This window comes from Urocitellus parryii, chromosome 5 (assembly GCF_045843805.1).
Source record: "Urocitellus parryii isolate mUroPar1 chromosome 5, mUroPar1.hap1, whole genome shotgun sequence".
Taxonomy (NCBI): domain Eukaryota; kingdom Metazoa; phylum Chordata; class Mammalia; order Rodentia; family Sciuridae; genus Urocitellus; species Urocitellus parryii.
In genome coordinates this window covers 63,175,429-63,313,234 of record NC_135535.1, presented here as the reverse complement: position 1 = coordinate 63,313,234, position 137,806 = coordinate 63,175,429, and the positions used below count along the sequence as shown (strand labels likewise).

The 137,806-nt window shown below is 47.4% G+C and overlaps 9 protein-coding genes and 2 non-coding genes across 16 annotated transcripts; 7 read left to right on the top strand and 4 right to left on the bottom strand.

The window, feature by feature from the left end:
* Positions 1-1,164: 1,164 nt before the first annotated feature.
* Itgb7 (integrin subunit beta 7) lies at positions 1,165-19,339 on the bottom strand. The gene is made up of 17 exons (XM_026398789.2): positions 19,256-19,339; positions 17,386-17,502; positions 11,649-11,696; positions 10,909-11,112; positions 8,654-8,855; positions 8,395-8,565; positions 7,474-7,715; positions 6,469-6,627; positions 6,048-6,143; positions 5,798-5,887; positions 4,058-4,204; positions 3,450-3,643; positions 2,934-3,157; positions 2,495-2,714; positions 2,163-2,371; positions 1,688-1,848; positions 1,165-1,448 (listed from the first exon to the last, which is right to left on the bottom strand). Exons 4-17 carry the CDS (start codon positions 11,107-11,109, stop codon positions 1,368-1,370), a joined length of 2,397 nt encoding a protein of 798 aa, XP_026254574.1. The 5' UTR covers positions 11,110-11,112; positions 11,649-11,696; positions 17,386-17,502; positions 19,256-19,339; the 3' UTR covers positions 1,165-1,367.
* A 984-nt stretch (positions 19,340-20,323) lies between these two features.
* Positions 20,324-41,836, bottom strand: Rarg (retinoic acid receptor gamma). 2 transcript variants are annotated; one of them, XM_026398805.2, is made up of 10 exons: positions 41,757-41,836; positions 41,005-41,071; positions 35,801-36,126; positions 25,092-25,240; positions 24,767-24,908; positions 23,942-24,102; positions 23,570-23,746; positions 22,781-22,985; positions 22,160-22,318; positions 20,324-20,874 (listed from the first exon to the last, which is right to left on the bottom strand). In XM_026398805.2, the coding sequence occupies exons 3-10, from the start codon at positions 35,982-35,984 to the stop codon at positions 20,675-20,677; spliced, it is 1,377 nt and encodes a 458-aa protein (XP_026254590.1). In that variant the 5' UTR covers positions 35,985-36,126; positions 41,005-41,071; positions 41,757-41,836; the 3' UTR covers positions 20,324-20,674. The 2 variants fall into 2 exon arrangements, with proteins under 2 accessions (XP_026254590.1, XP_026254591.1); XM_026398806.2 differs by lacking the exons at positions 35,801-36,126; positions 41,005-41,071; positions 41,757-41,836 and adding an exon at positions 29,271-29,507.
* An 8,800-nt stretch (positions 41,837-50,636) lies between these two features.
* Positions 50,637-51,181, top strand: LOC144254853 (uncharacterized). The gene has a single exon (XM_077798489.1). It carries the CDS (start codon positions 50,657-50,659, stop codon positions 51,179-51,181), a length of 525 nt encoding a protein of 174 aa, XP_077654615.1. The 5' UTR covers positions 50,637-50,656.
* A 9,581-nt stretch (positions 51,182-60,762) lies between these two features.
* Trnav-cac (transfer RNA valine (anticodon CAC)) lies at positions 60,763-60,835 on the top strand. Its single transcript has one exon. It is a non-coding gene; the product is annotated as a tRNA-Val (tRNA).
* Positions 60,836-62,133: 1,298 nt separating this feature from the next.
* Positions 62,134-64,586, top strand: Slc61a1 (solute carrier family 61 member 1). Of its 2 annotated transcripts, none has more exons than XM_077798674.1 (2): positions 62,134-62,448; positions 63,009-64,586. In XM_077798674.1, exon 2 carries the CDS (start codon positions 63,027-63,029, stop codon positions 64,377-64,379), a length of 1,353 nt encoding a protein of 450 aa, XP_077654800.1. In that variant the 5' UTR covers positions 62,134-62,448; positions 63,009-63,026; the 3' UTR covers positions 64,380-64,586. The 2 variants fall into 2 exon arrangements, with proteins under 2 accessions (XP_077654800.1, XP_026254563.2); XM_026398778.2 differs by lacking the exon at positions 62,134-62,448 and adding an exon at positions 62,590-62,660.
* Positions 64,587-72,854: 8,268 nt separating this feature from the next.
* Positions 72,855-93,464, top strand: Espl1 (extra spindle pole bodies like 1, separase). Of its 2 annotated transcripts, none has more exons than XM_026398812.2 (30): positions 72,855-72,935; positions 73,115-74,173; positions 74,444-74,548; positions 74,713-74,833; positions 76,645-76,781; positions 78,156-78,349; positions 79,803-80,042; positions 80,264-80,408; positions 80,507-80,645; positions 80,879-81,018; positions 81,590-81,724; positions 83,862-83,981; positions 85,145-85,316; positions 85,707-85,835; positions 85,961-86,117; positions 86,634-86,743; positions 87,075-88,066; positions 88,403-88,775; positions 88,974-89,128; positions 89,665-89,897; positions 89,996-90,186; positions 90,694-90,821; positions 90,930-91,052; positions 91,504-91,659; positions 91,772-91,942; positions 92,054-92,158; positions 92,310-92,425; positions 92,600-92,683; positions 92,824-92,988; positions 93,263-93,464. In XM_026398812.2, the coding sequence occupies exons 1-30, from the start codon at positions 72,855-72,857 to the stop codon at positions 93,462-93,464; spliced, it is 6,378 nt and encodes a 2,125-aa protein (XP_026254597.2). The 2 variants fall into 2 exon arrangements, with proteins under 2 accessions (XP_026254597.2, XP_026254598.2); XM_026398813.2 differs by having other exon boundaries at positions 88,974-89,135; positions 89,684-89,897.
* Positions 93,465-96,682: 3,218 nt separating this feature from the next.
* On the top strand, positions 96,683-100,569 carry Pfdn5 (prefoldin subunit 5). 2 transcript variants are annotated; one of them, XM_026398733.2, is made up of 6 exons: positions 96,683-96,800; positions 97,000-97,102; positions 97,368-97,399; positions 98,745-98,819; positions 98,936-99,041; positions 100,205-100,569. In XM_026398733.2, exons 1-6 carry the CDS (start codon positions 96,729-96,731, stop codon positions 100,552-100,554), a joined length of 738 nt encoding a protein of 245 aa, XP_026254518.1. In that variant the 5' UTR covers positions 96,683-96,728; the 3' UTR covers positions 100,555-100,569. The 2 variants fall into 2 exon arrangements, with proteins under 2 accessions (XP_026254518.1, XP_026254519.1); XM_026398734.2 differs by having other exon boundaries at positions 96,692-96,800; positions 100,248-100,450.
* Positions 100,570-100,595: 26 nt separating this feature from the next.
* On the top strand, positions 100,596-106,671 carry Myg1 (MYG1 exonuclease). The gene is made up of 7 exons (XM_026398732.2): positions 100,596-100,912; positions 101,085-101,197; positions 103,193-103,352; positions 105,132-105,284; positions 105,625-105,747; positions 105,823-106,004; positions 106,155-106,671. Exons 1-7 carry the CDS (start codon positions 100,700-100,702, stop codon positions 106,351-106,353), a joined length of 1,143 nt encoding a protein of 380 aa, XP_026254517.1. The 5' UTR covers positions 100,596-100,699; the 3' UTR covers positions 106,354-106,671.
* Aaas (aladin WD repeat nucleoporin) lies at positions 102,929-121,568 on the bottom strand. Of its 2 annotated transcripts, none has more exons than XM_026398731.1 (17): positions 121,345-121,568; positions 120,622-120,749; positions 116,062-116,117; positions 115,648-115,739; positions 115,359-115,405; positions 115,017-115,115; positions 114,466-114,609; positions 109,168-109,288; positions 108,622-108,746; positions 108,420-108,480; positions 108,181-108,271; positions 107,893-107,986; positions 107,739-107,806; positions 107,426-107,507; positions 107,224-107,308; positions 106,861-107,088; positions 102,929-102,941 (listed from the first exon to the last, which is right to left on the bottom strand). In XM_026398731.1, exons 1-16 carry the CDS (start codon positions 121,465-121,467, stop codon positions 106,867-106,869), a joined length of 1,638 nt encoding a protein of 545 aa, XP_026254516.1. In that variant the 5' UTR covers positions 121,468-121,568; the 3' UTR covers positions 102,929-102,941; positions 106,861-106,866. The 2 variants fall into 2 exon arrangements, with proteins under 2 accessions (XP_026254516.1, XP_026254514.1); XM_026398729.2 differs by lacking the exon at positions 102,929-102,941 and adding an exon at positions 106,559-106,641.
* Positions 118,455-118,528, top strand: Trnav-cac (transfer RNA valine (anticodon CAC)). Its single transcript has one exon. It is a non-coding gene; the product is annotated as a tRNA-Val (tRNA).
* A 7,313-nt stretch (positions 121,569-128,881) lies between the features above and the next one.
* Positions 128,882-136,465, bottom strand: Sp7 (Sp7 transcription factor). Its single transcript, XM_026398818.2, has 2 exons — positions 136,445-136,465; positions 128,882-130,147 (listed from the first exon to the last, which is right to left on the bottom strand). The coding sequence occupies exons 1-2, from the start codon at positions 136,463-136,465 to the stop codon at positions 128,882-128,884; spliced, it is 1,287 nt and encodes a 428-aa protein (XP_026254603.1).
* Positions 136,466-137,806: the final 1,341 nt, after the last annotated feature.

The window sequence follows — 137,806 nt, the reverse complement described above, 5'->3', positions numbered from 1 at the left end:
CTGCCTTGGTGGTGGAAGTAAGAGAATTTCTGAGCAGTGCAGATGGCCATACCAGAACCATTCCTGCTGAGGGTTGGGAATGGTGATTAGTCCAGTTCACATGCTGATGTGGGGCAATTGATGTGTGAAGAGATGAGCAAAGGGATGAAAGGAGTGAGCACCCACAGGCACAGGAGCCCTGCTTCTACCCCAGGGAATCCATAGAATTGGGACTGCTGCAAAGGCTCCTGGGCCCAATACCCCACCCCTCCTCTGCAGGGTTGGGGCTAAGCACTGGAAAGATGCCTCAGGTGTGTTTGGAGTGAGGGGAAATGGAGATAGGGCAGGCTCTCAGAGACCAGGATATGGAGTTGGAGGGCCTAGGAAAGAGTAGTGCCAGTTCCTGGGTAAGCTCCTGCACCAGGCCATATCAACCCTGCCCTTCTCTTCTTTTCTGTCCAACCCCAGCAGCCTCTTTTCATCACTTAGCTACTGATTGTGCCCCACAGCTTGACATTGGAGGGTTAAAGGAGTGGAGTCCCAACACAGCTTTTAGCCCTCTTCCCAGATGCTCTTTGCCTCTACTGTGGCCCTAGGGCTTTTATCTTCAACAATCCCCCTCCTATCCTTCCTCTCCACCTTTTTTTTTTTAATATACTTATTTTGCTATGGGGGTGGGGACTATCAAATGAACAAGATCACTTTTAAATGGTAGTTTTTATAAGATGTTATAAACTTGTATCTTTTTACCATTAAAGTGCAGTGTATGTTCCTTCGTGATATATTTCGGATATTTAAATAAAAATAGTGGGGCTTTTCTACATTTCATCTCCTCTTTGGGAAGACTGTCTTTTGGGGAAACCTTTTTTTCCTGCAGAGAAGCAAAGAGTAGAAGCAAAAACTGCATGTGTTCTGACAGCTGGACAGAAGGTCAGACACCAGTAGAAGCAGTGTCAGTGTGATTGTTTCCTTATTTGTGATCATCAGTTACCTGAGAATCCAGGCCCCTCTGGCCCAGGGAGGTGGAGCCAATTGTTTCCAAGCTACTTCCTGCCCTCAAGTGGCCAGAGGAGAAATGGACTTTAGCTTTTGTGGGCTTGGGCTGAACAGCCTATTTTGGCCTTGGTGGGCTGAAGCAAAGTGACAGTTACAGTCTGAGGTAAGACTTTATTGTATACTTAGGTTGGGTATGGTTGCTTTTTTTGAGGTGGAAAACAAAGTCACAGCAGTAGGAGCAGCCCTCTGAGTATCACTCTGAAAATGAAGTTGGGTGGCGACCACTCCTCACCAGCAGATTAGTTCCTTAGATTGCTGCCTGATAGCTATCCCCTTCCCCAATTCCTACTGTCATCCCAGAGACAAGAGCCCTGGGTGAGACTCCTTCCCCCTCAGAGAATGGGACCATCAGCCCCTTCGAAGCGGGGATTGATAGTAGTTGTGATGGCACTTTTGTAGAGAGGATTGTTGTCCTGTGGGAAAAGGTTGCAAATTATTAGGGGAAAATCTTAGGATTCCTCTTCCCATTTACCTAGTCCTAAGAGCCCAACCTAGAACTAGCGCAAGATCATAGGAGCGAAGGAAGACAGCAGAGGGATTGGTTAAGTCTGAAGAGGATGCTCCTAGATGAGAATTGAGGGCTGGTTGTGTGTTGGAGAAGCCGACAGCAAGAAAGGGACCCAGCCAGTGGAATAAGAGGCTGTCTCCTCACCTCCTTCCAGTTGAGTTGCTGCCGCTCCTTCTCAAAGCGACTATATTCCCGACGGTCATAGATTTCCACTGAAAGCCGATAAGCCAGGACCAGCCCCAGTCCCACTGCCACGATTCCCCCTACACAGCCCAGCACAATGGTCTGAGTCTGGTCTGCTCCCTCTGTGAGGAAAGAAACAATATAGACTTCTGAGGGATAAGGCACAGGGACAGATCAGCAGTTGCCCACAATGAGTCCTGCCTCCCAAACTCTGTCACTGAAAGCAAAAGGAATCCAGAAGTGTCCAAGTTTATCCTCTTTGCCTGAGACCTTAGACTTATCACTTTTTTCTGCCTTTGCACTATATTTATTTACAGCTCTGCATCAAATCCAGCCTGGTTTCCCATTATTATCACATCACATGCCCAGCTCTGAGACCCTGCACATCAAATTTCCAGATCTATTTAGCATGTCCATGGCCTCTCTACCCACTTACTCTCTTGGGGTTTCACTCTAAGCGTCACTTTGCCTCCAGCTTCATCCTCCACCAGGAAGAAGAACAGCTGGTTGTCTAGTGTCCTTTCTTTGCACCAGCCATCATCCAAGATAGGGGTCAAAGCCAGAGTCACGTTGGCATGGGCACAAGCCATGCTGCAGTTGGCAGCCAGGGGGCCTGTCCCAAAGGCCCCACACTCTGCACAGTCCCTGTGGATACCAATAAGTTAGCAGCTGAGCACTTGTTACTTACCAGCTCTCACCTACACCCCGCGCAGGAAGAGCAGGCAACACTGTGTCCCTGTTCTCAGGATGCAAGACCTGAAGCCTCACCTGTATCTCTCACACGGTGTCTTGCAGCCTGGGCACTGGTCACACAGAGCACCATAGTAGCCGTCCAAGCACTGGCAGCGATTGCATTTGCAGTGTCCATGCCCACTGCAGAGCTCTCCCTCAGGACTGACACAACTGTCCATGTCCCCACTGCACTCACATGCTCTGCCCGTGCGATTGGCATGACAGTGACATACTCCACATTGGCAGCGGCCAAAGCCTGGGGTAGAGCCATGCACAGGGTGATAACTATCCTCGCACACAACTGGTTATCACACACCACCACATGCACTCAATTCCTCTCAAGTGTGCCTGACACATCCTCCAATTCATACATCAGAATATTTGGCACTTGCCTTCTGTGCCATAAGACTCCCAGAGTCTAAGTGCTCTTGGGAGGGCCCCTCTGACCCCACCCTCTGCCAAAATCTCCAGGTACCTCCACAAAGGATGCCCTCATGTCGCTCACAGCTGGCATCATCACACTCGCACAGACGCCCAGAACTCTGTCCACTACAGCTGCATCGTCCACATTGGCACCGACCCTTTCCACTGCATAGGGGTCCTGTCCCATTGGGGGCCCGGCACCCAGATTCCAGATCCGGAGAGGACAGCTCAGCCTCAGAACACTCACAGAGTCGACCCAGGCGGCCAGAGGCACAGCTGGAAGGAGAAGTCAAGAAGGGAGAGTTGGACCATTCCTGACTTTTTTCCTAGGATCCTCTAAACCCAAGTCCTTAAAAGTTGGAGAGAGATACCAGGGTACAGTGGAGCACCAAGCATGGAAGGAGGGAAGAATGGAGGGGTTCTGTTGAGGGGAGAAAGCACAGACGCATGGCATTCAGTGGAGCTTTGGGACGTTCAGGAGATCCCAGTGGGAGAGTAGGAAGCAAAGAGGAACACGAGGAGTGGTCACTTGTAGGAACCAGATGGGTAAAGGGACCAAGAGACTCACCTGCATATTCCACACTGAAGGTCTCCCTGGCCATCGCTGCAGTGGGGAGCCTGGGGCTGGGTATCACTGCAGTTACAGTCACACAGCGTGTGCAGCTCCACAGTCAGCTCCTCAGAGAAGCCAAGTGCTCGGAGCCTCAGGAACTGGGGCTCTGGGAGGCAGTTATTAGCTTGGAGGGTAACCCAGAAATTCACCTGAGGACAGGGCAGGCAGGAACCAGACTGTTATACACACATGCATGTGTGTACACACACACCCCAAGCCCACCAATCATGCAGGACTCGATTCCTTAGTAAATTAAAGGACGGGGGGCTGGGGATGTGGCTCAAGCTGTAGCGCGCTCGTCTGGCATGCGTGCGGCCCTGGTTCGATCCTCAGCACCACATACAAACAACGATGTTATAACTAAAAAATAAATATTAAAAATTCTCTCTCTCCCTCTAAAAAAACTCTCTCTTTAAAAAAAAATTTAAAAAAATAAATTAAAGGACGGGATCATGCTAACACTATCTCCTAGAAACTCACTTGGGGAAGCCACTCAATGAACCCCCCTCAGAAAGGACAGGTGGAAGACTACCTTGGTTTTGCCTGTCCTGGCTGGCTCTTACCATCTGGTTAATTCGGACGTGGTTGCACTGTCCACGGTCCCCAGCCTCAACTTCACTCTTCTCAGAACCTCCACACTGGGATTCATAAGAGATATTGACCCCAGGAGGGAGTGAAAAGTGTTCCAGGGTCACAGTGGATGACAGGCTCTATGGGAAGAGAGGAAGCGAGCAACCAGATGAAGGCAGGAATCCCAGCCTCTGCCCTCTCTGGCAATACCTAGTTGTATCAGAACCCTGCCCTCTGCCACCTGGGGCTCCTTCCCTTCTGCCCCAAAAGGAGACCTTTCTGGAGGAAGGAGCTATGAGAACCCTAAGTAAACTATCCAGGATCCAGAGGTCCCTACCACAGTATGGCAACCACAGGGGCTGGCCAAGTGCCATGAACATGCAGTGACCCTGTTTGTCAAACTTCAAAGCAGGACACATAACCAGTGTGCATGTGAGATTGAGTTTGTCCTGAGAAATCTGACACTATCTCAAAAATTTTCTCACCATGGTTTAAGACATAGTCCCTTTCATCAAGAGGCTGACAATTTAGATGTAGAGCTACAACCTAAGCTGAAAAGACACTTAAGACTTTCAGTGGGGCCTGGAGTTATGGCTCAGTGGTAGAGCGTGTGCTTAGCATGTGTGAGGCACTGGGTTCAATCCCCAGCACTACATAAAAATAAATAAATAAAATAAAGGTATTGTGTCCATCTACAACTAAAAATAAATTTTAAAAATATCTTTCAATGGTTCCTTCTACCTGCAAAAGTTTATGATTCTTTTTAAAAATATTTTTAGTTGTAGATGGACACAATAACATTATTTGTTTATTTTTTTATGTGGTGCTAAGAATCAAACCCATGTGCTAGGCAAACGCTCTATCACTGAGCTACAACCCCAGACCAAAAAGTCTGGTTCCAAATTGTTTATTTTTTAATTTTGTTTTTTAAATTTATTTATTAGTGCTATGGATTGAACCTAGGAGTATTTTATCACTACAGCCCCAGCCCTTTTTATTTCTGAGAAGGGGTTTCATTAAGTTGCTGAGGCTGGGGTTTAACTTGTGATCCTTCTGCTTCAGTCTCTCCTGTAGCTTGGATTACAGATGTGCACTACCACATCCAGCTGTCTGAATTGTTTATAAACAGTGAACACAGGCTCTCATCTTACATTCTGTATGTATAGCCCTTTCATTGTTATCCATGTGAACTTGGGCAAGGCACTTAGCCTCTGTTTCCTCATCTGTAAAATAGCAGAAAGCAGGTGGGGTTAAACTAGGTGGCGAACAGTATGTGCACTAGGACAGACTTGGCATGAAATAAAAGTTCAGGGAATGTGACTGTCCTTCCTTGCCCAAAGTAGGGCTCAGCTTTTCGGGAGCTTGGGACGGGATCTCAAGGCCATTTCAGACACTTAAGATTTGTGAATGTGGGCTGGGGTTGTGGCTCAGTGGTAGAGCACTTGCCTAGCACATGCGAAGCCCTGGGTTTGATCCTCAGCACCACATAAAATGAATAAATAAAATAAAGGTATTGTGTCCAACTACAACTAAAAAATAAATATCAAAAAAGATTTGTGAATGTGAGAGTGAGTGACAATGAGAGCCATGTGTAAACTGTAGATAAGAGCTATAGAATGTTAGAACTAAAAAATGAGCATGGCCACTTAGTTCTGCCACTGCACCTTGAGAACTCCTTTCCATCTTTCCCTTGTGCCCACCCTCGACATTCTCCCTCCCACCCTGGTGCTCACATCATAAGCATCCATGATGAGCTGCACCACATTGCTGGAGTCCTCACTCAGTTCGCCCACTGCAGACTTGGGAATCAGCTGACTCAGCTCCTGAGTTAGGAGGATTTGAAGAAAATGGTTGGACACAGCTTTAAGAAAATGGGCTCCTAGAGGTCTGAAAGGAGGCATATGGGGAACAGAGAATGGGTCTTTGGGGGAATTGAAAAAGATTAGGGTAGGGATGGGTGGTCTGCATTCAGAAAACTCTCACCTGGTAGATGGGCAGTGTCGCACTGGTGACAGCAAAGATGGGCTGTATGTTTGCTGCAGAAAGGGCCTGAGCTACCTGACCCACAGAAGGGTAGTCCTGGGACAGGAAGTAGGGACAAGGTGAGCACCACAGGTCTCCCACAAAACATGCTAGGTACCCTCATCCCAAGGAATCCAGGACCTAGGGTGCCACCAACTAAAGGAGCTTGGAGGCTTGGCAAGGCAGGAAGGAAGGAAGGAGTAAAGGGCACAGGTTTCCTATCTGAACAGTTGGGCTGGAGAGGAGGAATTCCCTGCTGGGAAAGACCGCAGGGTATCTATAGGATGGTCACCAGCAAAGAAGAATGTGAGGTGGGGTGGCGATGAAGGTACCTGGAAGGAGAGGAGTTGTGGCTCAGATAGAGAGGTCAGAGGGTACTCACAAATTCTGGGCTGCGACTGTAGAGGCCATTGCTGTCCAAGTGGCAGTGTCCATCACTGGGCATGAAAATTCCACCCAACTTTCCATCCCCAGCTGTGTGAAATGTGTCATCTGAAGTGAACACCAAGAGCCGGGACACATTTCTCCAGCCAATCTGCTCCTAGGATGTGGGAGGGAGGGGGCTATGCACCTGGGTATGGCCCTCAGCCACCCTAACCAGTCCTGTGAGCCAAGGATATGGCCTGCCTCCCTCTGCATCTGATGTCCACCTTCCTGCCTCCAGTTCCCTGCTTCTCCCTTCATCCCAGCTCCCCAAACAGGGCTACTGCTAGTGGAGGCCTTCCTGTGAATTAGAAAAAAATGTGCCTCTTCCTCAAGATATTTTACCAAGTAATTTTACTAGGTTATTGTAAAAATAAATATACAGCCAGAAATGGTGGCACATGCCTGTAATCCCAGCTACTTGGGAGGCTGAGGCAGGAGGATCACAAGTTCAAGGCCAGCCTCAGCAATTTAGCAAGATCCTGTCTCAAAAAACAAAATAAAAAGAGCTGGAGATGTAGTTCAGCAGTAGAGCATCTCTGGGTTCAACCCCCAGTTCTGCAAATATAAATAAGCAAACTACAATGACAATATAAATGGCACCCCCTGACGGGACTGGGGATGTGGTTCAAGCGGTAGCACGCTCGCCTGGCATGCGTGCGGCCCGGGTTCTATCCTCAGCACCACATACAAAGATGTTGTGTCCGCCGAAAACTAAAAAATAAAACATTAAAATTCTCTCTCTCTCTCAAAAAAATAAAATAAAATAAATGGTACCCCCTTAAGTTGTGCACTACACAACCATTGGGGTATATTGGGGGGTGTGGTTCAGTGGTAGAGTGCTTGCCTAGAACTAGCAAGGCTCTGAGTTCCACCCCCAATACCATAACAACAAAAACCAACCACAGAAGGCGGCCTGGCCCAAGCAGTCCTTCAAGACTCAGACCTGGTCCCACTTTCTCACCTGGCAGAGGGCAGCCTGAAGAATGGCATCAAAGCCACCTTCAGGTGAGTCCAGGTTGCCAGACACATTCTGTCTCCCCACCTCCCGCTCAAAGGCTTGAGCATCCCCTGTCAGGGACAGCACATGGTGAAAACTGAAAGGTGGCTGGCAGCGCTCCATTCGGCTGGGGCAGGGGTGGCGCAGCTTGGAGGGCACAGTGCTCACAAAGGGAAGCACTGTTTTGTCCACAAAGGAGCCGAAACCTGGGAGGCAGTAAACACAAAGGCTGAGGGAGCGTCACTGGGAGTCACTGGAAGAGGTCACTGCTGAGAACTCAGAAGGGAGCGAAAAAGAAGGGATGGTCCTAGAAGACATGATGGGCCGGTGCTCCTAGGAGGGAGGACTTCACCCTGGCAAGGGTAAAGGGGTGGGACCATTACCTCAGGGAAGCACAGGAAACTAAGAGGGGGACACAACAGGGGCAGACTGAGTCTTCCTGAAGGCTGAGGAAGGTCAGGATGGAGGGTGTAGAAGCGCAGGAAGCAGAGGGGCTCTTGAGCAAAGAATGTGGAGCTGAAACAGTGACATCTAAGCCTTATCCAAGAGTTACTGGTCTGAGACAGTGACATCAGAACAGTGACTGGGTTGGTAAATCCAGGGCAGCTGTCTGAACAGTCTCCAGACTCTGGGATTCGGTCAGCCCTCCTGTGAAGTGAGGGGTTCTAGTGAGAAGTCAACCTTAAGTCCCCTCCAGCTCTGACCTAGAAGATAGGTGTCTCAGTACAGATGTCAGGATCCTGTGGCCTGGCTAGGTCTGTTAAACACTTGAAGAGGGCAGGTGATGGCCCTTCTGAATCCAGGACTTTGGTAGAGACTAAAGTGGTAGTTGAAGCTGGACGCAAAGGCAAGGGCTGGCAGGGTGGGGGCCGGCCACTGGCTCACCTATGCGGACCGAATGGGTGACCTCCTGCAGCCGGACCAGCAGGGCGTGCCCGAGTTGGCGCACGAGTTCCAGGTCGTCCTTCATCGAGTAGCTCAAATCCATGAGATAGTACAGGTCCACCGGATAACCCGCGGCCCGGAGGAAGCGGACCCGAAGTCGCTGGGGCTCTCCTGGGCAGGAGAAGAAGGGGGGCGGGTCAGCCGAACGCACTCGAACCCCAGCCCAGATAGGTGCCTCGGCCGCGCCGCCCGGACTCACCCGGCCGCAGCACGACCCGGACCCGCTGCGGCGCCAGCTGGGTGGCCCCCTCGCCGCGGTTGCCCTGGCTGAGCGGCTTGTCCTGTAGCACCTCCTGCCGGCCACGGGGCTCCTCCAGCTCCTCCGGCGGGCAGCCCCGAGCCAGCAGCTCCTCTCGCCGAGCACAGCGTCGCGACTCAGCCTCACCCGAGGCGGTGAAGTTCTGTGCCACAAGGAAGGCTTTGGGGACCCTGAATCTACGGCCTTTGAGCCCCTCTCCCAGAACTACCCTACAAACCCGATCGCCTCTAGTCACTCGTCCACTCTGCTCTGTCAACTCCATGAGCCCTCCCCTCCTCAGACCCTCCACAGTTACCCTTGAACTGTGGCCCTTTCTTCTTTGTCAGACCCACTTCCTATAGCAGTTCTCCCTCCCCTCCCCTTATCTGGACTCCCCCTTCCCCCAGTAACCAACCCTCCACCCCCCCCCCCCAGCCACAGACTTCCTGTTGAGATCCCAGGGACTTTGCTACCATACAAAAAAGGACCTCCTAGTTCAATGTCCCTGCACGCTTAGATCAAAATGGGAAGGGGGTCAGGCTAAGACCCACAGTTTGGGGAAGGAGGAGGATAGGCACGGAAGAAGAGATATCCTTCCTCCAGTGTATCTGGTACCCCTGCACCAGCTGGGCAGCCGCAGGGGAAGGAAATGGTTAGGGCGGCTTCTCAGCTGTCAGGGGTGCCAGGCCTGGGGGTTGGAGGAGGCAGACACAGACCCTGCTGTCCCAAGGGCCCCATCTCCACAGCCACAGCCTGGCACCTCTGCCTCTGCCTCCCACAGACTCTGTCTGACTCTATGTCTACTCTTTCTGTCCTCCCATACTCATGTGCCTTTCGCCTGGGCCCTCCACATCTGTAGCTAACTCCCATGATTTTCCTTCATCTTTTACCTAGGGCCTACACTGATCTAACTCTCCATCTTCCTCTGAGAGACAGTTCTGCTCCTACCCCCACCTGGGGTCACCCTCAGTGCTTTCCTGTGAGTCCCCCACCTCTTTAAATTCCTGTTGAGATCTCAGGGACTTTGCTATCATACAAAAAGGACCATCTAGTTCAATATCCCTGCATGATTAGATCAAAATGGGAATTCTAAAGAACAGCTTTGTCCTCTGGGCCCATTGGCAGATGCCTGTAATCCCAGTGACTCAGGAGGCTGAGGCAGAAAGATTGCAAGTTTAAGGCCAGCCTCGGCAACGTAGTGTGACCCTGTTTCAAAATAAGAAATAAAAAGGACTGGGGATGCAGCTCAGCAATAAAGTACCCCTGGGTTTAATCACAGGACCAAAAATCCCCCAAAGAACAGACTTGTTTGACCAGCAAGGAACACATACTTACTCCCCAGCATCCTCCTTGGCCACTTAGGAAGCTCAAGCCTTCCTGTCCACTCTGTCCCCCTCACCCACCTCAAAACCTTTTGGAAGTCTTCCCATCCTCTTGCCCTGCCACACATCCCAGAACATAATAAATCCCACCCAGACTCAGATTCAGAAACTCAGGCCCAGATTTTCTGCTATGGACTGAACTCTTCCCCCACATTTCTGTGTTGAAGCCCTCACCCTCAATGCAATTGTATTTGCAGACCTGGCCTCTGGGAGGTAGTTAGGTTTAGGTGAGGTCATGAGGGCGGTATCCTCATAGTGGAATTAGTGCCTTTATAAAAGAGACACCAGAGAACCCATTTCCTCTCTCTTTCCACCAAGTCAGGTGAGGATATAACAAGAAGGTGGTCTCTCTGCAAACCAGGAAGAGTGCCCTTGAATGAGAACCAAATCAACCAGCCTTTTGATTCTGAACTTCCCAGTCTCCCAAAATATAAGAAATAAATTCCTGTTGCTTAAGTCACCAAGTCTATGGTATTTTGTTATGTCAGCCAAATTGGCAATATGCTTTCTTATATGTGTGTGTGCACAGCAGGCCCTTCTACCTATATACAAGATGAAGTCCCACAAGCACATCTTCTTGAATGCATGGTCACAAGTCCTCTCTAAATAAACACAAATAAACATATTCAGACATAATTGTGCACAGAAAATGCACATGCATGTAGATGTACACTCACACCGTCTCACACAGAAGTTCTATGTGCATAAACTCAGTCACACATGAGACTTCAGGGTATAGCCAGTAAAATCACACATGTGCCCACACAATCACACACATATATCCAACCTGTACATACAATACACATGGTTCAAAGGCCACCGGCCTATCTTTACCAGTTGCTTGCACCATGCACAGCTAGGGTGTGAGAAGATGCACTTCTTGCAGGAGGGGGCTGGCTGGCAAGACCCTGGCAGAGACAGGTCAGGATCCCCCAATTTTGTGGCTTCCCTTGGGAATGGGCTCTTGATGTCCACTTCACTTTCACCTCTGCCCAGGGCCAGTAGGAAAACAAGAGCCATCGACAAAACCACCATGGCCTGTATTGGATGTAAAGTGGGAGACATGGGTCCTCAGTGAAGACTCCCAAGCTGTCAGTCCTCTAAACTTAGCTTGTGGGTCGCCACTCTCAAAACTATCCCAATTCTTCATCTCTCCTCATTGTTTCATATTTCCCTGTGGATTCAGCAGTATCTTTAGACATCGCAAGAAGAAGTATATACAAGGCTAGGGTGGGGGCATCAGAGAAGACCTGTCCTTCTTTTTTTTTTTTTTAAAAAAGATATTTATGTATTTGTTTTTAGTTTTTTTCGGCAGACACAACATCTTTGTTTGTATGTGGTGCTGAGTATCGAACCCGGGCCGCATGCATGCCAGGCAAGCGTGCTACCGCTTGAGCCACATCCCCAGCCCAAGACCTGTCCTTCTTGTGGGCAGAGGGGGACAAACAGGCCCACAAAAGAGTCTGGGAATGCGCCTAGGGGCACTGAGGACTGTACCCAGGTCTTTTCACCAAGATTTCAAACTATGGAGGAGATAAAAACTAATAATAAGCACACTAGTCTTGGTCACTCACTGGCTGTATGGCACGTCAGGCTTTCTCTCTGGGCCTCAGTTTCCACATCTGTAAAGTGAGAGAGTTCAATAAATAATCTGATAGCACTTGCAGAGTCCACAATTTTGAATTCAAATCTAGGGAAGAGGATTAGTGAGTGGGAATGAGAAGAAAGAAGGCTGGAACAGATCAGGGAGGGTGAGAGAGAGGGAGAGCAGTTTCACTTGGTTGACATAGTAGCAAGAGGAATGAGTAGACCACAAGAACTTTCTGAAGGTCTGGGATAAAAGAGGAAGAATAGGTAAAGTGTTGATTAAAAATTTTTCTCTCTTTAGCCAGGCACAGTGGTGCACATCTATAATCCCAGCATCTTGGATAGATGAGACAAGAGGATCCCAAGTCCAAAGCCAGCTTCAGCAACTTAGTGAAGCCCTAAGCAACTAAGCCAGATCCTGTCTTAAAACAAAAAATAAAAAGGGCTAAGAATTCGTTCAGTAGTAAAGTGCACCTGGGTTCAATCCCCAGTACCAAAAATAAATAACTAAAAACCAAAAAGGGCTGGGGTGTGGCTCACTGGTAAAGAGCTTCAGGGTTCAGTCTCCAGTATCAATAAAAAGGGGGAAGGGAGCAGGGAGTGTCACCCCAGTGTTAGAGCTCTCACCTGATGGCAGAACACCTGCCTGATGGTAAAGCACTTGTATGAGGCTCTTGAGTTTGATCCCTAGTACCACATACACGCAAATTTTTTTTTCTCTTTTCTGTGATTTGCACAAAGGGAATCTAGACTGGTGAAAAAGCCTGGTTGTAAGGTGATTCCTGGAAATTCCTGGAATGAACTCTAGGAAAACTAGGCAAATTTCTGTTTTAAAAAAAAAACTATGGGGGCTGGGTTTGGGGCTCAGTGGTAGAGCACTTGCCTAAAGTGTGAGGCACTGGGTTGATTCTCAGCACCACATATAAACAAATAAATAAATAAAGGTCCATCAATAACTGATAAAACTTAAAAAAAAAAAAAAAAGCTATTTAAGCCAGACACAGTGGCACACGCCTGTAATCCCAGAAGTTCGGGAGGCTGAAGCAGGAGGATCATGAGTTCAAAGCCAGCCTCAGCAATGGCTAGGCACTAAGCAACTCAGTGAGACCCAGTCTCTAAATAAAATACAAAATAGGGCTGGGGATGTGGCTCGGTGGTCGAGTGCCCCTGAGTTCAATCCCCACTACCAAAAGAAGTAAAAAATACCTATTTAAAAAATTGAAGGGTTGGGGCTAGGTTGTGCTCAGTGGTAGAGTGCTCACTTAGCATGCTTGAGGCACTGGGTTTGATCTTCAGCACCACATACATGTAAAATAAAGATATTGTGTCCACTTAAAACTAAAAAAATAAATATAAAAAAAATTGAAGTGTTGGGGGGTGTAAGTCAGTTGTAGAGCAATTACATGATTAGCATTCAGGAAGCCCTGGGTTCCATCTCAAAAAAAAAAATGGACAATTCATTACCATGTTCAAAAATCAAAAAGTTAAATCCATGGTGAGGGAGGAGGCGGGGAAAATGTGGGAAATGAGGATTTAAATCAAAGTCCTTGCATGTATGATTTTGCCAAAATAAATTCAACTATTATGTATAACTACAATGTTCTAATTTTTTAAAAAAGTTAAAATCCCATTATACCTTTCTTCCCCCACATGAAATGGGAATGCTAATCCTAAAATTCATATGGAATTTCATGGGACCCCAAATAGCCAAAGCAATCTTGAAAAAGAAGAACAAACTAAAAGACTCACATTTCCCAATTTCAAAACTTATTTTAAAGCTACATTAATCAAGACAGTGTGGTTATGGCATAAAGACAGATATATAAACCAATAGAATAGAATCAAGAGTCCAGAAATAAGCCCACCCATCTATGAACGATTGATTTTTGACAAGGGTTACAAATTATTCAATGGGAAAAGAATAGCCTTCAACAACTGGTGCTGGGATCACTGGATACTCACATAAAGAAGAATGAAGTTAGACCACTACCTCATACAAAAATTAAGAATATTTTAAAAAATAATAACATGTTGATAAGGATTTGGATCTTTGTATATTACTGGTAAGAATGTAAACGAACATAACCACAATGGAAAACAGTTTCATTCCTCAACAAGTTAAACATAGAATTACCCTATGACCTGTCAATTCCATTCCTAGGTGAAAGAACTGAAAGAACTGAAAATGGATGTGCAAAGAAAAACTTGCACATTGATATTCACAGCAGCATTATTCACAATAGGCAGGAAAAAACTCATTTGTACATTGTGCATCAATTAATGCATCGATAACCAAAAGGTGGTATATCCACATAATGGACTATTATTTTGCTATAAAAAAGCCAAAAAGGATGTGACATGTACAACATGAATGAATCTTGAAAATATTATGCTAAGTAAACCACTTATTGTATGAGTTCTTTAAATGAAATACGTAATTGAGGAAAATCTATCGAGACAGAAAGTAGATTAGTGGTTACCAGAGTCAGAAGAGAGGCAGGATGGGGAGTGACTGCTTAACTGAGCACAGTTTCTTCTGAGAGTGGTGAAAAAGTTTTGAAATTAATGGTGATGGTTACACAAGTTATACATTTAAAATAGTTAAATGATCAATCTATTTCTTTTTACACTATATAAATTTCCATTGCTTGGGTACACCATAGTTAATTAATCCCTAGCAACAGACATTGAAATTGTTTTGGAGGCAGGGATGTGGTTCAGTGGTAGAGTACTTGCCTAGCATGTGTGAGGCCCTGGGTTCCATCCCCAGTACCACAAACACACACACATAAATTAATTAATTATTTATTCTTTTGGTAACCAGAATGAAACCCAGGGCCTCACACATGCTAGGCAAGTTCTCTACCCCTGGGCCACATCTCCAGTCCTAAATTAATTAATTAATTAAATAGTTTCTAATTGTTCACTATTACAAACAATGCTGCAAGGAAAAATCATGTACTTATCATTTCACATTTGTGCAAGTTAATCTGTAGGATAAATCCCTGGAAGAGGATGTACAGGTTCAATAGAAGAGGATGGGGGCTGGGGTTGTGGCTCAGTGGTAGAGCGCTTGCCTAGCATGTGTGAGGCACTGGGTTTGATTCTCAGCACCACATGTAAGTAAATAAAATAAAGGTCCATTGACAACCAAAAACTATTTTTAAAAAATAGAAGAGGATGTACAGGTTCAATACAAATTCAATATGATTTGCAGTATTATATTGGTGAGTACTTGCCAATATTGATAAGTATAAATAAGTTCCCTGGGGGTTGGACCAGTTCACATTGCTTTCAGCAGCATATGAGAAAGGTCACCTAATGCCTTGCCATGAAGCATGTGCATCCTCCTTAGCCTGGGCCAATTCAGATCCAGATGCTCTGCAGGGAGTGTAGGGGAAGGATGGGGTGCTGAGGCCTTGAACACCCCCATCCCCCTCCTCACCCCAGAACCTCAGGTGGGTGCAATATATGATAGAGCCTCCACCCTCTGGGAGAGACCAGCCCAGGCTCAGCCTCAGTGTAACCTCAGCCCTGCTCACTGCATGTGCTGTGGTCAGAGAGGCTGAAGATGCTGCTGCACAAAGCCCAGCTTTGACTCATCTCACAGGTGGGGCCCTCACTGCCACACTCGTTCCCAGGATACGGCAAACCCAGAGGAGACCTCAAGCCCACTCATCTCTCTTAAATAGGAACCTGGACTCTGGTCACCCTCCCCTCCCTTTCCTCTCAATTGTTCCCCCTTCTCTGCTCCTTGAGAACCCATGCTCTTTGCTCTTCCTATTCAAAAATTCAATTACATCTCTCTATGGCTTTTCTTTATTTCTTTATAGTTGTTTTACTTCCTTTTAGACTCTAATAGAAGACTCTTCTACATCAATCCCTTTATTTTGCAAAAGGAAACTATACCCCAGAAGGGTAAGCTAAAGTCACACAATGAATAGGAAGAAGAGCAGGGACAGAGACAGGCCTCTTGGCACTTCGTCTTGCTGTTTCCTCCCCTCCTACCCTGGGAGTAGCACCATCACAAATTGTCTTCTCCCTAGTAGCCCCAGCAAGTCTGACCTAATCCCATTTCTCTTTTGCCTTGGATCTCCTTCAGTCTTCCCTTCTCTCCCTGGGAGCAAATGCTTGTCCCATTTTCCTGGACTTGATTCTAACTCTAATACACATCCCATTGCCCTGTTTGATGTGTGTTTTACTGTGTTATGATTCTGAATCTAAATAAAAGGGCCTTATGAATGCTAGACAGCACTCTACCACTGAGCTACCTACCCCCACCCAGCCTATAAATTGGTCTTTTGACTATGCTTTGACTGCACTCACTCCATTTTGAGTTTTCTCTTGTAATACAAGAAGTGACTACTGACAGTCGACCCTGACTGACAGCTATATTGACAACTGTGTGCCAATTTGCAAAGGAAATAGTTGACATCCAAGACCTTTCCTCCAAAAATTGACATCTAGAAGCTAAGTTAATACACCTTCTGGAACTCTGGAACTATAAATAACAATGCTTTCAGATTGCCATTTAAGACATATCTCACTGTAACTTTACCCTTGGCATGGATTTGCTCTGAAAAAGCATGGGCCACAGGAGGCCCTGCCAGAGTGAACAGTGAATAGGCCCTGCCCTTTCTTTGATTTCATTGTTAGCAGCTTGACAGCATCTCAGGCCTGCATGAGTACCACCTTGAGGGGACCAGTTTCTGGGATCGTTTGGACAGTTTCTTCCATGGATGCATGGTGTTCAGTTCATTACTAGTAGTTTATGTTGGCATCATTTTCTTATAACTACTTTTGCCTACTTTTTCACAATATTCCTTTTCTTATTTTTGCTTTATCCTGCTACAAAGCAGGATACCTTACAATAAAAAGACTTGTATACCTTACAATAAAAAGACTTTCAGAAACTATCTTTGCTTCATGTGGTTTGACACTTGATTTAAAGATAAAAGAACCTGCCCCTCTTGGAGAAAACATAATCCTTGAGGTGAAATTGTCCCTTACTAGTACGTAGAAATTCCCTTAGCTAAGTTCCTTAACCCTCCCTATGGCAGCTTTCTCATCTGTCAAGTGGGACTCTAGGATCATGGTGAGAATTAAATAATTCATATCAATTTCTTACAAGAGTACGTGGCACATAAAAAGTGTACGATATTGGGGAACCAGGCCACACTGAATGTTTCAATGAGAATGCCCTTTAGCAGCTGAGAAACAGCCTCTTCCCAACCCATGCACACCCCCCAAGTCAAGGAGAGCCCCCTCTGCTGCCTGCTGCGAGTCTTGAGGTGGGAACAGAACTGAACTGCTGGGCCACCATCTCCAAGGAGTGTGGAATTGGAGGCCAAGGTGCCAAATAGGAAGAAGCCAGAGCTGGGGCCAAAGCATGAGGCAGCAGGGATGGCAGCTGGGGGAAATGTGGGGAGAAGCTACCCTGGTCTAGCCTTTGGCACATGGCAGACATTCAGGAACAGCACTCATACATCAACCCCCATCTAGCCCAACTCTTGGGAAAATGATGAAAGAGGTGAGTGGTGATGCTAGAGGAGGGAACAGGGGCAGGGGATTCTTAGGGAATGCAGAAAGGAATTCACAGCTTTCTCAAGACTAGACAGAACCCTGAGTGTCCAGGTTAGAATTGTCTTGCTAAGCATTTGGGACCAGGTGGGCCTGGGCTTATCAAGAGAGGAGATGGGGAGGGGGCTGTGCCCAAGTACTCACAGGTGCGTGCAGAGCAGCCTTCCTTTGGTGGCAGCAGCAGCCTTTGTGTACTGATCTGGAGGCTGCAGAGGAGGAAGTGACACGCCCTGGGGTGGGGGAGTCTTAGGGATGGCTGATCTAGAAGAAGGTGGAGCAGACAGGGTTAGGGCTGGGCCTAGAGCATGAATGAGGCAGAGATCTGGAAAAAGAAAGCTCATCTATTGTCAGGTGCTGGACCACCAAGTTAGAGTTAATGATCACAGCAACCTCATTAGCTAGGTGTTAGTACCCCTACCCCACCCCACACACCAATCTTACAGATGCAGAGATTGAGGCCTGGAGGCAAGAAGTAAAGAACTTTGCTCAAGAGCAGGCAACTAGTAAGTGGTTGCTCAGCCTTCCTCCACAATTGATGATCTCTTCACTTCCTCATATGGGAAGGAATACAATGGAAAGGACTATGGGGGCAGAAAGTAAGTACTGTAGAGAGGAGGAAGTTAGAGACTGTTGATCATTTTGAAAACCCAGGGACCACAGTATCTTAGTGTGCTTAACTCCATGGGCTCTGGAACCAAACTGTCCTGTTCTCCCTTACTAGTACGTAGAAATTCCCTTAGCTAAGTTCCTTAACCCTCCCTATGGCAGCTTTCTCATCTGTCAAGTGGGACTCTAGGATCATGGTGAGAATTAAATAATTCATATCAATTGCTTACAAGAGTACATGGCACATAAAAAGTGTACGATAAAGAATTACTAGGAGTAGGAACTGGGTTGTGGCTCAGTGGTACAGTGCTCGTCTCACATGTGTAAAGCACTGGGTTCAATCCTCAGCACCACATAAAAATTAATAATGGTATTTTTAAAATTAAAAAAAAAAAGAATCACTAGGAGTAAAAAGCAATGGAGGCAGGTGGAATGGCTTTGAGAAGTGCAAGGTTCAGACAGTTGGAAAGCTGGAGAGAGAGGCACGGAGCCAGGCTTGGAGAATGCGACGGAGGGCGGAGGAGCCAAGACAGTAGTAGAGACTGGGAAAGAGTGGAGGGAGGAGAGCAAAGAAGCAGAACACAGTAACAGCAGCTGGAGGCCAAGCAGGATGAAGCCTGTAAGAATGGGCTGTAGAAAATATAAATAGGATTGGTCACAGGCCCACACTTGAACACAGGGAGCATTGAGAGGAACCTGGACATTAGGTCTGTGTTCGTAAGAGCTGTACTCCATACCAGAAGAGGCACCCCTTGGCAGCAGGGACTGGCTCTTAGGATCCCTGCTGTAGCCACTAAACATAGCCAAGTGCCCATCTTCTAGCAGGTGCTCCATAATGTCAGGTGGATCCTAGGAGCATGGCAGGAGGAGGCAACTGGAGAAGAGGGGCTCCTTCTCTGGGTGGGCTCCTGCTAGCACCAAGCTATGGGTCAGCCAAGACCTTCTACCCTTCCCCCATAACCATGAGTTACCATGGCAATGAACCTCCTTACCCACAGGCCCTGTGGTTTCCTTTAAGTCTTCTTTCACTTTCCTCTTCTGCTTTTCCTCCACTCCTCTCTCCTCCCCCTTTCCCACATCCTCAACTCCTTTCCCACAGGCACAAGTCACCAGTGGAGAAAGCCAGGAACAAGGTAGGCAAAGCACTGTCCTGGGAAGAAGTGGGCACAGTAGGAGAGATACAAGGGAGTCACAGAGGCAAGAGGGTAACAGGAAGGACAGACTAAAGGCCAAAAGCCTTTGAAAAAGAGGTGTTGTAGAGGTAAGGCCTATGGGGGGAGGAAGGGCTATCAGCAGAGAGGGTAACTGGGGCCGTGCGGTAAGTGGAGGTCATGGAGGAAAAGTTGGCTCAAGAGGGGTGGAGGGAGTGATAGGGTGTCAGCCTGCCACAGAGGGTGGGAGAGCTCACCGATGGGCTGGTGTCAAACAGAAACACTGCAGCTTCAAGGTGGGGTTATGGTTCTCTTCTGAGGCCAGAGACAACCATGCAAATGAACCAGAGAAGGGCAAATAGGCACTTTTAAATATATAAAGTGAGGCCCATAGAGATAAGTAAGAGCACAAGTGGGGGTTTTGGGAGGCCTGTGCCTCAGGGTGGACCCTGTAAAAGCCCTCCCCCGCCTCACCAGTCCTATCCAGCATACTTCATCCTATTTCTTTTGCACCCCTAAGATAGTCGCAAAGTCCAGCAGATTAGGAGTTCTCTCTCACCACCCTGCTATACCTCCAGGGAGCAACATCCCATGAGTTTCCATCACTTTATTTTGCAAAAATAGAAAACTCAGCAATATGCGATACAGCGGGGTAGAGGGGAGATGTAAACAGAGGGGAGGGGACAGCACCCTGACCCCCCCGGAGTAAAAGGAGAGCCAGCGGGAATCTTATTTGGCAGCTAAATACAAACTGGGGATTGGAGGAAGGGAGGGGTCACAGAGGCCCTGGGCTCCCCCTCCCAAGACCCCTGGAGGAAGGGGTCATACCAGGGTGTAAACAAAAGCTAATAAATAAATAGAGGCTTCCTCTGGGTCAGGGTGGGATCAGCTAAGCAGCATCTCCTCTCCCTGGGCCAAGCTGCTCTGGGGGTCAAGGGTGGAAGGCACTAGGAGAGGGATCCCTGGCTCCTCTGTAGTGTAGGAGGGCCCCTGCCCGATGGCTGAGATGGGGGCAGGAGGAGCCCAAGGCACATGATGGGGCTGGAGGAGGGGCTTATAACGGAGGACATGGGGTAAACATTGCACCCCAGCAAAGAGGTGCAGAATAGACCTGCATCTGTCCCTTTTACCCTCGGGTCCTGTCCCAGAAATGCAGGGCCCAGCCTGCCCCCATCCTGACCTGACAAAAGGATGGGGCATCAGCGTGCACCAGCAGGTGCATCACACAGCATTAGGCACCAAGGGTAGGGGCGAGAAGGATGGGCTCAGCCCCTCCCCCCATTGCCCTTCTTTTGGTCTCTAGTGTTCCTTTTTTGATCCCAGAACCCAAGCACCTGGCAGAGGAAGGGGCTATGGTATGGCAGGGTCTTCCTCCTGCCCTGGAGAGCCTAGGACACTGGCATCTGAGGGGCAGTGCTGAGATTTTAGAGTCCAGACCCAGGCTCACCCCCTCCGTCCTCTCTCCTGGTTGGGAGCAGGGCAGCCCCCCAGGATTGGAGAGGGAGCCAGTTAGAGCGGAAAAGGGATGAACACAGAGGCACCCCTGGAAACTTTGGCAAAACAAGGAGCTCATTGGAAGGGTGGGGAGAGGGCAGAGCAGGTCCTCCCCCAGTCACTGGTGGTGTCTGGGAGATGGTCAGTCTGCTGCCTGGAGCCCAACCCCACAGAAGGGGAGGTCAGGGGCCCTGGTCAGGTTGGGGACTTTGGTCTCCTTTGCCCTGGCCCCTGGGAGTCTCATCCTCGCTGGAAGCCTTGGGCTGGGGACCAGGCTGCGAAGAATCGTCCTCAAACATTTCGGGGTTCTCCAGCATCTCTCGGATCAGTGGGGGCATCGGACCTGGAATCTCCATCTTCAGGGTAATGGCCCTTTCTGCTCCTACAGGGAGAAGCAAAGAGGCTCAGAGAGGTAGAAGTACATGGTGCTTGGGGCTGCCTCCTTAAACTTTCTCAACTGGCCCATGACTCTCCTTTGGGCATGCGCAGCCCGGTCTGGGAACTCCTACCTGGTCTTCTCTGCCATACCTACTCATACCTACTGCCCATTTGTCTCATTCTTTCAGGATGTCTTCTTTTTTTCTTCCTTCTTTCTCTCTCTCTCTCTCTCTCTCTCTCTCTTTTTTTTTTTTTTTTTTTTTTTGCAGTACTGGGGATTGAACCCAAGGGCACACATCCCCAACCCTTTTTACTTTGGGACAGTTTCTGAGCCTGGCTTGGAATTTGTGATCCTCCTGCCTTAGCCTTTTGAGTTGCTGAGATTACAGGTTATGTAATGACCTTGACCCACTATAGAACTATATTTTTCTTTTCTTTACTTTTTTTGTACTGGGAGCTAATTTTTTTTTTTTTTTTTTTTTTTTTTGGTATGGGGATTGAACTCATTGAACTCAACCACTGAGCCACATCCCCAGCCCTATTTTGTATTTTATTTAGAGACAGGGTCTCACTGAATTGCTTAGTGCCTCACTGTTTCTGAGGCTGGCTCTGAACTCTCAATCCTCCTGCCTCAGTCTCCCGAGCCTCTGGGATTACATCCGGCTGTACTGGGAGCTATTGAACTGTATTTTCCTTTTCTTTCTTTCTTTTTTTTCCCCTTGTTTTGTACTGGGGATAAACCCAGGGATACTTTACCACTGAACTACATTCCAATATATATATTTTTTAATTTATTTCAAGTCAGGATCTTTCTAAGTTGCTGAGGTTGACCTCAAACTTGTGATCCTCCTGCCTCAGCATCTGAAGTCAATGGGATTACAGGTGTGTGCCACTGTGCCCAGTTCAGTAGTGAATTTTTAGTTCACATTTTAAAACACATTGGGAACCAAATCATTTAGTCCTCACAGTTAGTTTATATAGTAAGCATAATCCAGTTTACAAACATCAAAACAAGGTACAAAAAGTAAAGGAGATGCTAGGGGTATAGCTCAGTGGTAAAACATTTGCCTAACATGCACGAGACCGTGGGTCGATCCCCAGCACTGCAAAAACAAATTTTTAAAATTGCCTAAAGTCTTCTCACTAGGATGTATGTGGCCAAACTAAGACTCTAATGTAGGTCACCTGATTCTCAATCACTCTGTTCCTGTCTCTGCCTGTCCAGCTGTGTGACCTAGAAGACCTGCAGCTCTAGGAACACAGACAGGGAGGGCTCACTCATGACTAACCCTTGGTGCTGATGCCCCGGAGGTCGGTGATTTTCATAAGCATCCTTGGGAACATATAGGGCTGGCTGGGCCTCCGGCGGCGGGCATATAGCCTCAGGGCTTCCAGCAATGGCTCCTGCAGCTTGTCTACTTTTTCAGGTTCCTCCAGATCCATGCGGTCTAAGAGGACAAACACAATGGAGTGAGAGAGAAAGGAAGAGAGGATGAGTATACAGTGACACATTTCTAATCCCCAATCAGTCCTGCCCTGTTGCTTCTAGGTCCCAAACTGTCCCATCAGTCTTTCTCCTGTTGTTCCTGAGTCCTATCAGGATCTCTCTCCTGCTCTAAGCCCTATGCCTTCTCCTGTTTAGCAAGGGGCTTTCTCTGGTAAATCCATCCAGCCAGATCACCATCTCAACACCAGTATTTAGGGGCTCCTCAGCTCCCCCTGGCTCTTCTCCCTTTTTATGTCCTATGTTCGAGGCTGCTAGGAAGTTTTACAGGATCTAAGTCTGTGTCTGGGGCCAAGGACAATAATTCCAAAAGAAGAGACCACCAAGACCTCCCACCTGGCCAGAGATCAGGTGTGGAATATGGTGGGAAAGGAGCCTGAGCAGACGCCAGGGGGCGCCTCCGCACCTCCACAGATGAGGCAGATTGCGCTAAGCAGTCCTGTCTCGGTGTCATCCATCTCCAGTGGCAGGAGCTGCCCAGCAAAGGCAAAGACGAGGTCTGTGAGGGGCCCAAAGCCAGCGTTGTGCATTTGGGTCCGGTTCAGGGTCAGCCCATCAGAGAAGGTCATGGTGTCCTGCTCCGGGGTGTACCTTGTGCAGATTCGTAGCATCTGCAGGTGGGGGCAGAAGGAGAGTTAGTGCTGTAGCAAAAGTGGATGGGTGGGGGCGGGAGGTTCATACAGGACAGGGAAAGAGGGAATGAATGGAAAATGAAGAAGTTAGATCCCAAAAAATGCAACCTGAAACAGGCATGGGAAGGAAAGCAGAGAGGAGGAGGATCTGAGGGAGCCCCCCAGAAGGCAGGAGAAGGCAGAGCATCCAGAAATCTAGGAATAGGTCCTAGGGGCAGGGCCTAAGACAAAAAGAGCTTGGGTTGCCAGGTATGGTGACACATGTCTGTAATTCCAGGGAATCAGGATACTGAGGCAGGAGGATCACAAGTTCAAGGCCAACAAGGCAATGTGGCAAGATCGTATCTCAAAATAAAAGTCTACTACTATAGTTCAGTAGTAGATTGCTTGTGTAGCATGTGCAGGGCCCCAAGTCAAGTAAAGGAAAGCGTGAGCTTGGGTAGAGGAGATGTGGGGAGTCCCAAATGGTTTTGGTGGAGATAAAGTAATCTTTTTGAAGCAAGGAATCATTGAAAGTTACAAATGAGGATCAGGCTAAGGCAAGAACCATAGGCCTAAATTACCAAGATGTCCAGGCAGGCAGCCTTGAGCAGAGTGATCTGGTCAGCAATGCTGAGCCCTGTAAAGCCAGGCAACCTCTTGGCAAACTCCACTATCTTAATGATGCACTTGGTGGCCAGCTCACTGAACTTGTCCCACAGCCCCAGATCCAGCTGCACCCGGTGGTCTGCACTGGAGTTCTGCGTGGGAAGAGAAGATTAGGATGCAAAGGCTACCCTGAAAGTTCCCTTCTCTCTGCCAATACCCCAAGCTTTCTCCTCTGCTTGCTGTAGCCCTCCTTGTCCCTAATACCAGACCTTGGCCTCCTACACATCCCTTAACCATTCCCAAAAGGCACAGTCCCTGCCCTCATTGGGGCTCTGCTCATTCCTCACCGTGGTGTACTTGCCCAGCTGGCAGAGCGAAGGGAAGGTCTCCTGATGGGCTTTGCTGACCTTGGTGATGAGCTCTTCTAACTGGGGGCTCAGCTCATAGCTGTCAGGAGACCCTTCTTCCTTGACCTCTTTCTTTTTCTTGTTCCGGTCATTCCGCACAGCTTAGGAGTGGAGGCACAAGGAGAGGGTCAGAACGATCAGGGACTCCTTTTAGATGTCCTCCCTCACCCTAACTTAATGTACTCAGTCCCTACCATGAATAGCTATTCCCTGGCACCCTAATTAGTGCCTCAGTTGCCCTATCTCATATGTTAGTTCCTATTCCCAGGCTGGCTCTCCCTAGCCCCACCCAGGGCCTGCAGCCCCTGCTCTCTCTCCAGGCCATTCGGCTCCATCCTGCCCTTCCTGTCACCCTGCAGGAGCTGGGGAGGGGGGGCAGGATATGCAGGCGGCAGGATATCCACTTATAGCCTTGGCAGCACAATGGGGGGGGATGGAAAGGAGGGGCCACCCCAGATCCATCTCAGGTTCAGTCCTGGGGACAGCAGAAAAGAGTGAACCATCAGAGGGAAGCCCGCTCCCCTGCCCCAAGAAGCAGGGAGAATGTGAAACCCCAATACCCATTGACTAATTCAAAGGAAGGGTTAAGAAGAGGGGAGAATGGGAAAGGGTAGAATCTCTTGGGTAAATGGAGCTAATCAAATAGGACTGGTCTGAGAGGAGACAACAGAGGTCAGGGAAGTGCGGGTGGCCAGAGGGAAGACAAGAAACCACAGGGCAGGACAGGACTGCTTCTGTCCAGACCAGTGAGTGATAGGAGCCTACCTTCCTTGGACATGCCCACTTCAAAGCACTTTTGTAGCCTACAGTACTGGCAGCGATTCCTGGTCACCTTGTTGATGATACAGTTTTTGTCACGGTGACATGTATACACCATGTTCTTCTGGATGCTGCGTCGAAAGAAGCCCTGGAGTTGGGGGGAAAGAAGACTGTCAATGAAGCAGGGTGCTGGGAATACCCCAAGCCTGCCCCAATCTATTAACCACCTATATGCAAAATAGCCCCTCTCCCAACACACGCTTACTCACATACAGCACCTGGGTCCCAGGTAACTAGGGATCCCCAATCAGCTCACCCCATATGTACACACCTTGCAGCCTTCACATGAGCTGACCCCATAGTGGTAGCCAGAGGACTTGTCATTGCACACGAAGCAGGGCTTGTAGACCCGAGGAGGTGGTGGGGGTGAGGGCGAGCTGGGCACCATCTCCTCTGAGCTAGTGCTCTGTGTCTCCACCGCTGTGGGGGCAGTGATGTGAGGGTCAGGGGAGGGCCCCCCAGACCTCCAAGCCTCCCTATCACCACCACCCCCATGCCCACTCCTCCCTCTGGCCCACTGGTGATAGCCATCACCAACCCACCCCTGCACAACTCCTCCACAATAATGCCAGCCCTAGCCCTACATGATGCTGTTCAATTCTCCAAATTCCAGACCAAAGCCGTCCTAGAAGTTAACTTTTTTGGGCCTCTGGTTCCCCCTATTATAATATGGGTGGGGTAGAAGAATTAGGGCCCTGCAACTCTGAATTCTCATGACTTTCTGTCACTCTGGAAGATCCTTTCAGGTAGCTGGCTTCCTACCACCCTCCCTCTGGAGGAGTGGGGGTGATGGCAATTGATGTGGGGGCAGGCCACCTACAGCAGGCACTGGCTGGATGACCTGCTGGGACACTCCGAAATGAGAACAGGACCTCATTTCTTTCAAGTAGTACAGGTGATTCTTGATCTTTCCCCTCAACCTCAGCCCCCAAAATAACTACCAAAGTCCTTTTCTCCAGAAGTCCCTGAGATCATGGACCATGAGGGTACAGGTGTCAGGAAAGTAAGTCAGAGGACAGGCCTGATTTCACACCTAAACGAACTGAAGCCATGAGAGGCGACAGAATGGGCTCAGTGCCACAATGCCAGCTGATGGTGCAGGTACGGCTCTCAGGTGCTCTGACTAGACTTAAGTGGCCATGAGCTGCAGAAGCTGAGGCAGGAGACTGAGGTATTTGCTCAAATTTCTCAGGTCTAGAAGCTGTTGGGGAGAGTCTGGTGACGGTGGGTAAACAGAACTAATGGGGGAGGGAAACTATCTCTGGACCCTCTCTCAAGCTGTCTTCATCCAGAACTGCCTCTGAAAGTACCCCACTGCAGTTCACAAGCTGGAGGATGCACTCTGCAGGAGGCTGCTGAGTAAATCCTGTTGAGTATGTGGCTGATTTGATCTGCAGAGGCTCAGGATATCTGTAATATTTTCAGTCTATAGGACCTATTACCTAAACCTGGAGGGTCCAAATTATTTCAAGCCCCTCCCTAAGGAGTATCACATGAACCCACCTCATGAACACCTTTCTCCTAACAATCTGAGCCCAAATGGTCACAAGTTTGCCCCAGTGCAGCCAGAAGAACAGAAGAATTGTCCTAAGCAGGGGTTCCAGGCCACCTACAACTGCCCCACAGGCAGGAAGCCCTCCCCACCCCCCAAAACACACACACACACACACACACACACACACACAATTAGCATAAGAATCCTGCTGAAGTGAGATTCCCCAAAGAAAAAGGGGAGGGGGAGAAGAGTGTCAGAAGACTATTCAAAACTGGGGGCGGGGGACTCTAGGAGAGACTGGTGCTGAGAGATGTGGGGAGGGATGGAATGCCTTTCAGGACCTCCCCTCACCCCCCACCCCCGCCCACCCGGGTGTCCTCCAGGGGTAAGTGTCCTGCCCACAAGCCTGTACGTGGGGTGGTGCTTTCTCCGGTGCTGCCGCCCTCCCTGCCCGCAGAGCGCTGCCTCATTTCCTCTTGCGCAAGGGCCTGGGTGCGGTCAGACTGGCATGGGGCAGCGCCAGCCAATTATAAGTCTGGGGGCCCCAGGGACACCACCCCAGGGCAGCTTTTCCCATTTAAGTGGTACTGTCACCATTCTCTCAACACCCCTCTAGCATATCATATCCCCCAACCCTAAAGTTAGGTCCAGTGGCTCTGAGGTCAGTCTGCAAGTGGAGAGCTGGGAAGCAAATGAGGTCTATCCCTTCTCTGCCCAGGGCTGAGACCCCACCAGGGATGCTGCTCTAAGGCTGGGCAGGGGCCCCTGCTGGGGAGGCAGGGGTGGGCTCTGTGTTTTTCTCCTTTTAAAGCCCAAATTGCTGAAATTGAGGAAATTCCTGGCCAGGCTGAGCGGAGCTTCAAACAAACTCTTTATAACCGGCTGTAAATGCTCCCAGCTGCGAGGCCCAAAGTTGAGTAGCCTAGACTCCCAATCTAGCACACACCTCCTAGGAGACATACACATTCTCACAGGCCAACACCACACAGGGCACAGAGGCAGACATATTAACAAGGGCTCCTTTAACCCCGCCCCAATCCTGGCACAGAGGAACTCACAAACCCGCATTCAGGCACTAACTCCAGTCACACCGTGGAGTGGATGACAAGTCACAAGGCTGACACACAACACCCAGCACTTGGCTACACATTTACAAGTGCACAGCTCTACACCAAACACAGCAGCCTGCCAGCACAGCACCAGGACACCAAAGCCTGGAAACTTGCACAAAGACACAGTGCTCCCCTCTCTAAACCCTCTCTGAAAGTTGTGTGGAGACAGGCCTAAGACTGGCTTTGTAAGCCCACCAGGATCTCAGAAGTCAAAATTATTAGTCCAAATTGAATGCAACAACATCCTGCCTGCGTAGTTCAAGGGGCTTTCAGGGGCCTGAATAAGGATTGGGTCCTCTGCCCAGCCCCCATCCCTCCAAATCCCTCCTGGAAGATTCTTTGCCCCTCAAAACATCCCCCTCAACATATCCCAATTCCCCATCCCATTGGACAATGAGAAGCTTAAGAATTCACAAAGCTTTGGTGCAAAGCAATAGTTCCATGCTTTCTCCACCCTTTAAATGGCACTCTTTAATTCTTGCCCCGCCCCACCCAAAGTACGGTCTCCTGTTTGCCACCTCCCTCTTCCAGTTTTCCAGTTGCTAAATCTGAGCAGCTCTGCCCTGGAACCAAAAGACGAAAGAAAAAAAAAAAATCTGAACTTGTAAACAGCGCAGCCGAGTGCCAAGGAGCGAGGCGCGTTGGCGGGGGCCCGGTGACCCGGCGTGCGCACTCCCCCTGCGCCAGCCGCCCCGCCCCGCCTGCTGCCCGCCCCTTTCCAGCGTGCCCCCAAGCCCCGGGTCCCCCAGCCCAGTGCACCCGGACTGCGAGCGCAGTCCCAGCCCCAGGTAAATTTGGGGGGTGCTCCAGGCTCCCCTCCCGGCCCCTCCCCACGCCCTACCCCCGCCAGGCACTGCGGCCCAGGCTTCAAAGCCGCCTCTCATCTGGACTTCATTTTTACTGCCTCTCAGTCCCCAGCTTTTTATTACCGCTCTGGAAAGGGGTTCCAGGGCCCCACGCCTGGCATCTTCCATTTCACAGAGGGGGAAGGTGGATATTTGGGGACTCTAATCGTGCCATTCTCCTGCTACTGTCATCTCCAGGTCACCCCCCCCCCCATCACACACCCAGACTTTGCTTTAAACTTTTCGCTTCCTGCTGTGTGTTGAAGTCATTGAAAAAGTTATTTCTCTCATACAACCCAATGAACGTTTTCAAGCTTTTTTTCATTTTAAAAGCTGTGTGTTGGGGGGGGGGCAGAGCCCACCTCCTACCCTCTTACGTGCATAACCCCTAGCACTCCACACGCAGGGCACACAGGATGCACTCTGGGACACAGCACTTTCCAAAACCGCCCCCGCAGCCACACAGGGGCACACACCCTCCCAGCCTCACGCCACAAACATCCCCACACGGGGCCATGCAGATCTGCCAACACAGTCTGAGAGCGACAGTGCGCTGAGACCCCCTACTCCCACACCCACATTACCAACGCAAGGCGCACACCAGGGAGTCACACGCTCTGCAAATATTTTTTACACTTCCAACTTCGCACATGGACATTATAAATGCCATCCATGGTTTTAGGTGCCATATCCAACAGGGACCAGAACCTGGAGGCACAAACTACCAACACACCTCGGTCTCTCCCTATCTCCAGGAACTCTGGAGTGCATCAACGACAAGTCCTAGCTAATCACCCACCATATAAACCACACACATTCTAAACACTACTGCACACACGCAAAGGAGACGCTGAAGCCCCCGCATTTAAAGGGACAGTACTTCACATAGAAAGGACCAGAATCTCCACTTGCACCCCAGTTCCAACCTTCACACACGGAAAGGGTAAGCCTCAAATTTTCTTGCACCCCAAACCCAACCCCCGGGCTCGAGTACCTACATTGCAGACTGGCGGGTTGCGGCCAGGCAAAAGACTCAAGTCCGGCGAAACAGGAGCTGCCGGTGGCTCTGCGCAGCAAGCCGGCCCCGGGCCCGGCCGCTCCATACAGCCGTCGCGGACCCGGGGCAAACGATTCCATGCAGTCGTACATCGCGACCCGGCTTGGAGGGAAGCTGGGTGCTAGAACACCAAGGACCCGCAGCCGATTCCCCCTCCTCCCCCGGCGGCGCCCCGCTCCTGGAGGGGGGGAGGGGGAAAGGCTAGCATAGGGCGCAGGGCTGCATGGGGGGTAAGGGGAGGGCGGGGAAGAGGGGGATCCCCAGCAAGGGTAAGGGACTGGGCGGGGCACAAAGCCGGGGCTGCCGCTTCAGCTGGGTCCCGCTCACTCTGGGCGTCTCAGCAGCTAGTACTGGGGAGACCTTTTGTAAAAGCAAAGCCTGGAAGGGTGGGGGGTGGGGCTTGGAGAGCGAAGGGGGCCGGGCACCAAGATGAGCAGAGCTAGGAGCGCTCACACATACACATACTATACTCGCTGCGCCGCGCGCGCCCTTGCTCAGATCTACAGCCATCCACTCATGCATTTATCTTGGCAGGCAGCACGCATTTGCAAAAATGCAATAGCCCACATGCATGTCTGCACGCACACAAATTCATAGGTGCACACGTTTGTGAAAACCCATGTGGCTTGGGAGAATGCTTGTAAATATTCTTTCTCCACAGCCTGGAAGCTTTGCACGCATTTGCACTTAGGCGCGTGCCCAGGTCGGGGTTGGGGGAAGGAGTGGAGAAACCAAGCACACGCATTTCCTTTCATAGGATTCTCCCGCTTTCCTCAACCCTTCCTTTTTCACACAAGTTAATACAGGCAGGGGTGTTAAGGATGACTGGGAGAGGAGAACGTGGAGATCCCCCGCGCGCTGCAGCTCTCCAGAGGACCTGCACTACCTCCACCCCCCTCATTCCCAGGCCTGGCTCCTCCCTCTCCCTCCGCGCGCGCACTTCAGGGCCGAACCGTACATTCCTGCGGCTCGGCGCGCGCTGCCTCCTCCTTCCTTCCCGTTCACCCCACCCCCGGTCCAAGGGCCGGAGCGCGCTCCCGCCGTGAACTCTCCGGGAACCCCCCTCGGGGCGGGTGGCCGGGCGCGCTCACCTCCTTCTGACCCGGCCCCGCCCCGCCCCGCCCCGGCCGTCGCCAGAGCCGCTGCGGAGTCCCCCCCCTCCGCCCCCTCCAGCACAGCGGAGAGTCCACCCTTCCAAGCCTAAGCTGTCCTCCCTCCGCTGCGTCCTGGGCCGACTCCCTTCAAGTCCCCGAAGCCCCATCCCGCGACTGACACTCCCTGAGCGCCTCCACTGCCTCTCTCAATGCCCTCTTTTAGAATCTAACTTCACTTTCAGAGCACAAAACTACCCCAAAATTGTCCATACCGGGCCAACTGCGCCTTAGATGAAACTGCCCCCTAAATGCCAATCCCCCCAAGTTTCTAACGTGCCAGGTGCCCAAAGGGTCAATGCCCCCTACGCTGTTGATCATTATTTTCAGGGTCATTTATTCCCCCACCATAGACAGTAACTGCCCCCTCCTCCCTTCAGCGCCACACTAAGTGCCCTTCTGAGTTTCAAGGGCCGCCTCACTGTTCCCTTAGTCGCCCCTTCCGGCACTGGGCGCTCCCGCCGGACAGAGAAGGGGACTAGGGGGCGGGGGTTTGGCCACGTCAGAAGTTTGCCCTTGCTGGGCCGGGCCGAATCGGGGACCCTGGCCCCGGGACAGCGCCAGCGGCGGCGACTCCCGGAAACCACCCCCTCCCCCGCGCCCCGCCCGCAGGCCGCCCGGCCGCCCGGCGGGCCGGCCCAGCCGGCTCTGTCAGCGCCGCTCACACGGGGAGCGCCGGGGGAGCGGGAGCGGCACCCGGCCCGACCCCTTCCCCCGCCTGGCGGCTGTGGCTGGGCAAGGGCGGGGCACGTTTTTCCAAGAATCTGTTGTACCGGGTGGGGGGGACGCACTGGGGTGCTGCAGGAGTGGGGCGCCTGTTGGAAGAATAAAGAACAGGAAGGGGTGCCAGAGTAGGCAGGGAAGGCGGGAGCGGGGGAGGGGCCCGGGTGGCTGCCAGGGACTGAGGGGGGCAGGGCTGTGAAGCAGGGCCTGAATTGTGGAGGGGGGGCTGAGATGGCACGGCTGAAGAGGGTGGGGGGCGCGGCTTGAAGCAGGAATGGAGAGGGAATGCGGGGCTCTTCCAACCCAGGGTGAGCTTCCCCCTTCATGCTTCAACCTCAAACACCCCATTTCTGAGTCCATCCCCACAATGAAAAAGAAAAAAGAGGGGATGGGCTTCTGAATCAGAATATTGCCAGCGCAAAAAAAAGTACAAAATGGGGGGTACCCCCAAAACAAGGGGAAAGAGCCCTGCTTAGTCAACTTAAGGCTGTCAGCTGTCCCTCCCGCCCCCCTTTTCCCCTCCGAAATCTGAAAGGTCCCAATTAAGTCAGGCCTGCCTGGTTGGTAATTAGAACCAGAAGTGGCCAGGCCACAGGGAGGGAGGGAGGGAGGGAGGAGGGCACCGGAGGAGGGGGAGGAGGGCTCCTGGAAGCCATGAGTCCTCTACAGCCCCCCTTTTTCCTCACCAAATGCACCCCACTCCTCACCACCCCATCTGTGTGTGCTACCCAGACATTGCAGGGAGAAGGGGCCTTAGATCTAGGCTATTTAGGGTGTCAGGCACATTCTTCTCATCAACCCCAACCCCCCATTCTGGATAGGCAGTATAGCCTTGGGTAGAAGGCAAGATGGGGGGATCTAGTGCCCCCTCTTTTCCCCATGGTTTCCCCAGCCCCTTATTGCAGCAATTAGACCCATTAGCCTTCTAGCATTTCATGGGAACCAGATGTTCTCCGCCAGCCTAGTGGAAGTATGAGGGGGGGCTGCTGCCTGACTCACCCCTTTCCTATGATCCCCACCACCAGGGCACCCCCGCTCCTAGCTAGATATCCACAAAGGCCTGGCCCCAGAAGCAAAGACAGTATACCCCTCACACACTTACAAGGCCCTTTGCACTCAGACCCTAGCAAGGTCTCCCCATCAGCCCTACCACCCTGGCAAGGACAGTTTGGCCAAGATTGGGGAAGAACCCAGGACAACTAACTCCATACACATCCCTACCCCCGCCCACCCTGCCACCTTCTGGTTGAAGCTTGAGGATCACTGGCTCTGAATCCCTCATGCTAAATTTTCCTTTTCTTCCAAAATCCTCCCTCAAAAAACCAAAGAAGGGGCATTTCAAAGGGAAGCAGGCTCCGCCCAGAAGGGTAAGTCCTAACAGTGGAGTCCCACCTGAAGGGCAATGGGAGGGGTCTTTGAAGGAGGAGGGGGCAGCAGAAAAAGGAGGGGATAGGGAGGTGTGAATAGGGGACCGAGGCCCAAAGCAAGGATGTGAGGAGCGCTGGGCAGGATGGGGGCTGGGACTGGGTAGGGGGCCAGGAGAGGGGGGTGCAGCCTGGGCCCCAGCAGCGGCGGCTTGCCCAGCTCCCCCCGCCAGAGAGGTTTCCTGTTGCAATCAAAGCCCCGTTTGTGTCGGCCTGAAGCTGGAGCCTGAGCCGGAGGAGGAGAGACCAGTAGGGGAGGGGAAGGAGGCAGTCACTGGGGTTTTTCCTGGAGGAGGCCTTGCTGCCGCCTAGCCTCTCGCCACCTTTACCCACCCGCTTGCTCTCCTTGCTCCTTCTCCCAGTGCCTGGCTCTCTCTGACCCTCAACTTTTCTGCCTGTATAGCTGCCCTTCATCTTGTTTTGGTCTGGGGGTCCTTCTTCAGTTCCTTTTTCAGTAGGATTCCTTTTCTCTCTGTTCCAGTTTGCCCTCAGTTTCCCCACATGTGGTGAAGTCTGGGCTCCCTTCCCCAGGGATAGTGATCCCATGGCTAGGGCAATTATCACCAGGTTCAAAGGAAAAATATCCAGGTTCCCAGTACCACAGTTATCTCCTCAAGACAGGAAGGAGAGCAATGCTTCCCTTCCCTACTTTCCCTCCCAGCACACTCTGTTCCCTGTAGTCCTGATAAAGCAAAGATACAACACACAATGTCCACAAACAGAGAGATACACAGGGACATGGACACCATGCATTTCATGCATATACATGTATGGTACGCATGCGCACACACAGCCTTCTGTTTTCCATGCGCACAGGCCCATGCTTGCCTCTATCTCAGCAGTACATGCTCCCTTCACCTTTCCCCTCCTCCACCGTACAGTTCTAAGTTCTCTTTCACCCACTGAGGCCAGAAGAGAGCCCCAAGAAGGGAAGCAAGACTTAACAAGGATGTCCCCGAGGTGCAGGGAGATTCTACAAAAAGATCTGAGAGTCAGCCCTAGGGAGAAGTTTCAGGCTCCTTCCTCATTCTATGTGAGAGAGAGGGTGGTCCAGAGGGTAAAAGAGTGATGAGAGAGGCAGACTCAAGGTAAGGATGGTTTGGGCATCAGATTTAGCACTCTAATCCCTCCCTATTAGATGGCCCTAGCCAAAAGGGACAGCATGTCAGAGAAATGAGAGATGGCAGTCTTGCCCTTCAGTTATTCTCCCATGGGAGGTTTCTGAGAGCCCAAATACCATCATCTCCCTTGTACTAGCACTAGAATCTGTGTGTTCCACCCCCACACAAGCTGTCTGGACCCAAGCCTTCCTCTCTTCCCTACCCCACCTGCCACCTCCCTGCCCAGGCCTGTCCCTCCATGCAGGCCGCACCCTCCCCAGCTACCTGCCCTGGTTGTGGCTCCTCCCTCAGACTTCTCCTTTCAGCCCCACTACTTCAGAGAAGCCTTTGGGGTTGGTGCCCCTTCCCCTACCTTGATCTCCCTTTACATCCTGACCTTGGCCTGCATGTGTTCAGGACACAGAGACAAAAGTCAACAGTCAACGACACTGGGGACTGGCCATTGACTCTCAGCATTCTTCCCACTCTCGTTTTCTTTCTCCTCTCCCCCTTTACCTCAATTCCTTTAGTTGCCTCTCCCAAAATGTGGAAAAATCAAATCCCCAGAGATATAGTTGTATGGTTTTCTACAAGTATATTCACAGGGAGAGAGGGTGGTTTCTTTCCACTTCCCCCAATCCCTAGGACAGATTCATGGGGTGAACATAAGGTAGGGGAAAGCCCAGTTGAAGTTTCCAAAAAGGAGGCTTTGTGCTCTCTCATTCACCTGCATGCTACTCAATAAGCCCTGTTGGACTACAGACATGCCACTGGCAAACCTCACCAAACACCAGACACACCGTCAGCGGCCCTATTAAATACCTCCTCTCTCCTCACACTGACTCTTTGTTGCACATACTGGAATTCTGTATATGAGCAGAGTCTCAGGGAGATGCTGCACACACACAACTACATATGGTTGGGGATACACACATCTTCTCCAAATGAGCACACTCCAGAGGAGCTGTCAGTCCAGTCTAGTGCATACACAATCCTCTCAGTGCCCCCTCCTGAGGGCAGGACCTTTTTCTTCCACTTCAGCCTCTGAGCTTATTAAGCTTATACAGCTATAAAGGCTGTGTCTCTTCTCACCTGCCTCCCTTTCTCTTTCTCTCCCTCCAGTCACCTTCCCCTCTCTCCAACTGAGGTCTTCTCTTCACTAGCTTACCTGCTGACTTTTTACCCCTCAGAACTGTAGCCCACCCTCCAGCTCATGGGCACCTTCACCTGTAATGGTCTGGCCAAGAGGAACAATGACCAAGTGGGCAGAGAGGGGTCCCTGAGGAAGCAGGGGAAGCCCAAGCCTTGCCTGCTGTCAGCACTCAAAGGCTTAACCCAAAGAAGGCAAGCCTGGGGGACAAGTAGAGATCTGCACAGCACGCAGGCACTATGCCAGACCTGGAGGGAGGGGAGGAGTCCAGAACCATGTGGCTGGAGGAGAGGATACTTCTGGAACACCCCCTCCATCTCTCTGGATGGCTTATGGTACACCTTTTTTCATGGCTGATTCTAATCTCTCCAGAACCTAACAGAAGAGTCTCCTGATACCACACATCTTTAGGCATCTGTGACTAGGTTTCTTTCCTCCCTTTGCAGCCTCCAAACAATCTTACCTCTTGATCACAGAACCAACTGACTGGCCTCCCAGATCCCCTGACTTCCCAGTGTGGTCCCTCATCCTTCCAACTGCATGCAGGCAGCAGCCTCAGACTACACTAGACTGCACCAGGGGCTGTCCACACAAAGGTGCTCCGTCTGCTAGATGACAGACAGGGGCCATGTTTAGACCTCTTGATTTTAGGCCTGCTACTTCACCATCCTGTTTGAACAGAAGAACTCTCATTTGCAAACATTTCCCTTCAGTCCACATCCAAACCTCCTCCTCACCACCACTACTGCTCTTCACTGCTTTCCACTACTGCCTTAGACCACACCTCCACCTTCTCACCCAGCTCCCTCTCTCTAGGTCCCCGCCCACCTTCCTAATAGGGATGCCAGTGTTCTACATCTTCCACCCTCCAGATACCCTCTTGTTTCCATTTGCCCTTATCCCCCCAAATCCCTGAGACTCACACAGAGAGGCCATCTCCTTGGGGAGGTCAGGCTGGCCCAGGCCCCGGAAAGTAGGGCTCAGCATCTCGAATGGTGGAGACCCCCTGAGTGCCCCTGGGAAGGCAAAGGGGAAGCCTGCCCCTGGGTAGCCAGATCCAGGCCCCAAGGCACCAGCCACAAAGAGTCGCTCCTTATTGGTAGCCATGGCAGCTGCGATGTGGGAGTCCCCCGGGGTCTGCAGTGGGCGGGGGTGGTCTTCAGCCACAGCCCCCGCCCATGCCCACTGCCCTGGCCTGGGAGGCTCCGTGCCCACCCTGCCCGGCCTGCCCACTGGGTCTCCAAGGATCCTAAAGAGAAAGAAAGATGAGAGAGTGATCACTCTGAGGTCCCAAGCCCCATGGCCCGCCCTCAGTGCAGTGCCTACACTGCCCTAGCTCAGGGCCCTTTTGTGTGGTCGAGAGGGAAGGGAGGGAATTATACAGGCTCTGAGAAACTCTTCAGATTAGTTCCAGGGAGGAGTAAACAGGTTGTAAGGTGAATTGACAGTCTGAGGACTTCTGGTGAAGAGGCCTCCTTGACTAAGAAGTGATCATAAAACACACAGCTGGGCTAGACATCTGACTTAACCCTCATACCACACTAATTCCATGAAGTAGGAATTATGATCCCCATTTTAGAGATGAGAAACTGAGGTTAAATAACTGGCTTAAGGTCACATGGCTATAAGTGGTGGCACAGAGATTTAAACTCTCAGGCCAGAAGTTATAGATCAGAGGTACAGTACTTGCCTAGTATCTATGAGACCCTAGGTTCCATCCCCAGCACAACAAAACAAACAAACAAAACAAAAAAACCTACAAATATATCTCTGTTGTAACTTTGGGGCCCTACACCTCACCTTTCTAGAGAAGAGTATGTTGATCCTCCCGCCTCAGCCTCCTGAATTGTTGGGTTTACAGGCTTGTGTTACCTCACCGAAATATCATTTTTTAAAAAATGGCTGGGCTTAGCCAGGGTGCAGTACCACACACCTATAATCCTAGCCGTTCAGGAAGCTGAGGAGAATGTCCAGTTCAAAGCTAGCCTCAGAAAAAGTGAGGTGCTAGGCAACTCAGTGAGATCCTGTCTCTAAATAAATACAAAATAGGACTGGGGATGTGGCTCAGTCGTTGAATGTCCCCAAGTTCAATCTCTGGAACCTCCCCCACCAAAAATGACTGAGTTTAGCTGGGCACGGTGGTGCATGCCTATAATCCCAGTGACTTGGGCAGCCTGAGACAAGGGAGATCACAAGTTTGAGGTCAGCCTCAGCAACTCGGTAAGACCCAGTCTCAAAATTTAAAAAATATAAAAAAGTCTGGGGATACATTTAGTGGTTAAGCACCCCTGGGTTCAATAAAACACAGACTCTGTTTTGTTTTTATTTTTTAATTTTTTAAAATTGTAGATGGACATAATATCTTTGTTTTATTTATTTATTTTTAATGTGGTGCTGAGAATGGAAACCAGTATCTTACACATACAAAGCAAGCGCTCAACCACTGAGCTACAACCCCTGAATTCTGTTTTTTAATTATTATTTTTATTTTTTGGTACTGGGGATAGAACCCTTTAGCACTGAGCTACATCTCCAGCCCTTTTTTTTAAATTTTTTTTATTTTGAGGCAGGGTCTCTCTAAATTGCTGAGGCTGGCCTCAGACTTGTGATTCTCCTGCCTCAGTCTCCATAGTCACTGGAATTACAGTAGTGTACCACTGTGCCTGGCTAGGAGCCCAGACTCTGGAGCCAGACTACTGAACTGACATCCCTACCACTTGCTAGCTGTGGGGCTTTGGATGAGTTAGTTAATCTCTCTGCCTCAGTTTCCTCATATGCCATTGGGAATAAAAACAGAGGCCAGCCACAATAAGGTTATTGTGAGGATTCAACAATTTAACATGCATAGAATGCTTAGGATAATACAAAGCACATTCTAAGGGCTATGTAAATAGATCATTTATCTTAGTATCTTCTCTTCCTCCATACTTTTCTTTTAATCATTTCCTTCCTTCTCTAGCTTCCTCAATATTCCTTCTTCCTTCCCCTCCTAAATCTTTCTCTGTCTCCAATCATTGCTCAATCCTTAAGCTTTCTCTTGTACCCTCTCCTTCAAATCATGGATATTGAAGGACCATCACTATGTGACAACTATGATGCCCAAAAACTCCTTGTCCTGGGTATAGCTCAGTGGGCAGAGTGCTTGCACAAGGCCCCAGCACTGCCGAGACAAAATAAAAAATTCCTTGTCCTCAGTTTACTTTGCTTCTCCATCTCTCTCTCTCTCTCTTTTTTTTTTTTTTTTTTTTTTGGTAGCAGGGATTGAACTCAAGGAGGGGCACTCAACCACTAAGCCACATCTCCAGCCCTATTTTGTATCTTTTTTTTATTTAGAGACAGGGTCTCACTAAATTGCTTAGCGCATGGCTTTTGCTGAAGCTGGCTTTGAACTTGGGATCTTCCTGCTTCAGCCTGTGAGCCAGTGAGCCTCTGGGATTACAGCTGGGAATACAGGTGGGTACCACCTAGCCCGGCTCCACCTCCTTTTCATTCTTATCTCTGGGCTGCCTATTTCTGAAAGCTCTCTCTCTGCACCCTCTCCCTCAAACATAGCTTTTCACCTAAATTTTTTTGTTTTTGTTTATTTGTTTTGAAGTACTGGGGATTGTACCCTGGGCTTTGCTAATGCAAGCAAGTTCTTTGCCACTGAGTTACATCCCCAACACTTTTCTCTCTCTCTCTCTCTCTCTCTCTCTTTTTTTTTTTTTTTTTTGGTACTGGGGATTGAACTCAGCGCACTTAACCACTGAGCCGCATCCACATCCCCAGTCTCTTTTTGTATTTTATTTAGAGACAGGGTCTCACTGAGTTGCTTAAAGCCTTGCTAAACTGCTGAGGCTGACTCTGAACTCACATTCCCGATCCTCCTGCCTCAGCCTTCCAAGCCGTTGTTGGGATTACAGGCGTTTTAGTTACTCTGGCCCAGCTCAAGAAGTTTTTTAACCTGAAACCAGGAAATAGGAAGAAAAGCAGGGAGAGGGAGAAATGGGAATCTCAGGATTGGCAGGTGGTTCCTCTCCTGATGCTCTGGAAGGGGAAAGCCTGGCTTTCCCAGGAGCCCTAGAACCACCTACTTCTCAAGGGAGTTGAAGGGCTGGGGAGGGAGAGTCACCCCAGCCTAGGTAACTCTACCAGCCAGAACTATAATAGAATAACAGGAAGAAAGACAGAGAAGGACCAAGAGAATGAAACACACAGAGCCCACGGGGTGGCAGGCACAGAGGTAGGCAAGAGGCTTTTCTGCATCTATTTCCATCAGTATTTGCTTCTAGTACCAATACCTCTCAGTTCTAGTTTATACCTCTGCTCTTTTTCTTTCTTTCCTTCTCTGTCTACCTTGGCCTTCAAGCCCTAAGTAAATTGTGATGGAGGTTACAGGAACTCAGCCTCCAACACCATTATCCTATCCAGCTTAAGCGGACCCTGTGCCTCACCAGGCACGACCCATACCCCCAGGACCCTTCAACTCTTTAGCCAGTGTTTCATCAGGCCCTAAAAGTCTGAGCTCTGAGCCCCTAAGCTCCCCCTCCTTTTCCTTCCCAATTCCATAAGGTCCTCATCCCTGGTTAAGCCCAGGTGGAGCCAGGAGTCCTGGGTCCCTTAGGCCCCTGGGCCATAGCTCAACAGGCTGGGCCGCATTCCAGGTGGATTAACCCCTCCAATGCCAAGGGTAAGAGGCTAGCAGAGCACCCACCCACCCCCCTCTGCCAGCTGCCCCAGCCTCTGCTTAGACTAGGGATGGGGCTCTCTGCTTCAACTCCCATTATCTTTGTCACTCACCTAGAGATTGGAAACAGACCTTAAAAGTAGGATAGAGAACTTCAGCAGGGGGTCCCACAGAGGGATGCTCAGACTCCTAGTTCTCACCAAGGAAGGAGGCTATAAAAGAGCAAAGGACAAGCCGACTCTCCCTGGACTTCCTCCTATACTACCTCAGAGAATGCCCTGGGAATCCACTGAATAGAAGAAGGGGACAGAGAATCCTCCCCTCTTTGAGCATCAGTCTATCTACCTAGGCTGGGAAGGGAAGGGAAGGTCTTCAATTAGGGTAGAGGAAGACAGCAAGGAATTAAAGACAGTGCAAAGTAAAAGGAAATCCTAAACAAGGGCCCTAGATGCTTGGTTCTTTGGGGGACCTGTGGAAAGGAGAGAACACTTCTCTTCTCCAGATGCCACCTCAGATAGAGGGAGGGGCAACTGACTAGGAGAAAGGGGCTCTTACAATGCTGCCTCTTAGAGCTGAGGTGGAGTTGAGGGGAGGGCATGGATGAAGGGGGCTGCCGGATGGAAGGGGGCGTCTCCTTGTTGCCCTGCCCGCTCCAGAGCCTGGAACAAAGCTGCTCTTGTCGGCTGCTCTCCACCCGCTGCCCCCCTCCCCTCTGTATAAACACGACCACCTTTTTCCATGACCCCATCTCCAGGCTGGGCAAAGAACCCAGGCATCCTTTGCTTTAGCTGGGGCCTTCTGTCTACTCACCAGGAGGCAGCAGTGGGCCTAGTTTCCTTGGCCCTATGCCACTCTTGGGGGAGTCCAGACCCTTGAGTCTCCACCTCTCATCCCCAGGTGCCCTCCCTCCACCCCACTGGCCCCAGGGAGGGGCAGTGCCTAGGAGGCAGGCAGGCAATGCCAGTGGAATGTGTGTGGGCATCGGAGGGCACGGGCAGGGTGGGGCAGGGGGGGAACTGGAGGTGCCAGTTAGGTGGCTTTCTGAGCCAGGGGTGGGGGTGTGCCTGGTTTGGGGGGAGTGCCCTGTACTGCCTACCAGGCTCTAAGCCACTGTGTGTGTGTGTGTGTGTGTGTGTGTGTGTGTGTGTGTGTGTGTGTCTGACTGTCTATTTGGGATACCCAAGTTCCAGGCACCCTGCACACACTTTCCACCCCACCTTCTCCCCTGTCTTCTCTCTACTTCCCTCAAGGATATGGGACACTGGCTGTGGTCTTCAACCCCAACCCAACATTTAAGGAGTGATCTTAAGGGCTGCTACCTCAGATTTCAGGACTGTATCCCAGCTGCCCAGGACATAAGTCCTAAAATGGGACAAATATTTCAGCTTCTTGCCATATAGACCCCTCCTCAGGCTTCCCTGCCCAGTCCCAACCATCATCACCAAGCGTGTATATTCTTACCCTCTGGCCACCTGTAGAGATTCCCTCCTACATATTGGGTCAGGTTGAGGGGACTGGGCTGTAAGTGCTGAAGACAGAAAGGCAGCGTCAATGGGACTCCAAGACTAGGACTCCTGGCTCCCTGTTTCAGTATTCCTGCTCTTCTTTTGTTCCATTTGGGCTCCCCTTACTGCAGAGGATCCCCCACTTTGTTACAGGGAATCCTGCACTGGCAGTTCAAGGAGATTTCACAGGCCCCTCTCCTCCCTCCAACTCCTAGACCCAGGCAGCCAAGACCACTTGCTAAGCAACCTTTCTTTGCCCTTCTGATGTCCAAGCTGTGCCATTCTACTGGGGAAGGAGGAACTCACCAGCTTGAACCATCAAATCCACCCCTTAGAGCCCGGAGGATCTCTGTCTCTTCCCACTGGAGGGAATCCCAGTCTTCTCTCACATTCCAAGCACAAGAGAAGGGCAGATGCCCCTCTGCCTGCAGACTCTTCCCCAAACTCTCTCCCCGCACTACTCACCCATTTCAAGGGCAGATAACCCATCCCATCCCCAACCTCTCTAAAATCTTCCCATTCCTTTCTCACATCACAGCTGACCCCAGTCGGGGCAGAAAGGCCCCTCAAGTCCTACAGACAGCTTGGCCAGCCCCGGCAAGGAAGGGACCAGCGTGGCTGCGCAGCGCCGCCGCCCCCAGCCCACCTCAGCGGAGGACCCGGGCGTCCGCGGGCGGACGGGCGAGCCGGCTTCCCCGCCTGACTCACCTGGAGGGGGAGGGCGGGGAAGGGAGGCCGCGGAGCCCCGAGGTCCTGGCGTCGGGCGGTCTCCGGGAAGGAGCGTCGCGGTGTCAGGGGCTCGCAGTAATGGGGGGCGCCAGGGGGGGGGGGCACGGCTCTAGGCTGGGACTGTCCCGGGGCCTCTTGGAGCCCGCCCGCCCACGTGACCGCCCCAAAATATCCGACACATTTTCTCCCAAACCGCACACTGACTCTGCAGGCGGGGACACGGAAAATATTTTCTTTCTTTTTCTCCCTCCCTGCCCCCCCACCTCCCTCCCTGCCCGGCTCCCTCCTCCTCCTCCCGCCCTCGCTCCTCCCTCCCCTGCCGCCTGCCCCTGCCCGGCTCCCTCCTCGGTGCCCTGGGGCTGGGGGGCGGGGGTTGGGTGAGGGGGCTGGGCGGGGCGGCCCTGGACGCCTGGGTCTGTGCCCCTCCCATTTGCTGGGCTTCCCTGGCTCCATCCCCAAGGAGGCCGGGCAAGGCTGGCAGAGGAGGTCGGTGTCCTCAACCCCGTGATGCCAGCCCTTTCTCTCTGGCGCTTTTCCCCCTTCTGCCATTTGGGGGGACTAGATGAGTTGTCTTTGGCCGGGCTGTGTTCTGAAAGGCCAGTGTCTAGTACCTCCCAGGATAAGCAATGGGGACTGTGTCCACGTCCTCCTAAGTGTGGAGTGAGTGATGGGGCAGAAGTATGCTGGAACTGAAGCTGATATCCTTACCCTTTGCTTATCCTCCACCTGCAGGTCTCCCCCTTGCCTCCGCAGTCCTTTGCCTCAGGAGAGAACTGGTTTAACTAGTGAGGGTTGTAAGGGTACTGAGACATGGGTTCATAGACCTCCTCCTTCTCACCCTGCCTGAAATAAACTTCAGAAGTTGGAGCACTTGGGTCCCTTGCTGCCGATATTGTCCCCACCTTTAGGATTTGGTTTGGAGCAGTGGGAGAAAGGCAGGATGATCTGTAGCTGGGAGTGGGAGGAGCTTTGGGTTGGGTGTGAGGGAGAAAGCCCAGGCTGAGGGCGTGTCTGCCTCAGCCCTCCAGGCCTGCCTGGCTGCCTGGTAGATGCGCCACGAATATTGTTGACTCTGGGTCTCTGGAAGCCCAGAGTCAGTGTCTGTGTCTGATGGGACACACGTGAGACTTCAACTGACCATCACAGACTGACTCTTCACCTAGAGTGGGAACCCAGCGGTTTCATTCTATTCTGCTGAGCACAGAACCAGAGAAAAGAAGGGATCTGAAGTCCAAGGTCTGTGCACAGACCCTAAAGGCTCCCACAGGGACTGAGGTTGGGAGAGAGGAAGAGGAGAAAGGAAACTTTATAGGGGCTAGTCTAGGTTCTAGCCCAAAGGAACCTTCCCCAGCAACACTCCCAGGGTGGCCAACACCTGGGGCATGGGCTCCTGGGTCACGTCACATTTTCCATACAGGAATTACTCTGCTCTGTCCTCACTTCTTCCTTGGGGATCAAGTATCCTCCCTCCTGGGAAAGGCCACTTTTGGTAGCCAGAGTTAGGTGAAGGAGAGAGGAAAAGAAGAAGCATGCTATGTCTATCTCAGGAGACCAGAGATGTCATTGGGGGTGAAGACAAGCCCTCCCTTTCACTCCAGAGCTGGGGAGAGCTGGGAATAGGTACTCCAGGGTCCCGTCCCCAGGTGGCCTGGCTGCTGTTGACTTTGCTGGTTACCCTGGGAGCAGCTCTTAGCAATGTGGGAACGGTGGCTGTCAGGGAGTTGGACCCTGGTGTCCAGGCTGGGGTGGGATGGCACCCTGCCTGTGTCGAAGGGATCCTGCCAAAAGACTGTAAAGTTAACCCCTCCTGCCTTGTCCTGATGGTGCCTGGGGGAAGGAGGGCGGGCCCAGCTGTGGTTTGGGAAAATGGCCCTAATCCCCCCACCCCCATCCCTGCCCAGTACATCTGAACTTGGTTTGCAGTGAATGAGTCTCCTGTCCTCATGAACCAGGCAAAGGCACCACTCCCTCCGTGGACGGGCATTCTGACACAAACCCAGGCACCACCCCCATGACAGTCTCCACTGGGTATCACCTCTCTCCACTTTTCTTTTCCCCTTCTTCAGAGGAGTTTAGAGACTGGTCCTAGATACCAAGAACTAGAGCTGAGACTATGTGACTGGGGTAAAAGATGGGGACAGAGAAGCTAAAACAGGGCACAAAACTCTTGGTGTAGATTCCAAGGGGAGAGTGAGTTGTAGAATTCCATTTGTCTCTGGCTTCTCCTTTGTCTTGGTTTGTCAATTTGTCTGCCTCTGTCTTTGTCTCCGATGAGCATTTGTCCATCCATCCGTCTTAGTAACTGTAGCTCCTCCTTCTGGTGATCTCCTTGTCCCCAGCCAACGACAGCATCCAGGGGGCGATGCCCAGGAAGACCCGCCCTATACCGGCCCCTTCCCTTGGGATTGCAACGCTCTGCCCCGCCCTGACAGTTCTGCCGCCCCTCCTCAAGACCCACCAGTGGGGTCTGTGTGCTGTGGCAGTTTGACAGTCAATCAAATAGCCACAGCAGGTCGGGGAGCAGGGAAGAGGGGTTCAAATTTTTCTCCCCTCCCTCCACCCACATCTTGCAGAAGAACCAGCTTTCTGTCCAGGGACTCCAGGAGGAGGTTTGGGAAGAGGAAGCTTCCCACTCTGGAAACTGGTAGAGGGGGCTGTCCGCATTTCTCTTTCCCCGGGGTTATGCCTGTTTCTAGGCTTTGATGTTTGTGGCTGCTCCACTCTGTCACCCTGGCAACTTAGAGAAATGATATCTTGGGTACCTTGGGTACCCTAGGACCAGGCTTCCTTTGCTTCCCTCATCACAGAGTAAAGAGCAAAAGGAGAGACTGTAAGGAGAGGGAATCTGCTCCACTGCCCCGACTTTGCCCTATTGCCCCACCCTGCTTTTCACCCTTGCCCCTTTCCCATCAACATCAGGACGCTGCCTAGGTCATTTTCCCATGCCTAATCTGGTCCTACAAGATGTCCCATGCCATGCTTAGAGGCGACTGGCAGATGTCTGGGGGGTGGGGGGAGCTATGTTACAACCTCCAAGGACATCATTAAGGCACAGAAGTGCTGCAGGGGCTTGGAGACTAAGGCACTCAGGGAGAGTGAGATGAAAACATGTTTTGTACAACACGTGGCCTCTCCATGTCCCTCCTCCCTCTCCTCCTCTCCCAGTCTCCCAGTCTGTGCCAAGGCTTGTGCCAGCCCTGCCTCCAGTGCTTGCTTAATTTCACCCCTCATACCAAGCCTATTCTGCTGCTTGCCAGCATACTGACTCCTACTGAGCAAGTTTGTGTGTGGAAGGTCCTTAGCAGCCCCAGCATAGCCCAGATCCCCATATAGAATAAGGCCTTGGTTTTTGAAACATGATTTTAGGACCCCTACACAACTCTAGGAATTTCTTCCCTGAACATGCACCATTTGTTAATTTAGCAAATTTGTACTAAACATCCACTATGTGCCAAGCATCTTGCTAGGCCTTTGCAGACTCGGTCTGATGGAGGAGTAAGATGTTAACCAAAAAGTCCACAAAATTGCAACTAGAATAATAGGTATGGAAAGGCATAAGGTGCTAGGAAAATGAAGCAAAGGAGCATCTGCCCACAGCTAGGAGATCTGGACAGCCTTCTTGGAAACAGTGACAGTGGAGAAAGGGATGATGAAAGAGTATGTGCAAAGACCCTGGAATTGAGGTCCTGGCTATCAGTCAGACTGCTATCCCAGAAAGAAGGAGGGATCTCTATTCCTGCACTCTACCTGGATCCAATATTCCACAAGGGAGGAATGGTAAACACCCCTTCATGGCTAAAGCAGGATATGGGACATCTGAAATGATTCCCCTCATGGCTTCATCTCCTGCTCCAAAGAGGGAAACCGAGACAGAGAGTGAAGAGGAATTACAGAATTAGGCCTGAGATTATAGTACAGAACTCAAGTCTTCATGCTGGCAAATCCTCCAGGGTGAAGATTCCTGCATTTGCTCAGCTAGAGCCTCCTCAGGCAGAAAGCCTTCTCCTCATTGCCTGCCCTACCCTGCACCTTCCTCCTCCCACTGATCCAGCCCCAACCTGTTCCACTCCCTGGAGCTAGCATGTCTGCCTCCACTGTTGCCTGGAGTTTGTGTGAAGCAAGTGCTCCAGGTGTCTGCCAGCTAGCGTGTGGGTGGATATAGCTGTATGTTTTGCACAGAACCTCTGTGCAGGGGTTCTGGGGGGAGGGGAGTCTTTCTCCTCTGTTTACTGGGAGCTTCCAGTTCCTCCTGCCCAGGTACCAGAGTTGCAGACCCTTCTTCTCTTTCTTTTCCTTGTTTGCTTTTTCCTGTACCAAGGATTGAACCCAGTGTTGCTTAACCAGTGAGCCACATCCCTAGCCTCCCCCTTTTTTTTTTGGGGGGGGGTAACTAGGGATTGAACTCAGGGGCACTTAACCACTGAGCCACATCCCCAGCCCTATTTTGTATTTTATTTAAGAGACAAGGTCTCAACTTTGAACCCGAGGTCCTCCTGCCTCAGCCTCATGAGCTGCTGGGATTGCAGGGGTGTGCCACTATACCCAGTTCCTTCTCTCTCATTTTGCATGGTACTGGAGATTTACTCCAGGGCTTCAGTATGCTGGCAAGCACTTTGCCACTGAGCTACATCCCCAGGTACCAGCCCCAGCCCTAGCCCCCACAGTTGGGTTTCTATTTCTTTTATTTTGGTACTTGGGATTGAACCCAGGGGCATGCTATCTTTTACTACTGAACTACGTCCCCAATCCTTTTTGACACAAGGTCTTGCTAAGTTGCCAAGAGTCTCCATAAAGGATCTTGCTGAGGCCTAGAAATGAATGATCCTCCTACCTCAGCCTCCCGATTGGCTGGGATTACAGGTGTATACCCCATACCTGGCTTCAGTTCTTCCTGAAGAAAAGGAATCGAATGCCTTTGGAGGAAGGAAAAGGCCTCTTTGTGGCTCTGCCTCCTTTGGAGCAGGCAAAGAGGTCATGGGACCAATGGGGTTAAGTTCCAGCACTGCTGTGACCCACTTTTCTCCCTGTGCCCACATCCCCTGGGGCCAGGGTGTTGGGTGGGGCCAACTTGGCACCTCCGCACACACACACCTGGGACTTCCCCTGGATGGAAACTCCCAGGACCCAGGCGTCCTGCCTGCCCTGCCAACTCCCACCAAATACTTAGGTTCAGTTCACCTTCACTCAGATCTCCCTGCTGCCAAATTACATCTCTGTGCCAGCACTAAGGGGCACCAAGGATGTCTAGCTATTTGGGGCTGCCTTTGATGTCTGGCTGTCCCCATATGATGTACTCATTTAAAGAAAATGATGTAGGGCTGAGAGGAGAAGTTTGGGGAAAGCTCTCCTTTGTTGAGCACCAGGCATTGTGGTAGGCATGTACAGTGTCTCATTTAATCTGCAGGGCAAGGCAGCCCAGAGAGCTCTAGTTATCATCCTCATTTCACAGAGGAGGGAGATGAGAACTGGAGAGGTCAAGTGACTGGTTTATTATCACACAGCTAGGAAGTGGCAGAGCTAAGATGGGAACTCAGGTTTTAGAGGTCCTGGCTCTCTTCACTATAGCAGTCTTTTGACCCTTTTCCTATTACTAACTATCTCTCCATAAAATGACAGAATTAGGAAATTCAATTCTGTACAATTTAGCAAACATTTATTGAGCATCCAGTATATGCCAGGCAGACAGATGATAAAAATAAAGAGAAGGTCGGGCTGGGGCTGTTGCTCAGCGGTAGAGCACTCGCCAAGCATGTGTGAGGCCCTGGGTTCGATCCTCAGCACCACATAAAAATAAATAATATAAAGGTATTTTGTCCAACTATGACTAAAAAATAATTTTTTTTAAAGACAGAATGAGAGGTAGAGTGAGAGGGAGAGAGAGAATTTTTTTTAATATTTATTTTTTAGTTTTCGGCAGACACAACATTTTTTTTGTTTGTACGTGATGCTGAGGATCGAACCCGGGCCGCACGCATGCCAGGTGAGCGCGCTACGGCTTGAGCCAAATCCCCAGCACTACTAAAAAATAATTTTAAAAAATAAAGAGAAGGTCACTGTTTTCAAGGTCTGGTGGAAAAGATGGGTATAATGGATTAAGAAGTATCTTAACTTCAGCATAATTTGACAAGTTATCATGGAACACCCAAAGAAAAGCTATTTTTATTTCTTTTTTTCTGTACAAAGTATATAAGTATATTGTGAACAGGGTATAAAATAAGCTGAGGGGCTGGGGATGTGGCTCAAGCCGTAGCGCGATCGCCTGGCATGCATGCGGCCCGGGTTCGATCCTCAGCACCACATACAAACAAAAATGTTGTGTCCGCCAAAAACTAAAAAATAAATATTAAAAAATTTTAAAAATAAAATCAAATAAGCTGAAAAAAATTGAACAGTATTTAACTGCCATCCTGGACAAGAAATGGAGAATTTCCTGCACTCTGGAAGTTCCCCACTTGTCCCATCCACAATTCCCTCCCTTCCCTAAAAACGTAGCCACCATCCAAACTTTTATAATAATAATAAACAAGGAACTTATTTTACTTTTTTTAAAAGTGTGTGTGTGTGTGTGTGTGTATGTGTGTGTGTATGCTAGGGATGGAACCCAGTGTCTCATGCATGCCAGGCCAAGTATTCTACTACTAAACCCAATCCCAAGCCCTCAACTTCTTGTTTGTGAGATATATACAAGTTGTTTCATCAAGCTAGCTTTTATTGTTGCATAGTATTTATTTGTGAGCTATCATAAATAATATGGCTATAAACATTCCTATTCTTTTTTTCTTTCTTTTGGTACTGGGGATTGAACTCAGGGGCACTCGACCCTGAGTTCTACATCTCTCGACCCAGAGAGCTACATCCCCAGCCCTATTTTGTATTTTATTTAGAGACAGGGTCTCACTGAGTTGCGTAGCACCTTGCTGAGGCTGGCTTTGAACTCGCAATCCTCCTGCCTCAGTTTCCCAAGCATCTGGGATTACAGGCATGCACTACTGAGCCTGGCCTATTCCTTAAAAAAAAATTATATATATTTTTAAGTTGTAGATGGACAGCATGCCTCCATTTTATTTGTTTTATTTTTGTTTGTGGTGCTAAGGATCGAACCCAGGGTCTCACACATGCTAGGCAAGTGCTCTGCCACTGAGCCACAGCCACAGCCCCTAAACATTATTATTCCTGAACACATTTCCCATGCTTACATACAAGAGTTTTTCTATGATATAGGACTAAGAGTCAAACTATACACAGATTCAATTTTATCAGATACCAAACTGTTTTCCAAAATTATTGTGCCAATTAGATAGGAAACAGAACATTCTAACCCAGGGTAGGTGTAGGACTAAAAAGACCCACCCACTCTGTTGCCTAAAACTGTCAGTGATTTTTCCCTTTTCACTTGGAATAAGATCCAAGTCCCTACCTTGGCTCACAAAGCCCTGTATGATGGGAACTCTGCCTTACACTCTGCCCTGTGCTATAATGAATCTTCTCTTTGCTTGTGGAACTCTCTGGAATGTTCTTCCACTAGACATTTCCATGGCTTGCTCCCTTACTTCTTTTAGTCTTTCCCTGACCACTGATTTTGAGACTGTAACTTCTAGCATTCTTCATCCTTTTTCTTTCTTTCTTTCTTTCTTTGGTGCTGGGTATCAAATCCAGAGTCTTCCTTACCCTCTTTTCAATTTTTTTGTTTTGTTTTTTCCATAACCCAATCATCTTGGTTCCCTTTGTTCCACTCAGCCTCAGGCAGCTTTCTGTCCTCTGCCAGGGCTTGACAGAATGTAGCTCCTCTCATTCCTTAAGGGGAGGACTGTTTGTTTCTTTGGTACTAGGAATTGAAGCCAGGGGTGTTATTCCACTAAACTACATGCACATATCCTTTGCATTTTTTATTTTGAGACAAGGTTTTTCTAAGTTGCCCAGGTTGGCCTTGAATTTACAATCTGTTTTATCCTTCCAAGTTACTGGGATTAAAAGCATGAACCATGGGCCTTGCCTTACCTGACTGTTTGGGGGTTGTCTAGCTGCCCCTCTGATTGCTTCACCTCTGAGTCACTGTTTATCACATCACCCTGTGATAATGAGAATAGCCATTCTCATGCTCTGAAATAAGCTAATTTGTTCACCTGTTTGGTTTTTGTCCTCACTCTGCCCCACCCTCCCTTCTTTTGGGAGCTCCATAAGAAAGGAAACTCAGCTGTCTTGTTCACTACCAAGGCTAGTGCTTGACCCATAATAGACTTGCAAATAATAGTTTTCCAGATCAAGCTGTCAGTTTTCCAAAGACACCCAGGTACCCCTACGCCCACACCTGGGACTTGCTTTCTTGGAAACTCCCAGAACCTAGGCATTCTAACACTTCTACCTGCTCCCAACAGCACCCCTGACTCAAATCTCTTAAGAATGCTTCTACTGATGCCACTGCCTCCCTGAGCCCCCTCTGGGAGTTGTTTGGGGCCAGTAGCTCTGGCCACCAGAGTTGGAGAAACTTGGCAGGTGTTAAGGCCTAGAGTGTAAGAAATTCTTGTGATTAAATAGAGGGGAAGACTTCAGAGATTATAGGGCCTGGCCAGGTGAAGAAGAGAGAAAGGACATTCCAAGCTAAAGGAACAGCGTGAACAAAGGACTGGGGGCATGAAAGTGCATGTCCTATTTGAAGAACATGTTCTGGTCTGGTGCAGTTAGAGGATTGTCAATGGCAGGGAGGGTGGCAGGGGAGCTTTGCTGGGCAGATCTGGAAGGGGAGGGCTGAACTCCCTGCAGGATCTGCAAGGCTCAGCGTGTCTTAGATTTAATCCTACCCCCACCCGGAAGTTCATCCCTCCTACTCCCTGCTACCCTCCCTTCTACCCAGGCCCCAGCCTTCCTGCTCCTTCAGCTCCATGGATTTCTCTGTGGGCCTACACTTGGGGCCTAGGAAAAAGAAGGTTGCCTACCAAGAGCCCCCTACACCCTCTGGGCACAGTCCACCAACTACCTTTCCCTGCCTGCCCTGTCACCCCTCTGTGTGTACCTGCTCCTGCCCTGCCTGTCCCCCTCCCACCTACTCCTGCACTGCCTGTCCCTCCTATGCAGCTACCTGCCCATCCTGTCCCAGCCTCCCTGGGCCTCCCTGCACCTGCTCCTGCCCTCCTTGCCCTGCCTGTCCTCCCCTGACTTGTCCCCATACCTCCTGTGTCCCCTGCTCCGGTCCACCCCTGACCTGCTGCCACCCCTCCTCTTGCCCCATTTACCCTTGTTCCAAGGGCCAAGGTGCCTGTTGGAGTTCCCGGAGTTCCCACTTGGCCTGTAGTGATAGCTATGGCTGTTGCCAAGGGGCAGCTTGCGGGCTTCCAGGCTCCACTGGTTGCTGTAACTTCTGCCTAAGGAGACGGCGTGCTTCTCAGGGGCGCTGTCTGATTGTCTAGATGAACTGCTGCTCTCTGAGAGACTATGGGTCTCCTGAAGCACTTCTGAAGCTGCTTCCTCAGGCAGGAGCTCTAAGCAGAGTGGGGAGAGGGATCAGCTGGACCCCTGCCCGGGCAAGGAAAGGCAGCAGGTTATCCAAAACCCCTCTCCCCAGGCCTGGGAGACAGGGAGCGTCTTCTTTGAAGATAGTTTCTGGACGTGCTAGTGCTGGTTCCAGAACCTCCTCTTCTGCAACTTCTGGAATGGAAAGTGAAGCACCCTTACAGCCCCTGAAGGTAAGCAAATGGGCTATTTCTTCCCCTCCACTCAGCCTCTAGTGGAAACCTTTGTTTCTTATACAATTTATATGGTTAAGATCAAACCTTTGTCCTGAAGCCACTCTGGCCCCTTGGAACTCTATCCGTACCCCTAGTTGCCCCAAGAGTTTCTGGACCTCTGACCTCTCATTTTGAATCAGGCAGAGAAGGTCAGTAGCTGTTAGCCCAGAATCGATGGCTGAGCAGAGGATTCCTGGATCTCTCTCCTTAAATAGCTTTGCCATCCTTCCTGGTCCTCACTTTTAGCCAGAAACCCTCTGCCTGGATAGCTTGTCTTGAAATCTCTTAGAGCTCTCAGCCTATGACCTCAATCTTGTAGCAGTAATCCCATCTATGACAACTATCTCATCTATCATGGGGATGAAAGAAGCTGGGGACCCTTGATTCAGGGTTAAGTAAGTCCTGTGTCCCTGGGGTTGGGGCTGAGAGACAGGAGAAGTCACCAAGAGAAGTCAGACTAGTCATCTAGAAGTCAGACTCGGGTACTTATCGGGCCTGCTCCTAGGCCTGAAATCCTAAGCCCCTCCATATTTCTCACATTCTCTGGCTTCTACTTGTCTTCTTTTTCTTCACCCACTTCTGTAGGACCTTTGTTGTTGTTGTTTTATCTTGTTCTTTTCTCCCACCTCCCACCCTATACCAGTTGGATTTCCCCAACTATTCAGGGGCTCTCGACTACTGAGCCACATCCCCAGCCTTATTTTGTATTTTATTTAGAGACAGGGTGTCACTGAGTTGCTTAGCACCTCACTTTTTCTGAGGCTGACTTTGAACTCACCATCTTTCTGCCTCAGCCTCCTGAGCCGCTAGGATTATAGCAGCTTTTTTTTATTGGTGCAGTATACTTGTACAAGTGATGGAATTTGTTGTTTCACATTCATATATACACAACATACACACAATACAGCAGTATAATTTGGCCAATTATGTTCTTTTCTTTCTGCTTATTTTTTTTTTTTAAAGAGAGAGTGAGAGAGGAGAGAGAGAGAGAGAGAGAGAGAGAGAGAGAGAGAGAGAGAATTTTTAATATTTATTTTTTAGTTCTTGGCGGACACAACATCTTTGTTGGTATGTGGTGCTGAGGATCGAACCCGGGCCGCACGCATGCCAGGCGAGCGCGCTACCGCTTGAGCCACATCCCCAGCCCCTCTGCTTATTTTTTTCTCTATATTTCTACTGCATTCTCTCCCCCCACTGTTTTCATTGGGACATTTTGCCTTCACCAAGCTTTTGTCACTGTATCTGTCTTTGCTACTCTCTATTTCTCCTGATTTAAAGACACATCTGGGGCTGGGGTTGTAGCTTAGTGGTACAGTGCTGGCCTAGCATGTATGAGGCACTGGGTTTGATCTTCAGCACTACATAAAAATAAATAAAAATAAAGGTATTGTTTATATGCAACTAAAATATTTATTTAATTAATTTGTTTATTTTTTGTGGTGCTGGGGATTGAATCCAGGGCCTTATGCATGTAAGGCAAGCACTCTACCACCTGAGATATTATCCCCATCTCTAAAAATTTTATTTAAAAATTTTTTTTAAAGACATATCTTTTTCTTTCCTCCTTCCCTGCCTCAGTCCCTGCCTTCATGGCTACTTTCTTCTTTGGTCTTTCTCTTCACCTCCTATCTCTCTGCTCTTCTGTTTATTCTGCTTCTGGGTGCCATCTCATTTGTGATCGCTTCTGTTTCTATTTCCCTTTCTGTATCTGTCTCTCTTCCTGTCTTCGGTGTCTAGCTGTTTTATCATTTCCTATCTCTCTTTCTGCCTCTCCTCTCCTTCTCCCTTTCTCCCCCTCTCTCTATCCTTGTATCTCTCTTCCTGGGTCCTTCGGCTGTCTGCACAACAAAACAAACCAGATCTGTGCCATATCTATCTCATTGCTACCCAGGGGACAGGACATTGAGCTCTCCGGTGTCTGTCTGTACTACGCAGACCATGCACGGGAGGAGTGAGGGGCAGACACAGTTACCAGAGTAGCACCTCCCTTCCCCAAGTACTACCTAGGCCACCCTTTCCTGCTCAGTTTTAAGCCCAAACATTATTATCATTTTGTAATTTTTCATTTTGTACCATGGATTGAACCCAGGGGTGCTTAACCACTTAGCCATATCCTCAGCCCTCTTTTAAATTTTGAGACAGGGTCTCACCAAATTGCTGAGGCTGGCCTCTTATAATCCTCCTTCCTCAGGCTACCCAAGTCACTGGGATTATAGGCATGCACCATCGGGCCCAGATAAGCCCAACCATTTTTAAAAGTCTGTAATCCCAGCAATTCAGGAGACTAAGGCAGGAGGATAACAAACTGGAGACCAGCCTTGGCAACTTAGTGAGACCCTATCTCAAAATAAAAATAAAAAGCTTGGCCAGGCATGGTGGCACACACCTATAATTCCAGTGGCTCGGGAGGCTGAGGCAGGAGAATTTTCAAAGCCAGCCTCAGCAACAGCAAGGAGCTAAGCAACTCAGGGAGACCCTGTCTCTCAATAAAATACAAAATAGGGCTGGGGGTGTGGCTCAGTGGTCGAGTGCCCCTGAGTTCAATCCTCAGTACCCCTCTCAAAAAACAAAAAACAAACAAACAAACAAAAACCCCTGGTGCTGTAGTTCAGTGGTACAGCACCCCCAGGTGCAATCCCCAGTATGGCAAAAAGAAAAAAGAAAAAAGATATTTCAGGAATGGAGATACAGTTTAGTGGCAGAACACTTGCCTAGTATGATCAAGATCCTGGATTCTATCTCAACACCACAAATAAATAAATAAATAAATAAATAAATAAAATAGAAACAATGTTTCTCCAAGCTTCTTATTCTGAAAGTTGGCAATTAAAAATAAAAAGTGGGGACTGGGATTGTGGCTCAGTGGCAGAGCGCTTGCCTCGCATGTGTGAGGCACTGGGTTCAATCCGCAGCACCACATAAAAAAAAAAAAAAGTAAATAAATCAAATAAAGGTATTGTATATAGATTTAAAAAATAAAAAATAAAAGTGGCCTGTGGATGAGCTTAGCATGCTGAAGTTACTAGCTCAAAACTATAGAAAAAAAAATTGAATTAAGCATTTAGGATTTATGCTGCCTGTTCTATATAAACTATGTTTCAGGACAGCCAAATAGCTCTTACTGATGGAGACAACCTCTTATTTAAAGAAGACTTCCAGCTAATATGGAAGGATTATGGGAGAAAAAAATCACCATTTTGCAATTCCCAATGAATTAAAGTAAGAATCATGTATGGGTAAATCAAAGATGATGACTGATGGAGACTTTTGCAATGGAAGAACCAAGCTGCCACCATCTGAGCCCACTGATGAGTCTTAGCATCACTAAAAAGCAACATAACCAGATGCCAGGTACCTCCTGATGTGATACAGTTTGAAGCACTCAGCATCAAGGAAGGGGTCTTCCTAAACAAGGAGACAACCAAGACACTGAAGATGAATCTAATCAAATCTCCAGAGCTAACTTCCATTTCATGGGAAATTCAGGAGATGGAGGCTCATGTGAAATATCACTGAAGAAGTAAGCAGATACATCTAAAACATGGGACATTCTAAAGGAACTCTGACCCAGTTTCCTCAAGTAGTCAATGGCTTAAGGGGGGGGGGAGTTAGAAGGGTTTTAAAAAGACAACTATAGGGTTGAGGGTGTAGCTTGTAGTGGTAGAGGCTTTGCCTAGTGTGTGTGTGATGTTCTGGGTTAATCCCCAGCAACACACACATAAGACCAACTACTTACACAGAACATGTAGACTTCTTTCAGTTCGTGATTTGTAGAAGCAATTATAAAAAGATATTTTCAGACAGTTGGGAACATTTAATTGTGGACTGGGTATTTATAATGCCAAAGAATCAGTGCTAATTTTGCTAGTCATAAAAATGGCCCTGGGGAAAAAAAAAAAAAAAGGCCCTGAGGTTATATAAGAGCAGGTCCTTCTAGAGACACATGCTGACATGTACAATAAAGCAAATTCTTTAATTTTAAATATTTCAGAAGAGAATTAAGAACATAAAGAAAAGAGTAGAGGGCACAAACAGTGACAAAATTCATAATTGTTGAATTAGTATATGTGGGTTCATAGAACAATGCTATCTTTGTGTATGTTTCAAACATTTTCATAATAAAATTTTTAAATGAAGTTCCTCTGGTAAGCCTGGTTTTTAATAACTCCCAGAGTGTCCTCCCCAACTATCCTGAGATCCAGGACTTCCCCCATGGTTCCTCACACACAGATGCCAGCCCTCCCTTCCCATTATCGGAAGCATGTCCTAGAGATGGATTGTGTTCACGGGCCACACTTTTACCCCTCCAGTCTTCCACAGGCAATTTCTCGTTAGGACTTTTCCCACCTAAGCTTCACAGCTTTGAGGGGCCAGGACAACCGTAAACATTCCATAAATATTTTGATCAGGCACTACAATAAAAAAAAAAAGATAATCCAAAATAATATAATCTTGCTTTTGGTCTCTGTTAGATGCTTCTGAGAAAAATACAATATGATAATGGTAGAAAACTGGTCTCTGCCCTGTGAAACAGAAAGCAAAAATAAAAGGTCATACTATTATATCCATTATCTTTATCCAGGACAACCTCCATATCCAAATAAAAGAACACCAAGAAATTAGAAACTTGTTGTCATGAGTTCAAGGAGCTGATGCTCAGCAATAAGATGGAGGGCAGTCAGTGCCCAATGCCCTCACTAACTGAGTGACCTTGGAGAAGTCATGAGTTTTTTAATAATAGTATTTCTGAATGAAAGCCTGGGAACAATAACCTCTTTTTACTCTCCAGTAGTTTGACACCTAGTGGTGAAGACACTTTTCAACTTGTAAGATATAACTCAGCTGTTTTATCCTAAGAAAGTATTTCTCTGGATATAATCTCTGACCCTGTACACTATACTCTCCAAGCATCAATATTAACAACATTTACTAATCATTGTGCAGGCAGCTAGACTCATTTAATTTTCTCAGAAACCATGTTTTAGCATGGAATTAGAAAGATCTGGGTCCCAGATCCTATTTTACCTCTTACTATGGGACTCTGGAGATGTGAACTACCTTCTCCAACTCTGGGAGATAATAATCATATCCACCTTATTGGTTGTTGGGACAATTAAGTAAAATATTTCATCTATAGCAGTTGTCCCAGAACTTTTTTTTTTTTTTCATTTCAGTGCTGGGATGGAACCCAGGGCTGTAAGTATGCTAGGCAAGTACTCTACCCCTGACCCACATCCCCAGTACAACCAGGACTTTTTTTTTGGTATTGGGTATGGAATTCAGGGGCACTCAACCACTGAGCTACATCCCCAGCCCAATTTTGTATTTTATTTAGAGACAGGGTCTCCCTGAGTTGCTCAGTACCGCAATAAATTGCTGAAGCTGGCTCTGAATTAACAATCCTCCTGCCTCAGCCTCCAGAGCTGCTGAGATTACGGGTATACACCATGGCACCCAGCACCCTTCTTAAAACAGAGCTTAGGTACATAGTAACTGTTTGATAAATGTTAACAGTCAACATGTGCCAATACTTTGTACAATACTTTCATGGATTAATTTATTTATTCATGTATTCATAGAATATTTATGGAATATTTATTACATAGCAATGACTGTTTTAAGTATTGGAAACAGGTAAACAGATAAAGGACAAGGGTTACAGCTCAGTTGGAAGAGTGCTTGCCTTGCATGTACAAGGCCCTGCGTTCAATCCCCAGCACCATAAATAAATAAATAAAATTTAAAAAAATTTAAAAAAAAACAACCAGATAAAAATCTGTAGGGAGAAGAGATAGTAAAACATATAGTATTCTAGAGGGTGTTAAGTACGGAGAAAAAGTAGCAAAGAAGAATAGAGTTGGAAGAAGAGCAGATAGATTACTGTAGTAGAAGTGGTCATGCTGCTGTTTTAAACAGCATGGCCAAGGATGGCTCTGATAAGTCGACATTTGAACAGAAAACTGGAAAAGGTGAGGGAGAGAATTATGTTGGTATTCTGGGGAAAAAAAAAAACTTGCAGTTAACAGTGTGCAAAGGCCTGGGTGGTAGCCTATGTAGACGGTGTAGAAGGCAGAGTGGTAGAGGATAAGGTCAGAGAAGTAGCTGAAGGCCAGAGGTCAGAGGGCTTTTAAGTCATTATAAAGACTTTTAGAGGAGGGAAAGGGGAAATGCTAGGGGCAAAAAAGGTTTTGCTTTTACCCTTAGTGAGAAGGGGAGCCAATGGAGGGTCCTGAAGACATATTTCAGAATGGAGGGAGGTTAAATAACTTTTCCAAGGTAGAATAGCTCTAAGAGGGGGAAGCTGGAACTTCAGCTTCAAGGCTACACCTGCCTGTCCCTCACTGGGGATTGAACCCAGGGGTACTGTACCACTGAGCTACATCCTCAGCCCTTTTTATTATTTATTTTAAATCCATATTTTATTTTATTAGCAGCACTGGGGATTGAACCCTGGGGCACTTTATGAGCTATATCCCTGGCCCTTTTTATTTATTTGAGATAGTGTATCCCTAAATTGCTGAGGCTGGCCTTGAATTTATGATCTCCTGCCCCAGTTTATTCTTCTTCTTCTTCCTCCTCCTTCCTCCTTCCTCCTCCTCCTCCTCCTCCTCCTTCATACCAGGGATTGAACACAGGGGCACTCAACCTCTGAGCCACATCCCCAGCCCTTTTGATTTTTTATTTTGAGACAGGGTCTCTCTGAGTTGCATAAGGCCTAGCTAAATTGCTGAGGCTGGTTTTGAACTTGTGATCCACTGCCTCAGCTTCCCAAGCTACTGGGGTTACTGGCGTGTGCCATGGCACCTCACCTGCCTCACTCAGCCTCTTGAGTAGCTGGGATTATAGGTGTGTACCACTGTACCAAGCTTGAAAGTAATTTTAAGTTAATTGTGCAAATGGCCTAAACTTTACTTCAAAAGTGACTTTATTAAAATCCAACTGAACAAAATATTAGGTATAGGTACCTAACTGATATGTAATATAAGGTATGCATTCATGAAGGTATTTTCTAGAAATAGGTTATCATTTTATTTTGAGGAATGCACTGTATTTCAAATGATTAATGTTCAAGTCAAGTAGAGTGGTACATGACTGTAATCCCAGCAACTAAAGAGGCTGAGCCTGAGCAACTTAGTAAGATCCTATCTCAAAATAAAAGATAAAAAGTATTGGGGATGTAGCTTAGTGGTAAAGCACCCTTAGATTCAATTCCCAGTACAAAAAAAAAAAAAAAAAGGTAAAAAAGAAAAGAAAACAAAACAAAACCAAAAAAAAAAAAAAGGAAAAGAAAGAGAAATTGTTTTCCAGGAACTGAAAAGTATGAAAAATAATGAATGGCAAGAGAATAATGAAGATAAAATCTTTAAAATTATCCTCTGGGTGGGGATATATCTCAGTTGGTAGAGTGCTTGCCTTGAATGCACAAAGACCTGGGTTCAATCCCCAGCACCACAAAAAAAAAAAAAAAAAAAAAAAAAAAAAAAACCTCTAAAAATATGCTTCAAAAGTCATGTGAGAAATTTGGTATCTTTGAAGAATCTTTGATAGTGGATAAAGTGATTATCACCTATTACAGACACAATTTGCTGAGACAAATTATAAGATGTAAAACCGTAAGATTTGGGGCTGAGGCTGTAGCTTAATGGCAGAGCACTTGCATGTGTGAGGCACTGGGTTGGATCCTTAGCACCACATAAAAATGAAACAAATAGGGCAAGGGTTGTGGCTCAGCAGTAGAGCATTTGCCTAGCACATGTGAGGCCCTGGGTTCAATTCTCAGCACCACATAAAAATAAATAAGTAAAATAAAGATATTGTGTCCAACTACAACTAAAAAATAAATACTTAAAAAAAATGAAACAAAAGCATGCCGTCCATCTACAACTAGAAAAACATTTAAAAAAAAAACATAAGATTTAGTTAAATTCTGGGCACTGTGTGGAGTTTTGGGATATTGCATCAATTTTGATTTATATTGTAGAAAAAGTGCTGGAGGCTGGGTGCAGTAGCACACACCTGTAATCCTAGAGACAAAGACGGGGGTTGGGAGGTGGAGGTGGCAGGGTGCTGAGGCAGGAGGATCATGAGTTCAAAGCCAGCCTCAGCAATTTAATGAGGCACTAAGCAACTCAGTGAGACCTTGTCTCTAAATAAAATACAAAATAGGGCTGGGGATGTGGCTTGTCGAGTGCCCCTGAATTTAATCACCGGTACTCCCCCTCCAAAAAAATACTGGATTCCAATCTACAGGTACCTTAAGGGAAAACAGACTAACAAGTATCTTCTGAAATCTACAACATTAATGGAAAAAACAAATAAGAAGGTCCTATGATTATTATAGAGTCAATATAAATAATGAAATTTTCATTGTAAAATGGTTAGATAATAAATGTGCTATTGTTGGAATGAACTATCATACAGTGGAACCACTTGGCAAAGTTCAGATATGGAAGAAAGAAAGAGCACAGCCAATGTACCTCAACCAAAGGTAATGGGTACCTTTAACAATTTCAATGATGATACAGATAAACACTATTGGTTGGTTTCCAAATATTCTACTTCTATTAGAGGTAAAAAAAAAAATGGTATTGACCTCCAGACACTCAATAATTGATGTGCATTGTAAATGCACAAATTATTCACAAATTTGGGAAAAAGACAAGATCTCATAAATCTGCAGGATTTCAAGAGACATCTAAGCAAGGTGCAATGGCCACCGCCTGTAATTCCAGCAGCTTTGGAGGCTGAAGTAGGAGGATAAAAAGAGGCCAGCCTGGGCAATTTAGCAAGACCCTGTCTCAAAACCAAAAAATGTGAAGGACCGGAAAAAAAGCTCAATGGTAGAGTGCCCCTGGTTCAATATCACTACTGGGGTGCAGGGAAGACATCTGCTTAGCATTCCAAAAACAATGCAATGAGAAACCACCAGGAAGAAGATCCAGACCTACTACTGACCAAGATATCAGATTTGACATGATAAGTTAAATTATTCTCAAAGAAGAACAAGAATGTCAAAACAAGCCATGGCATGGAAAACAGAAAACATATTGTCAAAAATGTAATGTAGGGGGCTGGGGATGTGGCTCAAGCGGTAGCGCGCTCGCCTCGCATGCGTGCGGCCCGGGTTCGATCCTCAGCACCACATACCAACAAAGATGTTGTGTCCGCCGAGAACTAAATAAAATAAATATTAAAAATTTTCTCTCTCTCTCTCTCTCCTCTCTCACTCTCTCTTTAAAAAAAAAAAAATGTAATGTAGGGTTGGGGATGTAGCTCAGTTGGTAGAGTGCTTGCCTCACATGCAGAAGGCCCTGGGTTCAATCCCCAGCACACACACACACAAACAGTAATATAAGTATTTTGTTCTTTTCCATCAACCAAATTTTTTTTTTTTTTTTTTTTTTTTGGTATTGGGTACCAGGGATTGAACCCAGGGACATGCTTAATTAACCACTAAGCCACATCCCCAGCCCTTTTTGTTTTTTGAGACAGGGTCTTGCTAAGTTGCTGAGGCTGGCTTTGAACTTGCCATCCTCCTGCTTCAGCCTTCGGAGTGAGCTGGGATCATAGGCATGTACCACTGGAAAGGGCCTTCCCACCAAAACTGAGAAGGTCATGAAAATAACTTTTTTGTGGGGCTGGGGTTGTGGCTCAGTAGCAGAGCACTTGCCTGGCATGTGGGAGGCACTGAGTTTGATCCTCAGCACCACATATAAATAAAAAAATAAAAAATAAAGGTACATCAACAACTAAAAAATATTTAAAGACAAAAAAAGAACTTCTTTGTATATTGTGTGCTGTATAAAAGGATATGGTATTTGCCCGATGTCTTATTTATAGGTTGGCTTATATCCATGTGAAAGATACCTCTAAACAGGGCATTATAGTATTTTATTTATTTTTTTACACTGGGAATTGAACCTATAGGCACTCTACTACCAAGCTACTCCCCCAATCCCCCTTTTTATTTTTTGATACAGGGTCTTCCTAAATTGCCAAGGCTGGCCTTGAACTTGCAATCCTTCTCTCTCAGCTGTCCCAGTAGCTGAATATTAGGCATGCACCAGCTGTATTTTCATTCTTAATAAGTTATATAAACTCTAGATTATCATTTCCAACCTAATTTAATGCATCTTTGTCAATTTCGTTGAAATATTATTCACAGAATTGAAATTTGGGGACTTAATGAGTTAAAGCTATGCTGTCACTGAACTTTAGCCTTCTTTATTTGGGCACTGATTTATGACTTCATACAGAGAAACTGGGACGCTATTAAGTTACGTGGCTTGCCTAAGGCCACACAGCTGGTAAGTGACAGTTTACCAGCTGGATTGGAACCTTGGTCTGTCGGAGGATCCAGTCCAAGTTCCCTGCCCTACACCGCCTCCCTCAGGTGTCTGGACTGCAACTGATTTCTTGTCTGGAGTTTATTATGCTGCGAAAAGAGGCAAAACCAGAAGCCGTCTTGGCTTAGGGCAGCCAAGTTCATTAAGAGGAGGCAGCTCCTGGATCTGAGGCACTACAGGCATCTTTCCCAGGCACTCTGCGCAGAGAAAGAGAGAAAGTGAGTTTTAAAGTCGAGGTGGCCCCACAGGTATCTACAAGTCGGAGAGAGTGTCACAAGAAGGCATCGGGTCAGGCTGGATCAGGAGCAGCAACTGCCACCCCCGCGGACCGTTCCCCTCCCCATCCTACCTCACACCGACCTCTGGAGCGCGGCGCCCGGGCGCAGGCAGGAGGAGTGATGGGGCGGGGCTTCCGCGCCGCGCCCCCGTCACGTGACGAAGTCATCATGGCGGCGGCCGGAGGCCTGCCCGGCTCCCGGAAGCAGGCTGTGAGGGGCGGGCGCGCTGCTGGAACCCGAGGGAAGCCAGAGCCAGAGCGGGGAGGGCGGCCCGGCGGCCTGGAGCCGGACGTGTCCGGAGTGTCCCCGCAGATCGGGACAGCAGGTGAGACCCAGGCCGGGCAAGGCGCGAGCAGGTGTGGTGGCTCTGGGCGGGGGCTAGGGGGCGCAGGGATGTGCCGGTGTCCTGGAGGAGGGGAAATCTAGGTGCATGCGCGTGACCATGAAGCAATACTAGAGGCTCGCGCGGGCGAGAGAGATGCATGGGAATATGTCGAGATACTGAGGGCAAAAATGGGCTTCTCAGCAAGATGGAAGGTAACAGAGGAACTGCAGAAGCTGTTGTGGAAGAGGGCAGCAGCCCCTTTAGAATTTGCAGGACCTGGATTACTGTAGGGACTCCCTCTTTGCCATGCCTGGCAAGGGTGGGGCGAATGCTCAGGCCTCGCCCTCCTCTCTTAACCTCTCCCGGCCCCACAGTGTCCTAGGAGACAGCTCTGGCGGGCCACTCCTCCCACCCACCCAACTGGTCCCTCCAGTCTGAGCTCTTGGGGGTAGGGTGGAGTTGGCAGGGGGTTGGGTGGAGCTACCCTCTGCTTAGACACCCAGCCCCTTGACAGTGCTACCCGGATGTGACTCTCATCCTCCCCCCCTTTTTCTCCCCAGGTCGTCCGGGGGCCCACCATGCTGGTGACTGCCTACCTGGCTTTTGTAGGCCTCCTGGCCTCTTGCCTGGGTTTGGAGCTGTCAAGATGCCGGGCTAAACCCCCTGGAAGGGCCTGCAGCAATCCCTCCTTCCTTCAGTTTCAACTGGACTTTTATCAGGTCTACTTCCTTGCCCTGGCAGCTGACTGGCTCCAGGCCCCCTACCTCTATAAACTCTACCAGCATTACCACTTCCTGGAGGGTCAAATTGCCATCCTCTATGTTTGTGGCCTTGCCTCCACAGTCCTCTTTGGCCTAGTGGCCTCCTCCCTTGTGGATTGGCTGGGTCGTAAGAAGTCTTGTGTCCTCTTCTCCCTCACTTACTCTCTATGCTGCTTAACCAAACTTTCTCAGGACTACTTTGTGCTGCTGGTGGGCCGAGCACTTGGTGGGTTGTCCACTGCCCTCCTCTTCTCAGCATTCGAGGCCTGGTACATCCATGAACACGTGGAGCGGCATGATTTCCCTGCTGAGTGGATCCCAGCTACCTTTGCCCGAGCTGCCTTCTGGAACCATGCACTGGCTGTAGTGGCAGGTGTGGCAGCTGAAGCTGTGGCTAGCTGGATGGGGTTGGGGCCTGTAGCACCTTTTGTGGCCGCCATCCCTCTGCTGGCTCTGGCTGGTGTCTTGGCCCTTCGCAACTGGGGAGAGAACTATGACCGGCAGCGTGCCTTCTCAAGGACTTGTGCTGGAGGCCTGCGCTGCCTCCTGTCCGACCGTCGTGTGCTGCTTTTGGGCACCATACAAGCCCTGTTTGAAAGTGTCATCTTTATCTTTGTCTTCCTCTGGACACCTGTTCTGGACCCACATGGGGCCCCACTGGGCATTGTCTTCTCCAGCTTCATGGCAGCTAGCCTGCTGGGTTCTTCCCTGTACCGCATCGCTACCTCCAAGAGGTACCACCTTCAACCCATGCACCTACTCTCCCTTGCTGTCCTCATCGTTGTCTTCTCTCTCTTCATGTTGACTTTCTCCACCAGCCCAGGCCAGGAGAGTCCAGTGGAGTCCTTCATTGCCTTCCTACTTATTGAGTTGGCCTGTGGGCTGTACTTTCCCAGTATGAGCTTCCTGCGGAGAAAGGTGATCCCTGAGACAGAGCAGGCTGGGGTACTCAACTGGTTCCGGGTGCCCCTACACTTACTGGCCTGTCTAGGGCTCCTTGTCCTCCATGACAGTGATCGAAAGACAGGCACTCGGAACATGTTCAGCATCTGCTCTGCTGTCATGGTGATGGCTCTGCTGGCAGTGGTGGGACTCTTCACCGTGGTAAGGCATGATGCTGAGCTTCGGGTACCCTCACCCACAGGGGAGCCCTATGCCCCTGAGCTCTAACCCTGTTCTAGTACAATGGGTCTGGGATGGACTCTGAATCCCACCTCTCCAGGGTTGTACAGATCTCACTGTGACTCTGTCCTACAGCCCCTCCTGCCAGTGCTTTGTGTTGGGAAGAACATGGGGGTGATGGACTGGAAAGGTGCCAAAAGTTGACTCTGTTACTCCCTTTCCCCTTTCCATTTAAAAATAAACACTTTTAATGGATTATTGATTTGATTTACTCATCCTCACCTGTACTCATATGTTTCTTTCTGGTGAGAGGGCAGCTGGAGGTTTTGAGATAAAGGTGGAATTGCCAGCAAAAGGTTTGTATTTCTAAATTCTTCAAGCTTACACCTCAAATTGAGAGCTGCTAAGATTGCTTTTCAGCAGAACTGGGCAGAAAGGACCTGAGGCTCCTATGTCTTGCACACCTCTCTTGTACAGGCACTCTCCCCAGTTGCCAAATAGAACCTTTCTCTGAATCTTGGATGAGACAATCTCTGAAGCACATGGGGTAAATGCACAGTATTCCAGGCCACTGACAAGTCCAGGAACTTGGTCTGCTGCTGTGACCACCCTTTAGTGCAAACCCAAAGCCGTTCCTGCAGGAGTAAGCTTCAGGTTCATGCTTCCAGCCTCTGCCTCTGGCTATAAGTGTACCATTTGTTTAGCATCATCTGAGCCCATCAGGTTCTGTATCCCCACATGAAAACTAAGTAAAGGACTGAGGGACTAGGACATCTTGTCTGTACCTGATTTTTCCCCACCCAGCGTGACTGAGGGTGAGGAAGCATCAGGGCAGGAACAGTACCAGTGGGAACACCAGTTCTGTGGGTCCCTCCCTGCCTCACCTTTGATTGTATCTACCCTTTCCCCTCCCACCCAAACCTGGGCTTCTCAGGATAAGCAGAGCTAGCTTTCAAAAGGGTAGGGATGGAGGGAGAGTGGCTCAAGGGTATATCCTGGAATGTGTTTAAGATGGGCATGGGGGACCCACTTGTTCTAGAAAGGGGTTGAGGACCTTTGGGTGTCAGACTGCTTCCCAGACAGGAAGATTTGAGATGTTCCAAATCTTGCAGGTCTCAACCTGTATGGAGAGATAGCATCGGCTGGTGCTTGAGGAATGTGGGGTGGAAGTGCTCCTGTAGGGTGAGGCTGGGGGAGAAATGGACAATGGACTGTGGTCTCAGGTCCAGAAAAATCACATGTTCCCCCATTCAAGCTACAGAGTTGAGGTTAAGAACAAAATACAGGTATCTTTTCCTCCCCCCATCATCTTGAGACTAAAGACAGTCTTGCAATAACTCCATTTCCTCTTTCTGCCCTGTTGAGTTAGACCTTGATATATTTTAGTCAGTTATTTGTAGACTTTCCATCTCTGAAATCATACTATGATCTCGAAGACAGATGGAAACTCTCACTCATCTTTGAGATATATATGCTTTGTCCATGGCTGTGCTTAGTAGATGTTTGGAGAGGAGAGAGGCTAGCTTCTGCCTGATTTTTCAAGAGCTACCCATGTGGGAAGTCTATTAGACTAGAATATCTAGGGTCTAGTTAATGATTTGTTGTTTTAGATGATAATAATTATTTACTGTTGGAACCATGAGGGGGCCTCACATTCCTAAGTGATAAGGAAATAGGGGGAATAGGTGAGACAGACTAATGAGATTCCTTTAGCTTTGTCCCTACTAAGCTTGCTTCAAAGGGGCTGGTGGCAGAGTGTGAAGGGGTCTTTCGTGTCAGACTTCTGTGTGCTAAGAGCTGAAAGACAGTATAGGGATTGTCCATTCAGGCTTAAGCATATTTTTTAAAATGTTTTTTAGTTGTCCATGGACCTTTATTTTATTTATTTACTTATTTATATGTGATGCTGAGAATTTAACCCAGTGCCTCATGTACACTAGGCAAGCACTGTCCCACTGAGATACAACCTCAGTCCTTAAGCATATTTTTTATTAAGCACCTACTATATGTCATGCATTGTATTGCTAGGTGCTGGTGCTTCCCCACAGCCCCAAGAGGAAAATCCACTTAAGTAAAGGAAGTGATTTGCCTAAGGGCATGTAGTAAATGAGTGGCAAAAGAGACTAAACCTTGCCTCTGGCAACTAGCCCAGTGCCCCATCTATAACACATGTTGCCTTTGTCCTGTGGGCCTTCACCTAACTGCCTTTAGCTTCTAGCCCTGCTCTCCCATCCCAAGCTCTGTCCCTGGAGATGAGCAAAAGAGTGGTCCTTGGCCAACTGATTCACTGTCCATATGGTTTGCATGAGGGATTGGTTCACTAGGTATGCACCGCCCCCAAATGCTGCACATGATGTTCTTCCTGAGGCAGCATAGGGAAGTGGTTAAGAGCTTGGTAAGATGCTGCTCAGTAGTGGAGCACTTGCCTAGTGTGCTTGAGGCCCTGGGTTCTATTACCAGCATCAATGGTGGCAGGGAATGTATAGATCTGGACCAAACTGCCTGGTTTAAATCCAGCTCTACTCCTGTATGCCTCAGTTTTCTTATCTGTAAAGTGAGGAGGACAGTATAGTTTCTACCCTATAGGACTCTGGTGAAATTTAAATGTATTACTGTATTTAAGTGCTTAGAACAGTATTTGACCAGGCATGGTAGCATGTACCTATAATCCAAGTTGCTCTGATAGCAGAGGTGGGAGGGGAAATTGAGCCCAGGGGTTTAAGTGCAGTCTGGGCAATTTACTGAGACCCTGTCTCAAAAAACAAACAAACAAACAGAACTTGGCCCACAGTATCAAGTACTACACAAGTAGTTTTACTTTCTTTTTATCTTAGTGCTAGCATTAAACCCAGAGCCTCATGCGTGCAAAGCATGTGCTGTAACCCAGCTATATTTCTAGTCCCAGTGTTTGCCTTTACATTTTATTCATTCATTTATTCATTTCTGGTACTGGGGATTGAATCCAGGGATGCTTAACCACTGAGCCACAGCCCAGCCTTTTTTTTTTTGGGGGGGGGGGTTTACCAGGGATTGAACTCAGGGCACTCGACCCCTGAGCTACATCCCCAGCCCTATTTTGCATTTTATTTAGAGACAGGTCTCACTGAGTTGCTTAGCGCCTCGCTTTTGCTGAGGCTGGCCTTGAACTCTTGATCCTCCTGCCTCAGTCTCCCCAGCCTTTGAGTTATAGCCATGCACCACCTCACCTGGCCCCCAGACTTTTTAATTTATTTCTTTTTTTAAATTAATTTGTTCTAATTAGTTATACATGATAGCAGAATATATTTCAATTCATTGTACACAAATGGAGCACAACTTTTCATTTCTCTGGTTGTACAGGATGTAGTGTCACACCATATGTGCACTCATACATGTACATAGGGTAATAATGTCCATCTCATTCCACCGTCTTTCCTGCCTTGTCTTCATTTTGAGACAGGGACTCACCAAGTTGCTGAGGCTGACCTCAAACTTGAGATCCTCCTGCCTTAGCCTTCTGAGTCACTGGGATCACAGGCATGAACCACCATGCCCTGCTATATTTTATTTTCTAACTTTTCTAACTTTTCTAATTCAGTTGAGTATATCTGGATTGCGTGTGAGAGAGTGGATGGGGCTTTAATGGGGTATAGATCTTTCTAACACATACCAGTGGTTGGGGGATTCCCAACATGTTTATCTTTGGTCCTCACCCAAACGAAAGTATCAGGCTATCTGAGAAACTTTCTACTTTGGATGTATGTGAGCAGCTGAATTGGGTGTCAGTATGTTCCACTTGAACTCATTTCCTCTTCCTCAAGTGGGAAGGTCACTTTGGGGTCAAACCATCTTTCATTTTGAGACTCATGATTTTCTGAATTCCCATCCAACTAGACTCATTACTTGATCTGTAGCTTTTAATTAGTCCTGAGGAAGGAAGAGAAACATCCCAAGAAACCAAGAGCCAATGAATGGGAAGCAGGGGGTCAGTCTTTTCTGGAAATTCAGTCCCTGGTCTGGGATGGGAGGAGTAATTTCCATCTAGTAATGAGCTGGATCTAGGATCCATTCCCAAATTCTCTCCTTGTACCCTCAGTCCTGTTATCTTCCCTATCTCTGTTATCCTTCCTTCCTTTTTCTTCTAGTACTCAAGATTGAAATTGAACCCAGGGCCCAGGGACAATTTAACCACTAAGCTATATCCGCAGACCCTTTTCTTCTTCTTCTTCTTCTTCTTTTTTTTTTTTTTGTAGTGCTGGGGATTGAACCCAGGGCCTTGTGCATGAGAGGCAAGCACTTTGTCAACTGAGCTACATCCCCAGCCCTATAATTTTTTTTTAACTTTATTTATTTGTTTATTTTATGTGGTGCTGAGAATCAAACCTAGTGCCTCACATGTACTAGGCAAGTGCTCTATCATTGAGCCACAACCCCTTTCCCTTTTCATTCTTTTATTTCTTTTTTGTACAGTGCTAAGGATTGATCCAGGGATTTGCACACGCTAGGCAAGTTCTGTATCACTGAACTGCACACTCAGCATGTTTTTTTTTTAATTTTCTGCCACCACCTCCCAGCAGAACCAGAGAACAGAAATACAAAACAAACTTCACTTTTGGTTTAAAATTTTTTTAACAATAAAATTATATTATTTTAAAAAATAATTTAATCTGGTGGACTAGACCTCGGACATTTAACATGGTGGTCTCTGATGAGTGGGATTAATGGAGCCTATCATTTTTTTACATTCCAACCCCAGCCCTCAGGCAACATTTTATTCATTTCTCTCTCTCTCTCTCTCTCTCTCTCTCTCTCTCTCTCTCTCTCTCTCTCTTTCTCTCTCTCTCTTTTTGCAACACAATATTCTCATCAATGACAGACCACATATATGACAAGGGTCCCCTGAGACTATATCACCTAGAAACATTGTATCATTGTACCCATACTATCTTGTTTAAATTCTGTGATGTTCACAAACACAATGATGAGATCAGCTACCAACACGTCTGCACTAATACTAAAGAACAATTCCCATTGTTAAGCAACACATAACACATATTTGAATATGCTTATATTTATGCTATATCATATATCTATATAGATATATACATTTAAAAAATTTTTTTAGTTGTTGATGAACCTTTATTTTATTTGTTTTGTTTATATGTGGTACTGAGAATTTAACCTAGTGCTTCCACCACTGAGCCACAACCCCAGCCCTAGATATATACATTTTTATATATTAACTTACTTATATTAAATATATATTTCTGTGTTGCTTCTTCTTTTTTTTTTTTTTTTGATACTGGGGTTCTGGAGATTGAATCCAGGAGTGCCTTACTACTGAGATTATCCCTAGTCATTTTTATTTCATTTTTTAAAATTTTGAGACAGCATCTTACTAAGTTGCCCAAATAGCTGAGATTATAGGCATGCACTACCACACACAGCTCTGTGCTCTCTCTATAAATTTGGGAGTCAGATGAGGGATTAAATTATGTGACTCCAGTTCATATCAGGCAACATTTTTTAAAAAATAATTATTTTGGGGGTATATGGACACACACAAAGCATTTTTTAGTTTTTGTTATGTGGTGCTGAGGATCAAACTCGGGTCCCACCTGTGCTAGGCGAGCGCTCTACCGCTGAGCCACAATCCCAGCCCCGCAACATTTTTTTAAAAATACTTATTTTTTAGTTGTAGTTGGACACAATATTTTATTTATTTATTTTTTATATGGTGCTGAGGGTGGAACCCAAGGTCTCACGAGCCAAAACGCCAGCCCTCTGGCAACATTTTATTCATTTATCCATCTCTCTCTTGCTCGCGGTCTCTCTCTCTCTCTCTCTCTGGCCCTGGGGATGGAACCCAAGACCTCACACATCCTGGACAAGCACTCCCACTAAGCTACACTTCCAGCCTGTTCTCTTGATAACTTCCTACTTGTCATAAGTGGAAGAGGAATAAAAAAGCATAAATTTGGGTCTGTGGATATAGCTCAGTTGGTGGAGTGCTTGCTTTGCAAGTACAAGGCCCTGGGGTCAATCCCCAGCACCACCAAAAAAAAAAAAAAAAAAGGAAGAAAAAAGCATAAATTCTCTGCCCTTGAGTTTATTTTGAGACAAGTTCTTATTATGTTGCTCAAGTGGTCTTGAATTTTTGGTTTCAAGCAATCATCTTGCCTCTGACTACAGAGTAGCAGGCACTAGTTGGCTGGCAGCCCACATCTGTAGTCCCAGGGCTTGAGGGGTTAAGGCAGGAGGATTGCAAGTTCAAAGCCAGCCTCAGCAACTTAATAAGGCCCTAGGTAACTTAGCAAGATCTGTCTCAAAAAGAAAAAAAAATAATAAAAAAGTGCTGAGGATGTGGCTTAGGGATTGAGCACCCCTGGGTTCAATCCCTGGTACCAAAAAACAAAAGCCAACACAAAACAAACAGAGCAGCCAAGACGAAAGGTGCACACCATCCTGTCCATAACTTGAATTTAAAATCAAATAGGTATAATAAGCACATCAGAAAAAGAGACCTAGAACACTCAATAAAGCATATGTAAAGCTGGGCATGGTGGCACATGCCTGTAGAACAGTTCAGGAGGCTGAGGCAGGAAGATCTGAGTTCAAAGCCAGTGAGGTGCTTAGCAACTCAGTGAGACCCTGTCTCTAAATAAAATACAAAATAGGGCTGGGGCCTGGCTCAGTGGTTAAAAAATATGTAAATGAGAATGATGTATTGAGAAAAATACTGTATTCATTGGTCAAAAAAATTATAAACAATAAAACAAAATTTATGAACACTTCCTCCCTTCTGGGTCCCTTGCACTACAGGATATATACCTGAAATGTTTGTAATGCACATTTAGCACCTGCATAAATAGTACATTACAATACTGAGTTATTGTTCTTTTAAAAAGTCTTCCTTGCCAGATTCTCAGTTTCATAATGATAGAGAAGGATGATTTATCCAGCAGAGTACATCAAGGAAAAGCTAATTGGAAAGCTTGGAGGAAGTAGGAAAGAGAAGCAGCTCCTGCTCAATCTGTATATTTGGGGAATGGTTAGTACTATTAAAGACTATGAAAGAGCTGAAAGCAGTGGTGCATGCCAACTTCTCAGAAGGCTGAGGCAGGAGGATGGCAAGTTACAGTCTGCAAAATTTAATGAGACCCTGTCTTGAAATAAAGGGCAGCGCTGGGGGTTGGGGTGTGGAAGGTGTGGGGAGTGGTGACATAGGTTAATGGTGGAATACCACTGGGTACAATTCCAAATACAAGGAAAAACAAAACAACTGGGATGAAAGATTCCGGTGAATGAGGTGTTCTTCACCTCATTCACAACCTCTTCCCAACCCTACCCTTTATCCTATATCAAAGAGCACTAGATCCTATATTCCTCATTCAATCGACAGAAGTAATAAGGCTGGAAGGCAGCGAGAACGGGCACTAGCGCTGGAGGTCATTATAGTACTCATTTCTTTGACCCCCTAATACTGTATTTATAAAGGATTTCGTAGAAGGTTACACCCCCTTGTTTTCCTAGTAACCAAATGGCGTGAATTTCTAAACAAGTTTTTTGTTGTAATCTAATCTAATTCCCTTCTCTTAAAATTCAAACACCTGCCGCAGCTCAGAACTAAAGCGAGAAAGTGGAGAAGATCTGGCCTTCCCTATAGCGACGAAGTGGGCAATAACTGAGGAACTCAGCCCTGACTGGGAAAAAAGGGGTGACACGCGCCCCCAAGAGGCCTTCCTTCTCAAAGATGCAGTCCACGACGCCGGCTGGAGTCACGTGACGGACCGCGGGGCGGGTAAACTACAACTCCCAGAACGCCTCGCGGCCCGTCGGCGTTAGGCGCTCTTGCTGATTGGCCGCTGGAGATATTTGAAAGGAGGGGCTGGCGCGGAAAGCGAAGATTATTTTAGAGATCCTTGTGGAGCACTGATCTGGAAGTGAGTCCTAGAAGGAGTTATTTTGGGTGCGGTAAGGCTTGGAGGGGCTCGGGAACGTGTGTTCGCGCCAAGTTGTATGGGTTTCCCAGCCCTGACTTTGGGGAGAGGCGCCGGCAGCTCTTCGAAAGTTTGGGACGTCCTGATGGGCGCCATTGAATTTGGTGGAGGCCTAAGGCGTCGAATGGCGGAGTAGTGAGGACGCGGATCGGCCTGAAGAAAGGGAGAGAGGAAGCCTGGCGTCCTGGCATCGTTTTTTCCGGAAAGGATTTTTTTTCTTTTACTACTGGGATTGAGCCCAGAGCCTCGTGCATACTAGGCAAGCACCCTACCACTGAGCTACACCCCCAGCTCTTTTTATTTTATTTTGAGACAGGGTGTCACTAAATTGTGCAGGCTGGCCCTGAACTCGCAAATCTCCTGCCTCAGCTTCCCGAGTAGCTGGGATTACAGGGGTGTGCCACCAAGCCCAGCTTTCCTGCTAGGATTTCTTATGGAACCTTTGCCTAATATCTGCCACTGCCTTCAAGTCCTCTTTGTTAGCTCCATTCCAAATCTTTTCTGCCATTTCTAATCTGTTTTCTTTTCCGTAGCTTTCCGCACCATGAGGAACTTAAAAGGAGTCAACTTTGGGACTCTGCTAAGCAACCAGAAGAAGGCTGAAGAGTTGCTGCCTGACTTGAAGGTGGGGGTGTTGTCTAGCTCAGGACACACCTGGCTTCCCAAGCTCAGCTGTTTTGTGTTTTGCCTTATTTTGAAGAGATGGATAAGTAGAGGACCTTCTCTGGAGCAAACTCATTCTTAGTTCTTTTCCCTACCTCTTTCTCATCTTTCCTAGCCTCATGCATCTTTCTTTTCTCCTAGGAGTTCCTGTCCAAGCCACTAGCTGGTCTTCCTAGCAACCGATCTGATGCTGAGAAGAGACAGATTTGTGATGCCATCCTGAGGGCTTGCAACCAGCAGCTGACTGCCAAGCTAGCTTGCTCTGGGCACCTGGAGAGCCTGCTGGAGCTGGCAAAGCTGGCCTGTGATGGCTACTTGATGTCCACCCCCCAGCGTCCTCCCCTCTACCTGGAACGCATTCTCTTCATCTTACTGCGGAATGTTGCTTCTCAGAGAAGCCCAGAGGCTATGCTTCACCTTGCCCAGCCCCTCCATGCTTGCTTGGTGCAGTGCTCTCGACAAGCTGCACCCCAGGATTATGAGGCCGTAACTCGGGGCAGCTTTTCTCTGCTTTGGAAAGGAGCAGAATCACTGTTAGAGCGGCGAGCTGCATTCTCAGCTCGGCTGAAGGCCTTGAGCTTCTTAGTACTCTTAGAAGATGAAAGTACTCCCTGTGAGGTTCCCCACTTTGCCTCTCCAACAGCTTGTCGAGTGGTTGCTGCCCATCAGCTATTTGATGCTAGTGGGCATGGTCTAGATGAAGCAGATGCTGATTTTTTAGATGACATGCTCTCCAGACTTGTGATTGGAGTCTTGATCAATCAAGAAAGTGGCTCTCATGGCCCTCTTTCGCCTCAGAGGGCCCTCTGCCTTTTGGAGCTCACCTTGGAACACTGCCGTCGCCTCTGCTGGAGCCATCACCATGAAAAGGCCACTGGTGCAGTGGAGAAGGCTCATGAATACCTAAGGAATACCAATCTAGCCCCCAGCCTCCAGCTATGCCAGTTGGGTGTTGAACTGCTGAAAATTGGGGAGGAAGAATCTCAGGCTGTGGCCCCGCTTCTGACAAAGGCATCAGCTGTCCTGAACCATGGTATGGGGATGCCATCACCTCCTCTCCGGGCATTGTATGACACCTGCCAGTTCTTCCTTTCAGGCCTGGAGCGAAGCATCAAGAAGCGCTATGGACTGGATGCTATTCTGAGCCTCTTTGATTTTCTTGGAGGGTATTGCTCTCTTATCCGGCAATTGCGGGATGGGGTGAGTTAAGGACCTGGAGGTAGGGCGGGATGTGGATCTGTGAACTTAATACAAGTCTAGAGTCTGGCAAGATCTGGCTCCTCTTTGTTAAACTGCTCTCTGGATTATGCCTGGCATGCAGCCTAATCTATCCTAAGAGGTTTATGGCCCCTCCCAATGTCCTTCCTCCTCCCTGAGAGCTGTGTCAACTCTCTAGAACTCTGGGGAGTCTTCAGCTTGAAACTTACTTCATCTCTGCTCCTAAAACCCACCTTCCCCTTCTTTCCTTAGGTCCATGGGGACTGTACCAAGCAGCAGCAGTCTTTGCTTCAGATGCACTTTCAGGGTATTCACCTCTACACTGTGATGGTTTATGACTTTGCTCAAGGCTGTCAGGTACCATCTGGGAATGAAGGAATCTGAACAGGGGCTTATGGTCTTGGGTTGCTCTTCGGGAGAGCTCTGGGGTGGTGTTTTGGCTTTGAGTGTGGAGTGGGGTGAAAATCACCTTGGACCTGGCATGACTCCTCTCACCCTCAAGCCCCTTCTTGTCACTTTAGGTAGCTGATTTGGCTGATTTGGCCCATCTAGTGGAGAGTTGCAAATCTACTGTTGTCTGGATGCTGGAGGCCTTAGAAGGTCTGTCAGGCCGAGAGCTGACTGACTACCTGGCGATGACTGGTTAGTGCCCTGGGCCCAGATACAGGGTTCTTGGGAGGGTCATCACTCCTTAGGCAGATGAATAGTACTTGATGGATCATTCTGGCCACTGAGGGGGCTCTTTGTGTCTTAAGGAGGCAGTAAAAGAGGTGTTTATAAAGGTCAGTTGCTTTTTATACTAGTGAGGAGGCTAAAGAACAGGCATTAATTTTTTTTTTCCTCCCCTCATTGACTTCGAAATTTGATTTGGTGTTTATTTTGGGAAAAATATGCTGAGGCTGAGACAGGAGGATTGCAAATTCAAAGCCAGCCTCTGCAACTTAGTAAGACCCTGTCTTAAAATTAAAAATAAATATGACTGGGAATATTGCTCAGTGGTTAATCACTCCTGGGTTCCATCCCTGGTACCAAAAAAAAAAAGAAAAGTTTGTATGTGCCATGCAACCTTATGACCTTTGTATTTAAATTTTAAAGAACATTTCTACTGTTGGTAGTGACTCACACCTGGAAACCCAGCAACTTTGGAGGCTAAGGCAGGAGATTGCAAGTTCAAGGCCAGCCTCAGCAATTTGGCAAAACTCCCATTTCAAAATTAAAAATAAAAAGAGCTGGGGGTGTATTTCAGTGGTAGAGTGCCACTGGGTTTAATTCCCCTGTAGCAACAAACAAAAAATAAATAAATAAAAAGAATTGAGGATGTAGTCCAGTAGTAAAGTGCTCCTAGGTTTAATTCCCAGTAACAAAAATAATAATAATTGAATTATCAATACGTTAAAATGTAATAAAAAATATAGGAGGAGGGATAACTGGGTGCAATGGTACATGCCTGTATCCCAGCTACTTGGAAAGCTGAAGCAGGAGGATTGTGAGTTCAAGACCAGCTCGGCAATATAACAAGGCTCTAAGTAACTTAGGGAGATCCTGTCTGAAAATTAAAATAAATAAATAAATAAAAAGGGCTGGGGATATAGCTTAGTGGTAAAGTACCCCTGAGTTCAATCCATAGTACCTGCTCCCCTCACCCCCAGAAAAATATCCCAGCTACTTGGGACAATGAAATAGAAGGCTCACAAGCTTAAGCCTACCTTGGGCAACTTAATGAGATCCTTTCTCAAAATATTTTTTAAAAGGGACTAGAGATGTAGCTTAATGGAAAAACACTTGTCTAGCATGCATGAGAATCTGAACTCAATCCCCAGTACTTCATTTAAAAAAAAAAAAAAGCGTGGTGTGGGGGAAGTAAAGCAGGATTAGAAACGGATTTAGGAGTTCATGGGTGAGGGGGCAAGTTACCATCTGAAGTCAGAGATTCTGGGCAGGTCTCATACAAAGAGCCATGTGAGCAAAGACTTGGAAGAAGGAAGGGAGATAGCCATGTTGATAGCTGGGAAAGAACATCTCTGCCAAAGGAAGCAGAGCCAAGTCCCTGAGGCAGAAGGGGTGTATTTGAAGAATATCAAGGAAGTTTGTGTGGCTTTGGTGGAGTGAGAGAAGGAGAAGGTGAGAGACAAACCAGAATGTTTCCCCTTAAATGCTGATCTGGGAGCATGGAGTGAGACTGGCATGTGAGGAGAGATTGGTCTTCTGTGGAAATGAGGACTCAGCCCTAGTAAAACAAGAATGAAAGGGTGTGGGTTCACTTAATTGGAATGGAGGGCAGAGGGTGACTTGGAGTAGGTTGGGGGCCTGCCCTTCTCTCATTCCCTAGTGATAGGGGTGCCTGTCTGATCTGGAAGCTGCAGTGCTGACACCAAGTTGAACTTCTCTTTACCTCTCCAGCAAGACAGGGCAGTGGGAATCATTCCTGTGGTAAACTGTCTTTTCTCCTGCAGCCTCCTACACCAGTAACTTGGCCTACAGCTTCTATAGTCACAAGCTGTATGCTGAGGCCTGTGTTGTCTCTGAACCATTCTGTCAGCAGCTGGGTTTGGCAAAGCCAGGCACGTATCCTGAGGTGCCTCCTGAGAAGGTAAGAGGGAATAAGAAGGGCAGGAAGGGAGGTTATGTAGTAGGGGCTTGAGTAATGTCAAAGGGTGGGATGGGACCCTGCCTTGAAGTAGGGGGTTTAGGAGCTACATGTTTGTAGCATGGGGCAGTACTTCCCAAATCTCACTTGTTCCGTTATTTCATTTTTTTCTTTAGATTAATTGACTTTTTATATTTAGTCTTGTCTTAAGCTGGTGGTTCATAACCTGGCTGCATTAAATCACCTCAGTGAATTTTTTTTTTTTCTTTTTGGTGATACTGAGGAGTGAACCCAAGAGTGTTCTACTGCTGAGCTACATCCCCAGCCCTTTTTATTTTTTAAGACATGATCTTGCTAAGTTGCCAAGGTTTGTCCTCAAACTTGTGATCTCGTGCCTCAACCTCCCAAGTCACTAGGATTATGGGTGTGCACCAGTGTGCTCAACTCTGAGTGAACTTTAAAAATTTCTCATTCCTGCTGGGCAGGATGGTGTGTGCCTGTAGTCCCAGTGACTCAGGAGGCTGAGGCAAGAGGATCATAAGTTTGAGGCCAGCCTTGGCAACTTAGGCCCAGTCTCAAAAAATAGGGGAGGGGCTAAAGATGTAACTCAGTGGTAGAGTACCCCTAGGTTCAATTTTCAATCTAAATAAATAAATAAATCCTGCCCCAAGTTAATTGCATCAAAATTTCTAGCACTGGACCTTAGGCATCTACATATTTTAAAAGCTTTCTCCAAGATGGTCCTTTGCACCAATGTCTTAAACAAGAATACCTGTGAAATGGTAAGTTGGCTGGATAGGCAAGTGTGGTAAAGGACTTTGGGTTTCATGTCAAGTGAGGCAATGAGTGTCTAAAGGATTTAAGTGGAGGCCCTACATTAGATTCCCATTTAAATTGCTCTGGCATCCCTGTGGCAAAACTGGGTAATCAGGCTGCTATTGCAACCTAGGCAGGAAAGGGTGGCTTGAGCTGAACCAGCTGTGCAAGGGATGAAAAGAAGCAGATGGGTATAAAAAGTTAAGGTTTAACCTGATAAGTGACTGGCTGGGAAGGAGAAAAGAGAAGGAAGAGCTAGGATGGCCTTGCATTTCTGACTCAGCACAAGGCAGTTCCAGTTGCTGAGGGAGGATTACAGGAGGAAAAACAGGTCTTCAAGGATGTGGGTGATGACTATAGGGAAGGTTGGGATGGAAACCTATCAGTCTGAGATGACCAAGGTGTTTACTTCTCAGATATCTTCTGATGAGGGTGGGAGTGGAGCAGGAGGACCACCTGCCAATCCCCATCACGGGGTGCATGTGATTATAAACATATCCTCCCACTGCACACATTCACCTGTTCCTCCCTCCAGCTTGGTCTATCCCTGTCTCCTGTCAGTTGCATAGGTGCTTCCTGCTGCATGTAGAGAGTTTGAAGAAAATGGGCAAACAGGCCCAGGGCTGCAAGATGGTGACCTTATGGCTGGCAGCTTTGCAGTCCTACAGCCTAGAACACATGACTGAGCCAGTCACTTTCTGGGTTCGAGTCAAGATGGATGCTGCCAAGGCTGGAGACAAGGAACTACAACTAAAGTGAGTTGCTCCATGGATCGGGTGGCTTTTTGTACTCATAATTTTTTTTTTTTTAAATATTTATTTATTTATTTATTTTGGTTTTTGGCGGACACAACGTCTTTTTTGGTATGTGGTGCTGAGGATTGAACCCGGGCCGCACGCATGCCAGGCGAGCGCGCTACCACTTGAGCCACATCCCCAGCCCCTTGTACTCATAATTGTGTCCCTTAATCCTTATATCTGAGAAAGGCAGTGATTCCTTTATTAGTTATGCATTGAGTGCCTACTGTGTGTCAGCCACTATCTTACATACTTGGGGTATAGTGGTATATTTGTGGAGTTTATATTCTCCTTGCAGAAATATAAAAAGCAAGTATATTTCATATGTTTCATGAAGACAAACTGATTTGCTAAAAGAGGGAGCAACTTTTTTTTTGTTTTCTATTGGGGAATTGAACCCAGGTGTGTTTAACCACTGGGCCACATCGCCAGCCCTTTATTCTTTTATTTTGAGGCAGGGTCTTGCTAAGTCACTGAGGTTGGCCTTGAACTTGCAATCTTTCTGCCTCAGCTTCCCAAATCTCTGGGATTAGAGGCATACTCTTCCATGCCTGGCAAGGGAACAACTGTAGATGAGCCTTTTTGAAGAAGTGTAAATGAGACCTGAGGATGTGGAGGAATCTACTATTTAAAGATTTCAGGCTGGGGTTGTGGCTCAACGGTAGCGCACTCACCTAGCGCGTGAGAGGCCCTGGGTTCAATCTTCAGCACCACATAAAAATAAATAAATAAATAAAACAGAGGTATTGTGTACAACTAAAATAAATAAATATATATATTTAAAAAAAAAGATCTCAGGCCGGGTACAGTAGTAGCATACGTCTGTAATCCTAGTACCTCAGAAGACTGAGGTAGGAAGATCACACGTTTGAGACCAGCCTCAGCAACTTAGCAAGGTCCTTAGCAATTTAGCAAGACCCTTTCTCAAAATAAAAATAATAAATAAAAAGAGCTGGGGATGTGGCTCAGTGGTTAAGCACCCCTGGGTTCAATTACTGGTAACAAAAAAAAAGAAAAAAAGAAATCTCGGGGAAGAGAATTCCTTTTAGAGAAAGTAGTAAATACAAAGGCTCCAAGGTGAGAACAAGCTTGGGAACAGCTTGAGAAAGCCCGCATGTTGGAAGATTGTGGCATGGGGTATAGGGTAGGAACCATATGGAATGAGGTGGTCAAGGTGGGCAAAGGCAGAAACACATAGGGCTTTATAGGTCATGGGTAAAGATTTGGATGTGATTCTTAGTGGCAGCCCACTGCAGTATATTAAATAAAGGAGAAATGCTATCCGATTTAGAGTTTTAAAGCCACAAATAAGCTTAGAGAAGTCTAAGCCAAAACTGGGACTCCTTGCTATTGGTGCAGAGTTTTCATGCTTTCCAGAATCTTCTCTAGTGCTAAACCTGCCCTTTCTCAGGACTCTGCGAGACAGCCTAAATGGCTGGGACCCGGAGACCCTGGCCCTCCTGCTGAAGGAAGAGCTGCAGGCCTATAAGGCAGTACGGGCTGATACTGGACAGGAACGCTTCAATGTCATCTGTGACCTGCTGGAGCTGAGTCCTGAGGAGACACCGGCTGGGGCATGGGCACGAGCCACTCACCTGGTGGAACTGGCTCAGGTGCTATGTTACCATGACTTTGCCCAGCAGACTGACTGGTGAGAAGGAATAACTGGTGAAGCCACTCTTGCTCCTTGTCTTGGTCCTCTTATTCTCTTTAGGGTCCGTTTTCCTCTCTGTGTTGCTTAGTGTCCTCTCATTTTGTGGCCATGGAAGCTCATTCAAATGATTCCAGCTATTGCTGCTGTAGAACAGGCCCTTTCCAGGGTGCTGTGGTCAGTACTTATTGTGGGCTCAGCCTAAGTACATCTTCTTACAGCTCTGCCCTAGATGCTATCCAGGAAGCCCTGCAGCTCCTAGAGTCTGTGAAGCCCAAGGTGCATGCCAAAGATCAACTTCTGGATGATAAAGCACAGGCCTTGCTGTGGTTCTACATCTGTACCTTGGAGGCCAAAATGCGGGAAGTAAGTGAGGTTGAACAGAATTGTGTGTGGGAATCATTTGCCCTGGGCTCCCAGTAAGCTGGTACCAGCCCTGTTTTTACCTTGATCTACCCATCCAGGGTATTGAGCGGGATCGAAGAGCCCAGGCTCCCAGTAATCTGGAAGAATTTGAAGTCAATGACCTGAACTATGAAGATAAACTCCAAGAAAATCGTTTCCTGTACAGTAACATTGCCTTCAACCTGGCTGCAGATGCAGGTGAGGGCAGTAAACACAGTGTGGCATGGACATCTCCTATATGGTTTCTTTAAAGCAGAATAAGGACTCCCTAGTATGGGAGATGCTGGCCTTGTTGTGGGAAGGTGGGTGGTAAGGTAGGGAGGCAGAGGTTTAAGGATAGAGAGAAATAAGGGCAGAGGATGTTATGAAGAAAGCCATATTCTCTGAGATGGCCCATGCACTGAAGGTGGTCACTTTCTTCCGAATTATAGCTCAGTCCAAATGCCTGGACCAAGCCCTGGCCTTGTGGAAGGAGTTGCTTACACAGGGGCAGGCCCCAGCTGTGCGATGTCTCCAGCAGACAGCAGCCTCACTGCAGATCTTAGTGGCCCTCTATCAGCTGGTGGCAAAGGTAATGAATGGGACAGGGCATTGATGGAAGCACTTGAAACAAGGGTAAGTCAGAAACTGAGCTTCTTGGGCCTGTGAACCTGCTAAGAATCATTGCACATAAAAGAGCTTTGTTAACTAAGAGCTTTCAGCCATTTTTAGCACAGGGAAGGGTAACTCAGCCCTAAATTTGAATCTGGGCTCTACCACATATTTGTTAGGTGTGTTAACTTAGACAAGCAACTTAACCTATGTGAGTCTTAGTTTCCTGTGCTGTAACATTGGGTTTAGAAGGTGCTATGAAGATTGAATGAGTCAATGCATGTAAACATCTTGGTACGGGTGCCTGGCACATAATAAGCACTCAGTAAGTCCTGGCTATTGCTGGTGATTGGAATGTAGGCTTTAAATCAAAAGAAGTAGGGTGGTTTGCAGGATCCCCAAGGATGACTCATGGTTCTCTATGTGTAGCCACATTCTATCCAGGCCCCAAAGTCAGATTGCTGCCCAAGGTCCCAGTGGGTCAGGGAATGGAAGGTAGAAATGGAAGCTTTCATGGCAGCAGAGTCAACTTGCTATTTCTGGTTGCCCAGCCTCTGCAGGCTCTGGAGGCTCTCCTGCTTCTTCGGATTGTTTCTGAGAGACTAGAGGACCATACAAAGGCAGCTGGCTTCTCCTGCCACCTCGCCCAGCTCCTTCTGAGCCTCGGCTGTCCCAGCTATGCCCAGGTGAGTACCAGTCATTCCAAGTCTAGAGGCTATAGGTGACACATGGCTTTGCAAGCCCATCTTTTCCCTGAGAAGATAGGATACTGAAGAAGCAGCTTCTCCCCCTTGTACCCCATTGTTGGACTGCTGTAGACTGTGGAGTGTTGAGAGGTGACTATGGGGAGAAGCAGTTTTTTTACTTCTTAGTAAAAGGACTGATTGATCATAGGTCTTAACTATGGCTCCAGGAAGCTGCCCATCCTGCATTTCCCAAATTGTTTCCTTTGCCCTAGTTGGTGCTTCATCCATCCTGGTTAGCTGTCACAATGTCTCCTAGTTGGTCTTTCTTTCTGTTTTTTTTTTTAGAGAGAGAGAGAGAGAATTTTATTATTTATTTTTTAGTTTTTTCGGCTGACACAACATCGTTGTTTGTATGTGGTGCTGAGGATCGAACTCGGGCCACACGCATGCCAGGCGAGCGCGCTACCACTTGAGCCACATCCCCAGCCCTCCTAGTTGGTCTTTCTTGTCTTCAGTTTCTCTTTATTTTTTCTTATTTATTTATTTATTTATTTATTGTGCTAGGGATGGAACCCAGGGCCTTGCACATGGCTAGGCAAGAGCTCTGCCATTGAGCTACATCCCTAGCCATTTCTCCTTTTGCAACTTGATCTTCTACCACTAGTAGGAATTGGTCTGATCTTATGTCTTTCTTGCTGAAAAGATTTTCATGGCTTTTCTGTTACCTAAAGAATACTATCCAGACTCTACTGCAGATCTTTTTTTTTGGGAAAGGAGTACTGGGGATTGAACTCGGTGCTCTACCACCATGCTACTCCCAGCCCTTATTTTTTTGAGACAGAATCTCACTAAGTTATTGAGGTTGTTACTAAGTTGGCCTTGAACTTGTTATCCTATCTCAGCCTTCTGAAAAACTGTGATTACAGGTACCACACCCAGCTCTATTGTAGTTTTTTCTGTTCTAGTTCATGCTTTTTCTTCCACCTCCTCCCATGAATCTTTTGCCAATACTTGTTACTTTATGTTTATTGTTTGTCCCTCTATCTTCAGTTATGTTGATTTCTCCACCTGAAATGCACCTCTTTCCTCAACCTTCCTTTTTTGATTCAGTGAACTTCAACTTTTTTTTAAATAATGTTGTAGATCAGTTGTCACCTTCTTCATAAAATCTTTTTTTTAAGTACTAGGAATTGAAGTGCTTTATCACTGAACTATATCTCCCACCTTTCTTGTATTTTATATTGAAACAGGATTTCCCAAAGTTGCTGAGGCTGGTCACAAACTTATAATCCTCTTGCCTCAGCCCCCAACTAGTAACTAAGATTACAGATAAAGCATTTTATACATCTATTTCTTAAAGGACAGAATCAATCATTTTCCTGGGTCTTCCTGCCATTGAATAGCACTCATGGCATTTTTTCAAGATTATATACATATGCCTGTTTCCCCACTCCTTTTTAGCTATTAGATGACGAGAAAAGTTATTAAGAAGGTTCTGGGGGCTGGAGATGTGGCTCAGCGGTAGTGCGCTCGCCTGGCATGCGTGCAGCCCAGGTTCGATCCTCAGCACCACATACCAACAAAGATGTTGTGTCTGCCGAGAACTAAAAAATAAATATTAAAAATTCTCTCTCTCTATCTCTCTCTCTCTCTCCTCTCTCACTCTCTCTAAAAAAAAAAAAAAAAAAAAAAAGGTTCTGTACATTTTTTCCATCTAATAGGAGGAAACATAAACTTGTATTTATTTGCTTCTTTCCTTTAAAAAGAATTTTCTAGCATGGTAATCAACTGTTAGATGAAAATTTCAATGAGCAAACAATTTTTAAGAAGATGGTAACAGGGTGGTGGTTGTGACTCAGAGGCAGAGCACTCACCACGTGTGGGGCCCTGGGTTCAATCCTCAGCACCACATAAAAATGAATAAATAAAATAAAGGTATTGTATCCAACTACAACTAAAAAACAAATTTTAAAAAAAGAAGACTATAACATGTGAAATAATGTAATATTCAATTGGCTTTGTAAACAAGCTTTTTCTTGTGAATGCTTTACTTCACTTTAGTTTGAAGAAACTAGCTTCTTCAAAGAACCTAGTTTCCTCACTAGCATGTTCACATACCCTCTGACTGCTTCTTTAGGTGTACCTGGAAGAGGTGGAATCAAATCTGAAGCATCTTGATCAGACCACTGACACATACATGCTCCTTTCCCTCACCTGTGATCTACTTCAAAGTCACCTCTGCTGGACTCACCAGAAGGTATATTTTCTTTTTTCTAGTGGTGGGGATCAAAACCAGGGCCTTGCACATGCTAGGCAAGCAGTCTACTTCTAAACAACACCCCCAGCCCCATATCTCACTTTCTTAAAAGCCCCAGAGGTCCTGAGTATTACAAGGATTTTAGGATTTTCAGGATATTTGGGTTCTGAGATTTCCCTGGAGCTAGGCAATATGCTGCTGACCTGGAGAAGCAGAAGTTTCCTAGCCTTGCCCTTGTTTGTCTTTTCTAGTTAAAATATTATCTTTTTCATTGGTTTGCAGTTTTTAGAGTGATGAGGGGGATTAGAAACTGGGAAAAGAGTGGTCCTGGGAAGGTACCAAAGCCCTATACTAGAAAGCCAATGGAATCCAAAACACCTGAGTTTTCTCCCAAACTAGCTGTGTGTTTGTCAAGTCTTGTACCCTCTCAGGCTTTAGTTGTTTTTGTTGTTGTTTCTGGCGTGTGTGTGTGTGTAGGGGGGGTACCTGGGATTGAACTCAGGGACACTACCACTGACCCACATCCCCAGCCCTGTTTTGTTTTTTTATTTAGAGACAGGGTCTCATTGAATTGCTTAGCACCTTGCTGTTGCTGAGGCCTAGTTTTTCTTTATCTTTTTTTTTTTTTTTTTTTTTTTTGTGATGCTTGGGATTGAACTCAGGACTTTGTGCATGCAAGGCAACCACTCTACCAACTGAGCTATATCCCCAGCCTCGATTTTTCTTTTTTTTCCATTTTTAAATTGAGAGGATTGGCTTGGCGTGGTGGCACAGTCATATAATCCCAGCAACTTGAGAGGCTAAGACAGAAGGATTGCAAGTTCAAGGCCAGCTTTAGCAACTTAGCAAGACCCTCTCTCAGAATAAAAAATGAAAAGGACTATGGGCTGGGGCTGGGGCTCAGTGGTAGCACACTTGCCTGGCAAGTGTGAGGCACTGGGTTAGATTCTCAGCACCATATATAAATAAATAAAATAAAGGTCTGTCAACAACTAAAAAAGAAAGAAAAGGACTAGGGATATAACTTAGTGGTAGAGTGTCCCAGGTTCAGTCTCCAGTACCAAAGTGGGGTGGGAGGGAAGCAGGGAATTGGGCCACATGACCTGCAAAGGGATCCCAAGCTCCAAAATCCATATCTGACTGCTCTCCTTTGGCCCACTCAGGTGGATGAGGGCGTCTCTCTATTGCTGTCTGTCCTTCGGAATCCTGCCCTCCAGAAGTCATCCAAGGCTTGGTACTTGCTGCGCGTCCAAGCCCTGCAACTGCTGGCTCTCTACCTTAGCCTCTCATCAAACAGCCTCTCAGATGCCCTGCGGGAGCAGCTCTGGGCACAAGGTGAAATAGTAGAGCAGATGGCCCTTCTTGGATAGGCATAGTTTGTCTATTATCAGCTTTTTTCAGCCCTTGTTCCCTCTGCTGTCCAACCATATGCAGCAGCCTACCTTGGATCTACACAGAATAGACCTGGAATAGCAAATGAGTTTTGCTTCACCTGGTGCCTCTTATTTATTAAGTAGGGACTATTTGGAATACTAAACTAGAGAGAATTCTGTGATCCCATGGGATCTTAGAGGGAAAGAATTCTATGATTAACTAGCTCTGTCTTCCTTGGGTGAAGAAGGAAAAGAGCAGTAGCATGCTTTGCTATCGTACTGGTTGAATGTGGCAGAGTGCTGGACACAATACTACAATACTTTCCTCCGTTTTCCACTCTACCCACCACAGGCTGGCAGACACCTGAGACAGCACTCATAGACTCACATAAGCTCCTTCGAAGCATCATCATCCTGCTTCTGGGTAGTGATGTACTCTCTATTCAAAAAACACCCGTGGAGACATCGTTTCTGGACTATGGTGAGTGAGGAAGAGAGCAGGGCCCTGTGGAAATAGATGGGCCAGATAGTGGGGCTGGCAGTTTTGTCTCCTTAGGATCCAGATTGTGGCTGAGTGTTAAGGTCTTGACTCTTCCTTTACTACAGGTGAAAATCTGGTACAAAAATGGCAGGTTCTTACAGAGGTGCTGAGCTGCTTGGAGAAACTGGTCTGTCGCCTGGGCCACCTAGAGAGTGTGAACGAAGCCAAGGCCTTTTGTTTGGAGGCTCTGAAACTTACAACAAAGCTGCAGCTGCCTCGCCAGTGAGTGGGGTCCTAAGAAGATGCAAATTCTGCCCCTTAGTGCCATGCATTCCTGACCATGAATTCCCAAACTACTCTAAAAACTACATGATACATTTAGAGGGGTTAGTGATAGAAGGCATTCCATGGCTAAGTGGGAAATGCTGAGGTAATCATAGCTGGATGTTTTATTCCCTACAGGACTCTGCATCTCATTTAGGATGCTAATATGCCTTGTAAATCTCCAAAGGAAGTCTAGTAATGTTGCCTTCCCTAAGTTTAGTTGCCTATGGTATTGTTTTTTTTTTTTTTTTTTTTTAGGAATACAGTTGAGAATCCTGTCCTAATGCACAAGGATGAGTTGGGATGAGATAGAAATATAGAGGGGTTTTCCCCAGGGAGTGTAGAAGTCAGCTTTAGGGAGTGTAGAAGGCCTCCTAGAGGCAGGGAAAGACAATGATGCTCTGCTTTGGAAAGGAGCAAGATTCCAGGAAACTAAGGCGTCCAGTCATGGGTTCTATCTCCTCTCCCAACAAGGTGTGCCCTGTTTCTGGTGCTGAAGGGTGAGCTGGAGCTGGCCCGCAGTGACATCGACCTCTGTCAGTCTGACCTGCAGCAGGTTCTGTTCCTGCTTGAGTCTTGCACAGGTGAGCAGTTGTGTGGTCTGCCTGTAGATGGTGGGTAGCACACAAGCTGTAACATGTCACCATGTAAAAAGGTTTAGTTCCCCCCAACATCTTTTTTTTTTTTTTGTACTGGGAATTAAACCCAGGGGTGCTTTACCACTGAGCTAAGTCCTCAGCCCTTTTTTAAACAGGGTCTTGTTAAGTTGTTGAAGGTCTCATTAAAGTGCTGAGGCTGGCTTTGAACCTGTGATCCTTCTGCCACAGCCTCCTGAGTCACTGGGATTACAAGCATGTGCTATTGCACCTGGCTTTTTTTCCTAGTTTTGTAATTCTTCTTCTGTTCTCTCCCTAGAGTTTAGTGGGGTGGCCCAGCATCCAGACTCTGTGAAGAAGGTCCACCTGCAGAAGGGGAAACAACAGGCCCAGGTCCCACATCCCCCACAGCTCCCGGAGGATGAACCCTTCCTCAAAGGCCCTGCTCTGGAGCTTGTGGCCACTGTGACTAAGGAGCCTGGCCCCAATGTACCTTCTACAAATTCCTCCCCAGTCCTGAAAACCAAGCCCCAGCCCAGCCCTGGCTTCCTGTCCCACTCACCCACCTGTGATTGTTCACTGTGTGCCAGCCCTGTCCTCTCTGTGGTCTGTCTGCGCTGGGTGTTGGTCACAGCGGGGCTGAAGCTGGCCATGGGTCATCAGGCCCAGGGTCTGGATCTGCTGCAGTTTGTGCTGAAGGGTTGCCCTGCAGCTGCCAAGCGTCTCAATCAAGCTCTCCAAGCTTTCCTGAGTCACAAAGTTCCCCCTACTTCCATCCCAAGCCTCTTGGATGAGATCTTGGCTCAGACATACACACAGCTGGCACTAGAGGGCTTGAGCCAGCCATCAAACAAGAGCCTGAGGAATGTCATAGAGTTGGGGCTGAAGTTCATGACAGCGCGAATACACCATTTGGAGCCTTGGAAAGCAAATCTGCTCTTGATTCAGGCCCTTTCGAACCTGGGTAGCCCCAGCTGCTGCACTACTCAACTTTTTGCAAGCTCTTGGGGATGGCAGCCACCATTAATAAAAAGTCCTCCAGGCCCAGAGCCCTCAAAGACTCGGAGCCAAAAGTGTTCAGGACGAGGGCGCCAGAAGATATCTTGTGCTCCCCTTTCCCTCCATAATACCTCTCAGAAAGGTCTGGAAGATGGAGGACCACCCTGTACACCTAAGCCTGCAGGCCACGTCAGGCCAGCTGGCCCTCGTGTTCCTGTTCCCTTCACTGTATTTGAAGAAGTCTGCCCTACAAAGAAGCCTGAGGTTCCCCAGGCACCCAGGGTACATCACAGGGTCCAGACACGCCTCAAGGTGAAGTGGGACTGTGATTAGGTTGTTTTGGGGGGGAGCAGTCCTGGAAGAGAGGGTTTTGCAAAGCAGTGTTCCTATAGAATAGCTCCCCAGGGCCTAGCAGGACCCTTTCATTTTTCATTATGCTTCCTTCCCTTTCTCATCCTTCCTCATCTTCTGTCCGCCCAGTTCCACCTTGAACCCTAGAAGTCATTGCCTGGATTAGGAGAGGCAGATGTAATATGGGAAGTCTTCCAAAGGCCTGGGTGATGGTGCCTCCTGGCATTCCACAGTGCCACCTGCTGTTAAAAGATGTTATTGAAAGCCCCTTGGCCTTTCTCCCTTTCCCTGATCCAGGTAAACTTCAGTGATGACAGTGACTTGGAAGACCCTGTTTCAACTGAAGCAAGGCTTGTGGAGGAACCTAAAAGATGGGGCACTGCTTCCCGGGGCCGAGGCCGGGCTAGGAAGGGCTCAAGCTTGAAGACAGATGCAGTGGTTGCCTCAAATAGTGTTCCTGGAAACCCTGGTCTGAACAGTAGGAGTCGGAGGGCCAAGAAGATGGCATCAAGACATTGTGAAGAACAGGATCCCCAGATGGCCCTTTATGGCCAGGCCAGGCAAGGTCCTGAGGTCATGAGGGCCATCCCTGAGGAGGAGCTGGATGACAATAGGATGGAAATGAGCTTTGAGACTCTTAGATGCTCAGATGGGGAAGACTCAGCCCCAGGTAAGATGGCAAGGCATGAGAGGTAGAGGGTGTGTGGGATTTTTGTTTTTTGTTTTGGGCAGGGAGAGATGTCCCTGGGGCCAAAGCAGTCTAGGAAGAAAAATTATTTTGTTGGCTCTCGGGCAAGACTGTAGCTCCAGGAAACAAAGAGGATGACAGGAGAAGGGACTCCATAAAAAAGGCATGCTCTCTTACCAGGTGGGAAAGCACCAGCTCCTGGCTCTGATGCAGCCGTAGGAGAATGTGAGGTGTTGAGACGAGATTCTAACAAGGAGGAGTTGCCCATGCCAGGCCCAAAGAAAGGGAACAACAGGGACTTCAGTCCTTGGCCCCAGCTCCCCTCAGAACCTGTAGCCATTGGTGAGTATACCAACCATTGAAGTTTGGTTACTTGGAGAGAGCTGAGCTTCTTGGTCCTTTGTTCTCTATGTCTTTCTATTCTGTCTTGTTTTGGTTTTGGATCCCCCCTGCACCCAGTTGAATCTCACCATTCTGTGTAGTAACTTGGTTGAATCTCACCATTCTGTGTAGTAACTTAACCTCTCTGAACATCTATTTCCTTCCCCGTCCAATGGGTCATAGGGAGGACTGAATGAGTTGATGCCTGCTAATTGCATAGCACCCCACTTGGAACATCACCCTTCATGAATGATAGTTGCTCTTTTTTTTTTTTTTCCAGTTGTAGATGAATGCAACATCTTTATTTTATTTATTTATTCTTTTGCGGTGCTAAGGATTAAACCCAGTGCCTCACTCATACTAGACAAGCGTTCCACCACTGAGTCCCAGCCCCAGCCCGATAGCTGCTTTTTTCCATGTGGGAGATTATGTAGGAACTCCTTGGAAGTTTTCTTTCTCTTTCTGAAATAGGGAATTCATCTTTAATAAGAGTATCAACCTTCCTCTAGGTCTTTCAACCTTGGATTCCATTTGTGACTCACTGAGTGTTGCTTTCCGTGGGGTCAGTCACTGCCCTCCTAGTGGACTCTATGCCCACCTCTGCCGCTTCCTAGCCTTGTGCCTGGGCCACCGGGATCCTTACGCTACCGCTTTCCTTGTTGCGGAGTCTGTCTCCATCACCTGTCGCCACCAGATGCTCACCCACCTTCATAGACAGCTCAGGTGAGTGCTCACCATCACTAAGGCTCATGCTGGGCAAACTGCAGAGAGGGCTGAGACTTTGAAGGAGAGGAGCTCACTCCAACTTGTGTTGTCTGCAGCAAGGCCCAGAAGCACCGTGGATCACTCGAACTGGCAAACCAGCTGCAGGGGCTGAGCCTCCAGGAAAAACCTGGAGATGTCCCCCTGGCCAGCATCCAGCGTCTCTTTTCCTTCAGGACTTCAGAATCTCACCAATTCCTCAAGCCTGAGAAGGAGAGTTTCCAGGAGCTCCTGGGTCTGATCCCCAGTGGTACGGTGGTAGGGGAGCTATTCTGTCCTCTTCTGTATCTTCTTACTGAGTTGGGTGGAGGAGTTTAAAGCATTGGTCAGTTTATATAGATTTGCATTCCTTATGTCATACCTTTTATCTGTTAGCCATTTGTTTCTGTCATCAAACAAACATCCCCTGAATCAGGAAGTCTTGTTTTTAACCTCAACTTTGGTTTACCAGAAAATTCAGTGTCATTTTTCAGATCTGAGTTCAGTTGTCTGGGGTCTTCCTATACTTACATAAAACACCCAGACAGGTGATTTGAGTGCTTTACTCTGTGTAGGAACTTTGTTGTGGGGGACACAAAGAAGTACAAGTTCCCTGTCCCTAGGGAAATGTTAGGGCAGGAAAAAGTACCTGAACATCCAGTAATCAGGAAAGACTTCTTGGAATTGTCTTGAGATGGATAGGAGTATTGCATGCAGAAGATAGGGACAGGAATTCTCATAACCATTGACATGATTTTGAGTGTGTCCTGTGTGTCAGGGGTGACTGTCTGTGTGTTGGCTCTGGCTACCCTCCAGCCTGGAACCGTCGGTAACACCCTCCTGTTGACCCGACTGGAAAAGGACAATCCCCCAGTCACTGTGCAGATCCCCACTGCCCAGAGCAAGGTAGGGTTCCCTGTGGCCTCTGATCAAGCCATTCATATCTTGTGGTTGGGGGATAGAGAAATGGTGATCCCTAGGTGACCCAAGATCTTGCAACCCCATCACCCACAGTTCCCACTGAGTTTGGCCCTGAGAGAGTTTGATGCCATCCAGAAGGACCAGAAAGAGAATAGCAGCTGTACTGACAAGCGAGCATGGTGGACAGGGCGGCTTGCACTGGACCGCAGGATGGAGGTGTGTACTGGGAGGAGGGCACTCAGGCCTGCCTCAGAAATGACCCAAGGGTTGCCAGTACCTTCCCTGGTAGAGGTCCCGGGTCAATGCTGAGCTACTTCAAGTTCTTTCTGAAAGTGTAGGCCTCAATAAAAATTATCACTTGGGGAGGGTTTTAAATAATAAGAATTCCAGACTTGAAGGGGATATGACAATTGAGTGTTTAAAGATACACAGAAGAAAAAAAAAAAAAGCTTCCTGGCTTTAGCTTTCATTGCCCACCTGTTCTTATCTGTCATATTGTTGTAGTGATCTATAAGGATCTAGACTTTTAACCTTTTATGACTGGTAGGAAGGTAAGTAAGACAAATAAACATATTAGAAAACCCCTTTCCTCAAGTCCAGAATGTCGATGCCTATGGGGAAAGAAATCCAACTTCTTCTCTAACTGAAGTCTCTATCGCACTCCTAGGATCTCATCACTTCCCTAGAGAAGCACGTGTTGGGTTGCTGGAGGGGGCTGCTGCTGCCATCCAGTGAGGAGCCTGGCCCTGCCCAGGAGGCCTCCCGCCTACAAGAGTTGCTGCAGGAATGTGGCTGGAAATATCCTGACCCCAATCTGTTGAAAGTGAGTTCAGGAAGCAGAGAGGGAAGCCATTGTACTTGGTTCTTTCACCCCAGCCCCAGTGAGTGAAGACGGATGGCAGCTAAGGCACCCATTAACTGCTGCTCCCCTACAGGTTGTTCTCAGTGGTGCCAGTATCCTCACTGCCCAGGACATTCAGGCCCTCGCCTTCGGGCTGTGCCCCACTCAGCCAGAGCGAGCCCAGAAGCTCCTGAGTGAGGTAGTAGGGCGTTTACAGGGCCAGATGGCACCAAGCAATAGGCACCTTGTCTTGGTGCTAGACAAGGTAAGGAGTAGGACAGAAGGGTGGTGTCTAGTGGGTAATGGTTACCAGCTAACCCCAGGCTCCTGCTTATACCTGGCTCAGGACAGTAACCTCAGAGTGCTTTTTATCCAGGACCTGCAGAAGCTGCCATGGGAAAGCATGCCCAGCCTCCGTGTACTGCCTGTAACCCGGCTGCCCTCCTTCCGCTTCCTGCTCAGCTATTCCATCATCAAACAGGTGGGGTTTGGAGGATAGGGGTCTGGGGACGATTGGCAGAAAGAGCAAAGAGTCTTAGTAATGGATCAAACAGGAAGAAGGGCTTACAGTTTACTGGAGGTCAGGTCTTCTGCTGAAATCAGGGTTCTAATCACCAGTATCTCTTCCTTAGGGTGGGGCTTCGGCAGTGCTGAGCCAAGGGGTGGATCCGCGAAGTACCTTCTATGTCCTGAACCCTCACAATAACCTGTCAAGCACAGAGGAGCAATTTCGAGCCAATTTTAGCAGGTCAGGGGGGTGAAGGCAAAGGGCGTATGGGGAATGGTAGAGATTAAATACAGGGACAAAGTGCCTTTTCTCCAGAATCGGAGGTTGTGGCCGACCTTCTGTCTACTGTTTCTCTGTTTGCCACATGACACCTGCTGTATAGTTCCTATTCTTACTCCTACTTTTTCCTTGCAGGGAAGCTGGCTGGAGAGGGGTGGTCGGGGAAGTGCCAAGCCCTGAACAAGTGCAAGCAGCCCTGACAGAGCATGACTTATATATGTGAGTGCTTAGGGCATGGAGATGGAGAGGGGCAGTCCCAAGGATGGTATCACCATGGGTTGCTTTGTTACTTTACAGCCTCTGGAACCATAGGCAGAAGCCTGTAGGTCAATACTTACCTCACTTCCTTTCTGCCGTAGCTATGCAGGGCATGGGGCTGGTGCCCGCTTCCTTGATGGGCAGGCCGTCCTGCGGCTGAACTGCCGGGCAGTGGCTCTGCTATTTGGCTGCAGCAGTGCAGCCTTGGCTGTCCATGGAAACCTGGAGGGAGCTGGCATTGTGCTCAAGTACATCATGTCTGGCTGGTGAGGCTCCAGGGGTGAAACCTGTCTCAAGTCATTAAGACTCCTGCCCCCCACCCAGGTTCTTTCCCACTGAATCCCTCTGCTTTTATGCCCCACCTGCCTACCAACCTATTTCCCTGGCATGTCTTAGCCCTCTTCTATCCTTCTAGAATGATGGGCCAAGGAGCTCTTCATTGGCACAATCTCTTTCTCTGCACCCATCACCATCAATCATACTTCCAAGTATATTCTGTTATAGAACCTTTACTTTGTATTATTTCTTCTCTTTTCCCAGCCCATTATATCTAGGTAATCTCTGGGATGTGACTGACCGAGACATTGACCGCTACACAGAGGCTCTGCTACAGGGCTGGCTTAGAGCAGGCCCAGGAGCCCCTCTTCTCTACTACATCAACCAGGCTCGCCAGGCTCCCCGACTCAAGTATCTTATTGGGGCTGCACCTGTAACCTATGGCTTACCTGTCTTTCTGCGGTAACACCTTGGTAGAAGCCATGTGATTGTTTTACCAATCTTAAATTTAACGCTTAGTGATTTTCCCCAGGATTTTATATAAAATATTTCCTTTTAATTTAATAAAGATATATCATTTAAACCCCATTTTGTGTAGTGTGTCTGAGAACCATCTAAAGACAAGACAGCTTCTTCCCTTCCACTGTGTGGTAGGTACCATAACTAGACAAAAATAGCTTGCAGGAGTTCAAGGGTTTTGTTTTTTGTGGTACTGAGCATTAAACCCAGTGCCTTGGGCATGATGGGCAAGCACTCTACCGCTGAGCTATATTCCCTACCCTTTTTTAATTTTTATTTTGGGGCAGGGTTTTGCTAAATTGCCTGAGCTTGGCTTGAATTTGTGATCCTCTGGCCTCACCTTTCTAAGCAGCTGGGATAATGGGTGAGCAATGCAGCACTGACTTTTAAGAGTTCAAGTTTGAGAGCTTTGGGGGGGAAAAAAAAAGAAAAAACAAAGCCACAGGACAAAGCTGGGCCTGGCTGTGCCTCAGCTGGAGGAGAGAGCAATGAAGATATTGCAAGTGCATTTTGGAAGGACAGTGATGGGCCCATTGAGAGGCTCAATGTTTCAGTTGCTCTGCCTTCCTCCTACATGATGTTAGGGGCAGTTCCTCTCTTTTCCCTATAGCTGCTACACTTATCAGTACCAGTACTTTAGTAACAGATTCTGTAGGGTTCTACTACTTATGTGGCTTTTGTCTCCCATCTAAACTATTAAATTCCTGGAAAATACATTTTATATTTTACACTCTCATGTGTCCCTCCTAGCAAGCATATAGTAACACATTTTTTAAAACACACATGTGTCTGTGTGTGTGTGTGTGTGTATACACACATAGTTTTCTTTTTAGTTGTCAATGGAGCTATATTTTTTAGTTGTAGATGGACATAACACCATTTATTTTATTATTTTTTTATTCTAATTTGTTATATATAACAGCAGAATGCATTATAATTCATATTATACATATAGAGCACAATTTTTGTTACCTCTGGCTGTATACAAATTAGAGTCACACTATTCATGTCTTCATACATGTACTTAGGGTAATGATGTCTTTCATTCCTACCCCCATGCCCCCTCCCACTCCCTCCCTCCCCTTTGCTCTATCTAGAGTTTGTGTAATTGTCCTGTGCCCCCCCCACCCCCGCAACCTCATGATGAATCAGCATCCTTATATCAGAGAAAACATTCGGCATTTGTTTTTTTGGGTTTGTCTAACTTCATTTCGCATTATATTCTCCAACTCTATCCATTTACCTACAAATACCAAGATTTTATTCTCTTTTAATGCTGAATAGTATTCCATTGTGTATATATACTGCATTTTCTTTATCCAGTTATCAACTGAAGGGCATCTAGGTTGGTTCCACAGTTTAGCTATTGTGAATTGTGCTGCTATAAACATTGATGTGGCAGCACCTCTTCGTATGCTGTTCTTAAGTCCTTTGGGTATAGACCAAGGAGTGGTATAGCTGGGTCAAATGGTGGTTCCATTCCCAGCTTTCCAAGGAATCTCCATACTCCTTTCCATATTGGCTGCACCAATTTGCAGTCCCACCAGCAATGTATGAGTGTGCCTTTTTCCCCACATCCTTACCAACACTTATTGTTGTTTATTCTTTTTAAAAAATATTTTTTAGTTGTAGACGTACACAGTAGCTTTATTTATTTGTCTTTATTTTATTTTTATGTGGTGCCAGAGATCGAACCCAGTGCTTCACACAAGCTACCCCAGTCCCTGTTGGTATTCTTAATAGCTGCCATTCTGACTGAGATGAGAGAGTAGTTGTGATTTGCATTTTAATTACTAAAGATGTTGAACATTTTTTCATATGTTTGTTGATTGATTGTATATCCACTTCTGAGAAGTGTCTGTTCAGTTCCTTGACCCATTTATTGATTGGATTATTTGGGGTTTTTTGGCGCTAAGATTTTTTAGTTCTTTAGATACTCTAGAGATTGGTGCTCTGTCTGATGTGCTTGTGGTAAAAATTTGCTTCCCCAGATGTAGGCTCTCTGTTCACCTCACAGATTGTTTCTTTTGCTGAGAAGATTTTAGTTTGAATCCATCCCATTTATTAATTATTGATTTTAACTCTTGCACTATAGGAGTCTTATTAAAAGGAAGCAGGGGCCTATTCTGATATGATGGAGATTGAGGCCTACTTTTTCTTCTATTAGATGCAGGATCTCTGATTTAATTCCTAGGTCCTTGATCCACTTTGAGTTGAGTTTTGTGGGAGTTTTTATGGGAGAGATAAGGGTTTAATTTCATTTTGTTGCATGTGGATTTCCAGTTTTCCCAGCATTATTTGTTGAAGAAACTATTCTCTAATGTATACTTTTGGTGCCTTTGTCTAATATAACTGTAGTTATGTGGGTTTGTCTCTGTGTCCTTTATTCTGTACCATTGGTTATTTTTTATGTGGAGCTGAGGATTGAACCCAGTGCCTCATATATGCCAGGCAAGCATCACTGAGCCACAACCCCAGTCCCATATTTTATTTACTTATATGTGGTGCTAGGCAAGTGCTCTACCACTGAGTTATAACCCCAGCCCTAGTAACATATTTTATTAATAAATCTGAAAGAACTTCAAAAGTGAAAGGCTTCCTCCCGCCCAGCAGTCACCAGGCTGGGTGAATAGCACCCTCATGTGGGGATAGCACACACTACTTTGCAATATTGTGGTTTTAAGCAGTACTAGAATTGAGAGCCCAGCTCTACACCGAGCTAGATCTACAGCTTTTTTTGTGTGCTGGGGATTGTACCCAGGGCCTTGTGCTCGCGAGACAAGCACTCTACCAACTGAGCGATACCCCCAGCCCCACTTTTTTAAAATATTTGAGACAGGATCTTGCTCAATTGCTGAGGCTGGCCTCTAATTTTGATCTTCCTCCTGCCTCATCCTCTGGGGTCACTGGAATTAAAGGCCTACACCACCACGTTCACCTGTGCCCTGAGTTCTTTTTAAGATTTTAAGTTCCTTGATGGCAGAAGTACTATCCGCTACAACTTTACTGGGCTAGGCTTAGGATATTTTGTGGAAAGAATAGGCCCACTTCCACCGTAATGAGGTTCTCTCCCTCCCTCCCTCACCGGACCGAGAGTCATAGAGATGTCTGGCGCAGAGAGGCCTCCTAGCGCAACCATAGAGAGGCTCAGAGGAAGGCTAGAGCGCTGTTCGCCCAGCCGGCTTCCTTGTCCGTAGTCCTCCTTTCCAACATGGCGCAGTCAATTAACATCACGGAGCTGAATCTGCCACAGCTAGAAATGCTCAAGAACCAGCTGGACCAGGTGGGGACGGGCCCCAGACACATCTTTCTCCCGCTTCACATCCCCGCTGCCCGCGTACTCCCTGGCCCCCAACTCCTTCCCAGTTTTAGGAGGCTTCCTTTTCCAGGCGAAAGCCCTATCAGGTCCCAGGACCCGCCCCCTCTCTGGCTGCCCCTCTTCCCCCACCCTCCACACTGACCCTCTTTCCCGTCCTGTATAGGAAGTGGAGTTCTTGTCCACGTCCATTGCCCAGCTCAAGGTGGTACAGACTAAATATGTGGAAGCCAAGGACTGTCTGAACGTGCTGAACAAGAGCAACGAGGGTATGTGGTAGGCGGGAGAGGGCAACTGGGCATGTGGCGAGTCCGCTCCTCTAGACCCACTTCCTAATCCAGTTTTTCTTAGAGAAAAAAAAAAAAAAAATCCATTACTCCGTCACGAGCCCTTTGCATGTTGTCTGCGGAGAGTTGAAATTACAGGACATTTTTCTCTTGTGGCCTCTTTTTCTGTTCTTTCACACGAACTGTGGGCGCTGTGCCCTGTTGGAGCTGCCAACCTTCCCCCAGGTGTTTGTGTTTGTTTTCACAGGGAAAGAATTACTTGTTCCACTGACGAGTTCTGTATCCTTTCCGTAAGAAATGCTACCATATCTTCTCTCTCTCTCTTTCTCTCTCTCTCTCTCTCTCTCTCTCTGGGTTAGGGGTAGTTTAGATTATAGTTACCCCATGATTTTGAAAATACTCTTACTATACACACTTCATAGCTCTTCTGTCTAACCTTATTTCAATATCCAGGTAATGTCAGTACCAAAGAGTATGAAGAGTTTGAGTGATGGGGCTGGGGTTGTAGTTCAGTGGTAGAGCTCTTGCCTCACATGCATGAGGCACTGGGTTTGATCCTCAGTACCACATAAAAATAAATAAAGATACTGTATCCATCTACAACTAAAAAAAGTATTAAAAAAAGAGTTGAAGTGATAGTTCCCTTTCTTGTATGACAATATTAATCTAATACTTATGCTAATAACTTAGAAGATATAGCAATAGAAGAGTGGGAAGATATAGAAACAGGTTGGCTCTGTTTCTTAATCGTCAATTTCAGCTTAATTGTCGTGCATTCCTAAAATACTTTAAGAAACCTGGATTGTGGGGGCTAGGGATATAGCTCAGTTGATAGCATGGTTGCCTTGCATGCACAAGGCCCTGGGTTTGATCCCCAGCACCAAAAGAAAGAAAAAGAAATCTGGTTTGTGGCCATCTGTTTTAACATGAGTGAGCAAGTTATGGCAATAGGGCACCTACAATCTGTAGTCTGAGAACTGACAGGTTAAAAGAGAAGTACAGGCCCAGCCCAGTGGCACACATCTGTAATTCCAGTTGCTCTGGAAGCTACAGCGCTAGGATTATAAGTTCATAGGTCATCCTGGGCAACTTAGGGAGACCCTGTATCAAATAAATTTAAAGTGTTGGGGTTGTAGCTCAGTAATAGAGCATTTGCCTCTATTACTGTGAAAGGACCTGGGTTAGATCTCTAGTACTGAAAAATAAGACAAGAAACCACACAGAAATCGCAGTATAGTGGGGAGTGGTTAAATAGTAGAGATTAAATCCATCAGGAGTTAGCTACTTCATGGTTGAGAGTGTTGAGGAGAAATGAAGCTAGCCTTTGACCTGTACTAGAGCTTTAGGAAAACACTGTATTTGGTATTTGTGGAGGGGTTAATGGGAAGAATTACAAGAAGTGCCTGCAGAGCAAAAGATGGGATCAGCACAAGAGTGTCCCAGCATATATAATTTTCTGCATACGGAACCAACCTGTCTCTCCCTCTTTGAAGTTACAAGTATAGTTCTAAGGCTTCCAGCAATCTTCATGCTTTATAGCTTTTTAGAAAAGGAAGGTCAGACTGCTTAACAAGGAATCATGGCTCATGCGGAGCTAGTCTTTCCCTTAATCCTGGCTTCTCAGATGTATGTCCCTGGGAAGCTACATGATGTAGAACATGTGCTCATCGATGTGGGAACTGGCTACTATGTGGAGAAGGTGAGTAAGGTTAAGCATGTGGATGTCCTTTTAAATAGAGAAGGGGAGTTTAAGGGAAAATCTACAGTGTAGAATAGGGTCTCCTTTAACCCCTTCATTCACCTCTGATCTTGCAGACAGCTGAGGATGCCAAGGATTTCTTCAAAAGGAAGATAGACTTCCTCACCAAGCAGATGGAGAAAATCCAGCCAGCTCTGCAGGAGAAGCATACCATGAAACAAGGTGAGTGCTGCCTAGAGCACCTCTTGACCTTTTCTTCCTGCATAGTAAAAGTACATAGAGAGCTGGGCATGATGGCACATGCCTGTAATCCCAGCTACTCTGGACGTTGAGACAGGAGGATCACAAGTTTGAGACCAGCCTGGTCAACTTAGTGAGATCCTGTCTCAAAAAATAAAAAAGGGCTGGGAATATGATTGAGTGGTTAAACACCCCTGGGTTCAATCCCCAGTACAAAAAAAAAATAGCCTGGGCCCACTCCAGATCAACTATTAAATCAATCTGAAAGTTGGGGGAGGCATAGTTGTCCCTAAAAAGCTACTGGGTGGGGCTGGGGTGGGGCTCAGGTAGAGTGCTGGCCTAGCATGTGTGAGGCACTGGGTTCAATCCTCAGCACCACATAAATATAAAGATATTGTGTCCATCTATAACTAAAAAATAAATATAAAAAAAAGTCTCATCTGAAAATATTTTTAAAAGAAAATTAAAAAATAAAAAGCTACTAGGTGACTATGTTAGGGAGGATTGAGGACCACTATTGTAAAGGCAAATATATATATATATATATATTTTTTTTTTTTTTTCTCAGTGGTGGGGTCTAATCTAGGGCCCCACCCATACTAGGCATGTGTTCTACCACTGAGCTATGCTCCAAGTCCTCAAAAGACTTCCATATTACAATTTTCTGGATGTGTCAGACTAATACAGTACTGTGTTTTGTCTCAACGTTTAGCATATTGACTGACACATGGTAGACTCTAAATTCATGTTAGTGTGTGTCCCCTACAGTAGATTGCTTATTTAAAGTTTTAAACAGGGGCTAGGGTTGTGGCTCAGCGGTAGAGCTCTCACCTAGCACGTGCGAGGCCCTGGGTTTGATCCTCAGCACCACAAATAAATAAATAAATAAAGTTATTGTGTCCAACTACAACTAAAACATAATTTTTTTTTTTTTAAGTTTTAAACAAACTGATTTGGGAGGCTGAGGCAGAGGATGGCAAGTTTGAGGCTAGCCTCAGCAATTTAGTAAGGCCCTAAGCAAGGTGATGAGACGTTGTCTCAAAATAAAAAGGGCTGGGGATGTAGCTCAGTGATAAAGTGCCTCTGGGTCAGTTTCCAGTACAAAACAACTGTAGTTGGTCGTTCACCTGTTTCTTTTCCTTTAGCTCCTGACAAGGATGTGACTCTTCCTTTTTTCCCCCCCCGTAGCTGTCATGGAAATGATGAGCCAGAAGATTCAGCAGCTCACAGCTCTAGGGGCAGCTCAGGCTACAGCCAAGGCCTGAGAGTATGTTGCAGAAATGGAGCAGAGGGACCCTGCTTCAGGGGATTGGGACTTTGTGGGAGTGACCTCCTGGTGTCCGGGGAGGGGAAGGATCTTGTGTTTAATGCTAATAAATGTGCCAGCTGGGTAGAGTGTTGGTCTGTTCTTGCATTAAGCAAGGGCCTGGTGATGAGATGGGAGAGGGTGATCCAAAGGGTGACCCCCTTCCCAGAGTCTGATAAACAAAGGTAATGAGAGCTGCAGAGAAACTGCCAAATTGAGTGCTCCGCCTAAAGGCCGGTTGCCATAGGAACAGTACGCAAGCGGAAGTGGAGCTGCGTGTGCGCTTCCCCTTCCGGGTCGGACCTTCCGACTCCCGCCGGAGTAGGGGAGCCACATGGGACGCAGGTTCTTGCACTGTTTCTTAACGCTCTTGCTGCCGAGATCAACCCTCCAAACCCGGCGCTGTATGCTAAGCCCAGAGTCCGGCCCGCCCCCAAAAAGGTCCCGCGGCGATATGGTACCACCACGAATCGGGACACACAACGGCACCTTCCACTGCGACGAGGCGCTTGCATGCGCGTTACTTCGCCTGCTGCCAGAATACCGGGTACGGTCTGCGAAAACTGACCCGGGGACTGCTTGCGGACCCGACGGGGTCCCTCTGATGGCTCAAACAGCCCGAGCACTGCCCTAGGCCTGATTCCCTGGAAACCCTTCATTAATCCTCTACCCGCACGACCGCGTCCTGATAGCCTCTTCGCCTGCTCTGTCCCCTGTAGGATGCAGAAATTGTGCGGACTCGGGACCCCGAGAAACTGGCTTCGTGTGACATCGTGGTGGATGTGGGTGGAGAGTACGATCCTCAGAGACATCGATATGACCATCATCAGAGGTGAGTCCTCAGATACCACTTGTTTTTTGTTTTTTTTTGTTTGTTTTTGGCGGTGCTGGGAGTAGAACCCTGGACTTGCTCATGCAAGTGAGCGCTTTACTACTGAGCTACACCCTCAGTCCTAACTTACTTAACTTTCCCCTGTGCTCCATTTCAACCTTTCACTGCTCAAGTCCATGTTAGGGAACAGTTCGACTGGAATCGAACTTGCAAGGCTTTTTGGAACTATACAGCCTTCCATCCCTCCTGTTCTCTGCCTGCCGTGTACCCATCTCCCTGGCCTTGGACCTCCCTTGGCTCCTAATAACTCCCTCCAGCTCCTCCTAACTCGACTTGTTTGGCTTAGTTAGGCTTTTATTCACCATTGCTGTCATCAGCCCAGCCAATACCCCATCTGGGATTAATGTGTCCTGTGCCATTGGTGCCCCACCTCTGACTACTGGGCTTACTTGATTTTGGCAGTTAATTACAGTTCAAATATGCGTAGTGTTTATTTCGTTTATACTCTTCCACTGGGAAATCCTCTTGTTCAAGGGTAATCCATTATCCACAGTACCATTCCGGTCCTTTTCCCTCACCTCAAACCCCTGTTCACATCTCTGTGGGCTCTTCCAGGGAGCATTTCCTCAGTTTCCAACCTGGAAACATCCTCAACTCCTTCTATCAGTAGAAGAAATATTGTTTCCTTCTATTGGGAGGTTATTTCTCTGTCCTATTCCAATCTGTAACTTTCTCTTTTGGGACTTCACATCACAATTCTGCCACCAACCTTTCTATTTTTCCTTCATTAAAGCCAAAACTCTGCTCAAGCATCTTCCATCTTGAAAACAAACAAAGGAAGAAAAACAAAACACTATCAGTGATACTGTAATATAAAAGTAGTTATTGCTGAGGTATTTTAAAGATGTTTGGGGGTTGCTGAGGATGGAACCTAGGACCTTGAGCATGCTAAGGTAGTGTTCTACCTCTAAAATTTTTAAAAGACTTTAAAACCATCTGTATCGGGCTGGGGATGTGGCTCAAGCGGTAGCGCGCTCGCCTGGCATGCGTGCGGCCCGGGTTCGATCCTCAGCACCACATACCAACAAAGATGTTGTGTCTGCCGAGAACTAAAAAAATAGAATATTAAAAATTAAAAATAAAATAAAACCATCTGTATCAAACATGTACAGAATTTTTTTCTTTATTCCCTAAACAATACAGTATAACATATTAACATAGCATTTACATTGTATTGGGTATTATAGGTAACGTAGAGGTGATTTAAGGTACACAGGACAAAATGTTTATTTAAATAAGGTACTGATGATCTGAGGTTTGGCTCAGGGGTAGAAAGCTCACCTAGCATGCGTGACGCACTGGGTTCGATCCTCAGCACCACATAAAGTAAAATAAAGACATTGTGTTCACCTATAATTAAAAAAATATATATTAAAAATAAATAAATAAGGGCTGGGATTGTGGCTCAGTGGTAGAGCGCTCGCTTAGCACGGGCGGGACCCGGGTTCGATCCTCAGCACTACATGAAAATAAAGGCATTGTGTTGTGTCCATCTACACCTAAAAAATAAATATATTTTAAATAAATAAATAAGATATTTGAGCATCAGTGGAATTTGTTATCCATAGGGTGTCCTGGAGCCAGTCTTGCACAGATTCTGAAGGACAGTTGTACTTGTTTGGTTGCTTGTATTTGTCTTCTTGCAGCAAATAAATTTGAAAAGCAGATATTTTTTCTTGAATGTCTAATAAAACACAAAACCCGAGATATGGTAAATGTTGAGTTTTAGTCATTGTTCAGTGAATGCATGAATGGAGACTCTAAGCCAAGGTCTATGTTAATCTCTGAGGAAAAGCCAAGCCCCTCCTGGCTGGGCTTTCTCCTCCCAACTCCTGCAGTGGCCCCCACCCTCCCATGTCTGCACAGGTGAGCACTCACACAGTATTCACTGGGGCTGGCTTCTTCACCTCGGCCCTACCTCCCTATGCTCCTCAGGTCTTTCACAGATACCATGAGCTCCCTATGCCCTGGGAAGCCATGGAAGACCAAGCTGAGCAGTGCTGGACTCATCTATCTTCACTTCGGGCACAAATTGCTGGCCCAGTTGCTGGGCACTAGTGAAGAAGACAGCATGGTGGAAACCCTTTATGACAAGGTGGGGATCTGAGGACAGAAATGTCCCACATATGCATCTCTACCAGGCTTTCTAGGCATGTTACCATGGAGCACTCCGGGCTGGGCCTCAGGGTTCCTGGACTATTTACCGCTACCCCATACCCCACCCCATCCCCATCTGTCTCATTTCACAAAGGGATGATCTCTCTCCATCTGCATCCTGGGGTGTCTGTGAGAAGTGGATGACATACTACGTGGAAAGGGCTTTGGTGTTTTTATTCTATGGTGATTTTGTTTTTCAGTCTGATCTCACTATGTTGCCCAGGCCAGCCTTGAATTCCTGGGCTCAAACCACCTTCCTGAGTAACTAGGACTAAAGGTGTATGCCACCATACCTATTATCGCAAAGCAGCATTTCCCAGTCCTGGTAAAATAATTACTCAGAACTTGAGTACATAGAGGAAGCTGCTTATATTTGGAAACATCAAGCTCAGAGGTTCTCCCTGCCCTGAAGTTTGAGGAGGACATGTCTCATCGCCACTCTAATTCACTTGTAACACGGGAGTTGGGAAGGGACTAATTTTGAAAATATCTTCAAGTTCCACCAGGTTCCCTACAAGCAGCTTTCTGCTCTTGGGGAAGGAATAGGACTCACAGCCCTGGGTTCATCAGATCAAACATATTTTATTTTAGTGTCAGAGATTGAACCCAGGGGTGCTTAATGACTGAATCATATCCCTAGCCTTTTTTATTTTTATTTGGAGACAGGGTTTCACTAAATTGCTAAGGCTGGCTTTAAACTTGGCAATCCTCCTCCCTCTGCCTTCTGAATTGTGGGATTACAGGCATGTGCTATGCCCAGCAGATAGCAGCTTTTTAGACTGCCAGGGTCAATTTTAATTTCCATTGCTGAGAGGTTACTAAGCAGCTTACTAATTTAAATGTTTTTTGTTTCTTTCTTATTGTAATGGCATTTGAACCCAGAGGTGTAGCTTTACCACTAAAATACATTCCCAGCCCCTTTTATTTTTTTGAGATAAGGTCTTGCTACATTGCTTAAGGCCTAAGTTGTGGAGGCTGGCCTCAAACTTATGATCCTACTGCCTCCTCAAGTTGCTTGGATTACAGTCATGCACTGTGCTAGGCAAAACCTGTGTTGGGGATCCAAGCATCAAATTAGGGTCCGTAACCAAGTGGTGCTGGGTCTAGATGAGTTACTTGTCCAACACTTTTTGTACATGCCACATATATGATAAAGGAGGCCTATTTTGTATGAAAATCACATTGATTCTGCCCCCAAACTCTTGAGACATTGTTTTACCATTTCTTCAAGCTCAGGAAATGGGATTCCCTGGCACCCAAACCTCACATCCTCTCATTCTTCCCTACTCAATTTATGTGCTTACAGACCTTCTTGTAACTCATTAACTGCCACTGAATAGACTCTATAGCCCACCTGGAGCTCTACCCTCCACCAGTGATAGGAATCTACTCCCATAGTCCCCTTTAGGAACTGAGATCCTTCTTATTCAAAAGCCAGCAGTGCCCTCCCCACACATGCTGGCCATGGCTTGGGCTTGGTACAGTGAGCAAGCCCTGGGTTAGAGGTCAGGTAATTTGAAACCCCGTCCCAGCATTATTAGCTCTCTGATCTTTGGGCAAACCCGGTTCCCCCCTTCTTCATCCAGTGAGTGGTAAGATCCTTACAGGGTATTGTGAGGATTAAGTGAAATAGTATGTATGGACATACTTTGAAACCTATGTGACTTTGCACAAATGGTAGGTATCCTCAAGAGCATTTCCCATGCTGCTGCCATAGATGTATGAGAACTTCGTGGAGGAAGTGGACGCAGTGGACAATGGGATCTCCCAGTGGGAGGAGGGGGAGCCTCGATATGCACTGACCACTACTCTGAGTGCCCGAGTTTCTCGACTTAATCCCACCTGGAACCATCCTAACCAAGACACGGAGGTAAAGAGGGCCCCTGGGAAAGAGACCCTGAGATGTAAAAACCTCAGAGGAAGTTGGAACATTTACTCCTCTTTTTTTCTTTTGCACCAGGGATTGAACTCAGGCACTAAATCACTGAGCCACATCCCACTCCTATTTTGTAGAGACAGGGTCTCACTGAGTTGCTTAGTACCTCACTTTTGCTGAAGCTGGCTTTGAACTTGCAATCCTCCTGCCCCAGCCTCCCAAACCTCTGGGATTACAGGCATGCACCACCACACCCAGCTACATTTGCTTCTCTTAAACTCTAGCAAAGTAAAGTTTGGGCCAGCACCATGGTTCCAATTCCTACCATTCCCAGGCAGGGTTCAGGCGTGCAATGGATCTGGTTCGAGAAGAGTTTTTGCAGAGACTTGACTTCTACCAACATAGCTGGCTACCAGCTCGGGCCTTGGTGGAAGAAGCCCTGGCCCGACGATTCCAGGTACAAGCCTAGGAGAAGGCATTGGGGATCAGTGGTGGCTGGCAGGCTGCTATTCTAGCGTTACATCTCTTTCAGGTGGACCCAAGTGGGAAGATAGTAGAACTGGCAAAAGGTGGATGCCCCTGGAAGGAACATCTCTATCACCTGGAATCTGGGCTGTCCCCCCCTGTGGCCATCATGTTTGTTATCTTCACTGACCAGGCTGGACAGTGGCGAGTTCAGTGTGTGCCCAAGGAGCCCCACTCATTCCAAAACCGGTGAGGCACCAGGGAATGACCCTGCACACCTTCAGGCCTGTTTTAGCCCTATTAGGGAATGCTGCCAACCTTGGCCTCTGATCTTCTCCCCTTTCCCAGTTTCTCAGGTCTGTTTGCTCCCACAAACTCCCTTTTTCTCTTCATTTGTAGGCTTCCTCTGCCAGAGCCGTGGCGGGGTCTTCGGGATGAGGCCCTGGACGAGGTCAGTGGGATTCCTGGCTGTATCTTTGTCCATGCCAGTGGTTTCATTGGTGGGCACCACACTCGAGAGGGTGCCTTGAGCATGGCCCGTGCCACTCTGGCCCAGCACTTAACACCTATGCCTTCCTCAGATCCCCCAGTCCAATAAAACAACTTACTCTTATGGATCCAGTCCTTTATTCATTATTACCCTACATTATTCTGGGAACTTGCTCAAACCTGGCAAAAGCAAAACATCTAATATGTGCAAGTCCTTATGCTACAAGTTTTCCTCAACACTAACTTCTTAGTTTTGATTTTCCAGTCATTTTTTAAAAGAATCTAGTTCCGGGGCTGGGGATGTGGCTCAAGCGGCAGCGCGCTCTCCTGGCATGCGTGCGACCCGGGTTCGATCCTCAGCACCACATACCAACAAAGATGTTGTGTCCGCCGAGAACTAAAAAATAAATATTAAAAATTCTCTCTCTCTCTCTCTCTCTCACTCTCTCTTTAAAAAAAAAAAAAAAAGAATCTAGTTCCTAGGGTTAAATAACTGAAAAATTCAAAAGTAGCAGATAAAAAGCAACAAAGCAGGAACTTATTCCCAAATCCTTGCCCCCTGCCCCACTGCAATTCCCCTAGAAAAGATAGTCCAATAACTGAATGGAAAACAAACCTTTAATTAGAGGTGGGGATGAGGAGAGTGGGGCTGAAGAGTTGGTGGCCCTGGGAGAGGGTCCCAAGGGGCAGAGCTTGGGGATGTCTCAGTAAATAGTGGCAGATCATGAACAGAGCCTCCACCAGCTGGGGGCTCTTGGCTCCGGCCAAGCACTGGACTAAAACGTGGAAACTGGGCATTGACAAAGTACAAAGGGATGTGGGCGATCCGGCCTGTGGACCAGCACTGCAGGACAATAAGGGAAAAAAAAAAATTAAATCCTGGGTCCCAAGGCAGCCTCATGGTAGAGCCACACAGCAGTCAAGGGCCCTTAGCTTCTCTACCCCAGTCCCCAAAATCCCAGCAGCCTGGCCTACTCACCACACTTAGCAGGGCCCCTTTATTGAAGGAAGGATGGAAAGTGATGAGCTGGGCCTGGGCTCCTGGCTCACCCTGGATAATGCCACTAGGGGAAGCATAGGAATAGGTGAGAGGCAACAGGAGGTTGTGCCTGTAGTGGCTTGTGGGTTTAGTGTGTGAGAGTGGCCAGGAACCCAGACCTAAATGCTTGCCCAGCACTTACCAAGGAAGCAGCTCAAACACAGGGCTATTTCGAGTGCGAAAAAGGAGGATGACTGGTTTCCCATCCTGTACCCGTGGGTTTCCTAGAAGAAATAGGTCCAGTGCTGGGGGTGTTGTTCAGTGGCAGGGCACTTGCCTAGCATGCATGAAGCCCTGTATTTGTTTCCCAGGACCACAAAAAAAGAAATGGGTCCACTGACAGAGGGAACTCGAGTAGCAGTGGAGTTCCAGAGCAGGGGCAGAAAACTAGAGGTGTGGACACACTTGATTAATAGGGAAAACTGACCTAAGCAAAGCCCTACCCTCTGTCTCACCTTTCATAAGCACAGCCAGACGCTCCCCACTGGGGTCCCAGACCATGGAGTGGGCCTCTCCCCCGAGCCTATAGGCCAGGACAAGAAGTGTTCAGTGTAGCCCTTGCCACCTTTCTTTTTCACACTTCCTCCTTTCCTCCCACACTCAGCTCACCTCTCCTCACCATCTGGCGTCTGTATTGTTGTTTCAGACAGATCTGCCACAATCGTTGCTGACTTTGCACCTCCAACGCGCCCTTTCCCCTCACCTGTAGATAATGGGAAAGGTTCTGAGAAGTACAGAAAACACCCTTCCCATTGATCCCCAGTCAGCTCATCAATATTTCTGAAGTCTCCTAAGCTTCTGTACTTCCCTTTACCTATCAGGTTACCATCCTACAGGTTGCTGCCTCCCTCCGATTGTCCCAGACATTCTACATTCTGAAGTATTGCCCTAACTCACCACAATGTTCTGGGAATAACAAGGAGTAAATCAGTGGTTCCCCCAATACAGTGAACAGCAGTCGTTTTCCATCTGGGCTCCAGCAGCCAGTCTGGGGTCAGGAGGCAAAAGGCAGGGGAAGGGAAGTCTATAGGGTGATGCAGAAAGGAACTAGTATAGGAGGTAGGGAGCTAGGCTTGGGGAATTTAGAGTCTACTGGACATACCACCTCCCCAGCTTCTGTGAATCAGTCTCCTTACCTGACAGCGCCCTGACAGAGTGGGCCATCTCTCGCAAGTCCACATCTGGGCCTCCCAGACTCTGAGCCAGAGAGATAAATTATAGCTTAGGGCCTCCAGGCTCCTACACTGGACCCCCTCCCTCTGGCAGTCCCAGGGTCAGGTTCCAGGTACCAAACCAAGTGCCTTTCTCTAGGTCCTTACCCTTACCCTTCCCTTATACCGAAAGACAGCTGAAGGAGTGGTGGCCAGGACTTTGCTGCCATCTGGGGACCACAACAAGTTAGTAACTCCGCCTCCTCGAAACCATGGAAGCGGGACACAGATCTCTGTTGAGATGTCCCATACCTAGGTGAGGAAGCAGAGAGTGAGACAAAGGAAACTCAAGCACCCCATCAGCTTACAGTGGGCTACCCTCTTTAATGTACACAAAAGAGACTGTTAAACATGAGGACATGGATTTATGTTTACAATGAAAGCAGACACTTAAATCTGTGAGGGTGCCAATGGTAAAACTGCTTCCATGATAAGCTAAAGATTGGACAAGGATCCCACTCCCTCCCACATGATATTTTCCAACATCAGGAAAAAAAACTTCTTGCCTCAAGTCAGAGTAGAAGCTGAGATGGCATGAGGGGTACAAGATTGGGGATGTGGCTCAGTGGTATAGCATTTTTCTAGCATATGTAAGACCATGGGTTCCATCCTCAGCATGGCAAAAAAAAAAAAAAAAAAAGCAGGGGTTAGGGAGAGGATAGGACCAACTCACCAGGATCCCAGCATCCACAGGTGAGGCTGAGAGCAGCCGCCCCCCACTGGGGGCCCAGGCCAAGCTGGTGACAGGTGTGTGTCCAGGATGAGACAATACCTGGGCACAGCCAGAAGAAGGTCTGACACAATAGAAGGTATGGGATCAGTAGATAGAAGAAAGCATTGTGATTTCATTTCTTTGCTTCTCCTAACACCTCCCAATCTCAATAGTACCTCCCAGCTCAAATCTAGGATGGGGAAAAGGGGTAACAATCATGGAAATTAAAGGGGAAAAAAAAGGCAAAGGAAGGAAATCATTGCCATTAATGGGTGATGTGTAATGTCAAGGCCAGAGTGAAAAGAAGTAAGCTTTCACTCCTCACCCCAGGAGACAACTTCTGACCAGTAAAGGCAGACAGAAGGACACTGAGTGTCATGCTCCCCCTAAAAGACAGCCCTGTCCCCACAGGCCATCCAGCCCAGTGTTAGGATCATTGATGACATAATCTCAAGGTTCCTAACACTTCTCAGAGTTACCTCCCAGTCCCCAAAGTTCCAAAACTGCTTTTCTACCTATCTTTGTTAGGATGTCTCCTATCTCTGTGCCACACAATGATTTTTGCTGGGAAATAAGTGATGGCACCTGCTGTCCCTTTTCTTTCTTTCTTTTTTTTTTTTTTTTGGTACTAGGAATTAAACTCAAGGGCTCTCTACCAATCACATACCCAACTCTTTTTATTTTTCATGAGACGGGGTCTCACTAAGTTGCTGAGGCTGGCTTCAAACTTGCAATTCTCTTGCCTTAGCCTCCCTAGTTGCTCGGATTACAGGCATGCATCACCATGCCTGATTTTCAGCCCTGTCATTCATCTCTATTTTCAGAGCCATGTAATTGGCCTGACACGGACAGGCTACTACCTAATTAATACCACAATACCACACTTTCCCCTTTCCACCAAACTACAATCACCTTTAATCCCAATGAGGTCATAGGCCACTGATGTACAACCATTTTCAACTTTAAAATATGTCACAGCTGATGTGGTGGTGCATACCTATGATCCCAGTAGTTTGGGAGGTGGCTACAGGGGGATCACAAGTTACAGGCCAGCCTCAGCAATTTAGTCTGGCCCTAAGCCAGTTAGCAAGAACATATCTCAAAATAAAAAATAAAAAGGGCAGGGGTTGTGGTTCAGTAGTAAAGCCCCTGTAGGTTCAATCCCTAGTACCAAAGAAATAAAAGAAAGCACAGCAGCTGGGCACAGAGGCACACATGGCTGTAATCCCAGGGACTCAGGAGGCAGAGGCAGGAGGATCACAAGTTCAAGGCCAGCCTCAGCAACTTAGCAAAACCCTGTCTTGAAATTAATTTAAAAAGGGGAGAGGGGGAGCCTAGGGACTTAGCACAGTGAAAAAAGCACTTAAGTTCAATTCCCAGTACAAAGAAAAAACATTTCAGAGCTATCTTTTCTAATCAGTTTATAGAGCTCTATTCTCATTCTTTTTAGGGCTCTGCTTTATACATCAAATATAATTTGTTTAGATGTGCTTCTACAAATGGACATTTCATTGTATAAAATATTATATAAAATATTTTCTATATTCAGCCTACTGCAGTTGTGCAAGCCTATAACTCCAGCTACTCTCGAGACTGAGACAGGAGGATTCCAAGACAGGAGGATTCAAGGCCAGCCTCAGAAACTTAGTGAGACTCTGCTCAGAATAAAAAATAAAAAAGGAAGGAGTAACTCAGTGATAAGAGCATCCTAGATTCCATCCCCAGTATCACAATTTTTTTCTTTATCCACATCTCTTGTATTGTCATTTGTGTAGAGCAGAGTTTTAACTATAATTCAGGAATAAAAAGCTTACAACTTTAAAAAAATAATTATCAATATTTTATTTAGAGAACTTAGGTTGCTTAGCACCTCACTTTTGCTGAGGCTGGCTTTGAACTTATAATCCTCCTGCCTCAACCTCCTGAACCACTGGGATTACAGACATGCGCTACTGCACTCGGCTTCTTTTCTTTCTTGAGACTGAGTCTTGCTAAGTTGTTCAGGTTAGGGCTGGGATGTAGCTCAGCGGTAGCACACCTTTACCTAGCAAACATGAGGCCCTGAGTTCAATACCCATTATTACTGGGGGAAAAAATTGCCAAGATTATACCTGAACTCAAAATCCTCCTGCCTCAGTCTTCTGAATGCAGTGATTACATATACATGCCATGTAATCATTTGAGACAGGGTTAAACTTCATATTTGTATTTTAATTAACTGATTGATCAACTGGTACTGGGGACTGAAACCAGGGGCAATCTACCACTGAGTCACACCGAACCCTTTTTAAAAAATATTCCTTTGAGATAGTAAGTAGCCCAGCCTGGGCAACTCCTCCTGCCTCAGCCTACCAAGTTGCTGGGATTACTGGATTACAGGTCCAGGTCATTTTTTTTTAATGGCTTTTTTTTTTTTTTAATGGACACAGTATCTTTTTATGTCTTTATTTTTATATGGTGCTGAGGATCAAACCCAGTGCCTCACACATGTGAGGCAAGGACTCTACCACTGAGCTACAGCCCCAGCCCCATCATTTTTTGCAATGAAAAACCAACTTTATCATACATTAAATTTCCATATATCCTAAAATCTGTTCCTGAATGTTATTCTGTTACATCAATCTATTTTTCTTTTTTATTTCTGGTAGCACTGGGGACTGAATCCAGGGTTCCATGCATGCTAGGCAAGTGTTCTACCACTTAGCTAACTCCCAGGCCCTGTTTTTCTATTGTTGTGCCAATAACTCAATAACTTTCTTTAATACCTGGTAAGGCAAGTCATCCTTCACTATTCTAACTTTTGAAAGTAATTGATTCACATTTATTCTTTAAGAACTCTAATTATCATTTGCCAATTCCGACTGGAAGTATACTAAATTTGCCAGGCACAGGGGAACACATGTAATCCCAATAACTATGGAGGGAAGTTGAGGCAGGAGGGTCTCAAGTTTGAAGCCAGTCTCAAAAAATAAGAACTGTGGATGTAGCTCAATAGTATAACACTTGCTAATAATGTGCAAGGCACTGGACTCAATTCCCATCACTGTAAAAAATAAATAAACAAATAATAAAATTTTAGGGCTGGGGATGTAGCTCAGCAGCAGAGCACTTGCCTCACATGTGTAAGACACTGGGTTCAATCATCAACACCACATAAAAATAAAACAAAATAAAGGCATGCTGTCCATCTACAACTATAAAAAAAAAATTTTAAAAAAGACAAAATTTTTAAAAATAAAAAGAACTGGGGATATAGCTCAGTGGTAAAGCATCCCTGGGTTTAATTCCCAGTACGCGCCACCCCCTCCCCCAAAAAAAAACCCCTCTCTTTATTACCTATTGTCAGGTAGGGGGTTAAGATATAGCTCAGTGGTAGAACACTTGCCTAACGTGTACAAGGCCCTGCGTTCAAATCCCCAGCATTGAAGGGGGAAAAATCCAATCTATTGTCAGGTAGGTGATAGGATTATATGAGTTTCAGAAAAATTAGTTAGGGCGGGGCTAGGTTGTGGCTCAGTGGTAGAGCACTTGCCTTGAATATGTAAGACACTGGGTTCGACTCTCAGCACCACATATAAATAAAAAATAAAAGTCCATCAATAACTAAAATGAATAAGATAAATAAAATTTTAAAAAAATATTAGGATGGATCCTGCAACTTTCTTAGAAAGAGGGCATTAAAAAATTCCAAATAATGTCTGGACTTTGGTTAATAACAATGTACATATATCAGTTTCCTGGGTTTTTTTTATTCACACATTTTTGTACTGGTGCATTATAGCTATACACACTAATGGGATTTGTTGTGACAGTCATACATACACACAAGTTTCTTAGTTTTATTTGTCATCAATGAAACTGAGACCAGTGGTACACTGGTGGTACACCTTTGGTACATGTCCATTATCCCAGTGACTCTAGAGGCTGAGGCAGGAGGATCCCAAGTTCCAGGCCAGCCTCAGCAATTTAGCCAGACTCTTAGCAACTTGATGTTGCCTCAAAATAAAAAAGATTTTTAAAGGGACAAGTGTGTAGCTCAATGGTAAAGTACTGCAGTCTCTCTCTCACATACACACGCAATCAAGTTTTCCAAAATTTTCTTTGATGTGGAATAGCCCAAATAACAGAGATTATCTATTCTTGGGACAATTTCATATGACTTCCATAAAACCATCTCAGTATAGCATCTTTTTTAGTGGCACAGTTTATCCTTTTCTTCTACAATCCACTTTCGTAACATTTTACTAGAAATCAAACATTTATACTCTTCCAATTTGTTGATGTTTTTTTTTTTTTAGTTGTAGTTGGACACATACCTTTATTTTATTTATTTTTATGTGGTGCCGAGGATCAAACCCAGGGCCTCGCACATGCTAGGCAAGTGCTCTACTGCTGAGCCACAACCCCAGCCCCCAATTTGTTGGTCTTAATAGGTACAAAATATTTTCATAAACTTTTTTCTTCCATATCTGTTCTTTCTCCCTTTTTGTCTATTTATTTGTTTATTTGGTACTGAGAATTGAACCCAGGGGTGCTTTATCACTGAACTAGATTCCCAGCCCCTTTCTGTTTTGAGACAGGGCCTCACTAAATTGCTAAGGCTGACTTTGAACTTCAATCCTTCTGCCTCAGACTCCCAAATTCTGGGATTACATGTGTGTGCACCATAGTGCCCGGCTCGTTCTTTTTTTTAGACAAGGTCTTGTCTTGCTATGTTGTCCAAGCTAGTTTCAAACTTCTGGACTCCTATCAGCCTCTTGAATAGCCGAGACTACAGGCACACACCAGTCCTGAAAATAGTGCACTTAGATTTTTCTCTTGTTATTAATTAACCTAGCCAAAAAGTTTTTTTCTTCAATCATAATTTTTAAAATAGTTTTTGGTTTTATTTTTAGTTAGTTCTCATGAGGATTCTAGTTCTACATTGTGATGGTTTCTATACTCATGGGTACTCATTCTCTTCTACTTTCCTTTAAATGTGTATCTGCACAGTACCTTAGAAGAGATGGTCTTTCTGTTCCATGACCCATATATATATTGTCCTCATAATTCCAGAAGCCCCTAGTTCCATCCCTTTCTCTAGATTACAGAATCTAGAGAAAGGGATGGAACTGTCTAGCACACCACCTTGACCTTAAATGCTTCTTTTATCATACCCCAGAGAAGTACTGTGAGGACAAAGAACTTCTTCCAAAACTCTCACCACCCATGGGATGGCCAAATTAAGACAGGTTGCTAAAGCAGGCTGCCAGGACTCACCGGGTAGACAAGGAAGTGGGGTCTAGAGTCCATATGAGAATACAGCTCTGGCAGGCCACAGCCAAGACAGAGGCACTGAGAGGCTTCCAGGCCAGAGCTGCCACATTTCGCTGTAGCCGATGCTTCAGGGAAGGAATTATAGTGCTGGAATGAAAAAGTAGGGAACTGAATCAAAGCAAGGGCATTAACACTCAGGAGACCTGAGTGTAGTTAAGGAGGGAGAATCACAGAGAAGAAAGCTAATCCATCCAGGGCCCAGGAGAATCAGGGATATTGTGGGTAAGATAAAAGCTAGATCTAGAAAAAGGGCACATCGGGCTAGGGACATAGCTCAGTTGGTAGAGTGCTTGCCTCACGTGCACAAGGCCCTGGGTTCAATCCCTAGCACCAAAAAAAAAAAAAAAAGGCACATCTAGTTATGAAACATCCCTGAACCCAGTTCTGAAGGAACCCTGTGGACCAGGCTCAAGAACTACACACTTCCTCTGGGATCAAGGCTGGAAGGAAGGGAGAATGACAAGTCAGAGCTGGCCTCATACACCTACACATACCTGTTGGCATTATACACACGAATGGTGTCATCCTGCAGGGCCACCGCAAACTTGTTGGTGTGAGGATGCCATGCAAAGACCCTCAAGCAGCAGCTGGACCTAGGCAGAAGTGAGTTCGGTTGACATTTGTTCTTCCCACACCCCAACCCAACATTCCCTTCCATGTGAAAAGATGTTTGTTATTTACTTGTTCTTTTACTCCTTTTGTGAGTAGGAAGAATGAAAATGTGGTGAACAGTCAGGAAAGGAATGGAAGAAGTCTCCATCTTGACTTCCCTATCCCCAAAAGAAATTCCAAGGTTCACAACTCCTCCAACAAGGCCCCAGAGCTTGTGTACTCACCAATTTGTGACTTGGGCAAATTCAGCAATCAGATCTTCACTCCTGAGCTATAAGAACAAAGCAGAGGGCTGGGTTGTACCTCAGTGGTAGAGCACTTGCCTAGCACGTATGAGGCACTGGGTTCAATTCTGAGCACCACACATAAATAAATAAATTGAAAGTCCATCAAAAAAAAAAAAAAAAGTATGTGTGTGTGTGTGTGTGTGTGTGTGTGTGTGTGTGTGTGTGAATAGGAAAGGGGTGATGAGGGAATAGTGCCCAGGGAGGGCCAGAAGGAAGTCAAACTTACAGACAGGTGAGGGAACAGGGACCCATGGAGGGAGGAGGCCCAACGACAGAGTGCCAGGGCCCAGCTGGATGCCGTCTTCACCCATTCAAAAACTGTGGGGTTAAGGAAACAACTCTGATACATCATTCAAAATTAGGGCACTTACTAAGCAGTACTCTCTCAGGTAAGAACAAGCAAGAACAAGCACTTCCCAAGTCCCTCTGCCCAGTAAGGACTCTGGACACCTCCCTCTTTACACCTATTCTGGGTTATAAGGGTAGTAGAAGGGGAGAAAGATGACAGGAAAAAATGGGGCTAACAGGAAAAAGGCCAGGCAAATGGGTATTGCGGTGAATTCAAGAAGAATATGAGGAGATAGGCTGATAGGAGATACCAACCAGAAAACTAGAGGAAGCTGGAGGGACAAACACTTACCCTCTTCCTCTGAGTTTGCAATTTCATTCAGCACTCCAAAAAGGCCCACATCACGCCTGATAAGGAAAGAAAACCATGACTCAGATTATTCTGATCCCAAGTCCCCCTATATGCATTTCATTCTTTCACTAAACATGTATTAAAAGTAAGGGCAGGGGCTGGGGATGTGGCTCAAGTGGTAGCGCGCTCGCCTGGCATGCGTGTGGCCCGGGTTCGATCCTCAGCACCACATACCAACAAAGATGTTGTGTCCGCCGATAACTAAAAAAATAAATATTAAAAAATTTTCTCTCTCTCTCTCTTTCCCTCCTCTCTCTTAAAAAAAAAAAAAAGAATTAAAAAAAAAAAAGTAAGGGCAGGGGCTGGGGTTGTGGCTCAGTGGTAAAGCTCTTGCCTCGCACGTGAGAGACCCTGGGTTCGATCCTCAGCACCTCATAAAAATAAATAAACAAAATAAAGATATTGTGTAAATGTATAACTAAAAAAATATTTTTAAAAAAAAGTAAGGGCAAGGGTGGAGATATAGCTCAGTTGGTAGAGTGCTTGCCTTGCATGCACAAGACCCTGGGTTCAATCCCCAGAACCACAAAAAAAAAAAAAAAAAAGTAAGGGCACTCATGCTTAATGAGTGCCAACTAGGTACCAGGCACTTTATGTTTTATCCAGGTAAATGTACCTATCACACAAATCTTCTAAATAGTATTTTGCCCATTTACAGATGAGGCAACTAAGGCTCAGAGGTCCTTGGGGCTTTCTGAGCCAGTCAAGAAGTCTGAACTTGCGCTAAGACAGTAAAAGGGAAACCCTGGAAGGGTTTGAAGCAAGAGAATAAAGCATTAGCATTTCAGAAGGATCAGTGTGGAAAGACATTAGAAGGAACCAAAATGGAGAAAAAGGAATCAGTTATGAAGTTACTTCAGGACTTCTCCAAAACAAATTGAAGTGGCCTGAACCAGTAGGGATGCAGAAAAGGAGATAGATCTGACAGATTTAGGGAGTAGAATACACAAAATTTGAGAAATAATTAGATATAGTAAGGGCAATACCAAGCAGCAACTACAACAGTTAATATGTTCATAATGTGCTAGGTTCTGGGTTAGGTACCTTGAGTGATCTCCTTTGGCCATTACCAAAACCCTACACAGGGCTGGGGTTGTAGCTCAGTGGAAGAGCGCTCGCCAAGCATGTGCAAAGCGCTGAGTTCAATCCTTAGCACCACGTGAAAAAAAATAAATAAAATAAAGGTATTGTGTCCAACTACAACTAAAATAAATAAATAAATAAATATATATATATATATATATATATATATATATATATATATATATACTTACATGGATGGGCTGGGGTTGTAGCTCATAGTAGAGTACTTGCCTGGAATGTATGGGATACTGGATTCGATCCTTGGGACCACATAAAAATAAATAAAGCAAAGGTATTGTGTTCATCTACAACTAAAATATATTTTTAAAAAGCCTACAAAATAGACATTGTAAACACAGAAATTTTAGACAAGCAATCTGAGTATGAAGAGTCTAATGTGAGCAAGGTAGCAGAGACAATAGCACATGCTTGTAATCCCAACCACTTTAGAGACTGAAGCAAGAAGATCACAGTTCAAGGCCAGCTTCAACAACTTAGGAGAACTTCTCTCAAAATAAAACAGGCTGGGGGCTGGGATTGTGGCTCAGTGGTAAAGTACTTGCCTAGCACGTGTGAGACACTGGTTCAATTCTCAGCATCACATAAAAATAAAGGTTCATCACATGTATATGAGATTGTATATACTAAATTTAAAAAAAAATAAAAAGGGCTGGGGATGAAGTTCAGTGGGAGAGAGCCCCTGGGTTCAACACCACTATAAGTGATGGGGAAGACATCTGATCAAGTGCAGGAAGCCATCAGTGAATTACATGAGGGTCTTCTATCAGTATGGTGGCCAGGGAGATTTAGGTTTGGCATCGCAAACTCTTTGTCTGTGGCTCTCCCAGGGCAAAAGATTGCCCAATGCACGTGACCTTTATCTCTTCTCTATTAGGAAAATCCCTCATAGTAGCTCCAGAGATGGGGAACTGGACAGCCCAACTTTAACCTTTTTTGGTGAAGAACATTCTATGGAAGGGCTTTGATATTTCCCAATATAAATAAAGCAGACGCAGGCTCCATTTTGCCAGAGTATAGAAGCTCAATCCGTCTGATCAGCTTGCCTGACCTGCCCCAACTTTTGAAACAACTTTCTGCGACCTGTGGTTTTTTCATTGGTTCTATTTTTCTTAGCTTTTATTTCTCAGCCAGTCCATTCCACCAAGGGGAACCCCATTTCCACCGCCTGCGCAGGACACGGGCAGGAATCAAGGTGACATAAATGGGGAATAAAAGAATAAGGAAGGGGCTGGGGATGTAGCTCAGTTGGTAGAGTGTTTGCCTCACATGCACAAGGCCCTGGGTTCAATTCCCAGCACCTTAAAATAAATAAATAAATAAATAAATAAATAGATAAATAAATAAATAAAAATAAAAAAACTGTCTATTTGCCTCAGAGCCTATCTTAAAACCTTCTGCTCCTGAATAATACAGCCATTCCTTGAAATGAAAAACCCCAAGGAAGAAGCCTGATTTTTTTTTTAATATTTATTTTTTAGTTTTCAGTGGACACAACATCTTTGTATGTGGTGCTGAGGATCGAACCCGGGCCGCACGCATGCCAGGCAAGCGTGCTACCGCTTGAGCCACATCCCCAGCCCCCGAAGAAGCCTGATTGAAGAGGGAAATGGAGATACTGAATTTAAACAGGCTTAACATGCAACATCTGTGGAGTATCTAAACGGGAATATGTGACAAACAAGTGTACACCCAGCTCTACTTCATCAACTGGAAGTCCAGCCCCAGGAACATCAACATTTAAGGGACATCAGGAAGGGAAGCCAACAAAAAGAATGAGAGGACTGGGGCTGTAGCTCAGTGGCAGAGTGCTTGCCTAGCATGTGCGAGGTACTGGGTTCCATCCTCAGCACCACATAAAAATAAACAAATAAGGGGCTGGGATTGTGGCTCAACGGTAGAGTGCTCCCCTGGCACGGGTGGGACCCGGGTTCCATCCTCAGCACCACATAAAAATAAACAAATAAAATAAAGATATTCTGCCCATCTACAACTACAAAAAAATTTTTAAAAAAAGAATGAGAAGCAACAACCAGAGGTAGGAGCCAAAAAAGAGCCGGGGAGCAAATGGCTCAAACAGTGAATTGATGTTCAACTTCACTTACACATGCAAATTAAACTGTACTGCAATATCAAACATCACAATTTAGTAACACACAGGTAGGGAGCTCATGTGCTGTTCATAGAACCATATATGTATACAATTTTAATAAAGGACTAATCGGGAACAGCTCACAAAATAAATGAATGAATATACCCTGGAACCCAGCAACTTAATTTCTAGGAATTTCTTCCTATAGATGACAATGGTAATAATGATGATGACTGAAGGGATTAATGTGTGCTAGGCCTTGTTCTATAAGTAATTTACATGCGTTAACTCATTTAATCACCACTACAACCTTGTAAGACAAGTTCCAGCCCATAAATTAGGAAAATGAAGGACAGAGTAAGTAAGAAACTTGCCCAAGTCACACAGTTAAAAAATAGCACAGTCAGAAACTGAACCCAGGTAGTGTGGCTCCACTCCTAAATATGAATGAAGTATGTATGAGATTAATCAATACAACCTGACACTAACCTTGCTAAGATTCAGATAAAAGCTCAAAAGTGACAATGGCATGAGTTGGAAGAAAAGAGCAGGTTCACAAACCAGAAAGCAAAACAAGTCAACAGAGATGAAATGGAACCACTGTTGTACAACCTTGTGTTCCACAGTAAGAACCAGAAATTTGACATGATTTGATATACAAGCCAGGCACAGTGACACATGCCTGTAGTCCCAATGACTCCAGAAGCTGAAGCAGAGGATCACAAGTGTGAGGTCAGCCTCAGCAACTTACCAAGACACTGTCTCAAAATTAAAAATAAAAAAGGGCTGGGAAACTGGGCTGTAGCTCAATGGTAGGAGCACTTGCCTAGCATATGTGAGGCACTAGATTCAATCCTAAGCACCACATAAAAATAAATAAATACAATAAAGTGTTCATCTACAACTAAAAATATTTTTTAAAAGGGGGGGCTGGGGATGTAGCTCAATGATAAAGCACCCCTGGGTTCAATCCCCAGCACCAAAAAAAAAAAAAAAAATAGATTTTATATTATAGACCGCTTTCATGGAGAGAGAGCCTGAATAAAACAGTCTTTTGGGGCTGGGATTGTGGCTCAGTGGCAGAGCACTTGCTTCGAACATGTGAGGCACCTGGTTCGATCCTCAGCACCACATAAAAAAAAGTAAATAAATAAACAAAATAAAGATATTGTGTCCATGTATAAATTTAAAAAAAAAAAAAAAAAAAAAAACAGCCTTTTGAAGAGGAGCTCAAGGCAGAGGAGTGGTGACCTCAGATTCTCCAGGATCTGTAGCCCATGGTCCAGGAAACCTTTGCCATGCCTCACCAAATGTTGATACACCGCTTCCACACTTGTTCCCGGTGATGGATGAAAGCAGTTCTTGTGCTTTGGTCCAGCCTCCCAGGGGTCTTTAGCAGATCCTTGTTCGGTTGTAGAATAGGAAGATCGATCCACTATAGCCCAGAAGTGAGGGGTTTGACAGTGAGTCAGACTCTTCCCCAGATCTTTGCAGAACTCCCTGTCATCTCCAACCCATAGCTGAGCTAAGAAAAACAAGCTCCAGAGGCCTGTTTTCCTATTTGCACAAAATAAATACTTGTGAGAGAGAAACAAATCTTGGCTCTCTTATCTGTAAAACTAGAATACTTTTTCGCAGGGTTCACTTTAGAAAACACCTGACTCAACCTCCTCTTAACAAACACTCGATAAACATCAGTTTCCCTTGCTTTTCCTTCCAAGGAACTCCCCTGGAAAAAAGTTCCGGAGTAAGCTTTCCCAGTTCTCCTAGACACTGTCCCCTATTTTTTTAATAGTTCTCCGGCATCCTCACACGTCCCAGATCCATCCTCATTTTCCGCATCCTTCTAACGCCAACCACAGCTCCTTGGCATCTCTTACAAGCCAAATTCAGCTCTAAAATATACTGCCACCCTACAACTCTCCCGTGCACCCCGGCTGTTTCCTGACCCCACCGACGCCTCAGGCCCTCGGGTCCCCATTTCTCCCTGCTCCGCCCCCACGCCTCTGGTCCCTCCACGCCTAGACTACCTGGCCCCGGAAGTCAGGAGGCGGGCTCTCGTAATCATTGCCCGTTACCAGCTCGTTATTGTGCTCATACTGGGTGACTTGACCCCTAGGCGGCGGGGGGGGAAACAAGCTCAGGGAGCACATCTTGTTAGGAGGACGTCAGAAGTCGGCTAGATCCAGGCAAGTAACTGCACAGACCACGCCTCTCCGACTCAGTTCCCGGGTTAGATTCGTATGCGGACGGGTAGTCGCACAGGACAAACGACGACGCGATGTTCAACGGAAGTGAAGGGAAGAGTAACGAGAAGGCCCCGTTGGCGGTCTTGGGCCAGACTTCCGGAGCTTTCTCGCGCGCCTCCTGGCGGCCGGACGGGTAGCAGCGCGCAAATGTTCGTAGGGCCAACCTTTAAGAGCCCAGGGATTTGATTTTATTTTTTTTGTTTCCTATGAGACTACTATTTTTTTTTTCCAACTCTGAATTCCCCAGAAATCTCCCACCCACTCAGCGCTGAGAAAGCCCAAAATAAGCCATGTACATGGAAGTACCTAATTAAACCCTCCCAGGCCTGTGGATCGCCCAAACACAAATACAGACCATGTCGGAGGCAACTGGCTAGAGAGATCAGGAAAAGCCTCCAGAAAGAAGAAAAGTCAGAGGGAAGACCTCTGGAGACAGGCACAGTGCTGTGTTCACCAGAACTCCTGGAAAGAGTGGTGGGGACACCTAGAAAACTAAAATTTCCTGAGCACATTACCGGAAGCACTTTTACAATTCTTACAACCTCAAGAGGTGCGCTTTTATACATCTCGAGGAAAGTGAGGTACAGAGAGATTTAACGTAGATTTACCCAAATCAGGTACTAGGATTTAAGAATGAAAGAGAAGCTGGGCACAGTGGTGCACGCCTGTAATCCCAGCGACTCGGGAGGTTGAGGCAGGAGGATTGCAAGTTCAAAACCAGCCTCAGCAATTTAGTGAGGCCCTAAGCAATTTAGTGAAACCCTGTCTCAAAATAAAAATAAATAAATAGACCTGGGGATGTGACTCAGTGGCTAAGCACCCCTGGGTTCAACCCCCAGTACCAAAAACAAACAAACAAAGTGAACCCCTTGGTTGTGGTGGTGTAGGCCTGTAATCACTGTAACTTCGGAGACAGAGGCAGGAGAGCAAATTCAAGGGCAACCTCTGCAACTTAGGGAGACCTTGTCTCAAAACAGAAAACAAAAAGGCTGAGGATGTAGCTCATTGGTAGAGCACCCCTAGGTTCAATCCCCAGTACAAAAAAAAAAAAAAGATGAAAAATATGATGAAATCAAGGGATATGGGTATACATAAGTAGTACAGGGCTTGCCTAGCATGTGCCAGACCCAGGGTTCCAACCCCCACACTGAAAAAAAGTAAAATGAGATTAACCTTACTCTAATTCCAAAAGCTGGAAATAGAACTGGACTCTAAAGCAGAATGGGAGCTCTTCATCTTACTGCCCAGAGACTGGAAAAGTCATTGAATTTTTTGAGCCTCAGTTTCCACGTTCCTAATTATCTCACAATGGAAATAAAGCTATTTAAAGTTGTAAAGTGTTAGGCAGATGTCAGGTTATTAAATATAACTCTGCCATCAGTGGCTGGGGTGCTATAGCTCAGTTGATAGAGTACTTGCCTTGCATGCACAAGGACCTGGATTCAATCCCCAGCACAAAAAAAAAAAAAAAAAAAAAAAAACCACTACCAGTAGTGGGAATGAAAACCAGAGCCTAATACTGGCTAAGTGCAAACCCTATCACTTAGCTACACCCCCAACCCCTAATAAGAAATTCAGTGATACAGTGGCATATGCCTATAATGCCAGCTATTCAGGAGGCTGAGGCAGGAGGATTTCAAGTTTGAGGCCAGCTTGGGCAATCTTTTAGTGAGATCCTGTCTCAAAATAGTAAAGTAAAAGGGCTGGGGATGTAGCAAAATCCATAATAATATTTTTTTAATATTTATTTTTTAGTTGTAGTTGGACACAACACCTTTGTTTTATTTATTTATTTTTTTATGTGGTGCTGAGGATCGAACCCAAGGCCTCGCATTCGCTAGGCGAGCGCTCTGCCTCTGAGTCACAACCCCAGCCCCCACAATAATATTTCTTAAAAATAAAATTAAAGTGCCACAGATGTAGTTCACTGGTAGAATACTCCTGGGTTTAATCCCCAATATTAGGGGGAAAAAGAAAAGAAATTCAAATTGTTTTGAAGCATAGTCCCCACACTCAAAAGCTGACAGTCTCATTAAAGAATCTAGGAGACATTCTAAATCTTGAATTCTTGGATTCTGTGTCTTCTCTCCTTTCTACCTGAAAAATTATCTCCAAGAGAGTTATTTCCAGGTCAAAAAACAAAGCATTCCAAGCCAGGCATGGTGGTGCATACCTGTGATCCCAGCAGCTCTGAAAGCTGAGACAGGAGGAAGATGAGTTCAAAGCCAGCCTCAGCAATGGCGAGATGCTAAGCAACTGGGTGAGACCTTGTCTCTAAATAAAATACAAAATAGGGCTGGGGATGTGGCTCAGTGGTCAAATGCCGATCCCTAGTACCCCACCCCCAGAAAAAACAAAAAGGGTTCCAGAAATTTACTGAAAAGGCACCTCATCTGTGACAAGGCAGGTGACCCACCTATACTCTAGTACTTCTCAAATTTTTGTTTTGTTTTGCTTTGCTTTTTTTGTTTTGTTTTATTTTGTTTTTGTTTTTCTGGTACTGGATTAAACCCAGCGGCACTGTACCACTGACCTATATCCTCAGCCCATTTAATTTTTTTTTTTTTTTTTTTTTAGTTAGGGTCTTGCTAAATTGCACAGGCTGGCCTTGAATTTTCAATCCTGCTTCAGTTTCCTGGTAAAAAGATTACAGACATGTACCACTAAGAATAGTACATGGCTGGTACTTCTCAAATGTTAAGGGACATAGGAATCACCTGGGGATCCTTTAAAACAGTGGATTCTAGGGTGGGATTCAGAGGCTATAGTTCACAGAACCCCCAAGTGACACTGTACAGAACTCATTTTAAGTGACCAGGCTCTAAACCTTTCCAGTAGCCAGGTTAATGAACCCACAGGCACTCAACCAGTGAACTACATCCTCAGCCCCTCTTAAAATTTTATTCTGAGATGCTGTAATCCTAGAGATTGGGAGGCCAAAGTAGGAGGATAACAAATTTGAGGCTATTGGGTTCGGGATATAGCTCGGTTGGTAAAGTGCTTGCCTATCATGCACATGGCCCTGGGTTCAATCCTCAGCACCACACATACACACACACAAAAATAATAATAATAAATAAAAATAAAAAATAAAAAAATTGGGACTATTGTGGGCAATTTAGGAAGAACCCTGTTTTAAAATTAAGAAAAAAAAATTGGAGAGGATACTGGGAACTACCACAGAGCCCTGTTTTTTATTTTGATAGAGTCTTTCTAAATTGTCCAGGTTGGCCTTGAATTTGGGATCCTCCTGCCCGAGCCTCCAAGTAGTTTGGATAATAGGAATGTACTACCAGACACACCTAGGTTGGTTCACTGTTGCCTGGGAAGTCACATAAATTTTAAAGTGCAACTGGGTAGGTGTAATCCCACAGAGGCCTGTAATCCCTGCAGCTCAGGAAGCAGAGGTAGAAGGATCCCCAGTTCAAAGCCAACCACAGCAATTTAGCAAGGCCCTAAGCAACTCAGTGAGACCCTGTCTCTAGATAAAACATAAAAATTAGGCTGGGGGTACTGGGGATGTGGCTCAAGTGGTATCGAGCTCACCTGGCATGTATGCGGCCCGGGTTCCATCCTCAGCACCACATACAAACAAAGATGTAGTGTCTGCCAAAAACTCAAAAATAAATATTAAAAAAATTCTCTCTCTCTCTTAAAAAAAAAAAAAAGGGCTGGGGATGTGGCTGGTAGTCAAGTGTCCCAGGGTTCAACCCATGAAATAAACAAACAAAGCACATCAGCAACAAACTGGGGATATATACCCTTGGAGAACCTGGTTAGAAAATCTCTCCCTGAAACCAAGCAGGTTTGAAGGAAGAGGGAGTCAACGATGCTGACAGATTACTGGAGAGCGCTGAGGACCTGCAGGCAAAATTTTTGTTTGAATCTGGATCATAACGCCATTCATCCCCCAAAACACCCAAGAAATTACTCCTGCCTGCAATTTCCACCACCCTTTGATAAAGACTGGATTTTCACCAACAGGTTATGTCATAATTATCAGTTAGGTGTCTACCTTTTTTAAAAAATATTTTTTTAGGTGTCAATGAACATTTATTTTATTTACTTATATGTGGTGCTGTGAACTGAACCCAGGGCCTCACGCGTGCTAGGCAAGTGCTCTACCACTGAACCACAAACCCAGCCCAGGTGCTTACCTCTTATCCTGTAATGTGAAGTGGGGGAAAGGAGCAATGATATTCTGTCCCCTGACACTGCCCTGGCCTGACCCAAGTACCGTGCCCTCCCCCATAATGCTTCTTTAACATTTGTTGGACGTTTTTCACAATTTGTGGGTTCTGGGGAGGCCAAAGTTCAGGACTAATGTCTTCCCTTACTAACTTCACCAGGGGGCGCGACGGCCCGGCGACACAGCGTCTGTGATCCGCCGTCCCAGGTCTCTAAGGGCTTAGCGGGCGGTCTCCACCTCCCCTCCCAACGACCTGGGCGGGAAACCGAGGCAGCGCGGAAGCCGCTGCCCGAGACTTCTAAATGGGGGGCCCCACTTTGGGAGGCATCGCCGGAGCCTGGGTCGCCTGGAGCTTGGCTCGCCAAAGCAGGGCGCCCGGAGCCGGGCCGGTAACCAGGCGCACATGGCCCGCCCGGCCCTGTTTGTCCTGGCAGTGCGCCGCCGCTATTTGAAGCGGTTTTTATCTTCCAGAAACCAGCAAAACCCCAAGCGGAGTCTAGGGAAGATGAAAGGAGCCGAGGGGCCGGGGAGGGGAGGACCGCGAGGCTGCGGCGGGCAGGAGCTGGCACCGGACAGGCGGAGACCGGGAGGCGAGAGGGCCAGACCCTGGGGGGTCCCGAGGAGCCTTCCTTCCCCCGGGTGGGGGTGGGAGCTTGGGTCCGCTCCGGACCTCTCTCTCAGACCAGCTCCGAGGCGCCCCCCCCCCGCCACTCATCTCCAGCCTCCTCTCCCAGACCTCTCTTCCGCCACAGCCCCCAGCCCACTAAAGAAATCCTCGGAACTCGGATTTCTTCAAAGCGACTTTGAAGCTGCGCGCCCCGCCCGAGGGCAGGAGATTTCGCACCTGGGCGGGGGCAGGAGAGGCGGCAGGGTGGGGAGGGGGCTCGTAACCCGAGCCCGCCCTGCTCCCCGCCTAGGACCGCCGACTCCCTCCCACCGGCTCCTTCGCCGCTCGGGACCGGGCAGGGTGGTCAGTCCGTCGGAGGGTGCAGGCGGGAGACAGGCCCAGGCCTCGAGGAGCGCCCAGTGGGGACGCTCTGGGGGGCGGGGGCCGCACAAAGCCCTATTGTGGCTTGGGGATGGCCGCCACAGAGTGGCTTTTGTTCCTCCGCTAACTCCGTGGCGGGCACGACTGATTGCAGGCTCGGGGCAGGGGGCGGGTTACGTGCCAGGCGGGGTCCGCCCGCCGGGAGCCGCAGCTTGGCGAGGCTGGGGCCGCGCGCTAGTCCGCTTTGCGACTGGGGTGCCCAGACCGGGTCACTGCTCTGGCCAAAGTCGGAGGTGTAGTGTGAGAATACTACTAGAATAGGGCCCTGGAAGATAACACCTCTACCTTCCCCACTCTGCGGACAGTACTGGACCGTTAAAAACAACCCCGCTTGGAGTGCGTGGCCGACAGAGTGTGTTACCTCGAGCATAAAATGCAAACGAGCATAACTGAATATCGCACATAGAGTCCCTGGCTTTGCTAAGGAAAAGCTGTGGCCCACCCTTCGCCCTTCTCTTCCCTTTTTCTCACCAGGACACGATTTCAAATTGAAATTTTATTAAATTAAAAAAAAAAAAGAACTCCACAAGGGGATGATTCTTTGCCTTCCACAATGTTACCCTCTCCCCAAGTTCCAGCAGCTTTACCCTTTAACCTGGGGACTTGTGGGAGCAGGGCACAGAAAAGGAGGATCCAGAGTCTCAGAAAAGGTATTCAAAGGCACTAAGCGGCTTTAAAAGTCACTGGAGGTGGAGTTGGAAGTCCCAGGTTGGGGGCTTGCAAATGCACCCCCAAATCAGTTTGGGGACCTCTTTCCTCCTAAGCTCTATAAATTCTTTCTCATGGTTTCTAGGCACCAGGCCTAGCACAGTGCCTTGCACAGGATAGGCACTCAATAAATACTTGATTTATTTTAATCTGATCCCAGAGAAAGACTTCCCCCTCCATTGTTCAGGAGGAGCATCTCCAAATCAATGTCCTCCTGTTAGGTGGGCTTCCCCAAAGAGCACGTTTTAGATGGCAGCTGTAAGCTCTCCCTAACCATGACAACAGGGAATTAGCCTGATGAGATCATGGTGTCTGAGAGAAGGGGCAGTGGAAGAACCTGCTCTGGGGTCAAGGGAGCTGGGATACATTCCAGTCCTTCTCCCCTCCATAGGACTTGAGGTTTCACAGCTTCTGACTGGGGCTGGGGATACTAGAGATACTCACATCAACTCTTTTAACAGAGATCTAGCTAACCAACCCAATTTGTTAAAAACTCCATTGAAAGAGAAACCCCACTGAGACCCTGATGATAGAAATTCTATTAACAAGACCTCCACTACCACTTTGTCTATACAGCAATACATTTGGCTAGAATTTCCTTAGCAGAAATGGATCCCCTTCCCTCCCCAGCTCATTCTACCGGACCCGTCATCATAACTTAGATAAATAGAATTATTATTACTAGTATTCATTACTCGGGGTGCATGGAGTTAAATATATAGGCCTGGGGGCAGCCTCCCTGACCCAGGGGTTACCCCATCTTTGGGATCAGATCCCCACTGGTTTGCCCCACTCTTGGCACCCTGCTCCCAGCCAGGTCAATAACCCCAAGCCTCCTATAACTGGGGTCTATAAGGAAGAAGCCACCAGGGGGCAATAAATTATCATCATCATTAACATCATCATCTTGTTTGTGAAAAAGGAAAAAAACTCTGCAGAATGGAAAGTCGTGGAGTAAGTTGGGAAGACAAGCCTGGAAGCTGAGTGATAGCAGTAAATAAGCTTGTGAAGCAGAAAGGAATTAGTAAGAGGGAGAAATAGTGTTGGGAAGCTAAATGGAAAGAAAGTGAGTTGGCATGGCAAAAGCCAAGGAGAGAAAACCTGTGAACAAGGGGTGAAGGAAAACCTACGAACCAAGAGCACAGGAATCGGGCACAAAGTGAGGGCCTGAGATGAGAGTTTGGCCGAAAGCCAGGCTCATGGCAAAGGGAGGAGGTGAGCTGAGCAGGCGTGCAAGGAGATAACCAGATCCAGAATGGCCAAGGTAGAGCCTCAAAAGACAACATGCATGGAAAAAAGAGTGAGGGACAATAGTCCATAGAGCCAAGAGAGGCTGGAAAGGCGGCCCTGACACTGGAGACCCTCCACCCAGCTCAGATCTCCAGCAGGTTGCTCTGCTCCGGGCTGCCTCCAGGGGCTTTCTCTGGGGGTGCTGGTGAGGCTGAAGGTCGGGGTGTCTGATTGGTCTCCTCTTCTCCCACGCCATGGCCCTCCCCTAGCTCCTTGGGGCCACTAGCAGGGGGTCCTGGGCCTGGCTCGCCATGGGTGCGCTGGTGTTTGCTCAGGTGGTCACTTCTGGTAAAGCGCTTAGAGCAGAGCAGGCAGGTGAACTTCTTCTCCCTGGTGTGAGTACGAACGTGACGCTCCAGCTCATCTGAACGGGTGAACCTCTTGCCACAGAAGAGCCAGTTGCAGACAAAAGGCCTCTCTCCTGTGTGCCAGCGTAAGTGCGCCTTCAGGTGTGAGGCCTTGCCATACACTTTGCCACAGCCAGGGATGTGGCAGCTGTGAATGGGCTTCTTCCGCAGCCCAGCTGCTGCTGCCCCTAGCCGCTCTAGCTCCTGGCAGTTGGGGCAGTCACAGGAGGAGCGCCCTGCCCCACTGCCCCCATATCCACCGCTGGACCCAGTGCCTGCACCCCGAGGTGGTTTGGCTCCACCACTCCCTTCTAGCTGCCCACTATTGCCAACAGCCTTGGGCTTATAGACATCTTGGGGCAGGACGTGCTGGGGCCCTGGTTGCAGGAGGTGGGGTGCTGGGTAGGGGGCTGGATTAAGGGGGTTAAAGTCAGATGGGTAGGTAGGTAGCTGGGGGTTCAGTGGAGGCTGAGCAGGGCCTGTGGGCAGCGTCCCTTGCAGCCCATCACCCTGGCCCTGCCCACCACCTAGCCAGTTGCCCCCAGGGTGCATGTCCCACCAAGGAGCAGGAGTGTTGCCTGGGCCTGGAGAGATGCCTGCATGGATGCCCGCCTTGTACCAAGAGCCGTATGGGTGTGCCATGTCCAGAGAGGTGTAGACACTGGGCAGGCAGTCAGAAGAGCTGTGTCCCTTGGGCATTAGTAGCCCAGGGTCCTGGGTGCCTGTGGGCCCAGGGAATGAATGAGAAAAAGGTGGGTAGTCATTGGCATAGCCAGAGGTGGGTGCTGGAGGACTGCCTGCAGGTGAGAGGAGACCGTTGGTGCTTGAAAAGGGGGCTGGGTAGGCATCCCCCATGGTTTTGGGAGCTGAAAGATCAGAGTATGGCTTCTTTGTGCCTGCTTTGCTCAGTGTTGTTGAGTCCCGCAGAGGGCTGGAGCCACCAAATTTGCTGCATGCAGCTGTCAACATGGCCAAGGGACTGGAGCCATAGTGAGCATCCTCCTGTGGAAAGAAGGAAGCACTGCTTAGGGGAAGAGGAGAAGGCAGAAGAAAGGGCAAAACTCTAGGACTGAGACCTAGAGACATGAAGAATGGAGCAGAGGGGTCAGGGAAGAGTTGGAAAGGATAGGGGACTAGAGGGAAGAGAGGTGCGCCAGTGAGGCCTGGCATCCAGGCAGAACTAAATTAGAGTCATGAGGGCTGGGGTTGTGGCTCAGTAGTAGAGCGCTTGCCTAGCATGGGTGAGTCACTGGGTTTGATCCTCAGCATCACATAAAATAAATAAATAAAATAAAGGTATTGTGTCCTCTTGGGGGGGCTGGGGATGTGGCTCAAGCGGTAGCATGCTCTCCTGGCATGCGCGGGGCGCTGGGTTCGATCCTCAGCACCAAATAAAAATAAAATAAAGATGTTGTGTCCATCGAAAACTAAAAAATAAATATTAAAAAATTCTCTCTCGGGCTGGGGATGTGGCTCAAGTGGTAGCACGCTCGCCTGGCATGCGCGGGGCGCTGGGTTCGATCCTCAGCACCACATACAAATAAAAAATAAGGATGTTGTGTCCACTGAAAACTGAAAAATAAATATTTTTTAAAAATTCTTTCTCTCTCTCTCTCAAAAAAAAAAAAATGGGGGCTGGGGATGTGGCTCAGTGGTTGAGTGCCCTGGAGATCAGTCCCTGATGCTGCCCCCACCAAAAAAAAAAAAAAAGAAAGAAAGGAAAATGGAGGCCCAAGACTTCAGCCTAACACCTCAGCCAAAGAGGCAGGAAGCAGAGACCATGTGGAGTTGTTAGGGATGTGTAAAGGCCTTCGAGGAACAGAAGACTCTAAATTACTGAGAAGAGCTGGGATAGAAGCAGCAGCTAATACTGGGCATGGTGGCACATGCCTGTAATCCCAGCCACTTGTGAGGCTGAGGCAGGAGGATAGTAAGTTCAAGGCTAACCTCAGCAACTTATGAGAATCTGTCTCAAAATAAAAAATAAAAAGAGCTGAGAATGTAGCTCATTGGCAAAGTATCCCTGTATTCAATCACAATACCAAAAAGAAGAAGAGGAAGAGGAGGAGGAGGAAGCAGCAGCTTAGTGAGGTGAAAATTATGATCTCAATGATGGGAAGCAGGTTTATAACAGAAAGAAATCACAGTCAGGGACTCAGAAAAAAAGATGCAACTCAAAGAGCAGCATGGAGCCAAGCACATGTGTCCAACACCTGTAGTGCCAGCTACTTGTAAGGCTGAGACAGGAGTATCCCTTGAGCCCATGAGTTCAGGACTTGCTTGATTTAGGACAACATAACAAGACCTTGTCTCAAAAAAAAAAAAAAATTAAAAAGGTAGAAAAAGAAGTATTAGGAAATCATATCTGCCCCCATTCTTGATTTTGCTGGCTTCACCCTTTAATCCACTTCCTGCCTCTGCTTCATCTCCTCACTTAGGCAGTGACCTGGTCTCCCTGAGGTCCCAAGTCCGCATGTCCCTAGTAAGGAATCTCTTGGCAGGCACTCAGGGACTGAGAGACAAGAGGAAGCAACAGCAGAGACACTGGGACATTGAGAGGCAATAGGGCTGCCGCCAAGCCAGGACTGTGGCTGAGGCAAGAATGTCTTTCATGCAAGCAGTGGGCACCTCCTGCTTCATGGTACCAGCTGGTGGGTGGAAGAGCCCAAAGTCTTCAGACCCCTCCAAGGCAGGGAATTGGAGTAGCTAAGATACTGACTCACAGCCATATCCCTCCATGCCTCAGTATTCCCCAACATGTAGCCTATGTCACTAGTTTCTTTTTACCTTTCCAGTGTAGTGAGTGAAGGAAGACATGCATGTGGGACTTGAGAGGGTCTTTTGGAAATGCAGAGGTATCTCCTTAATGCCCATCAAGCCACTGCTATCAAGTCATACCACACTTAAGACCACCTCCCTCAGGAGCTCATGGTAACCCTCCCTAGGTCAGACTTAGTACCTCCCAGGAGGAGATGCCCTCCAGTATCCCTGGCTAACATACACATGTTTCTATTACTAAGAATTTGACCAAAAAAAAAAAAAAGCATTCAAAAGCTGATCCTGTAGAGTTCCCTGCTTGAGTTCCTCAAAAGCCAATTACCTGGTGTCTTTCTAGTAGAGTTAAGAACCCCAAAGGGACTGCATATATATATATAGTTCAGTGGTAGAATGCTTGCTTAGCACACACAGGGGTCCTGGGTTCATCCCAAGTACTGTTAAAAAAAAAAAAAGAGAGAGAGAGAGAGAGGGCTGGGATTGTGGCTCAGTGGTAGAGTGATCACCTAGCATGTGTGAGGCCCTGAGTTCAATCCTCAGTACCACATAAAAATAAATAAAATAAATATATTTTAAAAAGAAAGAAAGAAAGAAAAAAGAATCCAAGGGTTTTAGAGCTGTCTAGCAGCTCCAAGCATGTGGTAAGTGTGTGTGATACCGAAACTAGAGTTAGGTCTGGGATCTCAGGGTTGCAATGAGTGGAGTGGACACTCACTACTGCTGTATTACTCCCCAAGTACAAACCAGCTGTTCCCCCTGTCTAACCAATTGGCTCCTTGGGATCCCAAATTTGAGCCACTAGTAGGTTTGTTTTCTAGTCAGAGGCTTCCCTGGAGCCTCTGATACCCCAGAAGGTTAGTTAAGGCAGGATCTGACTCCTGCCCCACTGGCAGGACAGGTGGGAACATGGAGTTAGAAGGACACCTAGACATCAGGGTGCAAAGGACCCCTACAAAGAATAAGGAAGTGCCATAAAAGCCTCAGAGGACAGGGACAAGAGGTGGGGAACTGGAATTAAGAGGCAGAAATGGGCAGGACCTGAAAAAGCAGAAAGGTAAAAAGACAAAAAGGAGGGAGAGAGAGGAAAGCAGAATAAACAAAGAAGGAGAGGTGGTGGAAATGAGCCTTGGCTAGAAAAGCTAAGGAAAACAGAGGCAAAGACAGAGGGGGAGAAGAGAGGCTGGGAGTGGGGGGCAAGGCAACGTACTTCCTACCTAAGAGAAAACCACCGTGGTGCTGGGCCCCAGAAAACCCCCAGACCAGGCCACTCCTCCCTCCTTCTCCCCCTTGACCGCCCCCTCCCCCTCTGCCCAGCTCGGCTCCGATGGTTTCCCTGTGGTCGGTTTATTTTTAAAAACGCCGACGCCGTCCCCCGCCCGGCCCTCACACTGTGGCCACAGGGGCCTCAGCCAAGCCCAGGGACCCCACCCAGTTGTGGGGAGGGAAGGAGGGGTGAAAGGAGGCAGCCGGTCCCAAGCCAACAGGAGACCCCAGCCCTGGGTTGCTGAGGCCCTGGGGCCCCTGCAGGCAGGGAAGGAGAGACAGGGCACCAGAGCCACCAAACTCTCCTGGGGGACCAAAAGCTGTGCATGCCGCTGAGTTTCACCATAGTCTTAGTTTCCTTTTCTGGCTGATTGCTCTCTCCTGAAAACTAGAGGAGAAGGTCCCGCTTTAGGAGTCTGAATGTGTGCCCCATACCCCATCAAATGTCTTGCCTTCCAGGACCCAAGATTCCCACCCTACATTTATTTGTCTCCTGCCCACAGCCTTGAACCCAGCATCCAAAAATAAAAAAATTAAAAAAAATAAGAAGAAGAAGAAAGAAAGAAAGAGAGAGCGACACACGCCCCCCACCCCCACCCCAAAAAAGAAAACAGGTTTAAAGTGCTGAAGGGGAGTCCTTGGAGAAAGAACAAAATAGAAGCTGTCCCAGCTCTCTCACCCAGACATGGAGTGGGGCAAGAGGACCCCCTTCTTCTAAGGAGCTTACAGTGTAATGCCCAGCCCCACCAACCAATGGAAAAGTCTACTGTAGGGCTGGGGTTGTAGCTCAGTGGCAGATCACTTGCCTTGCATGTGTGAGGCACTGGGTTCCATCCTTAGCACCACAAAAAAATGAAACAAATAAAATAAAGGCATTCTGTCCATCTACTACTACAAAAAAAAATTTTTAAAAAGAAAAGTCTACTATACATCTGACAGCTGGCTGGCCTTAGGTTCTGACCACCCAATGTCCCCATTCCTAGTTTTTAACTTTCTAGTCTTCTTCCAAGTTTCTTAGTTCTCTTGGCGTCCCAATTCTTTTTCTCTTTCTTTCTATCTTTTCCTTTTCCTTTTCTTTTTTTTTTTTTCTTTTTTCTTTTTGGAAGAAGGTGATAGTGTATGTAGGGTGCTGCTGATCAAACTCGGGGCCTCACATGTTAGGCAAGTGCTCTACCACCGAGCTCTATCTTTAGTCCATTGCCCAATTTTCCATTCCTACCTCCCCCTCCCACATTTCTCTCTCTCCCAGATTCCCCTTCTTTTCACTGTATCCAGGTGAGCCTCCCATCACACAGCAGCTGCTTCCCTCTCTGAACCCCAGGTTCTTCCCACTGCCAGGCAGAAAGATTCCCAAAGAGATAGGGAAGAGTTTGAAGGCCCAGGTAACCAAAGACCAGGTGAAAGAGATGGAGGGACTGGAGAGCCTTTGTGCTTAGGGCATCTTCAACTCACAGGGAGTGATGGGACTTGAAAACCTAACTTCTACAACAGACTCCTCCTCTTTCCACATGCACCCCCAATCCTATGTCTATCCAGCAAGCCTCTGGGCTGCCCTTCCCCCAGGCACCAGTGCCACGCTGGCAACACTGGCATGATGCCTATGCCCACTGACACTACCCCTGCCCTGACTGGACCCAGGATTTTCATGTACATTCTTCCAGCTTCAAGGCTAATGTTGCAATGATGGCTCAATAAAAAGTCTACTGGGGAGATGGTAAGAGGACATCTGTCCCCATTGCCTGAGGGTAAAGAATAGCACTTGGGAACCCCTCATTGGATACAGAATAATAAGAAGCATGGTGTCTACCTCATTGGCATGCATGCCATTCCCTCAAACTCAGCCACAAACTCACTATCTCACAGTCTTACACAGATACCATTCCTCACTTGAACTATCACCACCCAGATGCCCAGTATATTCTCTCTCTCTCTCTCTCTCTCTCTCTCTCTCACACACACACACACACACACACAACACACACACACACACACACACATACACACACCACACACACACCTGTACTCTCACAATTCATCTGTGTAAAGTCACACTTGACTATACTCTAACACTTCCATGCAGCCAATAGACACAAGTGTCAAAGAACTGCTTTTCTATCTCACACACACCTCTTCTTCAGGTTGAATGAGTTGACTTCCTGTTTGGCCCATCACCCTGGGATTTGTTAGGGCACCAGAAACAAAGATTGGAGTTTCTGAATGCCAGAAGAATAGGGGAGATTTAAGGCTACTGAAAAGAATTGACTCTCAAGGAGGGCTCTTTAACCCCAAATTCCTTCAGAGGGACCCAGAAAGCAGGACACAGATGGTGACAGAGAAACAGAGTCAGAGAGCCAGAAACCGGGAGAACTCAGGTCCTGAGCAGTTGTGAGTCCTTCAATTCTGTGCTTTAGGTTCCCCAGAAGCCCTGGGAGAGTCAGTGATTTCTCAAGACTCAAACCTCCATGGTACCCTAGTTCCATCCATCCCCAGTGCCAGAGGCAAGGGATACTGGGGTCCCAGCCTAGAGAGGGGAAATGGCCCAGTCCGCCCTGGAGCCTCCCACTCCCAAAATAGAGCTGAGTTTGTCTTTGGCTGAAAGCTAAATATTTGTGAGCCGGGCAGGCGGCCTCAGACCCTGTCCCTCCTCCTTGGTTCCCTCTCAGGCCTGGGCTCAGTTCCCCTGGTCAGTCCCCCCCACACACACCCGCCCTTGCAGGGCTGCCCTCCTCCTCTCCTTTCAGCCTACCTCCTCTCCACACACCGGCTCACAGGCCCAGCCCCTCCCCCACACAGACCAAACAAGATCCTACTTAGGCCAGGAATCCTAGGGCACCAGAGCCCCCAAAGAACTATAGCCAATTGCTACTCCATGCCCACTCAGCCAGTCCTCTCTGCCTTCCCTCTCTCCGACTGCTGGTATCCGTTTGTATCTGTTTCCACCCTTCTCTTCTTCCTCCTTTTCTCATTGCTTTTCCACTCCTCAGTTAGTGGCTTAGTTGACTTTAGGGGTCCATACCTTCTGACCCAATGTTCTCTCACCCTCCTCTGACTGTCCTTTGACTCCTGACCCTATACTTCTCTGCCTTTTCTCCTGCCCCCTGCTGGCCCCTCCATGGAGCCCACTCCTCTCTTCTCAACAGAAGGACCCTGGAAGTGACAAGCACCACAGCTACTGTCTATGTGAGTTGAGGGGGTGGGGTGGGCAGGGATTAGGACTTTAGGGTTGTGGCTGGTTTCCTAGGGGGAGGAGGGGGCAGTTACCTCAAGCAGGGAGGACGCCATCCTGAGGCTGGGGAACGGGTCCCAAGGAGCCAGGCAGATGGAGAGAGCCGAGCCGGAGAGAGGGAGAGGGGAGAGGGAGGGAGAATGGGAGAATGGGAGAGAAGAGATCTAAAGTTAGAAGGGACTGGGGGGTGGGGGGTGGGGGGGCTGCTCTCTGTCTGTAGGGATCCACCCTCTAATTACAGCTTTCCCAGCGGAGAAGGCTCCGGATCCAATGAGGAGGGCGAGAGAGGGAGGCAGAGGGTCCAAATTTCCTGCTCCATTTGCTGAGCTCCCCAAAGAAGGGATCTGGGAGGGAGAAGAGAAAAGGGGCATCCAGGGAAGGGGTGGGAAGGAGGAAGGGGGAACAGGAGCATGGACAAGTTGTCAGGGCTTCTTTGGGGGTGCCCTAGGGAAAGGTTAAAGGGATGGTGGACCCAGGTGTCCTATACACCCCCGACAACCCCATAGGCTTCTGTGGGTAGCCCTCCCAGAGCTCTTAGCATCTTGTACCTGGGGAAACCTGAGGCTGGCTGTCCCAAATCTCTCCTCGCTGGAGGTCTGGCAGGGAGAGTGCAGGCAACGGGTGGCCTGAGGGTGCTGGGAGGGATCCGCTCCTCTCCCAGGCCAGCTCCACTCCTTTTCCCACTGGGCTCTGATCTTACAATCCTACTCTGACTCCAGAGTCCTTGCTGCTGCTCGGCGGCGACGCGGCTTCTGCTGCTGCTGCTGCTACTGCTGCTGCTGAGGCTGCTGCCGCCCGCCGCTGCTGAGGGAAGGAACAGGAGGGAAAAGGAACAAACCCCAAACCACTAATTAGAGATCCAAGGGGGGGGGATGGGGGACTGGGGACGACACTCACAGAGAGACTGGAACACACTGACATACACACTCATGGACAAACACGGGGATGATGCATGCACACCACATGTATACACGAAGCACTACCCACACAAGTACTGCCACTGTCATGAATGAACACAGAAAAACTCACATACAAATGAACATGGGGACACGCTGGGGACACATACCCCCCACACACTTGAGCTCACCACAAAGATGCTTACCTCCCCATTCACCCACATCGAACTCAGAAGGTGTGTGTGTGTGTGTGTGTGTGTGTGTGTGTGTGTGGCCAGGAGGGAAGGTGTGCCCAGGGGTGGAGGCTTCTGCTGCCCAAACTTTTAGGGTTACTGAAGTAGGTTGCAGAGCCAGACCTGGAAGAAGGGGTGTAGAGTAGGAAAGGGCTGGGCACAGGCTTAAGGATCCCTTAGTCTTCCTCTTTCCAGTGCCTCAGTTTCACTGCTAGGAAGTGATACTTAGGCTCACCTTGCTTTTTATGGCAGAACCTTGGAATCTGGC

Coding starts and splice junctions, on each gene's coding strand:
- Itgb7 (XM_026398789.2), bottom strand. CDS start 11,109: ATGGTGGTTTTGTCGATGGCTCTTGTTTTCCTACTGGCCCTGGGCAGA. Junction 6,144..6,468: donor ACAGTCGCAGCCCAGAATTT/GTGAGTACCCTC, acceptor TTCCTGTCCCAG/GACTACCCTTCTGTGGGTCA. Junction 2,715..2,933: donor TGAGGGCATCCTTTGTGGAG/GTACCTGGAGAT, acceptor GCTCTACCCCAG/GCTTTGGCCGCTGCCAATGT.
- Rarg (XM_026398805.2), bottom strand. CDS start 35,984: ATGGCTACCAATAAGGAGCGACTCTTTGTGGCTGGTGCCTTGGGGCCT. Junction 25,241..35,800: donor CAAGGAGATGGCCTCTCTGT/GTGAGTCTCAGG, acceptor CTGCCCCCACAG/CGGTGGAGACACAGAGCACT. Junction 20,875..22,159: donor CCGGGGCATCAGCACCAAGG/GTTAGTCATGAG, acceptor TTCTCCCTGTAG/GAGCAGAAAGGGCCATTACC.
- LOC144254853 (XM_077798489.1), top strand. CDS start 50,657: ATGGATTTCTCTGTGGGCCTACACTTGGGGCCTAGGAAAAAGAAGGTT.
- Slc61a1 (XM_026398778.2), top strand. CDS start 62,637: ATGGGCTTCTCAGCAAGATGGAAG. Junction 62,661..63,008: donor GCTTCTCAGCAAGATGGAAG/GTAACAGAGGAA, acceptor TTTTCTCCCCAG/GTCGTCCGGGGGCCCACCAT.
- Espl1 (XM_026398812.2), top strand. CDS start 72,855: ATGAGGAACTTAAAAGGAGTCAACTTTGGGACTCTGCTAAGCAACCAG. Junction 74,174..74,443: donor TCCGGCAATTGCGGGATGGG/GTGAGTTAAGGA, acceptor TTCTTTCCTTAG/GTCCATGGGGACTGTACCAA. Junction 91,660..91,771: donor CTGACCCCAATCTGTTGAAA/GTGAGTTCAGGA, acceptor GCTCCCCTACAG/GTTGTTCTCAGTGGTGCCAG.
- Pfdn5 (XM_026398733.2), top strand. CDS start 96,729: ATGGCGCAGTCAATTAACATCACGGAGCTGAATCTGCCACAGCTAGAA. Junction 97,103..97,367: donor GCTGAACAAGAGCAACGAGG/GTATGTGGTAGG, acceptor TTGTTTTCACAG/GGAAAGAATTACTTGTTCCA. Junction 98,820..98,935: donor CTGGCTACTATGTGGAGAAG/GTGAGTAAGGTT, acceptor CTGATCTTGCAG/ACAGCTGAGGATGCCAAGGA.
- Myg1 (XM_026398732.2), top strand. CDS start 100,700: ATGGGACGCAGGTTCTTGCACTGTTTCTTAACGCTCTTGCTGCCGAGA. Junction 100,913..101,084: donor GCCTGCTGCCAGAATACCGG/GTACGGTCTGCG, acceptor TGTCCCCTGTAG/GATGCAGAAATTGTGCGGAC. Junction 106,005..106,154: donor CCCCACTCATTCCAAAACCG/GTGAGGCACCAG, acceptor CTTCATTTGTAG/GCTTCCTCTGCCAGAGCCGT.
- Aaas (XM_026398731.1), bottom strand. CDS start 121,467: ATGTGCTCCCTGAGCTTGTTTCCCCCCCCGCCGCCTAGGGGTCAAGTC. Junction 109,289..114,465: donor CCCACTTCCTTGTCTACCCG/GTGAGTCCTGGC, acceptor CTATTGTGTCAG/ACCTTCTTCTGGCTGTGCCC. Junction 108,272..108,419: donor CTCTGTCAGGGCGCTGTCAG/GTAAGGAGACTG, acceptor TCCTGACCCCAG/ACTGGCTGCTGGAGCCCAGA.
- Sp7 (XM_026398818.2), bottom strand. CDS start 136,465: ATGGCGTCCTCCCTGCTTGAG. Junction 130,148..136,444: donor TGGCGTCCTCCCTGCTTGAG/GTAACTGCCCCC, acceptor TTCTTTCCACAG/GAGGATGCTCACTATGGCTC.